The following is a 121,896-nucleotide window of genomic DNA, read 5'->3' as shown; positions in this document are numbered from 1 at the left end:
GCACCCCCTCACTCCTGACCCCTTCTGTCCTTGGCTCCTCTCCCTGGGCAGCCTCCTCCATTTCCACAGATTTCACCGTCACCTCCATGGATTTACTTTTTTGTTCCTGACTGCGGTCCAGAGAGCCGGCTCTGAGATTTCCCCCTGCTGGCCAGACCTGCCACTGGTTGGGATGTTAAACTTGCTTCTCTGTAACACAATTGACCTCCCCTGTTGCCCATCCCTCTCCCTACACATGTGGCTGTCAGCAGTGGGACCTATTGACCACCCCCCCCCACCAGGAGTCTAGTCTTCTTTCTGTTCCTGGTTTAAATATAGTGAAGGATTAGGAGCGCAAGGCTTCAAATCAGATGACCTGAGTTCAAATCCTGACTTTCAGTGACCTGGGGCAATTTACTTAAATCTCTCTAGGTCTCAGTTCCCTATCAGTAAAATGCAATTAATAGGACAGACTCCATGGCGTTGGGACTAATGGAGAGAAGGTATATAAATTCTGGCAAAGCCTGGCCCATCAAAGGCCTCAAAAGTTTTGATCATTGTTGTCAGAAAAGCTTGTGCGAGTTTCCTGATTGGAACTCGTGTCCTGTTTATCCCCCGCTCCGATCCATCCTGCAGCCGGGGCTCAGACAGGTCTCTCTTCCTTTTGGAGGAACCTTCGTTGGCTCCCTTTGCCCATCAAGCTGGCATTCACTTTAAGTGCGATTTAGCCTTGTCCACTGCAGCTCTTTGTGCTGTGATTTGCTCCTGGATGTGCATGTGTAACACACACACACACACGCACACACACACGCACACGCTGTCAAGGTATATTTAGGAGGAGGCTCTGGGTTCAGTGACCACTTGGCCCATCTCCCAGTTAAGGCTGAAGGACCACCTTGGGCTTTGCTGCTGAGGATAAGACGGGGCTGTCCAGGCCAGGCCTCCTGCTGGTCTGCCCAAACACAGGCATCCTGGGAGGCGGCTGCTGGATGGCTGTTAATAGATGTCAGGATTCTAAGGCAGGGTTCCACCCCTGCTGGAGGACCAGTCAGAAGCCTGACGGTCCCTTCAGGCTGCTGGGAGCACCAGCCTGCTTCCTGGGCCCTGCCTTCCCCCAGGGCTACTCATTCAAGCCCCACCTACTGGGGCAGCATCCGTGTGCCTGACTCTAAGAGGCCGGCTGATGGTTTCATGACCGCCAAACTCAGGCAGGAGGGACGTCAGTGCCCCCTTGCCTTCTATGGGGGGACAGGCAGGCATATAGAATGCTCACCCCGCCCTCTCCTGAAGGTGGGGGGCAGCCATAGCCCGCCTGCAGTGTGGTGAGAGGCTCCTCCTGCTTAGTCCCATTGCTTTAGGTGAACCTCATGAGTTCTAATGAGATCCCCCCTCTACAAACTCTCCTCTGCCACCCTCCCTCACCTCCTTCCCGCAGATGTGACAGCCTCAACACCTGGACACTCCCTTCGCAGCTTAGCCAGCAGCTCCGCGGGTTGGGGGTGGTCTCCGGCCGAGACTGGAGACAACCCAAGTCTGTAGCACCTCCTCCCTTGGGGTCCAGCCCATGGGAGGGAAAGGGACGTGTGCGCCTTTAAGGGGCTGGTCCGGCGGGAGCACGGAGGTGTGTCCGCAGCCGTTTTCTTTCTGGCCATTCAAGATCCCCAGAGCCGCCTGCTTCCTTGAGCCCGGTCAGCCCGCAGCCCAGAGCGGCGAGCCGTCGAGGAGCCGCCTGGGGACGGTACGTGGCTCGGGGTGGCCAGGCTCCTGGGGGCCTCTGTGGGCCGATTCCCCTTCCCGCTGTGGGTCTCCTGCAGGCCCCACGCCTCCGGGGACAGGGGCTGGGGAAGCGGGCTAGAGGAGTGAGCTGGGCACCGCGGGGCTGGGGCGGGGCTGGGTTGTGCTCGCCGACGGGGGGCGCCCCAGGCACAGACGGGCTGAGAGCAGCGCGGGGCGCGGGCTGACTTGCGCGGGATCCTTGTGCGCAGACCCTTGTCCACGAGGAAGAAATCCCGAGGGAAACCCGTGGTCCCCGAGACTACCGCCCGGGACTAGCCCGTTTCCCACGGGGAGCCACCGGGTCCCTTCCCGTCACATCCTGTCGCTCTTTCTGCACAGCGTGTCGCGTGCCCGACTCTGCCCGGCTCGGATGCTCCGGGGGCCACAGGAACCCTGCGAGGGGCTGGGGCTAACTCATGAGGCAACATGCGGGCGGACCTGCGCCCCTGGCCTCTGCCGGCCGGCTCTGGCCATCCCAGGGCAAACGCAATGGATGCCCGTCAGGTTCAGGCCTCAGGTCCACTGGGGTTCCTTCCTTAGGGACAGCGGACCAGAGGGCAAGGGAGGGAGGAGGGTAGAGCCCTGGGTGGGAAATGGGGTCCCTCAGGGAGGAATTTTGGGCTCGTGAGCAGCCAGGAAGGAAACAGTGCGGGGCACTTGGACCCAGCTCCTGTGACCCCGTCTGCACTGTGGTGTCCAGTGCTGACCTCTGGAGTGCCTTTGCCCTCTGCAGCAGGGGGAAGTGAATGAGAGGCGCACTGGCCCCTCTCCCGCGGCCCTGCTCGGGCCAGCAGGCTGGGCATGCTGGTAGGAAACACCTCCGGCTTCCACTTCCCGGCAGCCGCAGGTTTCAAAGGCTCTAATAAGCCTTGCCCATCCGGGGGCACCGAAGTCAAATTCCTCTCGGGCAGCCGGGCTGGTGGAGACCTGGAGGGCGATGCTGCCCTCTGCTGGTGTCTGGGAGACGTGTACTCCCCCGTCGGGCAGTCAGGATAGTCGGTGGAGCTCCAAATTCTTCCTACTCACTGTCCCATACTCAGGAACCAGGTGGATTTGGATAATACAGTATCCCTTCCTACCTGGATTCTCCAAACTCTCAACACCCAAGCTCTCACCATCCCAGCTTAAGGATGCAATAGATTTGGCATGGGAGGGATACCGGTATAACAGGTATAGTTGCTTAACAGAACTTAGAAGTTTTTTGATAAAAGTAGGAACCAGCTGAAGAAGTTGCAAAGACATTTCCTCTGTGTTAAAAAAATGATTAAAGAAGATAACTTCACTCTGTGTCAAATTTTTAATTTTGATAAATCTAGCGTTTATTGAAATCCAATGCCCCCAAGGACCTACATCTTGAATGAGGAAGTACTTCCCCTGCTGGTGAAGGCTGCAAAGGACTGACTGATGGGATACGGGTACCAGTGTCAGCGGAGAGTTAATGGTGATGGTGGTTTTTATTAGGATCACCCTTGCTTTTGTTAGTGCTCTGGTGAGAGTTGTATACGTTTTTGAGTAGTCTGCCTCATACTTGTTTTTCCTCTAACCTTGTTTTTTAATGCATGATTTTGCAAAAAATACACATTTTTTTCAGGCATACAAATATTTTGTGGCAGAAATGCCTGCAGTTGCTCAGTGTGGGGAAGCCATTTGTCACTGGGGAGCATCTGTACTGGATGAGCTGCTGCAAAGAGGCTGGAAACACTGCAGACAGAGGCTGGAGAGCCCGTCTACTCAAGGAGGAGGCTCTGGGTGCCCAGGGACAGGGTGGACCCCGGGACATCCAGCTCAGCACCAATAAGCCTCTACTTCCCTCCTGTTTCCAAACACGGAACCCCAAGGAAGGGAAGGAAAACTGACTCCTACGAGGGCCTGCTCTGTACTTTCTACATGTCACTTTCCTGAGTTTGCCATGGTGGTTCCAGGCTTTATTTAGAGCTGGAGCGGGTTCAAATCCTGGCTCTGCTTCTGCCAAGCTGGATGACCTCGGGCAGATAACTTAATCTTTCTGTGCCTTGATTTTCCCATCTTTAAAATGAGGATACCATTATGTCCCACCTCTAGGGTTTGTGGTGAGGATTAAATGAGACAGTGAGTGCTCATTAAACTCAGATGTTAGTATTCTGTTAATATTTTTATGCTGATCACAGCAACCCTGTTGGAGTGAGCTATTTGTTAGGCCGTGTGTGGCTACGCTACGTTCACAAAGACACTTAAGTGTGATGGCTTAAATACACTGGGACTTGATTTTTCTCTCATGACGCAGTGTAGGTGGGGGAGGTCCGGAGATGGTAGGGTGGCCCTGCCATTCATTCTGTAGTTTCCATCTCTGACTTTAAGGGGGCTACTCTGGTTGCCAGCAGGGTCAGGGAAAGAAAACCAGGGGAAATATCGCAGGTTGTTTTAGGTATAGGACCTGCATGTGGCATGTGTTCTCTCTGCTGCCAGCCAGCCCCGAGTCACATGGCCTCTGTCTGCTGCAAGGGAGGCTGGAAATATAGCCTTCAGCTGCCTGGTCATGCACCTGTCTAGAACTCGCTCACTCTGGGAGAAAAGTAGAACCTATTGGTGAAAGAAATGCCATGGTGAGTTTTATGATTGCCACTTTACAAATGAGGACTCCTGCCTGGAATCATGCAGCTAGTAAGTAGTGGAGATGAGATTTGAACCCAGAGCTTCCTGCCCCCAAATTCTGTGTTAGCTTGTTTGTACTTGGGCTGCCCAGATTCAAGTCACCAAGAGGCTTTATAGGTGTCACTTGGGGATTCCTCTTGGACAAAATGCGAGGCTCACAGTATCCTTCTGAAATGCATGGCACAGAGGGCAAGCCTGGGCCTTGGTAGCTCTGCAAAGACATCTAAAGGAACAGTGGATTCTACCTGTCAGCTTCCTCCACATCCACTCCTTCTCCAGCAAGAGCTCCTAACTGATTTGGAAACAAGAATGTTTCCTCCACAATCCCACCACCCTTACAGGCCGGTGCTTCGCTTTGCTTTGCTTTTCCCCTCCCTCCTTCTCTCCCTCTCCACTCCCTCCCTCTCTCCCCCTTTCTTTCTTTTTGCTGTTTCCCTCCCCCTCTTCTGGTTCCTACAACACAGGCATTTTTAGGGCCACATACTTACAGTCAGAGCAGAGTGGCAATTCTGTGTTCTGCTTTGTCTATTTTAAATTACACCCTAAGCATGTTCCACGTTGCTGCATGATAATCATAGTTATATGTCCAGATGCCTCCTGTCGACTCTGGTCTTGCTGCCCCCAAGTCCGCCTTCCACTCAGCCCCTGAGGGGTGTTTCTCAGATGTAGATCTGATCCTGTGGCCCCCCTGCTTAAAACCAGTACTGGCACTCCAGGGCCTGGGGGACAAAGGACACCCAGGGGCATCTAGACACTGGTCCTGCCAACCCCGCTCTCCTCCTCTCCCCTATATCAGCCAGGGCCTTGGTGGGAAGCAGAATTCACCCTAGATGTTTCCAATAAAGAGACTCTAGTGACAGAGTATCTATAGAGGAGGTTTAAAGACAACGAGCTAGGGAGTCAGTGAGAGACAAGCAGGCCTCGAGAGGAAAAGGGAGGAAAGAGTGTTACAGAGCCCATGAGAGCAGGTGTGGAGGAGAGGAGCCGCCTGGCGGAGCTGTGGTCATGAGGGGATGTGGGTACAGCAGACATGACTTCTCTCTCTCCCCTCCGGCCCAACTCCTGTGTGTGCTTCCCATTGGCAGAATCCAACTGGAAGCCAGAGGGCCTGAGGGCCTGGGAGAAGTGACACACAGGGATCTGTGCAGGGCGGGGAAGGGCAGAGATGGACAACTTGCGGCACACCCAGCTCCCCCACCTACACCTTTGCATTTGCTGCGCCCCCTGCTGGGAAAACCCTGCTGTCCTTTCCCACCTGGCTACCTCCTGTGTCTCTAGTACTCTGTACCTATCTTTGGACTCGCCACAGGACATCTCCTGCCTATGACTCTGCCCCCACCTGGACTGAGCGCCTCCAAGGTGTGACCTGGTCTTTTAATCATTGTGCGAGCTCAGTAAATGGTGATAAGCAGGGCAGGGATGAGGGGGAGGTGAGTGAGGCATAGCTTTGGGTACAGATTTAAGGGGGGAAGTGTGTGTGCCAAAAACTCAATAATCAAGATATGCTATTTTGATGCAATATAAAAACAAATCAAATCAACAAACTACAGTCCATGGGCCAGCTGCGTATTTTATTTGAGTGTCCATTAAAACTGGAAAAAAAAAAACCCAGAAGTAGTAGAGCATGGTATTAAAAAAATTTTTTTGAACTTGACCCAGGATAAGAAATAAATTTCACATCATGACCCACTTCCACCTCATTCCCACAGATGTTTCCAGACTGAAACAAAAGCTTTGCAGTGCAGAACTCATCTTCACTAACCATGAATGCACCCTGGTATATTCTAGTCTGGTTTAGTCTCTTTGATGTCATTAAAAAATGCTGCTCACATCCTTTCCAATTCTATTCTGCAGTTTGAAAACTGTTGATACTGTCATACTGTCCTGTTCAATTCTCTCCACGGTCTTTTTGCTGCATCCTAACTACTGCGTAGGAATTGTTGGCTTGCTTGTCGCCCATCTTGCCTACAGGGTGCAGTCCCCTGAGAGCAAGGACCTCATCTAGCTCGTCACCGCTGTCCTCTCAGCCTGGAGGACGGTGCCTGGTGCACAGAAGATGCTCTGCAATTTCCTGCGCGTGAATGAATGGGTGCTGGAACCCAGGGGTGCCTGGCCCCCTGCCACAGGGCTTCTCTCACTGGCTTGTTTTTCTCCTCTTCCCAGTTTTCCCTGGGTTCCAGACTGGCTCGGGACACCCTGGCGCTGCCGCCGAGCGTGACGCCATGTACCTGCCACTCCCGGTCCTGCTGTTCCTACTGTACTGCGTCTCAGGACTGCCCTTCTACAACGGCTTCTACTACTCCAACAGTCCCAACGGCCGGAACCGAGGTGAAGGTGGGTGGCCTCTTGGGTCGGCTCTTTGCTTGGCCAGGTGACCAAGACCTCTCCTGGCCCCTTCTGTGATATGCAGGTTCCAGACTGGGACGAGGGCCAGGGCATGAAGCCAGCAGCCCCTCTCCCATCTTGACCCATGCAGTGAGTGGTCCAGCCTCATTTCTAAGATGAGCAGAAAAGGTAGTTCAGTTACTCTGTTTGCTGGCCCCTCAGACACGGACCTGAATGCTCTGGAGGATGATCACTTTTGCTTTTTATTCTTTCTCCAAAGTCCTGCCAATTTTTAAAAATCCAGCTTAAACATGACCTCCCCTGATCTCCCCAGTGGAAAGGGGGCTGAGGGTTAGGAGAGATGTTTGAGTTTGAATCTCAGTTTTCCCACTTACTAGCTACGTGGCTTTGGGCAGGTGGACTTTTTAATTTGTGGTTGTTGTGCACCTACTATGCGCCAGGCACACTTCTGGGTGCCTTACATTTGTTACCTCATGTGATCCTCGCAGAAACCCTGACACACGCAAGGGCTCGTTAGGTGTAGCCCTTTTCAGCATGAGACCCTCTGCAGAGAGCCTCCCTGTCTGTCTCCTGCTTAACCCCGATGCTACTCCCTGCCCTCACCCTGTGTGCTTCCAAGATCTCAAGTCCAGACCCAAGGTCACGAGACCATGAGGCCCCATAGGGGGTCCCAAGCTGGAGATGAGCCAGCCTTAGCCCATACACCTGCTTCCTGGGCTGCATGCTAGGCTCTGTGTTTCTTTGTACCCTGAGCCCTGACTGTAGTCTTCTCTAGAAGTCCTGGCCGTGCTTCTTAGGCATTTGGGAAGAGTCATGGTGGACTGTTGGAGAGCGATGGGCAGACTGTGCCCTCCTGTGGCCAGTGTGTCAGGGAAGGAGACTCCGGGGGATCCGAGGCCTAGCTACCCGCCCGGCTGGAGGTGCTCTGGCTGCCTGCTGCACCAGTTTGCTTCTTGCGCATAACAAACCTACTGGCTTAGGACCGCAGTCGTGTATTTCGCTTGTGATTCCATGGCTCAGCATTTTGGGCTGGGCTCCATTTCTTCAGCCTTGGCTGTGCCTGCGGTTGGTGGGCAGGTCAGCCAGGGGCTGGTTGGTCTAGGATGGCCTCAGCTGGGATGGCTTGTCTCCACTTTCTGTGTGTTCTCATCCTCCAGCGTATGTGAGTCCAGGCTTGTTCTCATGGTGGTTGGTCAAGTTCCAAGAGAAAGAGTGGCCTCAGTGGGGCCTGCTGGAGCCTTGGCTCAGGACGGGCACAATGGAATGGTCACTTCTGCCGCATTCATTTGATCAAAGGAAGTGGCGAGGCCAGCACGGATTCAAGGAGGAAGGGGCATAGAGTCACCTCTTGATGGAAGGAGATGTAAAGTCGCATCGCAGAGTGCGTGGATACAGGGAGACGGGCAGCATCGTGGCCCTTCTTGCAATCTACAACTCCTGAGCCTGGCAGGAGCTGCAGATGAGGGAGGGGGGTGGCCCTTGCAGGGGTACAGCTGTGCTGCAGCAGGTCCCCAGCTGCACCACACCTCTCCCTGCAGGCCTCTTCAACGGAGTGAAGCTGGTGGTTGACACACCTGAGGAGACCTTGTTTTCCCACCGAGGGGCCAATGTGACCCTCCCCTGCCACTACCACTACGAGCCAGACCTGCTCTCTCCGCGGCCCGTGCGCATCAAATGGTGGAAGCTGTCGGAGAATGGGGCCCCGGAGCAGGATGTGCTGGTGGCCATCGGGCTGAGGCACCGCTCCTTCGGAGACTACCAAGGCCGAGTGCATCTGCGGCAGGAGAGGAAGCGTGAAGTGTCGCTGGAGATCCAGGACCTGCGGCTGGAGGACTATGGCCGCTATCGTTGTGAGGTCATTGATGGGCTGGAGGATGAGAGCGGCCTAGTGGAGCTGGAGCTGCGGGGTGAGACCTGGACTGGGGCTGGGTCCTGGGGGCTGTGGGGAGGGGGCCCTGAGAAAGCATCTAGGCCTCTGTGCTTTGGGCAGATAAACATTTAACCCTCAGAACAACCCGAGGAGGAAGCTGCTATTATTCTCACCCCCATTGTACAGATGAGAAAACTGAGGCACAGAGAGCTCTAGTCACTTACCTAAGGTCACACAGCGCATAAATGGCAAAGGAGGGGTTTGACCCCAGGCAGTTAGGCTCCAGAATTCACTATGCTTTACCCCCTTTTGCTCACATCCTTTTCAGAGAGAGCGAGATAGAAGCTGGCCACACAGCTGGAGTCAGAGCTGAGATTCAAGCAGGTTTGGCAGGCAACACACACCAATGTGGCAGCCCAGAGTGAGTGATAGGGAGTGGTGGGGGCTGGGGCACACTTCTGAGCTCTTGTCCCTTCTGAAGGGAGCTGCCCTACTCAGGTCCAGCTGATGATGCCACACCAGAAGCAGGCCCAGTACAGCCAGATTTTCTGACTTGACAACAGAGGCTTATGTGAAATCTCTGGATTTTTATGTAGAAGTCTCCTAATTAAAAAACCCCATTGCTGTCCAAACCAGCTAGACCCCACAAGCCAGATCTTGTGTGTGGCCCCAGTTGCGATCTCTAAGTGACTTCTACCTTCTCTGTCCCTAGGATGAAGCTGTGTGTCCTTATAGCTCCCTACATGTTAGGGAGTCAGCTGGTCTGACTCCACATCCACCCCTTTCCAGCTGTGGCACCCTCACCAGCCAGTGCCTCAGCCCCAGAGCTCCAGTTCCCTCGTGTGTAAAATGAGGGAAAAGGGTATTTCCTCCTTTACCTCCTTCTGAGGGGATGAGGATAGAGTGTGGGTCAAGGGCCTGTCGGTCAATGGCAGACCTTTGCCATCGGCACCCACCTTCCCTGTCCATATGGCTTAGGTGGTGGCCCAGAGCTGCCACATGCTTTGTCCCTGACGTTGGGGATGTTGGGGGATGGGTGAGGGCCTGTGAGAGTCATTTGTCTGGGAACCTCAGGGGCACCCTAGAGAAACAAGAAGCCCTCACTCCATTCCCAGGCCTAGAAAGGCAAGAGTTTGAGATAAAATCAGGCATGAAATAAGCCTTCAGCAAACACATGTGGAGGTTGTGCGCTGATCGTTGGGCCCCATGGGCCTCTCTGCCCCCTCAGCCTGGCTCTACCCAGGTGCCTGGCTTCCTGCCCTCAGTGAAGTTGGGAGTGTGGGGCCCAGGATGTCCTCAGGCCTCCCTGGCCACAAGAAAGAGTGTCCAAGGACTCCAGGCCCTGCTTCTGAACAACACTAGGCCCAGGCACTGGGGACACCCCTTCTCCTTAAGATTTCATCTGATTTGGCAGAGACTGAATCTTGGGTGTTTAAAAAACCTTTTTATTGTGGTAAAACTTCAAACATGAATGATGACTTTTGAGGGAGCCTGTGGCCCCTACCAGCCCCTGGCACCTGCCCAAGACCTCCCTGACCTTGAGCCTCCTTTATTAAGACCTGTTACCATCCCTCCTCTTCCCCTGAAAATCATCTGTCACACGTGGGAGGTTTCTTGCATTCTCCTAAGAGGCTTCCACATTAATGTTAGTGTTGATATAGATGATCAATCAGGTCTCAGCCACTGAGAGGGAGAGCCAGAGCCCAGGGTGCGCTGTCTCCTGTAGACAGCAGCACCTCCTTGCCGGTGTCTTTGTTCAGGCTGCTGTAACAAAATACCACAGCCCGAGTGACTTATAGACCACAGAGTTTCATTTCTCACAGTTTTGGAGGATGGATGTCTGAGATCAGAGTGCCAGCATGGTCAGGTGAGGGCCCTCTGCCAGCTCGAAGATTTCTTTTTATGTCCTCATAAAATGGAAAAGGCTGGATGTGTGTGGGTCTCTGGGGTCTCTTTTATAAGGGCACTAACCCCATTTATGAGAGCTGCACCCTCATGACCTAATCACCTCCCAAAGGTCCAACCTCCTAATACCATCACATTGGGCATTAGGATTTAAACATATGAGTTTGGGGGAACCCATTAGACTACAGCACTGGGGTTCCTGCAACAGTAGTGTGAATTAGGTATTCCCATTCTGTAGTTGAGGATGTTTGTTGGCTCATTAATTAATTACCTTAACAAGCTAATAGTTCTCTGAGTACTGCTGTGCACCAGGCTAGTCCTGGGAGGGAGGTGTAAAGCACCTTGACACTGGACAGGAGGTGACAGTTGTGCAGAGCTTCTCTGAAGGAGTGTGTGTGTATGTGTGTGTGTTGGGAAGAGCATCTCCCAGTGGAGGTGGGTCTCCAACCAGCAGGGCCCCTGCCCACCCATTCAAGCCCCTCTTTCCTCCCTCCCCAGGTGTGGTCTTTCCTTACCAGCACCCCCACGGGCGCTACCAGTTCAACTTCCATGAGGCCCAGCAGGCCTGCGAGGAACAGGATGCAGTGGTGGCCTCCTTTGAGCAGCTATTCCGGGCCTGGGAGGAGGGCCTGGACTGGTGCAACGCAGGCTGGCTGCAGGACGCCTCGGTGCAGTACCCCATCACACAGGCCCGACACCCCTGCGGTGGCCCGGGCCTGGCACCCGGCGTGCGCAGCTACGGCCCGCGCCACCGCCGCCTGCACCGCTATGATGTGTTCTGCTTTGCTGCTGCCCTCAAGGGTGAGTGGAATGGCCACACATAAGCCTACAGGTGGGAGGGCAGTACCTGGGGAGCTTTCAGACCTCTCTGCCCCCCTGCTGGCACCTTTACCTGGAGGTCTGGAGCACCTGTGGACGTTAAAGCCATGTCCAGCTGAGTTTTGAGGGTTTTGCTGCTGTTGTGTCACACCAATCATTGGTTTGGTCATTCATCAAACATTTCCTGAATGCCTACTATGTGCTGGGGCCAAGACTGAGCTCTGGACATCATAGGTAAATTAAATACAGCCTGTCCTCAGAAAATAGCTTATTTCATGGGAAGATGAATAAAACAAAAATTGTTCAGTGCTGTATCCCAAGCACTTAGAAAAGTGCCTGGCACATAGTAGGTGCTCAAGAAATGACTGAGTGGATGAGAGAGACTCTGACTGGTCCAGCAGAGGTGGAGTGCCCACACAGGGTGCAATTAGGGAAGGCTGGGGCAGAGCACAGTGGTGACTGGAGGGACCCTAGCTCCATGGCAGGTGAGATGGAACTCTCAGAGGGGATGAGAACTGAGCAGTTATCTCCCAAAACTATTCACTGCAGATGCCCACAGCCTGGGGGCTCCCTCGGCTTAGACAGCTGTCAGGTCTTTGGGGGCTTGTTGGTGAGGTCTGGATGGGCTAGCATTGCTCCAGGCCCTGTTGTTCTCTCTGGCTGTCCCCACCCCTGCCCAGCCCTCACACCCTACGTCCTACAGGGCAGGTGTACTACCTGGAGCACCCTGAGAAGCTGACGCTGGCAGAGGCAAAGGAAGCCTGCCAGGAAGACGGTGCCCAGATCGCCAAGGTGGGTCAGCTCTTTGCTGCCTGGAAGTTCCGTGGCCTGGACCGCTGCGATGCTGGCTGGCTGGCGGATGGCAGCGCCCGCTACCCTGTGGCTCACCCACGTCCCAACTGTGGGTCCCTGGAGCCTGGTATCCGCAACTTCGGCTTCCCAGACCCACAGAGCCGCAAGTATGGTGTCTACTGCCACCTCCCACGCTAGTCCCTGGGCCCCAGCCCTGGACCCACCCCTGCCCCTCCTTTGCAGGCTGTATTTATTGAGCAGTTCATTTTCCCTTGCAGGTTGGGGCAATTTTCATTTTGTTTTTATATTTTGCAACTTAAAAGTTTTTTGAAATACTATCTTTTGGTAAATCCAACAGATCCCCAATCCCCCCTCTACTCAGGTAAACACCCCAAGGCCCTCCCTCTCCAGGAGTCCCCCTGCCCCTCTCCTCTGGGCCACGTGAGCTTCATAGGCTCACAGAGGCTCTGTGCCTGTGAGCCTGTGAGTCCAGCCCCTCTTCCTGCCGGATAGCCGCTGGCGCCCAGAGCTGGCAGTGACACAAGGGGCCAGGGCACGGTGGCCCTAGGGGAGGGAGAGGGCACCCAGGGGGCCTCTGGAGCTGGGCTTTGGGCCTTGCAGTCTCCTGCCCCTTCATGCTTCTCACGAAGCAGCTGGCCCAAATCGGCATGGCTGAGGAGCTAGGGCTGGAAGCTGGCCCCTGGGCTTCTGTGTGAGATCCCAGGGAAGAGAGACATTTCCCTCGCCTTTTTTCCTTTTATCTTGGTTCCAAAGAATCTGTAGTTTGTTCTTATGTTTCCCTTTTCTGGAGAGGGAGGGTGTTCTCAGGTTGTGTGTACCTTTTTTGGACAATAAATGGTGCTGTGACCCCTTTCTCCATCACCAGCCCCCTCTGTGTCTCACTCTCTGTCCTCAGGGCCCAGCTCCCTGCCCAGTGGGCACGGGGGGCCAGCTCTGTCCCAGGTGTCAAAGGTTGGCTGGGTCTGTCCACTGGGGTGGGCAGGGAACTCCAGGGGCTGGCCCTTCAGGCTGAGTTGGTCTGGCCTTGCCTGCCCTGTGGCACCCGCTGCCTTGGGTGCTGGTCTAGCAGCTGGAGGCCCCTTCTGGCTTTCCCACCCTCCCATGCCCCGGCTGTGTGTCTGTGTGGGCCCGGCACAGGAGTGGGGGGGTGCCTCTCGGTGCCTCTTGAGAGATGAGAGGAGGCTGTGCCCCGCCGGTGCCTCACCCTCTGCCCCCAACCCCATGCCAATCTCAGGAAACCAGACCTTCTGCCCCTGCACAGGCGCATCCCTGTCACCCACAATCAGTTACTCAGCCAGTTTTTCATGTAACCCAGTGCTTCTTGGCTTGTGACCAGCAGCAGCAGTTTCACCTGGGAACATGTTAGAAAGGCAAATTCCTGCGCCCCATCCCAGAACATCCAAATCAGAAACTCTGGAGTGGGCCCAAGCAGACCCCCTTGCTTCTGATGCAAGCTCAGGTTTGAAATCCACTGACATAGTTGTGCTCCCAATGAATCAGTAAATTAATTGATAAATTGCATAATTCTTGAGCTCCTGCTATGTGGCCATTTCTGCACCCTCTACTTTTACCCACTCATTCTTTCCAGAGATAGGTCACCTGAGTCCATATATATATTCACCAACAAATACTCAGCCACATGCAACCACAAAAAGACAGCCAGCAAACTCACACTGGCACATGCAAACACCCAGACACCTTCACAAACACAAATCCGATGCCAGGTGAGTAAGTGTGATGACGGGGTGGCGCTGACCTGGCCTCCTAAGGAGGAGGCTGGTGGAAGGACACTGCTGGGCACACACACTCCAGCTCGACTCAAGGTCAGTTGGGGGAATCCATCAACAATCAAAATTGTTTCTGTTGATATCCTACAGCCTGCTTAAGGGCAGGATTCCCAGACCTTTTTGCTAGTGGCTAGCCATCCAGTTTACCCCAAAAATGTGTAAGCAAGATTCACAGTTCCCAGGCTTTCTGCATTTTTTTTCTTCCCTCTTATAAATCCTGATTTTGCCTCTGTTTTTGGACTCACTCTACCAATCGACTCCTCCTATGTGAGCAAACAGTGTAAATCAAAGGGCCAAACTATGGAGAGTGGCCAGATGCCTCACCGGAGATGTTCTTTGACAGCGTGCCAACTGGCAAAGCCACACAAGCACCGGTTGGCTGTCACACACACAGACAGACACACACAGAATCCATCATGCACACAGGCACCGTCATAACAATAAAGCACCACAAGTGTGACTCCCAAGCTTTCTGAACAAACAGGAGTCACATGAATTTGGGGCCATTTGATCACTGCCCCCATTCCTAACAGCCCCTTCAGCAGACCCTGGACCATGGTGGCCTTCTCTTTAAATTAGACAAAGAAGGGAAAAGAAAAGAAATAGATCTCTTCCAATGTCTTTATTATTATTATAATTATCATAATCTTTAGTTTTCAAAAATATAAATAGGTGCACGGAACCCTGGTGCCTGCACGGTCCCGGGGGTGGGGGAAGGAGGGATATGGGGTGGGGGGCACTCCCACTTGGAAGGCAGTGCCCCCCACCCAGTCCTGCCGAGACGGATACCTGCTAGGGAGGCAGACCTGGGTGAGAGGACTCTGGAAGGGGGACCCGCAGAGGGACTTCGGCCCCCACGCAGCAGAAGACCCCTCCATGGCTCTCTGCTGCCCGCTCACCCTTGGCCAGCCGGAACCCCCGCCCCCAGGCTTCTCCCAACACCGATGGTGCAGCCCTCCAACTCCTTCTCATCCGATACATTCAGCTGCAGTTCCGAGTTCTTCACACCCTCAGGCCTCTGCCCCTTCCTCCCTCCTCCCTAGCTCTCCCTGGAGGTGAAAGAACCAACAATTGCACTGCTCTTGGATAAAATCAGGAAACAAAAAATAGTCTTCTTTATTTAACTTAACCCCTCCCCTTCTCCCCCTATCCCTGCGCTGGTCCCTGGAAAGGCACGACGGGAGATCGAAGAAATGTCTCTAAACTCAGTCCACGGGTTACAATACGTTTGCTTTGCTTTGGCATTTGGGTGGAAAATTAGATGCAGTTTTGGCGATTTGGGGGGTGGGCGGGTGCATACACAATGTGGGATTTTTTTTTCCTTCTTTAATGGAATTCCTTATATGACAGAAAGCGACAAGGAGAGGACACCATCCGTGTGGGATGTCAGCCTGGCGAGGCTCCTGGGCTCAGCATCCTGGGCATGTCCTGGAAGCTCTTCTCAGTGGGCTGTGCTGGGGCGGCTCCTCCTCAGGGGCTGGGAGCTCCGCTTCTGTAGTCTGCGCTTGTAGGTGGCGGCTGGGGTGAAAGGGAGATAGAAAAATCTGGGTGAACCCTGAGAATAAAGTGGGCCAGCCTAGCCTCTCCCCATCTTGCCCCTTCTCTGCCAGCTCCCCTCCCGGCTGGAATCAGAGGCTCGTGACGGCAGCCTGAGGCTTTACCCACTTCCTGGTTTTGATTTTTCTTGGCACCACCTTGGGCTAAGGGGCTTCGGGATGGTGTCGAAAAGGCAAGTGGGCCACCCCGCTTTCACCTTCATCCCCTTGGTGAAAGTGAGCCCTCCCCCGGAGCAGGGGACAGCGATATGACTGAGCCCACAGATGGTGCCGACGGGGGTAGTTCAGGATCCCGGGAGAGGGCCAGCCACTGCTGTGCTCTGGGCACAGGGCGGAGGACGTGTTGGCGGGATCTGGCGCTGTGTGGGGCGCTGCTCACGGTCTGTGCAGGTGATCCGAGGCTCCTCCCACTGCCCGCTGGGCTGGCACCGGATGGTGGGCACATGGCGCTGGATGAAGCCCTCGTTGCACTGGTACCGCACCAGGGAATTGATCTCATACCGATCCTTCTTCTTCCCGAAGATCCTGGCGTGCTCCACCACGGGGGGCTCTCCGCAGGCCACTGAGGGGCAAACATCCTTCAGAAAGGGCTCTCAGAGGGCCTCCCATAATGACTCTTGCTGGTGATGAGCTGCTGTGGCCCACTCTGGCTGTGATGACACAGCTCAGAGCCCCAGGATGGGACACGGAGCCTGGACACCCAGCTGTGACCCCTGGCTGCCGGCCGAGGGGTGCTTTCCTGCTGTGCTAAGACTCTAGAAACCTGATTCTAACATCTGGGTTCCCCAGTGATTTAGAGCAGCATGAAGGAAACAAAAGCGAGAAAGATGGGGAAGGAGGGTGAGGGCCTGGCAGACTCTGTGACTTCTTTATGAAAACATTAGTGCAGGGGGAAAGTGGGAACTAAAGGAGGCCTGGGGGGCAGGGCGGGGGGCACAAGGCCAGGAGCAGGTGAGGAGTGTCCTACCCGCACCTCCATGTCCACAGACCTAGAACTGAGGATCAGGACCTGACAACTCCGACTCATGGACTTGGGAACCCCAGAGAGGGAGGCCCCCAAACCACGTGCCATCGTGGGTGACCTTCTGTGCTGATATCCAAGGCACTGTGTGTGTGGAGTGGGAGTCAGTTCTCAAGCCTGTGACCTTCACCCTCTCCCTGTAAATGGTCCCTCGGAGTGTCCCCCACCCCATATCCCTCCTTCCCCCACCCTCGGCTGGCCCTTTCCAGTGGCTCTGAGATGCTGGCACTGGGATCAGCCCCCCAGGTCAGCTCCAGTCGGCCTGTGGGCAGGTGAGGTGACATCAGTAGCCAGGAGACAAGGTGACTCGCCCCAGGTCACACAGCCTGGAGTCTTATTCTATCCACGCTGGACCCCTCCCAGGCTGCTGCCTACCTGTGCCCTTTTTACACGTGAAGGGCAGCTGGTAATTGCAGGGAACGTCATTCCACTCGCCCTTCTCATGCCAGATCATCACCACGCAGTCCTCCCCAGCGGCAAAGAAGTTGTCAGGCTGGTTGGGGCGCCAGTTCTCAAATTGCTGTGGGTGGGGGCGGGGAAGAGGTGAGGAGAGGGCAGGGGCAGTCCGGCCCCCGTCCAGCCCCTTCCTGGCAGTGGCACAAGACTGCCAGGAGTCCAGTCAGGGTTGTCCTAGGAGCCGTGGAACCCACAGACCCTCCAGGGAGCAGGTCACACAGCTTGGCTGGGTCCTTCTCAGGAACTCAGGGCCTCCGGGATTCACAGTCCCTGTTCATGAGCTGAGGCCTCTCTCTTCTTCCACATGGGCCGATGGGGCTGGTCACACAGGCTGCCTCGCGTGGGTAGGACTGGGTGGTAGAGACATGGCTCCCAAGTCCAGACTCTGCCTTCCCAGGCTTCTCCCTGTAGACTGTCTCTGGGACAAACGAGTCCCCTTTCCTCTAATCTATCTGCTCCCTTCCCCTGTGACCTTATTTATTCACATTCACCTCCTCCAGAAAGCCTTCCCTGAGGGGCTCTGCTGACCTCCAGCATTTACTACGTGTACTGTTCATCTGGCCCCTATGTTGCTGTCTGTCAGTCTCCTTGAGTAGACTCGAGGCCTCTGTGGGCAAGGAACCCTGTAGCGCTTCCATTCTGCCTCTTGGTGGCTTGCCTTCATTCATTCCTTGCCTTCCTCATCCCCCACCCTTCCCTTCATGCTACTACTCAGTTGTCCAGCCCTGGGCTGGTCTCTAAAGGGGAGATGAACGAGACACAATCCCTGATCTCAGGGCTCCCGGGCCAGCAGCTGCTCAGTCAACGTCTGCATGTGGTTTGAATGTGTCTCTCTCTGGCGGGTCTTTATTCACCTCCTCCGGGCTGCCAACTGTCCCGGGTGCCCCCAGCAGAACTCACCAAGGAGTGTCCATCTGACCAGCGGAAGTCCCCTTCGATGGTCTTGTCATTCAGGCCAATCCACTGGTAGTCCTGAGCATTGTCTGCAGAGAGAACGTGGTCGTTGGGCACCCTGAGGGTGTCTGAGAAACTTGAGCTCATAGAGGCAGAGGGGATGGAAGGGTGGCAGCAGCTGGCTGGGCTCCTAGGAGCGTGCCACCTGCTTCTAAGGTCCTGACAGGAGTCTTAGCACATGAATGTTTGGAGTGCACTTTGAACCTCCTCCCAGAGCTGACAGGGACTGGTGACGGCCACAGGGTTAGTGCGGGGCTGGCTCTGGTGGACAGTGGGCTGTCCTGGGTGCAGCCAGAGCCGCTGGCCCCTCAGGCTGTGGAAATGCCCTCCCCTCCTTCCCTCCGTCCCTGCCCTCAGCCCTGCAGCCTCACTGGCCCAAGTCTGCTGACTTCCCACGAGGGGGGCCCTTTGCCTGTGTGACCATTCTCTTCTCAGGCCCTGAGGCCCCAGCGCACTCACTGTTGACAAACTCTTGCTCCTCCGGGGTGACGATGCTGCTCAGGTGTGCCTGCTGCTTCCGGCACCGGCTCTCGGCATCCACCCAGGTCTCCCGGTCGGGGAAGTGGCGGTAACAGTGGCCCTGGAACTTGGTCCAGCCCTTCTCACACAGCTTCTGGTCTGCAACACAGGTCAGGAGCTTGAAGAGAGGGCCTGGAGGCCAACTGGGGATGGTGGTGGCTGCCAGTCTCCTGGCAGGGATTCCCGCATTCACCCTGCCTTCCACATCGCGCCCCCAAAGGAAGGGAGGGCCCAACTGGATGGAGGCTCAAGCTGGAAGCCAAGAGGCCTGGCCCTGCCCCCGCTCACCCCCAGGAGCCCCTGGGCATGTTCCCACCCTCTGGGAAATGCCAAGGACCCTTTCTTTTCCTGATACCTCCCCTTCCCCACACAAAAAAGCTTTTCTCCTGTTGATGCCGGCTCTGCAGGGCTGGTGGGGTTCAGCAGGCCAAGTGAAAAGAGGAGGGCAGATAGGAGGTGTTTAGGCTTAAGGAAAAACATGGTTCAGAGGCTCTGACGGGCTCCAGGGAGAGAGCGAGGTGTGGGGAAGTGTGTGAAGGCAGCAGCAGGCAGCGCTGGGGGCGTGAGATGGAAACTTGGGTGGGTGGGGACAGAGGAGCAGAAACTGGTCTGTTTAGGTTGAAATAAGACGCAGAGCTCCAAGTCTACTGATCAGAGCTGCCTCTAGAGCACATAACACCTGGCTCAAAGTTTATGACCCAGGGACTCTGGCTTTTCATTTATTTCTTGGTGGCAGATGAGAAGAGGGGAGGGGCTGCTTTCCACCCAAACCTATACTGGTAATGGGTTCTGAGTTCAGGAGAAGGGACTGGTTTGGAGCTCCTGGAGCCACCTAGAGGGACAGACAGAGGCAGGGGCATGATGGAGCTGGCTCCTCAGGCTTGGGGGAGCCCTCAGGAGTGTATCTTCCCAGCTCGGCCTTCAGTGACATCACATCAGTAGTTTTAACTGGCCCTGGCGGGAGTGCCACACCGCAGAAACTGGCAGGTGCTACAAATCAGGGCTCCTCCTTCCTCTTTGAGAGCCAGTTTAAACATCTGCCAGCACAACTCTGGAGAGAGGGATTTCCAAGACCCTCTCTTCTTCCCCTTGTGCCTCCCAGGTGAAGGGCGGTCCCCCAGGGCCCTGGGGCTGAGTGTAGGGCTACGAACCCCTCAGGCCGTGTGGCAGCCTCCCCGGTCTGGTTGTTCTAGGAAGGAAAGACCAGCACCTGAGGGGAAGGATGCGTATGCTGAAGGGGTGGATGCTTTGGCAGGGCTGGAAGGCAGACACTTGGGAAGACCAGAGAGAGAGAAGAGTCAGAGGCCAGCAGCCTTTGAGGAAAGAGGCAGAGGGGCAGGAGGGCTAAGGAGGATGCCGCTGGTCCCCCACTGCCAGTGCCTTCCCCAATGGTTCGGAAAGAAAGGTGGAGAGGCTTCAGAGGTAGCTGAGCGCCTGAGGAGACCAGATATATCATCCCAGGCTGACTTCTGGGGTCAGTTCTTGGGCCACCTCGGTGCCTGAGGGCTGAGCTGCAGCTGAAGGGTGCAGCTGGGTTGGGAGGAGCCAGGGCCATGCAGGATGGAGGCTCCGGGGAAACAGAATTCCAGGAAGACTGGAAGAAGGAGCAGAGCCAGAGGCAAGGCATGAAGCGCCTGTGGGGTGGTGAATGTTCAGGATTGGAACAGAAAGAGAGACACAGCCCTGCTCAGCTGGGCGCCCAGGCCCAGGGCCCAGCTGGGGGACTCCGGCACCCTCTCTCTGCTCCATCAGAATACAGAGCGCTGTGTGGGCTCCGGCAGAGCGCCTCCTCTCCCAGTCTGGCCCCCAAGAACTGTTGTCTGCGTGGACATTCCAGACCCTTCTCTCTGTGGCAACTATTATCACACCCAGGAGAGAAAATCCTTTTAACTTTCCACTCCCATCCCAGGCAAGACCCCATGCACCGATTTCTTGGGAGTCTTGGAGTGAAGGTGGAGGGTGGGAGGCTGCAGGGAAGGAGAAGGGTCTAGGCCTTTTCTTCCAGAAGCCTTGAGTTCCTCCTCTAGTCTGTATGTAACCTTGGCAATGCCTCCAAGGAACATGCAATCCAAAACTACCTCCCCACAGGATCAAAGGGAGACTTCTTAGGCGTTTCAGCTGCTGTCTGGAAGTTTCTGGGATCTCTAACTTGAGAGCTCACTGAAAATGGCTTTGAGCCCCTGAACACTTCCAGTTCGGCATGGACCATTGCTACCAGTGACTGCAAGCCCCATCTCCCTTTCTGCGCTGGGCTGGTCCTGAGATCCAAGAGAATGGGAGGCTAGGAAACATCATAGGTGAGAGAGCTGAGGGCTCAGTCTGGTCTTGGGAAATTTCTGGCCCACAGCTCCCCCTGGCAGGGCCTGGCCCGGGGGCAGAAGCAGAGGGGTTGGCAAGGCCCAAGAGGGGAAATGCAGCCCCTGTTCCTTGCAACGAGGCTCTGTTCCTTCTGGCCAGCCTTTTGCCTTGCACAAGGGGTCGGGGGGAGAAAGGAAGCGTGGACAGGAGTGGCATGGACATGGCAGCTGTCACAGTGGTGATGAGGACAAGTGACATGCAGCAGTCCCTGGGCATGCATGACTTGAGCATGTTGATGACATGGGAGCTCTCAGACACACAAACCATAGCTCTTGCCAGAGAGGAAGAGAAAGGCAGCTTGGCCTGTGTGGCACAGTGGCTCCCAAGGCCATGGAGGGGCCACAAAGGTCCCATGGGCAATACAGCAGGCAGACACATGCCCGTGACCATGCTGGGAAGATCCGTGGCTGTCATCCGGAGCAAGAACCAGTGACTCCCACCCACAGCTTTCTTCAAGACAAATGCATGGAATTGACTCTGTCTTCTCAGTCTGATGCATGCACCAGCTTTGATGGTGGCATCTGGAAGCCCTGGAGAAAGTTAGTGTTTTAAAGGCCCCCCAGAGCCCCACCTTCCAAAGTGCAGGCTGGTCTGGCCTGCGTGTCTCTTCTGCGGTCAGATCAGCCAGTGCCCCAGAGGAGGGTTTCCGCAGGGAACAGCAAGAGGAGGAGTGGGAGTGAGTGGGGCCGACTTCTCAGTTGTGGCCCCTGAAGTGGCTGTCTGGATGGATCTTGGGGCCCCAGCCAGGGCCTAGAACCTGTGGTTAGCAGGGAAGGGTGAGGGAGGAAGAGGGGGTGCAGCGTTAGTAACATTAGCTGAAGCCGAGACGGCCGTACCGATCTCACACAGGTCCCCTTGGTAGCTGGGAAGGCATAAGCATGTGAAAGAGTCGATGGCGTCCACGCAGGTGGCTCCATTCAGACAAGGGCTTGAGAGGCACTCGTCAATGTCTGCAAGAAACCAAGGGCCACCATTAGGACTCCTGTCGGCAACTCCAGCTTCGCAATTGCATTGCAGCTTCTTTATGGGTGGCCAACCCTGCTGCTCTCCAGAGCCCTGGGAGGGGTGGCTGGACTTCCTAAGAACTGTTGCTGCTGCTGCTGCTGCCGCCATCTTGGAGTGCTGAGCCAAAGATCCAACAAGGGTTTTCTTGGATGTGTGTGATTCTTGGTTAGCAAGCTTGGAGCATTGGAGCCAGGTTTCACAGTGGGTAAAGAGATCTGGTGCTTCTGAAGGCAAATGCCTATTGTGAGGGTGAGGTTGGAGTTTTTCCAAGATGCCTTCTCTTGTGAATATTTCAAGAGGCCTTGGGGTCTGAATTGGCTCTGAACATGGCAGTGAGCAAGGACACTGGAAGTCAAGTTCTTGAAGCTTGGTTAGAGCTCTTTCTTTTCCGAGCTTTCTCTATAGTTATGAACCAAGGAAAAAGGACAAGGTTGTGCAATACTGAACAGACAAACTAGAAGTGGTTCACAGAGTACAGGCCCATGAGAGAGTGGCAGCATGGGATATTCACATGAGACTCGTTAGATTTTAGGGGGTTGCAGACACCTTCTTTGTCTTCAGTAAATAAGATTCTAGCATATCTTCTAAAGATGAAGCCAACATCATTCTCTTATGAGGAGGGACAGAAACCCAGCCTAATATTTCCCATGTAATCTTCCAGCTTAAGACCTCAGAACATGGACATTTCCAATGAGTCACGATTTCTAGAAGGGCTGCATCGTGGGAGACCAGTGTCTGAAGCCTACAAGGCACTTTACGAGTGGCCATCCACCAGCATGAGCCGGGGATACAGGCAGGTCCCCAGCAGCCTCTGTTCCCCAGAGGACTCTTCTTTCCTTCTGATCCAAGACGTTCTTTGTGAGCCGACTTCTTTGTGGGACTTATGTTGGTAAGTCATTGGCCTTTGCCTCAAATTTTCATCCATTAGCCAAGGTGAGAACTGAATCTCCTAATCTGTTTTTTCTGCATCTTTCAGAGAAGTCAGAGACCTAGAGATTTTCTTCTACTGTCTTCTTATTTGTTCTTCAAAGGCACCTGCTGTTTTTTTCTGAGTTACTTCCCCTGGGAGCATGATAAAAGGTACTGTGAAGCTCCTCTTCCCAGGAGATCAATACAATTCTGCAGTGAATGGTTTCCAATGCCTCCAGGGGCAGCATAATATGTGCAACTGTGTTCCTACGACCTTCAGGACCCGATGTGTCTGTGGGTGGTCTCCACTTAAGCAGCGTCCCAAATATGTTCCAGGACTTCATTCTTACCTCTCATGAGAGCAGACCAGATCTTAAAGACAATCCTCTGGGAAGAAGGTAAAAGCACTTTCTTCTGGATCCTTTCCACTAGTGTGTAACAGACGTTATCTAGAGCAGGGTTCAGTTTGTGCAACGGATGGCCTGAAAATCTCAAGTCTTCAGGTATTTCTTTCTTCCCACAAAATTCTTAACTTCATTTCAGGGACTGTACACCATGGGCTAGAAACCAACAGTTTCAAGTCTGAAACTGTTCCAAGCAAACCCAAAATGCATGGAGGAACGGACTGAAATCCCAGCATGCACTTGGATTCCCAGCATGCACCAGGATTCCCAGCAGCAGCAGTAGCAGCAATAGGTCAGGCTGGTGGGCTGGGCGGAAGCTGGGGGAGGCTCTCCTGCTTCAGAAAAGCTACTGTTCTCTTTCGTCCATTAGCGTCATTATGGGAGATGGGAAGCACTGGGCAAGGGGGTATTAAGCAAATGGAGGCGCTAAAGCAGTTGTATAGAGCAGGGAACAGGAGTGGCCTGTGGGGAGAAGAGCCAGATATGAACTCTGGGGCCTCTGGCCAACCCATGGGGGAGAGGGCGAGAGGGAGAGGCCCTGAGGGAGGTCAGGCCAGGTGGCTTCCAGCTGCTCCAGGGGCTTATTTCACATCACTCGTCCCCCTAGATGGCCTGAAGTCCAGGGGCAGTGTTGTTTTCCTTTGGTGTTCGGCCGGGGCACAGAATCTAAGAAGGCTGCAGGGACTGAAACTTAAGGAACCAGGCTCCTGGACTGTTTCATGCAGGGCCCTGGAGTCACAGATGAGGGGGGAAGGGAGGGGCACAATCCTGAAGACCTGAGAGCCTATGAGTGGCACTGGGGCAGCTTAGAGAGGCTTTCAGCACTAGGAAGAAGGCTGAGCATCCTGTGTGGGCCTTTCTCGTTAGTCACTCAGGCCTTTGGTGCCTGCTCTCCTCTTCCTCTGGCTTGAAGAGCTGCTCCGGCCCTGAATCGCCCACCTCTTTCTGTGAAGGCAATTAGGATACTGCTTGTCTTCTGGAATCATGAGAAGAGTGGGCTGGGACCTGCTGTGAGTAGTTGAGGGACCTCAGACAAGGTGACAGCAGATGGAGGATGGGAAGAGTTCTGGGCAGATTGTGTGAAGGAAGAGAGGAAAGAGAGGGAGCCAGTATCTCTCAAGAATCTTTGAGCCCAACACTTTGTCTCACACACATGTTATCCTCCCAACGGCCCTATGGCATGGACATCTTGTGCCACTTTACAGATAAGGAGACGAATGAGGTGACCTGTCCACACTGGTAAGTGGGGGAGACAGATTGGAGGAGAAGGAGGAGAGAATTAGATCATGAGGTCAGCATGTCATTACCATTTCTGCTGCACCAGCCGAGGGCTCACCTGTCATTACTGAGCAGGGACTCTAGGGAGCATTAGAACTCTGAGTCCTGTTCCCACTACTGTAACCAAAAGGGATGGTCTGTTCTTGAACAAGGCCCTCTAGTGATATCTCTAATTTAAGGGAGAAAATAACTGAGAGCCTCCTGGTACAGGCAAGGGGAATAAAGATACTTGCAAACAATCACTTCTGAATTGGAGACCTCAGCCCTCCACCCTGAATAGGTCTTGTCCAGCTGTTGCCTATGTCAGAGCCCAGGACCTCCAAGTTAGTTTATTTGGCGCATAGAAAAGTCTGAATGAAGAGTGACAGCTGGTGCTTTTACTCAAGTAATATCCAACTAAAAGGGTTAGCACTCAAAGACTATGGTATGAATGAGACTCCTCAAATTGTTCAGTGCACAACCTGTGCAGCTGTATGTGGTGATCTTGAACATAACTTTCTTGGACTAGGATAGAAAAAAAATCCCCTCAAGAAGCACAAAGACAATTTCTTAACTCAATAGATGCTCTGCACCCTGCAAAGACTTAGGGTCAATCAGGATGAACAGATTTGAGTAAATATACTCACTTTCTGGTGTATCACAATTGATGGAAGGATTATAAGAACATATTTATCAGTTCCAATAGGCTTTGAAAACAAACATGATTAAATTAAAATGTTACAGTTCTTGAGATTATCCAGTCTTTTATATTTAAAAGATTGATGTTGAATGTAACTTTGATATCCTACTTCTTAAATTCAATTGGTTACCTGTTAACATCTGCCCATGAACTTGGTTAAGTCAAGTCAGTAAGGTGTAATTTGCATTTTCACTTGTAACCCTGTATTTTCACTTGTTTTGAAAGCATTTCCCCCCTACCCCTCAGGGATAATGTTTCACTGGAATTCAAACATCAACATAGGGGAGGAGACAATGAAAGATCATAGATCAGAGCCCCAAGTCCACAAAGTGAAAAATGTCAGTAAAACAGAAAAAAAAAGGCTGATTAAATTTTAAGTTCATGCCCTTCTAACCAAGAAGTTTAGAGAAATCCATGCAACGCCAGTGACTCCTGGGAAATTTGATGTGAAATCTGAATGGAATATTATTTCTCAACCTTAGCTGCACATAAGTATTATAATGGTAGTTAAAAAATTTTTTTTTAATTTAAATATTTTTTTAAAAGTACCAACTCCAGAGTCCCTCTCCAGATCAACTGAATTAGAATAGCTCAGGGTGGGGTCCAGGTGTGGTGCTTCTTAAAGGCACCCCAGGTGATTCTAAGGAGTAGCCAGGATTGAAACCTCAGAAGCAGAAATCGAATCCCCACAGGAAATACTGAAATTGCAAAGGAGGTGGGAGGGTGTTTCTGCTTTACAAGTGCATCCAAATAGGATAGTCCTGCTTTTAATTGCTAAAGAATCTGAATATTCATTAAACATGTTAATTTTGATGTGAAGAGTACAGATTAGTAATTTATTAATCTTGTTTATGGAACTTGTTTACGGAACACTGACTAAACAAGATGACACTGATGTATATGGTCTTTCAACGACCTATGGTTCCTGGTTCTAGTGCAAGATGACAGACAGGTGGGTCATCTGTGAATACTGGACACTTATCTGCAGTCCTTTTGGAAGTATCAAGTCTTAAGCTAAATTGAACAGGCAGGACCTGGGACCCTAGCGGTATAGTCATGGGCTCTTCAATGGCTCTTACCACCTGCTCTTTAGAAATGACATAGCTTTTCATAATCCATGGAATGAGAGATGGGGAAGGGGAACCGGTCAGATGTACACAGATGATCTTAATCCTCACAGCAGTGTTTCTCAGCTCTGTCTGCACATTAGCGTCACCTGGGAGTTCAAAAAACCCCAGTGCCAGGCACAGGACCATTCCAATCAGAATCTGTGGGAATGGGGTCCAGGCATCCGAATTTTTTAAAGCTGAGAACCACTACCTTTGACCCTACTTACAAATGACGTAGTGAGGACTTGGCTGTGAGTGTCTGGTTGGACCAATTCCAATTCTACAGTAGCTCTTCACTCTGGTCCTTCTGAAGTTCAGATTCTAGCTCTTTGAGAGCAGTAACTGGTTATTATGTTCAAGACAAGGTTTCTTATTCAGCCAAGTGTGTTAAACAGTGAAGACCTCAATTCTTGATTGGACTCACTCAGTGGAGTTAGGCAAATCACTTAACCTCTCTGTGCTGCACTTTCAAATGGAGATAATTACCAAGCTATCAGAGCTCCCTGGGAAGAAACTGTGGGAAAGGAAGCTGTTTGGAAATATACACGATCAGAGAAAAGCCATCCTTACAGCAGATTAGTTAAGATCCATTGTCACCTACTTCTAATTTCAGAGGTGCCAGGAGACCAGCCTGGCTGTGACTTCTGATATAGCGTCACATTTTTGCTTCAAGTATCAGGTTGGGGAAGGAGTTGCTAAGAATGGAGAGAGGTGTCAGAAGACACTAAAAGAGGGCAAAGGGGTTCTGGTCCTGGTGACTGCCTCATTCCCGGAAGTCCTGTTGGGCTCTGCGTCTGTTCCTCACTGCCCCAGGCTGAGCTGGCCAACAGAGCTGAGCTCCATAATGCTTCACTCAAGATGGGTGCCCTGCCACTCTCTTCCTGCACAGCCAGAGGGGAGGAAGTGTATGCACACCTGGCCAGATGTCCATCAGGGGCGCTGCTCATGGAACAGACAGTGCCACTCCCACTGCTGACTGAGGACTCAGTCCTGCTTGCTGGAAAGCACACAGGGCTCCTCCAGGTTTTCATCGGGGGTGGCCTCTCCCAGGACGAGGCAGTGCTCTGCCCTCCCCTTTGGGGTGGATGACAGGGGGTTGTGTTTACAACCCCTGGGTCACTATGGTCCAGTGGAAATACTAAGGCCAGGACCTTCCTAGGAAAGCCCACCTTCTCTGGCCATGGAGGCCCATAGCGGTCTCAGTCATGGGCCCCAAAGAGGCTGACCCCAGAGGGGAAGAGAGTGAATAGATACCCACCCTAGTGCCTGGTTTATATATAAATATATATTTCTTGTGTAAGTGCCAAGTATACAGCATATTTATATTATATGAATATATAATATACCATGAGATATTATTTTGCATATTAATATCTATAAACACGGAATCCTTCTTTGTGCACGATATAAAGGCATTTTATATATGTCCTAGGAATGAAGTGCTTTTAAGAAAGGCCTTGGGTCTCTGGTTCCTGACTTCAGTCAGAGGAGGGGGTAAGGGTGTAGGGGCAGTGGATGCTAACCCAAGAATATGAGCTTGGAGGGAACTGGACATTTCTTTCCTCAACAGTGGAGATGTTAGTGAGCTGAAATGTCCTCCTGGCCACAGGCCTCAAGGTGTTCAGGGAGTGACAGGCAGATTCTAATCATCTCGTTTGGGGGGCCACCTCCCATCAGCAGACCCCCCAGGCTCCTCACTCATCCCCCAACCTGCTTGACCCATGACTAAGGACAGAGATCCCAGGGGTGGGGCACTGCTGGGTCACAGCTGACCTGCAGCGATGAATCCTGGAGCTGGGGGTGACAAGCACTGTCTGTTTTATCTCCCTTGGGGCAAAAAGTGGTCCTAAACCCTGCCCAGACCTAAGCATAGAGGGGACCGTAGGGGCTTCCCTGGAGAGGTTCACACTGCACGGTGCAACCGCCCCTGCCGTTTCCCTCCCAGGGACTGTGGGCTGTGATTGGCTCTCTCCAGTACATACCCTGGCTCAACATTTCTATGAAGCCTCAAGTTTTATCTTCAAAATTTAAGTACATTTTGCTTTCTACTCATAACACAATCATTGGCTTGAGAAAACCCAAACTACTTCTCTAATTTACTTTACTTTTTCTCCTAAACTGCCGTGTAGAACAGATTCTCTACAAAGACATGCCCTGTTTACCTACGGCTGCTACCCCAGCGCATCACTGTGGACCTCTCCTTCCCTGTCTGCGAAGCCTGTGCCTCCATTGACCTTAGTTGCCACCTTCCACCTGCGGCTTTTCCTAGGGATGAAGGGGTCCTCTCTGCCTGCGCCCCCCATGGCTGATGAGGGTCTTACCTATGTCACAGTGCTTGCTAGTGTGGCCAGGGGGGCACAGGCATATGACGTGTCCCTCCGTCCCCTGGCAGGTTCCAGCACCGCAGGGCTCCTCGGCACAGGACCTGACAGGGGCTATAACCCCCTGGGAGAGGCTGAACATCAAGAACATAGCCGCCTAGGGTACATTGTGGCCTCCAAGACCTTGAGATCGGGGCCCAGGGCCCCAGAAGCCCACAAGGCTGGCTTTGGGTCAACATGATTCTGGGTACTCTGTCGCTCCCAAGCCCCCAGCATCCGGGTGGGGGTGCTCTCTGAATGGGAAAGATCTCTCAGCACACAGAGGGATGCAAGGGATCCCAAAGCAAAAAGCAAAGGAAAATTATCAGCTTCTGGTGCTCAGGGCTGGGGCTGTGTGGAGTGAGACAATTATCACAGTACAGATGAGTCACCTGCACCAGGGTGGGAGTGGGGACACAGGGTCTAAAGGCAGTGCATAGCCAAAATTCCTTAAATTGTGCAGGTTTTAACCTGGTACAAAGTAATTGTTTGAGTACACATGTCATAAGTAGATTCATTCTCTCATCTCACATTCACTCACTGGGAAAGGGGCATGAGCAGAATCGCCAGCACTGTCTAAATAGTGCAGAATCGCCAGCACTGTCTAAATAGTGCGTCCTGTGCAGAGTAGAGGTGGTTAAATTCACATATAAATGTTCTAGTGATGGAACTCCCCTGTAACAGTAACAATCACTAATCTATAAGTGTGTACTGTGTGCAAAGTATGATACTAAGTGCTTGTTCTCTATCTATTTATATCTTGTTTAATCTTCCCTGGTACTATTCCTGTTTTACAGATGAGGCTCAGAGAGGTTAAGAAACTTGCCTGAGGTGGCACAGCTAATCTGTGGTGGAGCTGTGCTCAGAACCATGAATCTACACTGCTTCCCACTATGCTACAGTCTGAACGACCCAAATCCATTTAAAGGAAAACAACCCCAACAATACCTGCCATGGTTGCCTCTGATTCATCTGTTCCTCCCGGAGAGGCTGGGATGGAAGCATCTGTCGGGGAGGTGACTGTTTCAGCTGTTTGGGTCTCTTCTCCTGAGTGCACGGGGCTTGAGGACTCAATTTCTAGATGCGCCTCTGCAGGGCGCTGGGTCTCCTGGGTCCACTCAGACTCTGGGATGGTGGTGCTGATGATAACATTCAACCCCGAGGTGTGGCCAGACAGGTCTCCGCTGATTTCAGTCCTGTCTCCAGAAGCCACGGGAGTGGCCGGAGAGCCCGAAGCCTCTGTGCCCACATCATAGGTGGTGGTTGACTCTCCACTCACTTCTGGGGTGGCTGAGCCCTCCCTGGGGACTTCCTGAAAGGCTGAGGTGCTGCCGCTCACTCCCAGGCCTGAGGCTCCCTCCAGGTCAGTTTCATGGAAGGCGGAGGTGGTTTCAATCAGATCAGGGGACCCGGAAGTGCCTCCGCTGATCTCAGGCGCAGCCGATACCCCCACCTCGGCCTCAGGGTAGGCAGGTGTCTCACTGCCAGATTTTGGGACTGATGACGCTTCTACCCCAGACCCAGGGAACCTTGGTGCATCCCCAGATGCAGAGGCTTCTCCACTGGACTCAAAAAGCTGGGGGGTGTACGTTACAGGGGGTCTTTGGCCAAGTTCCTGGGAAACAGTTGGTTCAGTAACACCCTCCACAAACGCAGAGCTGATTAAAGTCACTTCTGGGAGACCTGAGGCCTCCCCACTGGTGCTCGTGGCTGCAGAGGATTCCCCACTTACATCAGTGGTGCCAGAAAAGTCTCCACTAAAATATGGAGTGCTTGATGGCTCTCCACTGAGTTCTACCAGCCCAGACTGAAGCCCACTGAGGTCCAAAAGTCCTGAATGATCTCCAGACATGTCTGGTGCTCCAGAATGGGCACCACTAAGTTCCAAAATGCCCGAAGGCCCTTCTCCTGCTTCCTGGGCTGTTGGAGCCTGGGTTACAGATTCCACCAAAGTTCTGTCTACAAGAGAGACAGTGGGGATACCAGATGGAAGTCCACTGCCGTCATATGCTCCTGAGGGCAGGCTGCTCCCAGTCTCAGCTCCAGAGGATTCTCCACTGACTTCAGCTACTCCACTTGGCAGGCCACTGAATTCTGGAGGCTGGGATGTAAACCCACTGGACTCAATTGCTCCAGAAGGTAGTCCACTGACATCCACTATCCCAGATGTGCCTGAGAGTTCTGCCTCTCCTGAAGGGAGGCCACTGAGTTCCACGGATCCTAAACCTTCTTCTTCTTTAAATGTAGTTGGGGTCACCTCAACCAAACTGGTGTCCACGAATGTAATGCCAGAAGATTCACCACTGCCACTCATGGCACCAGAAACCAGGCCAGGGATTCCGGATGTTGTCCCACTGAACCCGGGGAACCCTGATGGCTGCCCACTGAGATCAGGGATCCCAGATGTTTCTCCACTCAGGTCGGTTATGCCAAATGGTTGACCAATGCCAGAAAGAACTCCAGAAGTTTCTCCACTGATATCAGGTTGTCCGGAGGATAGTCCACTAAGCTCAGTCACGCCAGATGTTTCCCCAGAAAACCCTGATGGCTGCCCACTGACCTCAAAAAACCCAGATGTTCCCCCACTAATGTCAGGAAACCCTGACGGCTGTCCACTGACATCAAAGAGTCCAGATGTTTCCCCACTAATGTCAGGAGACCCAGATGCCTGGCCACTGAGTTCAGCTCCTGAAGGGAGTCCACTTGCTCCCCCACTAATGTCCAACTCACTGAAGGGCAGCCCAAATGTTTCTCCAGCACCACTGATGCCAATGGTTCCCCTTCCTTCCAGTTCACCGGCAGTGGTGGCTGTGACCACTTCCACCAACGTAGTATCCACTAGGGAGACAGTTGGGAAACCAGATGGAAGTCCACTAAAGTCAGGAAGGCCAGAGGATGGGCCACTTCCAAGGTCCACTCCAGAATACTCACCACTAAATCCAGAGGGAAGGCCACCTGCTTCTGGAGCTTGTCCACTTCCTAGAGTTTCAGAAGGTATTCTGCCAAAGTCCAAGTCTCCAGAAGCTGAACCAATCAAGTCTTCTTTTCCAGTAGTCAACCCACTGAGATCCTCAGCTCCAGAAGCAGAGCTCTCCAGACCTTCCCTTCCAGAAGGAAGTCCACTAAGGTCTCCTACTCCTGAAGCAGAAGTTTCTAGATGATCTTCACCTCCAGAAGGAAGTTTAGTGAAGTCTTCTACTCCAGAAACAGAGACTTCTGGACCTTCTCCAGAAGGAAGTCTGCTGAGATCCTCTACTCCAGAGGCAGAGACTTCTGGACCTTCTCCAGAAGGAAGTCTGCTGATATCCTCTACTCCAGAGGCAGAGACTTCTGGACCTTCTCCGGAAGGAAGTCTGCTGAGGTCCTCTACTCCAGAAACAGAGACTTCTGGACCTTCTCCGGAAGGAAGTCTGCTGAGATCCTCTACTCCAGAGGCAGAGACTTCTGGACCTTCTCCAGAAGGAAGTCTGCTGAGATCCTCTACTCCTGAGGCAGAGACTTCTGGACCTTCTCCAGAAGGAAGTCTACTGAGGTCCTCTACTCCTGAAGCAGAGACTTCTGGACCTTCCCCAGAAGGAAGTCTGCTGAGGTCCTCTACTCCAGAGGCAGAGACTTCTGGACCTTCTCCAGAAGGAAGTCTGCTGAGATCCTCTACTCCCGAGGCAGAGACTTCTGGACCTTCCCCAGAAGGAAGTCTGCTGAGGTCCTCTACTCCAGAAACAGAGACTTCTGGACCTTCTCCAGAAGGAAGTCTGCTGAGATCCTCTACTCCCGAGGCAGAGACTTCTGGACCTTCCCCAGAAGGAAGTCTGCTGAGGTCCTCTACTCCAGAAACAGAGACTTCTGGACCTTCTCCGGAAGGAAGTCTGCTGAGATCCTCTACTCCAGAGGCAGAGACTTCTGGACCTTCTCCAGAAGGAAGTCTGCTGATATCCTCTACTCCAGAGGCAGAGACTTCTGGACCTTCTCCGGAAGGAAGTCTGCTGAGGTCCTCTACTCCAGAGGCAGAGACTTCTGGACCTTCTCCAGAAGGAAGTCTGCTGAGGTCCTCTACTCCAGAGGCAGAGACTTCTGGACCTTCCCCAGAAGGAAGTCTGCTGAGGTCCTCTACTCCAGAAACAGAGACTTCTGGACCTTCCCCAGAAGGAAGTCTGCTGAGGTCCTCTACTCCAGAAACAGAGACTTCTGGACCTTCTCCAGAAGGAAGTCTGCTGAGATCCTCTACTCCAGAGGCAGAGACTTCTGGACCTTCTCCAGAAGGAAGTCTGCTGAGGTCCTCTACTCCAGAGGCAGAGACTTCTGGACCTTCTCCAGAAGGAAGTCTGCTGATGTCCTCTACTCCAGAGGCAGAGACTTCTGGACCTTCTCCAGAAGGAAGTCTGCTGAGATCCTCTACTCCAGAAACAGAGACTTCTGGACCTTCCCCAGAAGGAAGTCTGCTGAGGTCCTCTACTCCAGAAGCAGAGACTTCTGGACCTTCTCCAGAAGGAAGTCTGCTGAGGTCCTCTACTCCTGAGGCAGAGACTTCTGGACCTTCCCCAGAAGGAAGTCTGCTGAGATCCTCTACTCCAGAAACAGAGACTTCTGGACCTTCTCCAGAAGGAAGTCTGCTGAGGTCCTCTACTCCAGAAACAGAGACTTCTGGACCTTCTCCAGAGGGTAGCCCACTGAGGTCCCCTACTCCAGAAGCAGAGACCTCTGGTACCTCACCTCCTGAGGGCAACCTGTCAACTTTAGGAGTGCTGGGCCATATAATTCTATCCTCATCCCCTGAAGCCAGTCCGCTTTCCACAGGCAGGCCTGAGCCCACTGCAGAGGTTAGCCCACTAGAGTCAAGGTCTTCAGAGGGCAGTCCACTTGCACTTTCCCCTGAGGGCTGCCAAATGGAGTCCAGGTGTCCTGAAATTTCTCCACTGCCTGTGAAGTCACCACTGACTTCGGGTACCCCAGAGACCTCCCCAGAGCCTGGCAGCTCGGTCCTACTGGGCACTGGGGCTGAAAGTGTGGATGGCTTCTCTGAGGGGAATGGCTCCTCTGACGGGAATGGCTCCACTGAGGGGAATGGCTTCTCTGAGGGAAATGGTTCCTCTGAGGGGAAAGGTTTCTCCGAAGGGAATGGCTCCTCTGAGGGGAATGGCTTCTCTGAGGGGAATGGCTTCTCTGAGGTGAAGGGCACTTCTGTTATAGAAGGGCCTGCTGTGCTCTCCTCTGTTGGTGCGCTAGTGGGAGGCCACGTAGGAGGGATCCCTGGAGAAAAGGAAGAAGAAAGATGAGACGTGGATTTAGTAACTCTGCCCCATTTTAAGCTCATGCAGAGAAACTGAATTCCATTCCTTCCACAGTAAAACTTTTCTTTCAAGAGCTCAGGGATGTGTCCAGACATTTTCTAATTAGGAACCTCACACAGCCTCTTGGGAAGGATGGGGACCAGGAAACTCCCTGTCACCCTCATGCTGTGCTTTGTGAGTCTCTAGCGGGTGCCATCCCCACAAGCCATAGGATATGGGGGCCTGACTGCCAGATGAAGGCAATCAAGGTCATCTTTCAAGTACTTCTACAGTAGCATCTCATTTATCTAAACCCATGACTTTCAAAGTGTGGTCTCCAGACCCTCAGCACCAGTATCACCTGGGAGCCTGACAGAAAAGCAAATTCTCAGATCCTACCCCAGTCCCACTGAATCAGGAACTCTGGGGTGGGACCCGGCACACCGTGTTTTAATAAGTTCTTCCGACCATGCTGATACTCCTTGGATGTGAGAATTGTTCGTTGGAACCCATCCCTCTGAGGCTGGGAGGGCCAGGCGGTGTTTGCAAAAATACACCAACTCTTTTAATTCTGAGAGCCCTATTACAGAGGATTTGGAAAATAGAGAAAAAGAGAAGACCCATGGGGGTTGGTCCTAGAGGCCAGCTGAGGTGCCTAGTGACAGGGCTGGGGAAACAGAGCACAGGTCCCAGGGAGAGAAACCACACCACCCCCTACAGCACACCCTAGGCCCGCAGGCACGTGAAGCATCAAGACACACCCCTGAGCCCGAGCCCCACGGACCTGGCAGTGGGGAAGTGCCCACTGGGGTGTAGGGGGCTTCCCACTCCGTCTGCTTTTCTGGCTCAGTGGTGAACTCTGAGATTGCAGTCGTCCCCTCCCCCACGGGGACAGCAGCCACACCGGGCTCCACGTGGGTAGCGATCCAGTCCTCCACGCCAGGGAGTGGTGTGGCTGTGCCACCCTCCTCTTCTCCTGGAGAGGGCGCTGCTGAGACACCTAAAAAGGATGTGGATGGTGAGGGTTCCTTCTTACCAGTGTGACCCATCCCCATACTTCAGGGGAGCTAGGTGACTCTGGGGTGGGCCAGACCTGTGTACAAACCTTGCTGGTCCTCGACTTTCCAGCCCTACCCAGTCCAGTGAGATGGCTCTTGTCTCCAATTAATAAGAGCCATTTGCATGGCCTATGCACACACCATCAGCACTTTATTTCAGGGTGGTCTGGGGCACCTTTTCTGCAGACTGTATTGTATATGCCAGGCACTCTTTAAAGGTGTTATATATACAAAATCATTTTATCTCATAACAGCCATGTGAGATACATACTATGATGTCATTTACAGATAAGGAAACTAAGGCACAGAGTTAAGTGACTTGCTCAGTGTCAGTGGCTTATAAGTGGCAGATCTAGTCTTTGAACCCAAGTGTCTCGTGCCAGACTCTGCTCTCAACTACTGCACGATGCTTCCTTTCTTGGGGACAGAAATTATATACTAAGTGTGTCTGGGTCAAAATCAGGAGAGTGCTATTTAAAATGCATGAAGCCATCCTGACACTGGAGGGACGAAGGCAGGATTCATTGGCTGAGGGTAACTGTTCTAGTTTAGGGGTGAACAGCAGTGGGCTTGATGGAGAAGGAAGCCAAACTGCATGGCAGTTATATGAAAGGCTGAGTGCATGGAGGGTCGTGGATGGATGGTGCCACTGCATGGCTGGGAATTTACTGGGAGGCTAACTGGCTGGGCTTTTGATGCCCAGAGCAGGGAGAGGGGTTTGAGGGCAAGAGTCTCATCAAACTTTCTGGAAGGGAACTGGCTTTCTTGGGACTGGCAGAGTGGGACTGAACTTACTTTGAATTAGGTTTTAAAAGGTGATGCTGGAAGTCTGGGAAACTTGGGGACACTCAGGGTTTTTTTTTTTTATTAACTTTATTTTGAAATAATTACAAATTCATAAGAAGTTACAAATATACTGCGTTTTGATGTATAAGATGTTAAATGTGGCACAAGCCATTACTGCAATCTACATTCTAGTCAGTGATCTAGACTCATGGACCCTGTGAGTCCAATGAGGTTTTGGCCAGGCCCACTGAATTGTCTGACATCCCTCTCAGACCTTTGGTAACATGGCATCAAGTCCTCAGCATGGGTCAATTAAAAATGTGAATTTCTGGTGCTTAGTGAAGAATAATAGAGTGATTTGACTAAACTCATCACAAAAATATTTAGAAGTGGGCGTAAAATTTGACAAGGGTGTACAAATTAAAATAATATATATACTGTTTTAATTTGTACACCTTTTAATATATGCCATTTATTTATCACAATAAAGCTAACATTTATTGAGCATTTACAACGTCCCAGGGACTATACCAAGTGTTTTGCATGTATTATCCCAGTTAATCCTTATGGCAAGTCTTTGTGGTAGGAACTATTATATCACTATTTTAAAGATGAAGCAGAGGGGAGGGTATAGCTCAGTGGTAGAGTGCATGCCTAATGTGCAGAAGGTCCTGAGTTCAATTTCCAGTACTGCCATTAAAAAATAAATAAGTAAATAAACCTAATTACCTCTTTCACAAAAACAAAACAAAACAAAAAAAGATGAAGCACAGGAACAGATAGGTTGAGTGACTTGCCCAGGGTCACACAGCTACTAAGCCATAATTCAGGTCTGTCTGATTTTAGAGCCCAAGTTCTTACTCATTTCTTTCTATGTGTCTCTAGGGGCACCTTAGAAGGATGTACTTGCCTTGGGGTCAAAGCCTATTCTTTTTGCTCTGATGGATGGACAGAGGTCAGGAGGAGTGAACCCAGGGGAGTCACTCCCCCTAGATTGAAGGGGAGCTGGAAGAGAGGTAAGGACACATACCTCGGAAGCAGAAGGCGTGGTGCCGGGACAATGGGTCCAGGAGGCCTGTTTGGTTAGGGTAGAGGTAGACGGTTCTCACGCCTGGCTTTTCCCCACCGCAGGCGGGCCTTGGGGTGACGATGGGGTAGCGGAGGCTGCCGTCGGACAGCCAGCCGGCATAGCACTTGTCCAGGCCACGGCTCCAGGCAGCATAGAGCTGGCCTGTGGAGGCCAGTGTGGCGTTTTGGGATTCACAGAACTCCTGGGCTTCCTGGAAGGTGAACTGCTCCAGGCGTGTGGCGAAGAACACCTCCCCTGGGGGCAGAGGCAGGTGGCAGGTGTGATCCTCCACCCCCATGGCCAGAGCAGCCTCTGCTCACCCAGGGGCAGGGCAGCTGAATCACGATGAGGTGGTCACTCTCCCCTCCTTCCCTCCTTTCTAGATTCTCCAGTCGCACTTAGGCACCCCCTCCTCCAGCTAGGAGAGGTACTCCCTTGGGTACCCTGTGTTCCTCTAAACCACAGCACGAAATCATCGAGCACCGAATGCTGTGGACTTGTGGCCCCACCCCAACCCTCATCCCACCCTGTGAACTCATGGAAGGCAGGGGGTGGGTCCTGTTGCCACTGTTGGGTGTTGGGTCCCAGCACCTCGAACTCTACCCAGGTCCCTGTCTGATTTAGGGGAAGGAAGTTCACATTTACTGAACATCTGCTTATACCTGGCACTTCTCATGGACATCTCATTTGATACTCAAAAAAAGTCTCTGATATTAGCATAAATCAACCCCATTTTACAGATGAGGAAATTGAGGCCTAGAGAAGTAATTTGTCCAGGTTCCAAAACAAGTGAATGGCAATGCTGAAATCTTTCCAGAATGCCAGCATTTCCAAAATTGGGTTCAGTGAAACAGTAATTTGGTGATTTTAATTGAAATGAAAAGAAATAAAATAAAATCAAATAAAGGGTCTGTGTTTAAATAAGCTTGGTCAAATGCTTGGTTAAGCAGAGTTAGAGACTTTTTCTTACTGAAGGACTTTTTAGAGTCTTTGATTTGTTCATGTGCATTGAGATTCTCTATGAAGCAGGTAGTGTATATAACACTTCTTGGTATAAGTGAATTGATTCATTTATCCACAGAACTCATTGCTTTTTAAAGAAAACAATGCTCTCCCGCAGTGCTGGGGAGTCCTTGTGAACCACCTGAGGGGGAGAGAAGGGGCCTGACCTGGGAGAGGAGCTGGGGGGGCTTTCTTTCTTAAACACTCTGCCCCCTGCTTCCAGCCCAGGTGGGAATGGGACTAGGTGGATGGTAACTCCCCCTCCTCTGTGGCTTCCCATCAGACCCCTGCTGTCTAGAACCCAAAATGTGAGAATGTGGCCTGTACCCTCGAGCCTGTCCACGTAGCAGTAGACATCATAGGTTTCTGATGGTGGCCGCACACCGTAGGTCCTGACCCCTGGGCTGCTGTCCTTGTCACCCACACATGGGGTCCGTGGGCTCACAATGGGGTATCTGCAGAGGAGGGTAGGAGGGATGGATGAAGGCCTGTTCTGGGGGCTGGGGGATGCAGGACCCCAGGGTGAGGCCAGAAGGTCACTTGGAGACTCAGGCAGGTGTGTCTTCTGTTGTCCAATGGGATTCAAACTAGGAAGGAACCTCTCATGCAGCAAGTTCCTTGCATGGCAAGGGAAAGGGTCTGGGGTCTTTGGGTGGGAAGGGAGGGATTCTGGCTTCAGAACAGACCCCATGGCAAGGCAGGGCACGGGTCAAACTGGAGGGCACTGGGGGCTTGAGGAGGGGCTCTCCTTCTCTATGTCTCTTAAGGGGGGGGGGGAAATGACCAAGGAGTTAATGTCACCCGGGGCCCTTCCCCACACTCTCAGTATATGTCTTGTCTAGGGGAGAAATTAAAGGAGTGACCATGCGCCATTAATTAATTAATTAACCCGCAGTGTGGCAGGTGCCTGCTTTGTGCTGGCTGCCGCAGGCTCTCGTTCTCCAAGTCTGATCTCTCAGGGTTGGGTTTGGGCTGGGAGGGGAGCCCAGCTCGTCTGTCACCTGACGGTCTGGTCCTGTAGCCAGCCGGCGTCACACTGCTCGTAGCCTGCTTCATAGGCGGCCTGGAGCTGCTCTGGTGAGGCGATGACGGCCCCGGTGCTCAGGCAGGCCTGCTGTGCCTCCTCGAAGGTTAGCGAGTAGCGGGAGGAGCCTGGGCGGTAGTGGAACACGACCCCTGGGTGGGGAGGAGAGGGAGAGAAGGAGAGACAGGGCAGGCTCAGGGCATGGACTGGGTACCACAATGCTGGTGCCCATGGGGCTGGATTCTCGAGGCTCTGAGGGCATGGAGAGAGCCCTGGCTTCTTGAGGAGTGACTTCCTCTCATCCCTCTTCCTTTCCTACTCCTGATCTGATTCCCAGCCGAGTGGTTTTTCTCTACTTGTTCAAACTGCTCCTGAAATCCACCTCTGAGGGAGCTTTCTAGGACTCTTCTGCCATAGACCTCCCCAACCCTCCTTCCTGGGCTCCTCACTCTCAGGGTGCTCATTTGTCCCTTTACTCTTTAGAACAAATGCATTTTATTCTTATTGTATAAAGAACAAACAATCATTACAAAGCATCTGGAAACAGTAGAGAAGGAGAAGGAAGAAACCAAACAATCAGTAGCATTTCCTCCACTAGGCCCAGAGTCCCGGGTTCAGGGGGTGGATGGCCTTCCTGAAAGTGGCTGCAAAAGTTTGTGTGGGTGCATCAGGCATATTGCTGGGGAGTGACTCATAGCTTTGCCAGATTCCCAAAGGGGCTAGGGTCCACACAGCCTGTCCTTGAGCCCCCACTTACTCCATATAAACTGGTCAGTCACCCAGGGAAGTGTCAAAAACAAGTGTGCATGCACACTTGTCACCTGGGTGACTGGCCAGTTTATGTCACAGTTGTGGATCCCCAGGCTGAGTCTGTTCCACATTCTTTGTCCTATCCTGTGTTAGATGCTCATCTGTCCACTGGTACCTTCTTATGTGGTGGCCATGTGGAGAGAGTGAGGGTCCCTTCAGCCTTGGACCCACCCTGGGACCCAGACATCATTGGTGTTATCCCAAACTTCTCAACAATTCTTCCTTCTTAACACACTGTATTTATCTGGGCAGTTCAGGCTAAAACCCCACTTGGTGGCATTGTGGGTGTGATGGTGGATGGCAGCATCCATCTGCCCCTCCCCCAGGAGGAGACATCACCAAAGCCCTGATGGAGGCCCCAGAATGTCCTTCCTGTTCATGGATGTGTTTGGGGACCAGCTGAGCTCCCTGTGATGTGACACCCCAGTTCTCCAGACACTTATGAGCCACCTGAAATACCATCATCCCAGAACAAGGGTGGCAAACTTTTTCTGGAAAGGGCCAGGCAGAACACATTGTAAGCTTTGTGGCCTAAAACTACTTAATTCTACCATGATAGCCCTAAATTCGCCACAGACAACATGTTAACAAATGGATGTGGCTTTGTTTCAATTGAACTTTATTTGTGGGCATTAAAATGTGAATTTCAGATAATTTTCATGATATGTCACAAAATATTACTCTTCTTTTGTCTTTTCCCTTCATCTCTTTAGAAAGATTCTTACTACTATTCTTAATTCTTAGTTCATGGACTGTATAAAACAGGTGGTGAGCTGGATTTGGCCCACTGGCCGTGGTTTGCTGACCCCTGACCTGGAGGCTCAGTGCTTTGAGGGGTTCAGGGGTCACCCAGTGCAGCTCTTTTCAAGCAGCTCTATTCTGTGGAAGTGCCTGATGGGGCGAGGTGGGCCCCTGTAAAGAGACCCCGTTCTCCACCGCACTTCGCCTTTACCTGTTGATACATACACTAGTCTCCACCTATGACTTCACTGGAAGGAAATGCTTTGTAATGAAAGAGACACACACACACACTAGCATGGGCATCACTGGTCTGGTCCATCCCGCTTGCCTCACAAGAGAGAAGAGCCAAGTCTGAGAGGAGGGAGGCTTGTCCCAGGTCCCAGGTTAAGTTGAAGGCATAGAAACCCACAGGCCAAGTTCTCTGCACCAGTCCCCGTTGCAGCCCCCTGAGGGGTGGGCACTTACCCCCTGGCAGTCGTGGCTGCCCTGGGACCTCAGCTGCACCTGGGACTGCGGTCACCTGCACAACAAGGTCTGCACTGGTGAAGGCCGTGGGGGAGCCCAGGACAGGCGTGGACTCCTCGGTAAAGGCCCAGGGCCTGGTGGCCTCTCCTGTCCTGTTCTCAGCCTCCGGGAAGGCAGTGGTCTCTACGTGAGTCGCAAATGTGAAGGGCTCCTCAGGCTCCAGGCCAGTGGGGGACACATCAAAGACGGGTTTCACCGTGAGGATGACGCTGCCTCGCGCTTCGCCCTCGGTGATGTTTTGGGGCAGGGGCAGCTCCACATCAGGCCAGGTCACCGTCTGGATGGTGATGTCCCCCTCACCACCCACCCCGAAGAAGCTTTCTGGGATGTCCACAAAGTCTTCACCTGGGGTAGGGGACAAAGACACGCATTAGTGCTCAGCCTGGGGCTGGCTCAGAGATGAGCCTCAGATCACCTCCTCCCCTGCTAAGGAAGGAAAGCACCCACTGTGTGTCTGGCCCCTTTCAGAGGCCCTCAACAATTTGAGTATTTATTATAATGGCGCCCACGGTTTCCAGATTAAAAAAGAATGTACTCATCACAGCCCAGGATACTGACCAATCAGCTCAGTGCTTGTGAAAGCATCCTGCTCCAACATCCCTTCCTGATCAATGCCAGCTGCCTCCTTACCTATCTTGTGGGTATCCTGTGGCCGTGTGATGTTGTAACTAGCCAATGGCTAACGTAAGTCAGTTACAAAGAGAACCTGAAAAATCTTCCCAAAGATGCAGAAGTTCATGAAATCGACGAAAGTGACAGGAGAGAACTGCCTGCCTGAGTCACGAACACACAGGGGTCTGGCAGAAACGAGCCGCTTAGTAATTAAAATAAAGAGAACATCCATGAAGGTGCTACTACTTCAGACAGGGTGGTGAGAATATTGAAAGGTTAAGAGAGGCTTTGGGGGAAAATCCTAATCATTTTTGCAAAAATAACCCTCTTTATGTAAGATCGGGCTGTGAAAGTTAAACGTGAAATGAGCTATGTCACCGTGCTAGCACCAATTTTGTCATAAAATTCATGCACCTCCATATTATTCATTGTTTTTTTCTCCAAGAACTAGCAGTTAATTCTAATTATAACCTAGACTGTGTAAAATACAAGATAAAAACCTTATTTTTTAAAGTTTTAGTCCAAATTTTCAAAATAAAGTCCCTGCCAAAACTTTCCCCCACCCTTTTCAATAACACTTTTGTTCTCCTTTTGAAGTGCATTCAATTTGAAAGGACAGAGCCAGCATTCTTCCCCATCTTCCATGCAGGACCACCATCTTCCCACTAGACAGAGGAGGAAAGTGAGGCTCAGGGCCTTGACTTTGCCACAGCTGAACGGTAGCTGGCAGCAAAGGGGTGATTCAAACCTGAGAAAACAGACTAAAAATCTCATGCTTTCCCCTCTCTGTTCTGGGCTGAGGAGACAGGGCTGGGTGCACAGCAGCCTCCAGTGATTCTATCTTAGCTCTTCTAGGAATCAGTGAAAATAGGGAGGTGCTAAGGCACGGGGTTCAGGTACCTAGTGGCCCCTTAATGGAAGTAAAAACCAACCCCCCATTCTAAGATCTTGTCCTCTGAGCCCCAGTTACGGTGGCTGGAGCTCCCCTCCGGCCTCCGGCCCAGCCCCACCTGTGTAGCAGATGGCGTCGTAGCGGGATGAGGGGTCCGGGTAGCCCGTCTGGTTGGCATGCAGGTAGACGGTCCTCACGCCCAGGAGGTTGCCCCCGCAGTTGGGCCGGGCCTTGGAGATGGGGTAGCGCACGCTGCGGTCGGCCAGCCAGCCGGCGCTGCACATGTCCATGCCGCCCTGCCAGGCCAGGTAGAGCTGGCCGGTGGTGGCCAGCCGGGCGCCCAGCCGCCGGCACTCGTTGGCTGCCTCCTGGAAGGTGAACTTCTCCGGGGATGTTGCATAAAAGACCTCACCTGTGAAAGACAGAGCCGGCGGGGTGAGGAGCTCCCTCCCAAGTCTGCCCCACATCCCCAAGGAGATCCACACCGTTCCCTGGGGCTTGGCCTCTAACTTCTCCGAGCCCTGGTCCCACAGGTCCATATCTCAGATCCTGCCCTCCACTTCCTTTGGGCTTTTGGGCAGGGTGACGTTGGTTTCCTAAAACAGGGGAACCAAGAAAGAAACTGCTGAAAAGGCAAAGAAGCGAGGAAAGCTCAGAGCAGTGTGAAGCCCGGATGGAAACTCCTGCTGGAAAGCATTTCGCCCGCAGTTTGCTGTGGCACTTCCCACCACTAGAGCGTCTTTCCTGAGTCAAACATTGTCCACTAGAGCAATCCTTTAAAAAAATCCAAATTCTGATGGGAAAAGCAAGCATCAGGTTTTGACCCTCAGAGCAGTGGTTTTCCAAACTGGGGTCTGTAGGCCCCGAAGTGTCCACAGGGGCGTTAGGGATGCCTGTGGGCTCTTTTAACTATTTCTGAAAACTTAACAAGGTTGTGCTTGGGGGAGGGGTGGGGTGGTGGGCCAGACCTTTGCAGGTGCCTGGGGCCACTGAGGCCTTCGTCAAAGGGGAGAGTGAGGGGGCCAGGCCCCTCCTTCCCCAACTCTACCCTCCCCGCCCAGCTGGGCATGGCAGAGGGGGGTCGAATGTGTGGTGTCCTGGGATAGTGCCCTGCCCCGAGGAGACCTGTGTGATCCTGAGTGTCAGCAGGATGAAGGGGCTGGGCAGGGGGCTTTGGGGAAGAGGGCGGGCAGCCTCACCCTCCATCTCCTCTGCGAAGCAGTACACATCATAGGTCTCATTGGTGTCACGAATGCCATAGGTTCTCACGCCGGGAAACTCATCCTTGTCCCCATAGCAGCCTTCCCTCGGAGTGTGGATGGGGTACCTGTCAGGAACCCAAAGTAGAGGTGTGACACTCAGGGCACAGAGGGGGCTGGGAGACTGTGCCCTTGTATCCTCCTCTCTTGTGGGAGCAAATGGTGACTTACTGATGTGTTTGCCAGTATCTGTCCTAGATCTGTGGGCTACTTGCTTTTACAGTTTTTACCCCAGCTTTATTGAGATATATGTTTTCACCATAATTGGTAATTAAAGCTCCCCTGACTGAATATTTATTGGTGCCAAGCATGTTCTATTTGAGGCTTGCAAACTTTTTCTATAAAAGGGCAGAGAGTAAATATTTTAGATCTTGCAGACCACAGGGTCTCCATTGTGACTAGTCAACCTTGCCATTGCGGTGCAAAGCAACCTAAAAAGATAGGCGTGACTGTGTTCCCATAAAATTTAATTTACAGAAACAAAGGGTAAGTTGGATTTGACCCATGAGCCATGGTTTGCTGAACCCTGCTCTGTACCATTTGAGTCTTATATCAACCTAATGAAGCAAGTGCTATAATTGCTGTATTTTAAATGGAAGAAACAGAGGCCCAGAGATGTTAAGCAATTGATTCAAGGTCACAGTTTCCAAGTGTCGGAGCTGGGGGTTGAGCCCAGCTCTTTCTGAGGCTGAGGTGTGGGTTTCTGCACCATGTCAGGCTGTTGTCTCATTTTGCTCTTTTAAAAAATTGTTGATGGGTTTTGTGTCCTAAGATGTCTTGCCTACCCCAAGATTACAGAGATATTTTCCTTTGTTTTCTTCTTGTGGCTTTGTGGTTCTGGCTTTTGCATTCAGGGCTCTGATCCACCCTGAATGAACTGTCTCATCTTGCCTTAACAGGCTCACTCACATGACTGAGAGCCCTAGAAGGCAGGGCTCTGTCTGTCCTGTGGGCAACCCATCCCTCAGCAGCTGTGCTCAGGGAAAAATGTGCCAAGAAGCTTAATTTATGTATGTCTTGCCTTATTAAAAACAAACAGGATGTATTCTACAATTTTGAAATCCCAGTATACTGTATAGCATAGGGAAATACATGCAAGAACTTATGGTAGCTCACGGAGGAAAAAAGGTGACAATGAATATATATATGTTCATGTATAACTGAAAAATTGTGATCTACACTGGAATTTGATACAACACTGTAAAATGATTATAAATCAATAAAAAAATGTTTAAAAAAATAAAAGTAAGCCTTTCATGTGAATCAAAATCCTAAATCCTAAGAAAGAAATTGTACCTGTAGAAAAAAAAACAGGATGTAAAGTTGTTTACAAAAATATGTAATCACCCATGTTTAAAAAAGAAGTAAGCACAGAAATGGTGGCAAAAGGAAAAAATGGGTAGGAAGAATAATGATGTGTATGCCATATGACTCAGGAATCCCACTCCTGGGCTTGTATCCAGAAGGAAATCTACTTCAGGATGACACCTGCACCCCAATGTTCATAGCAGCACTATTTACAATAGCCAAAACATGGAAACAGCCTAAATGTCCATCAACAGGTGACTGGATAAAGAAGATGTGGTATATTTATACAATGGAATACTACTCAGCCATAAAAACCGACAACATAACGCCATTTGCAGCAACATGGATGCTCCTAGAGAATGTCATTCTAAGTGAAGTAAGCCAGAAAGAGAAAGAAAAATACCATATGAGATCGCTCATATGTGGAATCTAAGGACTCATGGACAGAGAATACAGACTTGTGGTTACCAGGGGGGTAGAGGGTGGGAAGGGATAGACTGGGATTTCAAAATTGTAGAATAGATAAACAAGATTACACTGTATAGCACAGGGAAATATACACAAAATGTTATGATAAATCACAGAGAAAAAAATGTGACAATGAGTGTGTATATGTCCATGAATGACTGAAAAATTGTGCTGAACACTGGAATTTGACACAACATTGTAAAATGATTATAAATCAATAAAAAATGTTAAAAAAAAGCAAAAATTAAAAAAAAAGAATAATGATGTGTAATTTCCATGGAGAAAATGCTCATGTAGGGCGAAGCTGCTAGTGGCTACTCACTCCACCGCAGGACAGAAGATCAAGGATTTGGGACAGGTCACTGGGTGCCTGACTTAGAATTGGCCAAGGCATCCCTCCAGCCCCAGCCTGGGTTGGCCACGGTGTCAGGCTGGTCTCAGCTCAGTGCTGGTCACCGTTAAAACCCACTGCCCATCCTACTCTGACGGTGGCGTGGGGGCTAACCTGACGGTCTGGTCGGCCAGCCAGCCGGCATCGCACTGGTGGAAGCCGTCCTCGTAGGCGGCCTGCAGTTGTTCGGGCGTGGCGATGATGGCACTGTTCTGCAGGCAGGCCCGCTGGGCCCTGTCAAAGTCCAGGGTGTAGCGCGTGGAGATGGCTCTGTAATGGAACACGATGCCTGCAAGACACGTGAGGGTGGGACAGCAGGTCAGGCACAGCCTCTCACCAGGGAGGTCCTTGCAGAATTACGACAATGGTCATGGAGACCTTAGAGACATCTGGTCTGGCCTCTCCCTGAGGATCCCCTCTCCATGTCTTCACGTGGTCCTTCTGCCTTTGCTGGAACATCTCCCATAACTCATCTCCACTACCCCACAAGACATACTGGAATACCTGTGATAATTCTGACCATCAGAAAGTTCTCTGACTTGACCTAAAATTGGTCTCCTTATAATTTTTTGTTGTCACTCCAGGACCCCATATTTGCTTTGGGGAAAGAGACACTTAGATGTCCACGCACCCTCAGCCCAGGGGCTTCCTAGTGGGAGTCCTGTTTAAGGCTCTCACAGGAGTGGACCATCTGTGGCAGAGCCTCCCCGCAGGAAAAATCTAGTGCTGACTGGAGTTCTGAAGCCAACCAAGGACATAAGCATTTCCCTTGGGCAATGGAGGGAAAGGGGACCGGGGAGTCCCCATCCCTTTCTTTGGCTTCTGGAACTGGAGGTGGGGGAGGGAAAAGACACCTGGATGGAGAGTCGGGAGATTGCTCTGGCTCACTTCCAGGGAAACTTCAGGCAGTAACTGAACCTCAGTTTGCTTGTCTGTAAAATGGGGATGATCACAAGGCTCACCGAGTCACAGGACTGTTAGGAAGCAAAGACTGTCATTTAAGTGTGAATATGACCAGGGAGTATTTAATTCCTCCAAAGTCCAGAGAGAGTGATATTACCAGTTCTGTGTTACAGAGGAAGCAACTGAAGTTAAGTAATTTGACTGAGGTGCAAACCGGCGGGGGAGGAGCTGGGATTGAAAGCCAGCCAGCCTGGGTGCACACCAGTGAGGATGCCACTCTGGCTCCATCCGCAGGTGAAGCAGTGTCCCTGTGGGGGGCTCTCACCTTTCACCACGACCTCCACGGTTGCCTCACTGTCCTCGATGCCGTGCATCACCTCACAGCGATAGATCCCAGAGTCATTGGAGCGCAGGTTCTGGATTTCCAGGGTGGCGTCGCTGGGGATGGCCGGGTAATTGGGCAGCGTGGCCTTGTCTTGGTAGGCACTGTTGACCCGCACCTGCCCTTCGGTGGCCACCAGCAGCACCACCTCCTTCTCCTTGGAAACGCGGCTCCACTTGATTCTCGGGGCGAGAGGGGCGGTGGAGGGGGCGGTGGTCACGGGGTGCACGGGGTGGATAAAATAGCAGGGGATGGTGAGGGAGCTCCCCAGGAGGACTCGCAGGGGGGATGGTTCAGGGATGCTGACACTCAGAGAGTTGTCAGGGTCTGTGGGGGAGACATGGGGTGGGAGACAGATTTGTTAGTGCCTGGAGAGGACCACCCAGCTTCCCTGTCAGTCCTTCTGGAAATGACAATGACCCATGAACATGTGTGTGTCTGTGCTGGGGGACGTTCCTGTGCCACATGGATTCCCTTCCAGAGCAGCTTCCTCAAGACCCTGGTCTCTGTGCCTCAAGACAGGAGCTATGGAGCCAGTAGAGGCTGCAGAGAACTAGGGGCAACTTCAGAGGGGAGACCATCTCTCTGTTTCTCAGACTGGGGTACCTTAGGGGATGCCAAGCCATAGGGTAAACAGGAGGTATCTTCCTGGAGTGACTGCTTGACTCAAAGATTGTGGAAAAATTATTTGGAGGTCAAAAAAATTATTATGGGGAAGAAAAGAAAATCCACACAACTTTTAAAGCTAAGATACAAAAACGTCAAAGATGTGTCCCACTTGAGGAGGTCTGCTTGGGTTCCATCAGGATCTGGCAGAGGGACAAGTCATTCTCTTCTGCTGTTGGGGGATTGGGATCTGGCTGGAGAAGCAACAGAGAGGATGACACTGAAGTCTGCAGAGTCAGACAGAGGTGGGGTTGGGATATGATTAGACTCCACCAAAATTCACGTAGGGCATTGATAGGAAAGAGGCAGCATGTTTGCCAAACCCCGCTAGACAATCTCCCTGCAATGGGAAGGGAACAGCTTTCACAAAATAGTACCTTTCACAGAGAGTTATATACTTATGGAAACTTTTTTCCCAGGAAAGCCTACAGGTTGAAAATAAAAATGTTTCAGATATTTGTGGGTGGAAGATACACAACAAAGCAAGGAATGGAGATTTGGGAATGTTAGAGGTCCAGCCCTAACCTTTCGAGATCCTGGGCGGTCACCATGAGGCCCTTCCACACAAATCTCCCTGTGAATGCTCGGTCCTAGCACACAACGAAGTAGCATGGTTTTAGTGGGTGGTAGTTCTCTGGGGACAGCCGAAAGTGACAGCAGCGACCAGCTCTGCAGCTTTTAAAGCTCTCAAGCAAACTGGTTGGCCTGTGTGGGTAAGCCATCCCAGGTTATAGCCCGGGGCTGAATATTTGTGGGTCCCAGAGCAAGAGTACAAATGGAGACCCATAGGCTGTATGTCTAAATATTTAAAAGTTATAAATCAGGCCAACAGCTTGTTGAATAAAATACATTCTATCTTCTTATTAGACAGTGATACCTTTCAAAATGAAAAGCCAGATTCAAATTTAGAATTCTTGGATTCCTTAGAGCTTTGCTTTGGGAGGTGGTGGCCAAGCTGGAGGAGGGGAAATCAGGGCGCCTGTCGTCCCGTCACTGCTCTGCACTGTGAGAGGTCGGTGTTTATCCCGGCCCTCACATCCCAGCTCTGTCCACACCCGAACAGCCACCCCTTCACTCTCCCCCCAGCCTAGGGGCAGCTCACACCAGGGGTGTGGTCCCCTCATGAGAGGACAGACTCAAAGGAGAGACCCATGCAGCCTTGGAAGAGACTTGGGTCCAGTTTTTAGGGAATTCTGGACATCCTGGGTACCCAGAGGGAGCACAGATCTGGGTGGACAAGTCTTGTTGGCCCAGACTCCTCATCCTTTAGGGAGAACTGGGGCTGGAGGAGGATCAGAGGGAGTCCCTTCTCTAATGTGATGGTTCAGAGCAAGCACCAGGACTAGCAGTGCCAGGCTTGGTTCTCTGTCCCCGGAGTCCAGTCCTCAGTGCCTGCTGGTTAAATGGGGCATGTGTGGGAGTGTCCTCACCTGAAACTTCTACTGAGATGGCTGCTGCGATGACCCTCAGAGTCACAAACACCAAGAGTAGAGTGGTCATAGTTCACCTGGAAGAGGGGAGGCAGAAGCAGAGGTATTATTTGGAGGTTCAGCTACAGTGAAGTTGAGGGCATTTGTCACAGGACGAGTGAGATTAACTCCACACCCATGGATCTGAAATCACACCAAGGTAAGGAGGTTGCATTTGATTTGAGAGATATCTTCTCCAAGAATCCCCTCCTCACAAAACCTTCATAGTTTCTTAGTTTCATTACAGATGTGAGGCTGGAAACCTTCTGCTGCCTTTTCTAGGGGACCTCTCATTTTCCAACCAGCGAAGTCTCACTCTAAAGGATGCTTGTGATGGTTGATTTTCTGTGTCAACCCGACTGGGCCATGGGGTGCTCAAATATTTGGTCAACTGTTATTCTGGGTGCATCTGTGAGGGTGTTTTGGGATGAGATTAACATCTGAATTGGTAGACTGAATAGAGAAGATTGCCCTGCTAATGCAGGTGGGCCTCATCTAATCAGTTGAAGGCCTGCATAGAACAAAAAGCTTGAACCACCCCGGAAGAAGAGATAGTCTTTCCTGCCTGGGTCTCAAGCTTTCAGACTCCAGCTGGAACCCTGGCTCTCTAGCTTGCCAAATACCTCATTGTCGTGTGAGCCAATTTTTATAATAAGTCTCTCTCTCTATAGGTATGCAAATACCCCAATGGTCCTGCCTCTCTGGAGAACCCTGACTAACACAATCCCCCAGACCCACAGAAGTGACGTGAGTTACCCAACATCCCTGATGAAATCTGGACCTGCCACCAACTTAGATTCAGGGATCTTGTGTGTTTTAGGATGGAGAATGCTCCAAGTTCTGGGGCACAATTCAGGGGCCTGGTTCAAGTCAAGGGAAGGATGCTCACCCAGAGAGTTCTTGAGGAGACTGTGGGATGGGTAGATTAATAATTTAGGAGAGAAATGAAAGCCTTGGACCCCTAGATCCCTCCTGCTGGCCCAAACAATGACTTCATGTGAATTAGAGTAACAAACATTCCTTATTGTCATCTGCTGGAAAACTGTCACGCTAACTATACTAATCTGTGACAATGACTTGTAAAGGGCATCTCCTGCACAAATGGGACCCTGACTCCAAGTGGGCCAGTGCAGGTAGACCCCAAGAAGCCCCAACTGAATTTACAATAGATCAACCAGAGAGCTGGTTCTTAGTCTTGGCTGCTCCCTGAAATCATCTGGGCTTCAGCGGTCCTCAGGTGTTTTAAAAGCTCCGTAGGATGGGGCACCACTGCCTAGAGGGTATGCAGTCCCACCGTAGACACCTGTGCATCCCATGACGAATACTTGAGGATGTTTACTGAGTTGTTCTGTTGGACAGACCTGCACTGGTAACTTCCCTGCCCTCCTCTCAGTCTGTGAGCATTTAGTCTTGGTTTAAAAAGTGTTCGCCTCACAGATGCTCCGCAAGGAGGAGGGAACTAAAGACAAGAACAGCGCTTTCTGTGGCTGAGAGTAGTGCCCAGCTGAGGCCGCCCGCTTCTGGGACCTTGACTCGGCCAGTATCGGACGGCCCAGCAGGCGTCGCTATTGGCTCAGTCACCACTGGCTGCGGCGGGATGGAGTTAAGGATGAGGGGCTCCTGGGGTCCTCCCTCAGGAATGTGTGGGGGAGGAGTAGGCAGGACCCAGGACTCTGGGGACCCTCTTGGGTGACCCCGGCCTGCCGTTTGAGTGGTCTTTCCACCACTATCCTCCATTCACCCCACGTACGCCGGTCCCCAGAGTGAGGAAAGGGCTGTTTGTGTGGGCGCTGCTGGGCTCCGGACAAGAACGTGAGGCTTGTCTGCCTCATGTTGTAGGAAGTCTGGAAAATCCCGAAGGCCTAAGAAGTAGCTCCTTGCTTCTCCTCAGGGATTTTTTTGTCTTCCAAAAGAAAAAAAAAATCTCTGGGGCTCCAGGCTCTGGCATTTGAGGGGCCTCTGGTTCAGGCCCAGTGTGAGCAGTGACAGCCAAGAAAGAGTCCCCACAGTGAGAAGGGGGCTCGTCTCCCAGGCCACTCTCTTCCCAGAGCCTCAGGGAAACCACGTCCAGACACAAGGCCCGCCTGTTCTTCTCCTTCAGAACACCCTTCACTGGGCAGTTCTGTGTATGTTTTCGGGGTTGTGTTTCTTCCCTCCCTCTCTGAACAAGTCCGACATTGTCCGGGACGCAGTGGTTCTCTGTGGGGCCTGGGCCCGCTCAGTTTTTCCCCCTGGCTTCGGCCAGCAATGAAAAGGGCAGGGAGTGTGTGTGTGTGTGTGTGTGTGTGTGTGTGTGTGTGTATGTGTGTTGGGGTGGGGGGGATGTGGGCAGAGAAACTAATTTTATTTCTTCTTTTTTTTAAGACAAACTTTGGGATAGAAATATTGCAATAAATATGCTCTTGTGTTTGTGTGTGTTTTCTCAGCTGTAAAGAAAATAGGGAGAAATTCCATTCTGTCTGGACTCCAAGTGTCTCCAGGACTCACTGAGCCTTTATGTGAGGAGATGGGTCCTGCCAGGCCTGTCAACAGGGAGGCCTTTCTCCATGGGAAGCAAAGGTGGCGAGGGGCCTGGGTAGCTGGGCTGGTGGAAGGGGAAGGGGGGCGCCTGAAACGAAGGGAAGAGGAGCTTTGGGGAGCAGGACGCGGATGCTGGGTGAAGGCGAGGTGTGTGAGTGGCACTTCTGGATTCATCATCAAGGAACTGGCTTTCTCAGGAGGGAAATATTAGAAGGCCTGAAGGGGGTTTTGTTAGTACTCTGAACCTGAGTGAGGCTGTGGGTGTGTGAGAGAGAGAAAGAGAGAGGGAGAGATCTATAGCTGAAGACAGGGACTCCTTCCACCTCCTTGTCAGCTAGACTCTGTCCCATGCCTGCCAGCCCTGCCGGGGCCTTGGCCTTTACTCCATCAGCTGAGGGGCTTGACTGGGCACCTGACCTGCCTGCCCTGAATTCCTATTCCAGCAACATGCATTGGATCCCCTGGTCCTGGCTCGGCCACCTCCTGCTTTAACAGTACAAGACCCACCCCTACAGCTGTTTCAGAGGCCGAGCGAGATAACGTGCCAGGCAGGCCCCCCCCCACCTCTGGAGGGCAGGGGCTGTGTCTCTGGCTCGGTACCCAGCCCAGGGTCTGGCACTCAGCAGGCATCCATCAGCACCACTCTCCTCCCACCTCGCTGGTGTCAGGCCTGGGTGAGCCTCTCAGAATGAAGGGACTGGAAGAGAGTTTAGCGGTTACAGGGAGGCTTCATGCCCTGGGATGAGGGCTGGACTAGATGACTTTCCATAAAGGATAAAACTGCCTTTGTTTCAAAAATAACATCACCAAGCTACCAAACGTTTGGAAAATAGGGACTAGAGAAAATAAATCATCCCAATCCTCAATCCTAATCCAACCATTATTCATGTTTTGATAATTATCTTTCTGGTCTTTTTCCTTAGGCATCCACTTGTGTTCTGTGGAATTGTAATCATTTGGTGTCCTTTTTGCTTTTTCCACATAGCACAGTGGACCAAATGACTTTTTTGGGGGGTGGTTTCTTCAAAACTGATGGCTTTGGGGTTTACAATCACGACCTCCCTGCCAGGGATCCTGTCTACGTGGCCAGGCCAGGTGGTCTTCAGCCTCTGGTTGAATAGGGTAGTCCCCACACCGCTGGGCAGCCCCAACTGTGCTCAGCATCTTCTAAGACGGAGTCAAGATGACCCTCCTCATTGTAATTTCCACCCCCGAGTTCTACCCTCAGGGGCCATTCCTCTTTCATGGGACTCCTGCTGGACCTCCAGGGGTCTGATCTGCTCTTCCATCGCTGTTCTCCTATGGAGACATTCCTAGATCCTTCAAGTCTTCCTCACATGGCTTCCAGACCTCTCTTCCCTCCCTGGAGCCACAGAAGGTCAGAGCTGGGCTAGACTTTGGTGAACATCAAGTCCAGTGCTTCCATTTTGCAGGTGAAGAAACTGAGGCCCAATGAGGGTAAGTTATTTGCTCAAGGCCACATGGTAGGTTGGAGATGGAGTCAGGACCAGACTTCTGGTCCGCAGTTCTCAGGACTGGCAGTCATAATCCCAGGCTTGTGAGCTCTACAGAACAGCGAGATTGTCTGTCTTGTTCCTCACTCTCTCCCTGGCCCCCAGCAAAATGCCCAGCACAGAAGGAGGGCCATCAGAAAAACCGGCTGAATGAATGAATGAACAAATGGAGGCCCAAGTACCTTAGAAGTCACCTCCTCCAATTCTAGGCCCCCAAGGGAGGACGGATGGGCCTGGAGGACAACATCTGTTGAGCACCCATGAGAGGTACAGCTCTCTGAGGTAAGGCCACTCCCAGTTTGCAGTCAATAAATCTCAGCCAGGGACATATATGGCTTGCTTGTGATGCGCATAGCGATGTTAATGCTAGCACAGCAGTACAACATGTGACCTTGGGGAGGTCATGGTCCATGTGCAGTGAGGAGTATGACACCCAGGGTTTTCCTTCCCCAGGGCTCCAGGGAGGACCAGTGTTGAGCTGAAGCCAATTTTAAGCATCTCTTCTCAACTCCATGTTCAGTGACGTCACATCAGCAGCTTGAAAATGGTCACGATGAGGGTATTAACACTCTGGAAATCAGGAGACACTACAGACAAGGGCTTTTCTTTCTTTCTTTTCTTTCTTTCCTTTTTTGAGAGTGGGTTTAAGAGCACATTGCTGGAAGTTACTAATAGTAATAAAGAAAAAGGAGGAGGAGGATAATGGGCACTTCTCTTTTTCCAATGAAGACTTATTCTTCATTCATTTTGCTGTCCTGCAGAAGTTCCGAAGGTGACCCTGAAACCAAGGCCAGACTGACAGCCTGAGGGCAGGGTAGGGTCACATTCACCTCCATGTCAGATGCCCAGGCCCAGCCAGACAGCCACATAAGTACAGACTCAGCAAATGCTTGCTGGATAAGTGGGTGTATTTATTCCCTCTTCCCTGACCCTGTGCTCCTGTGTTCTCTATGAAGCTGATCAGGCCCTGCCCTTCAGTTCTGCTCTCCCAACTGTGACTGCCTCTACAGTCACTTTTTTAGGCGTCTAATTTTTCTCTTGTTTTATAGGCTACCTTGGCATATCCTGCAGATTGTGACCTCCTCAAGGTTTAAAATCAAGCCTTAAGTCAAAAAAAGAAGTCCTCCTGTGTTAATTCACACAGTGCCGGGGTGGTGGTGGGGGGTGGGGGCTACAAGGAACAATGGTATTTCACATCTCCTTGTCAAATGAATTGGTGGATGTTGGAATTCAGCAGACTGGCTGACCAGTAAGATTTGCCAGTACCCAAGGGGCTCTGTGTCTGTGACTTAACTCCTGGGGAGGGATTCAAAAGGATCAAGGTCAGCCATCCCCCCAGCCTCCAGCCTCCAGCACATCACTTATTTGCTGGCTGATCCCCCAGTCGTGCCTCTTCTCTTATCATTCATGGATCTGTGCATAAAAGCAGGTGCACTTGAGACTGGTTTTAAATCCAGCAAAGAGAAAGTGGCAGGGATCCCACACCAAGGACACATCTGGCTAGAGTGACCCTAACTGCAGCTGCTAATTTTCTACATATTCTAAACAGACACATGAAAGGGTGTGGAAAAGGGGGAGCCAGGAAACTGATTCCAGGGGAACTCATGCTGGACCTCAGTTTTCCCATCTGCACACTGGAATCAGAATGCAAGCGTCACCCCAGGAACATAGTGAAGATAATTTGGGGGGATGTTAACACTTCTTTGTATTTACTCCTCTTTCTCCTCTCCCTTTCTTCCTTATTCTCTATGTCTTTTCCCGTATTGTTTATTTTCTTATTCCTATTTTATGACGGCTCTGTCATCACCAAAACACATTAAGTACTACAGATGTTTTTCTGCTTTCTAGGCAATTAAGAGGGTCCACTGAGAAAGGCTATTGGCAGGGGGCTGGGGGTGCTGCAGATAAACCTTTCAAGCCCACAGTTTTGTCTAGGATTGGCCTCGAGCAGGGCTGTGCTAAGACAGAGGGGCACGGTGAGAGGGGGAGGAAGGGTTTTCCCCTGAGTTGCTTATCGAATGTGGAGATAAACCTGTGCAGAGATAGCAGACATGAGTGAGTGGGCTCTGGGTCCTAGCCTTGACCCTGCCTGGAACGGCTGCATGACCCCGAGCTTCAGTTTTTCCATCTTTGACGTGGAGCAGAGTGGGAAAACTGGCCCTGGAATTCTCTGAGATTCTAAATACCAGCTCCACACAGTGCAGAAGAGAGACTCATTTGACACCAGGTCAGAGTGAGTCACGTCTCACTATCACAGCCTCCCCCACAGGTAGGGCCCAGCTTCTCTCTTGCTTGTTCTGCTCCTGCACCCAGGTCAGCATTCTCTGGGAAGATTCAAGCCCACTTGGAAAGATGCCCCTGTGCTCTTGATGTGCTGGGGAAGAAGCGAGGGGTGGGGGGATGCAAAGAGGGGAGCTGTGAGGTTGTGAGGGTCCTGTCTGAGTCTCAGAGGAGTTAGGGGAGGCTCTGAAGGGAAGAGCAAGGCTCAAGTGGAGAAATTGGGAGAAAAAAAGAAATCAGAAATGACACAGATCCAGAGGGAGTCACACCTCCCGAATGTACTCACCACTTTGGTACTCAAGACCCTTTGCTAACGTGGCCATACATTTGATTCCCAGCAGTGCCCTTGGCTTGGGTCTGGCCCTGCCCTTTCCCCTCCCTCCTTTTGCTCACATAATTTGTTCCTTCCACAAGATTCTACATCTGTAGAACAGCTCTGCTTCTGACCTAATCATGGCCTTCTCTGAACCCAGTGCAAATGCCACCTCTGGGAACTTCCCCCAGGTAACCCAGACTGAAACCATCTCCCTTCTGCCCCTGTTCTCTGTCATTCCTTGTTGTTACCACCAACTAATAAACCAGCACATCCCAGCTTGTGACTTCTTTCCCATGGTTATTTTAAAGTCCCAGGCCCAGCACTTATGAGGGTGTGTGGGTGGGGAAGTGGTGAGGACAAGGGTGGGGTGCAGGGCTGCTAGTGGGAAGAGCATGGTTTTGGAGTCACGTAGATCCTGTTAAATCACAACCCTGATACTTACATGTGAACATAAAACCTTGGCCCAATTATTTAACCTCTTGAAGACTCAATGTCCTTACTTCTAAAGTGCTGATCAAATAACAACATAGGACTTTTGTGGGGATTAAATAAAAGACACTGTATGGCTCTCAGTAAATTCCATTTCCTTTCCTAAATCTTGTCCAACTGGATCCTCCCTCGTTAAGGAAGGAGAACAGCTGCATCACGTACGCTCATCACTGCATTCAATCTAGTGTAGACGCACTGAGCACCTTCCATGGGCACAAAGCACTGGACTCTGCACATAGTAGCCCCTCAACCTGCACGTGCTGGCTTGATAAGAAGTTACACCCGAATACAGTTTATGCTTAGATCTAATTTAAATGATGCCCTACCCGTGGATGATCATTTGATCTACAATGATAACAATGGACGACCCCACCGCCTCTGCCACCAACTTGGCTAACCTAGGGCTCATTCCTGTGTTCACCCAAGCCTGGGTGGAGTATATGGATTCAAATAAAATTCTGGACTGTAAGTGAGATCCTAATACTGCTGGTGTCCTCTCCAGTGACGTAAGACTTGTTACTCTCAGAGCTTCTCCATGGTTACTGGGTGAGGGCAGCCATCCCCCTTCCACTCTCAGGCAAGAGTTAGCATCTTACAGTTGGAATCAGCTTATACAGTGGTTTCATAGACAATCTAAAGACTACCTTTATGAAGGACCTACTATGTGCCAGGAACTGTGCTCTGATCACAATGGTACATAATGTCATGCTTAAAACAGTCTTTCACAGATGGGTATTGTTATCCTCACTTTACAGATTGTGAGATGACTACTCAAGAGAGGTTAAGTAACTTGCCGAAAGTCATATAGTAAGTGGCTAAATTTGGCTGGGAACCCATGTCTTGTGGTTATAAATTCCATGTTTTTTCCTCAACATTCCCAGCTTCTCTACATCCTAGTTTTACTCATTCATTCCATTCTTCAGTCAACAAACATTTCATTTAAAGGGAAGATGGGAGATGTTCTCATTGAATTTCAGATCCAGAAGGTTTTAGGGGTTGGTAGAGGGTAACATGAATCCTTAATTAGTTCATAAGAGAGAAATCTAACATCTACTCCAGCTCCGCCCAGGATTACAGGGTGCCTGGAATATGGGCAGAGCTGGGGGTATCTACTAATGATTAACACAGAGGCCAGTATGGAGGAGGCAAATTCCCAAGAGTCCTAATCCACTCTTGGACTCTCCATCAGCAGGGAAGAACCTGGCTAGAGCTCTAAGTCCTATCTTTCCAATGGAGGGCTGGCCCCTGCAGCCCAACATGGTGGCTTCTCCCCAGAGTCCTTCATGTAAATTGCCTGAGGGCTCCAAAAAAGATGGCTACTACACAAATCCACTTCTGCTCTGCAGCGCTGCAGGTGGTCCTTGTTAACTCCTTTCCAGGGGTTTTTAGTGCCAATTTTTAAAAGAGCTTCAATCAAGTCATTCCTGATTGAATGAACCATGGCTCAGCCAGTACCTGCAAAGGCATGAGCATCACTTGTTCATGAGTATTTGGCCTCCTTATCAGTCAACTCACCAGAGAAGTCAGTAGAGCCCTCCCTTGCGCTGGGTCTTCTGGACCTTTCTAAAGTCTCGCCCTGCCATGTGAGAACCCTTGCCTCCGGCAGCTGGAAGAGCCAGCCAACTCCTTGCAGGAAGAGGTGAGACAAAGGAAGGAAGCCCTTTCTGAATTTCAGCTTCAGATATCAGCTCAGTGAGCTATTTTCTGCCACTGCCAATCTGTGGCCAAATTCACTGTCTTTACCAGGGGACTGGAGGATGCTGGTCCCACAATAAAAACAGTGCTGACCTTGGTTTGCTGAAGGCTTACGTGGGCTTGAAGGTAAAGACCCTGCCTGTGGAGGTGGGTGATGAGCACAATGAGAAACTGGGAGGAGCAGACCCTGGTTCAGGGCATGGAGCACATTATATACTTAAGAAAACTTCAGTTTCTCCTCTCTCCAGCTTTTCTGTCTTGATTCCCTTTCAGCCTCTGATAAATGTCCTTGTTAGTATTAACTGTTACTTGGATCTATTACAGGAAATATGCTGTTCTTCGTCTTCTCTCTGGGGTCCACTTTGAACACAGGTGGTATGCAATTTCCTAAAATGGCCTTTTCTCAGTTTCCTGGGATATGATACGGTACAGGAGAAGGTGGGTACCTTAGAAATACAATCTGAATTCATAGCTTGGACCCATCATATGCTATCTGGGGAGTTTCTTGGTGGTTCTGGTCAGAACACCCATGAACGAGGCCTCTGGAAATTGCTGATTTCCAGTTAGGAGGGAGGCAGGAAATGATGATTCCTAAGTCAAATTGCTCTAAACTTCTTCTTGTTCCGTCTAGATCATCAAACAGAAGTCCTGTGTCCTCTGAGTAGTCTGATCCTGTTGGGTGGGGTGGCAGGAGGAGCTGGGAGGAAGGGAGCTTGTATCACATTGGAATCTTGAAAGAGCCAGGGATGCTTAACTCAGGTCAGAAGGGACGGCTAAAGCACAAGGAATCTTAGTCAATGTCTCATGGCAGAACAGGATGAAAGTTTTTGGAGTAAAGTCCACCCCCTCCCATGGCCTACAAGTCCCTACACGATCTGCCCTCACTCCTGCTCACACTACATCTCATACCTCTATTCCCAGCCACACTCTAGCTGTTTCTCGGACATAAAAACTTGTTTTCTCCTAAGGGATTTTGTACCTACTCTTCCTTTTTCCTGGTACACACTTCTGGATCTTTCCCTAGTTGGCCACTTTTCATCATCCAGCCTCAGTTCAAATGTCCCTTCTCTCACCACCCTGTTCCCTCACCCCTACTGGTGCCTCCCTGTCATTTCACCCTATTATTGTTTATTTATATTATCATCATTATTAGAAATATTGCCCCTTTCTGTTCATTTATTGTCTGTTCCCCCCCCGAGAATATGCAGTCTATGAGGTCAGGGACTTTGGTCTGCTTTGCTCACTACTATACTTCAAGTGCCTAGAACGGTGCCTGCCACATGGTAGGTGCTCAGTAAATATTTGTTGAATGAATGAAAGAACGGCGCTTAATGAATGGGCTATGTCCCTTCCGGATTAAGTTGGGAATGGAAGGAGTGTGAAGCTTAAGGCTGATCACAGCTGTTGCAAGTCACTTGATTTCTAAGCTTCTCAGCCCTGGAACACTTTAGAAGCTCTAGGAGGGAGGGTCACTCTGAGTATAGTAGTCAGGGGTTGCCTGGAGCATACACGTGGCCCCTGGAAAGACCTATTCACCCTCCACTCCTGCTAGGAGAGGACTAGGAGTGGACAAGATGGGCCTGGGGGCTGCCAAGCAGGGAGTGGTGGGTAACTCCAGAGACAGCATCCAGGGACAAACTCAGAGCCATGCTGGCAGCCTGAGGAAGGCTTCATTTCCAAGGGGCTGGGAACGAGCCAAGTTAAGAAGGAAGTTGAGAAGGAAGGCTGGCCTTGATGGTGCTGCCTTCAGTGGGGCTGCAGCCAAACCCAGCCCCGAAGCATATGACTGGTCCAGGGTGGGTACCCGAGGGAAGAATTCAACTCAAAACGATCAGCTTTCCCCATTATTCCCACCTTTCCTCACTCTAGGTTTCAAAATCGCAGTAAAACCAGTATAAAGTGGAGAGGTACATGGCAGGATTAATGGTTCGTGATTCACTCGCCCAGGGATGTGGAGCTTTGCCCTGTTCTCTTTGTGGAAAAAAAACCCAGTACTTGGGACCTGCCCCTTCCTGTTCTCAGCCTTCTGTTCCAGCCCAGGCACTTGGAGGTTTTCTCTGCATTAATTTCAGACGTTGTGTAAATATCAGACCTAGGATTTTGGAAAAGAGTATCCTTCAGTCCAAAGTTTCCATCAGGCACAAGTACCTTTCCTGGGGCAGGAATCTTGGGCCAAGAACTGAGTTCCCTTAACTCGGTGCTGACCGCCAACCTGGCAGGACAGAGTGCTCCTTCCTGTAGGAGTTTGGGAAGGGGGCTGGGGGACTCAGCATGACTCCTCGGTGGCCTCCCTGGGTGGGAATTGAGCCCAGGTTTCAAAAAAGATCTTCAGTAAAGGCTTCTGGAAGCCGAAGGTCCTGGCCAGAAAGGGCCACCAGACGTTTGGGGTTACAGCCAGATTCCTGGGCAAAGCAGAGGGCGAGGCACCTGGGATGCAGCTGAAAGGAAGCAAGGGATGCCTAGCCCAACCCCGTAAGCTCTGGGGGCAGATGTTCTTGGACTGTAGTCCTGGGGTCTAGTCAGGAGTAAGAAAGAAGATGGGCCACTTAGAATCAAACTCCATTCTTTTGACTCTAGTTTGCAGGCCCTGATTCCTGGACTGGGAAGACTTCATGGAGAACATCTACTCAGTCCCCTTTGGGGTCATGCTTCTCTTTGAGAGCCAATGGGAGCTGTGGACCTGGCTCCCAGAAAGTCACCTCTAAGCTCTTATTTACACGGGGGCCTTGGAACAGTCTATGCTAACAGTGTGACTTTGAGTGGGGTTCTTGGGTCATATGGTGCTAGCTTGATCTCTGGAGGGGCTGGAGACTAAGGTCAGCCATGTGGGTGGTCAGCCACGGCTACACGACCAACCCTCAAAGGAAACCCTGGACAGCCTGGCTCGGGTGGACTTCCCTGGTAGGCAATACACTGTGCGTGTTGTAACCCGCTGCTGCTGGGAGAAGGAAGTGTTGTCCGCACGACTCCCTGGGGGAGCGCAGCTGGCCGCGCGTGCCTGGTCTGTCTGGGGCCCTGCCCTGTGCGCCTCTTCCCTTGGCTCATTTTGATCTGTATCCTTCTGCTGTAACAAACCGTAACTGTGAGTGTAACAGCTTTGCTGAGTTCTAGGAGTCCTTCCAGTGAATTACTGGACCAGGAGGTGCTCTTGGAGAACTCCTGAAACTGCATCTTACTGCTCCATCAGGTGAGCTTGTCCTGCCTAGGGTGGTTCAGTGTGAGCTGAGTGGACAGTGAACAAGCCCTCTTCATCCCACGGCAATGCTTTTCCTTCTTGGCGCATGTGCCCTGAAGAGCAGAGCGTTCTCTTTTGGCCCTTGTGTGGAAGGAGTAATTGCTTTTCATCTGGAAAGGTTCCAAGTGCTTCTTGGCTCTCCTTCCTCGTTTCCTCTGTCAAACACCCGCCACTGTGTGGGATGCGAGATGAGACATGTGACTAAATCCTACAATAGGAGAGGGGAGCCTCTCTCAATGAGAGGATTCCGAGAACTGAGAAGTTGCAGAAATCACCCCAGTTGTGGGGAAACCTGGGAGACCTTTGAAGAAGAGGTAGCTTTTGAGCTGAGTCTTGACAGACAAGGACACTATGGGCATGCAGAGGTAGGGAAAGGGCATTCCAGGAGGAAGGGATCACATGAACAAAGGCATGGATAATGGAGTAGGTCTAGCTGGTGTAGGATCAAATAAACTTAAAAACCAAACTAGCCAATTACTGAAGAGCCTCCATTGGGCCAGTGAGTTGGGCTTTATTCTATAGGTGATGGGGGGGCTTTTGGGGGTTTGGGGAATGACCTGATCTCAGGTGTGTGTCAGGAGGAAACCACGGCCCCCGCTATCTCTGCTGGCTGACCCCTGCTCTGTGACGTCCCCATCACCATTGAGGTCGCCCTCCTCCATCACAGCAGGAGCACACGCTGCCTGTTGCATTTACCAGCCTCTGCAAGGAGACTGTGCCTACCGGAGTATGCATGTGCTTGCTCACCCTTAGGTCTCCCTCATCCCTGAGCATCTATCATAACTAAGTCCTCTAAAAACAGCTGTGTATTGAAGGTTGATCCCAGGCTGGCATGGTGCCCGGCAGCAGTGTGAACAAACAAATCATCTCAATCAACGCTCACAATTGTCCTGGGAGGGGCACTGTTAGTAGTCCTATTTTTGGAGCAGAGAATACAGAGGCTTAGAGTGGGTAAATAATTTGCCATAAACCCCACAGCCAGGGAATGGCAGAGCCAGAAATCAGAAACCCAGATCAGTCTGACTCCAAAACCAGTGCTCCTAACCAGTTCCCTGCTTCCCACGTCTGTGCCAGGGTTGGGGGTAGGGGCTAAGGATGGAGCCTGTCGGGGTTTGTTTTTGTCACCCAGAAACCTTTGACAACCTGTGGCCTCAGCTTTAACGCATGAATTCAATGAACTGACAGTTGTGAGCCTCCTATGGGGGAGTCTTCACAGCGACTGCATTTAGCTTCAAGGTTTGACTCAAAGTATCAAGGCACCTCAGGGCTGTAGAATCAGGTTGAAACCCCATGAGAGCAGACAGTGTGCTCTCTGAGCCCCTCACGGATTCCTCTGACTTTGGACTTGTTCCAGAACAGTCAGTGAAGAGCTGCAAACATTGACGTGATAGAAGGTTGCCCTCTCTTCGCGTTTCCTCCCTCTCCAGCTGTCTCCAGCGTGTCCTCCGTTCTCTGCCAGCCTTTCTTTCCTGGCTGTGCGACTGTCCCTTGTAACACTGTCAGGATTATGGTGCCTAATGGCCTCCCGACAGGATGCCAGAGCAGCACCCATTATCAAAGCTACTTCCAGGGATTCATGCTGTCTGCTGCTTCCAGCTCCTCCCACTGACACTTTCTTCAATGACACTGTCCTCACAAAAAAGCTACCTTTCCTTTTTTAAAAAAAAAAACTGATTCTTAAAAAAAAAAAGTTGGGTAATATACACGTAACATAAAATCTACCATCTTAACTATTTTTAAGTTCATATATTTTACAGTTCAATGGCATTAAGTGCAGTCACATTGTTTGGCAACCATCACCACCATCCATCTTCAGAATTCATTTCATCTTGCAAAACTGAAACTCTGTACCCATTAAATAGCTCCCATTTCCCCTCCCCTAACCCCTGGGGAGCACCATTCTACCTTCTGTCTCTATGAATTGGACAGCTCTCTCTCTCTTTTTGAGCAGGCAAATCTATATCCCTATCTGGCACAATAACTAGAGATCTTTACATGCTATTCCAATTTGGACAGGTTCCATTTTTTTTTCTGTAATGTTTTGTATATCCAAGGAGGCTTTCGAATACTCAGGGCCCTCCTGGGTACCACTTTGCTTAGGCATCCTAGGATGCTTTCACATACCCCTCAGAGGAGCGGCACCTTCATGGAGCTGGGCTCTAAAGCCGCACGCAAGACGGAAACCAGGTATGATCAAAATTTTCCTTGGAAATCTCTTAAGAAGGTATCATGGTGGAGGCTCCCACATTCCCTCCAAATGAGCTGAACACAATCATCTTTCTCCCATCATTGGGTGGGAATGTTGTTTCTTTATCTGAGCAGCAGATAAATAGTTGGCTTGTTAGGAGGGCCATGTTGTATGAGAAATACGTGTCATCAAACACTAGATGCACGCTCGGCACCTCAAAATGCTCACACTGTGAGGCCAACTCTGGGAGCAGCAAATTTGAGCCCATTTTCTCTGGCTCTCTGGGGACGCAGACCCATCAGTGGAGTGCCTGTGCCTGAGTTTCTCACTAACGTATGTTCCCTCTCAGTGACCAGTCACTGCACTGTAGCTGAGCCTCAAACCCAGCAGAGCTTGATGGGAGCACCTGTGCCAATTTTCCCTGATGGAAAAATTCACCCACAGCTGCACAATCAGCAGCAATATGAGGGCAGGGAACCGGGCTCTCTTCACCTTCTGCATCACGTGACCAGTAGACATCACGCTCTCTGTGCCACCTAGACTGTGGGCTCTCCTGAAGGTCAAGGAACACTTTTCATTTCTCCTTTTGTATTCCCTACCGTATCCAACAGAGAGCCTGGCGTGTAGAATATTCCAATTATGGAAAGCTGTTTACTGACTTGGAAACGAGTTCAGCCTGTATCATGAAGCACAAAAAGCAAGTTGCAAAATCATACGTAGAACGCAATTCCATTCCACTTTTATGTATATCTGTCCCTGGAAAACAGACTAGAAAGATACACAGAAAATTTAACTCTGGTTATCTTTGGATGGAAAGTTTACAGAAGATTTTATTTTTTCCATTTTGAGCGTTTTTATTTTCTAAACTTTCTACGTTTATTACTTTTCAAAGGAAAAGTGTTTCTAAAAATAAAGTGAAATTTTATATCCTTTAAAAATATCTACATTCAAGATAGTTACAGGAGAAAGTAAACTCCAGTCCTGGCAGGCCATTAGGAGAACTGGAGTTTGTGTGTCAAAGCCAACAGACTCCCCAGTGACCAAGGTGACAGCCAGCTGGGGTTGGGAGGGTGGAGAGGAGTGTCTCAGTAGAGAAGGGAGGAGAGAGGAAGTTCTCTATGTGTTAAAAGTCTTGAGAATCTGCTGAGAAACAGAATTTTCTTCTATCACAGTGTTCAACAGACTCTGGGACCAGAGTCTTTCCAGCTCATGGCTCTCTTTCATGGAAGTGGCCCTGACTCTGAGCCAAGGAATCCCCATGAAGTTCAGGGGCATGATGTGCAGGAATAAACAGGGTTTTACACACACACACCCTGAAGGATGGGCCCCAGGCTGAGCGAGAAACCCCACTGTTTTCCTTTCTTATGCTAGATGACAGGGTCTTCTCTCAGGGCACAGGGCATGGAATCGCCGGGAAACCATGAACTTTGGAATCAGATGACTGTGAGTTCAACTCTTGGCCCTACCGCTTACCACTATCACTATCTATAAAACAGAGGCACTTAGTTTAGACCTGCTTCATAGAGCTTTCTGCTGACTCAGCACGAAATGCGTGTATGTGGGGAGCTTGGCTCATGTCATAGGAGAGCGTTTATATCCTTTCTACTCACCTCGCTCAGTCCCTAGTTAGCATAAAGCACCGACCTATTGGAGGATTCATCATTTATTTAATCTGCTTTCCCTGATAAAACTTCCTCTACAGCTTACAAATGAAGCATGTATCTAAAATACAATAGCAAGTCAATAAAGGATGCTATGGGTTGAATTGTGTCTCTCTCACCACCTCCCAGTTAAAAAAAAAAAGAAAAAAGATATGTTGAAGCTGTAACCTCCAGTACCCGTGAATGTGACCGTGACCTCATCTGGACACAGAATCTTTGCAGACGCAATCAAGTTAAGATGACGTCATTAGAATCGGACAACAGGGCTTGCTGCAGTTGCCAGGTGTGTCAGAACACTTGCGCCTGCTTCAAGGTGGCAGGAAACATAGGGCTCTTGTTGCATTCCTCAGGTCCCTTCCTGCTCCAAGCTTGTATGACTACCTGAGAGCATAAGTGGGTAGGAAAGCAGCCGAGGAACTTCAGTTTGGGCAAGAGGAGGCAGTCACATGACATCCAACCCATCTCTACAAAATGTCAGGTTCTGAGACACCAGGAATGGGCCCGGGATATTCATGATGAATAGAAGTTACTGCTTTGAGAGCATTTGCTCTGTGCCAGGTACCTTGGTTTAGCTATGTTCTTGTTTTATCCTCCCAACAAATTTACAAGGTAAGAGTCATTATACCCAATTTACAGATAAAGAAACTGAGGCATGCAAGACTTATCAACTCTGGCAAGGTCCTACTGCTGGTGATTGGCCAAACTAGACCTGGAGCCCTTCTACTGACTCGACTCCTGGAAGACAATGGCTTGATGGATTCCTTTGTGAGTCCAAGTGCTAGATGTCATCAAGAAGGAAGCTGGGAATAAAATGTAGGTGACTACGTGCTAGATTCTCTATCACAAAAGAAAGACAAGATGGAGCTGGTGGTCCAGGGAGGGCCCTCCGTGGGCGGGGCCTGAGCACACAGGCGTAGAGCTGGAGGGCTATGGTGTTCCACGCGGACGGGGAAGACTGAGAGGAGTTGCCCACTGAGGTCTTAGAATCATGAAGACTCTAAGCTCTGAGGCCAGGGGTACTATGTCCTATTCTCCATCTTCTGCCTGGTGCCTGGCCTGCCTCCTACCATGTCATGGGGAGTGCCGGGGCCCTGCAGCTTGAAAGAGGTACAGAAAATAAGATGAAAGGTGGCTCATGGCCCGAGCTGGGTAGCCCAGTGATAGAACCTGTGGCTCCAAAGGCAGCGGAACCTAAAAATGTGAATTTATTTCTAAAAGCAGCTGCTTGCCATGATGTCTGAGTCATCATGAACTACTCGGGGTCGGGGGCGGCTTGGAGGGCGAGCTCCTTCCTCTCCTCAGCTGGGTCCCGCTGTTGGCAGAACATGAGTTGGCCCAAGTGGTGGCCATTCTGACTCTGCAGAGTCTCTGGGCCCTGGCCAGGGTGGGACAGGGATGCTGAGGTGCCCGGGGCTGGTGTGGGCTGTTCTTAGCCAGCTGCCCAGTTCAGCAGATAGAGCACTGGGAGCTGGGAAGCTGAGCCCTGGTTCCAGCTCTGACAGCATCCAGGGCCACAGCGCCAGGCAGGACACACTCTTTTCTAGGTACCAGCTTTCATATCTATGACAAGAGCGGGGTCACCAGACAATGGCTTTCAAAAGACATAAAATCAGAGTTGTTCTCATAGAATCTGACACAGACCCCCCACAACCATTGTCCCTCTCTACTTACTTCTGCGGCACCTGTAGGGTGTCAAAGACACCTGTCCCCGACTCTGACTCCCTGGAGTGTGGTTTGAAAAGCACCAGACTGAAGTCATTTGTCCAGTCGGTAGACTTTTACTGAGCACCTACTGCATGCGAAACATTTTCTAGGTGCTGGAGATGGAAGATGATAAAGACAGGCAGGACTCCTGTCCCACACAACAAAAGTTCTTGGAGGGGCCGAGAAGGGGGCAGACAACTACCAAGGAAAACAACAAACCAGAAACTTTTAGATAGTGATAAACTACAGGACTGCTGGGGTGCCGGGGTGAGAGTGTTCACCTCCTTTAAACTGGGTGGTCAAAGAAGGCTTCGTGGAGGAGGTGACACTTGGATCTGAATGACCAGAATGAGCCAGCTGCACAAAGCCACATGGGAAGAGCATCCAGGCAGGGGAGACCATGAGGGCAAAGGCCCTGAAGTGGGACTGGAGGGGGAGGCCAGGGGCTGGAAGGTGGTGGGTGAGGGGACAGTGAATCCAGGTGGCTGAGGGGGAAGGAGACCAGCTCCTGGGGGCCTGTGGGCCAAAAATGGGGATTGGGCTTTATTCTAAGTGTGAAAGGACCATATCTCTGAGGTCTAAGAGCCCCTGCAATCCCCAGAGGGCTGAGGAGGCAGTGATTCCTGCCTGCATCTAAGGGTAGGTCATTCCACACGTATTGCAGTGACTAAGGAGGGAGCCAGACTAGTTGCCATCTTCCAGCCACTGGAGTTGCCAGAGCCTTATCTGGTGTACATAAGAGTCTGACTGATCCCTGTGGGTAAAGCCCTGGGGCCCCTGAGGCCCTGAATGGGCAGTGGGAGCTCCCAGAGAGAGGAGTGATGGAGGCCGAGGTGGGCCAATGGGGCAATAGGAGGCCGAGGCTCTAAGCCAGTGCTAGGACCTTCCCTGACTAACAGAGCGACTCCCACCCCAGCCTGGCTACACAGCACAGCCCTCACTCAGGAATGGGTGTGAAGACGATGTAAGCAATCAGGTTCCCTCACACCAGGGGGACCCTCTCAGTTAAAACAGCAGCACAGCAAGTCCCAGCAGAAGCCACTGCAGGCTGGGCTTGGGAAGCAAGTGGGAATCCCAGGAGGAGCGGCCCTAAGAGGAATTAATTGTTGAGGAAAGGGGCCAAGAGGCCCCCTGGCGGGGCTGTGTGGGCCTGGATGAGGGTGATGCCACAGACGAGTCGTGAGGGCAGGCCGGGGGCGACAGAGACAGGCAGGCAGACCGGGAACCTCCTTGCTCAGCTCTGGGGCTGCCATTTCCCTCTTAAGGGTGCGGTTCAGAGACTTCCCGGAGACTGGCTCCCCCTGGAGTCGGACAGCGAGTGGAGCACACAGGGTGAGGCCTGCGGCCCGTGGGCTGGGGGTGGGGGGGCAGCCAGGTCCAGAGAGGGAACATCTTCAGAGGGAGGACTCTGCTCAGGAGCTGGGCCCCCCGCCCCTCAGTAAACCACACTGAATGCTCTACCTCTCTCCTCATTTTATTTTTTTTTAAATCCAGGGGAAAAAGGGACTAAAATGAGCTCCCAGTGTGGCCAATCTTCTTTAAAAAGAAGGTGGCCAATTGAAGGTTGAAAAGGACAGGATGAGTCTAGCCTTGCCCTGAGGGTAGAGAGGGCTTCCTGGGTCAGTGACAGTGATTTAGGGTTTTAAGTCCTCCCTGGTGGGGTCTCCGCTGCCCTGGGCTGGCCCTGGGGCCCTGGTGCAGCAGCCTCATTTCTGCTGCAGGATCAGACCTGGCAGACTGCCTAGATCAGCATCTCTAGACTGAGTCCTTCAATCTGCTCTAGGGAAGAAGAGCTCTCTGGTCCAATTCAATGTGAGGTACTTGATGGTGATTTCCAACGCCTATTAGAACACTGAGAAGTCCTGCAGGAAAGAGGCACTTTTTATTCTGTTTAACCCTTGGGGATGAGATCCTTTTTACATGCAATGCCTACTGACACCTCTGGAAGGAATGTGCTGTGGAATCTACTTCCGGGAGTCTTGGCATAGCTTCTTCTGCCTCTTGGGACAAATGTACTTTAATCCAGGGTCAAGGACAATTGTGTCAAGGAAGAAGGGCCCCTGTCTCAGGCAGGAGATGGGGGACAGGGAGGCAGGCCTCCACCTTCTCACACCCCTCAAGGACAAAGGTGGAGGCAGAGGCTGTAGTTCTGCCTGCAGGGAAGGGAGGGCAAGTCACCCTGAGAGGCAGGGCTAGAGGGAGGAGCTTAGAACCAAATGCCACCAGAGGAACAGTTTGGGGCTTTAAACTAGGGGTTTAGAAACCAGACTGCATTACAATTACCTGGGGTGATTTTGAAACACACAGATTCCTATCCTGTCCCCCTCCCCGCAAACAATCTCTGGGGGCACCTAAGGCCCAGGTATCCACATTTCTCAAAAGCTCCTCAAATGCTTCTGATTCTAGGGAAAGAGGGGACTTCTGGTGACAGCTTCCAGGCCCCTTTTTCAGTGACAAACATCCGCTACATTCCTGAGCCATCCTTAAAATCCAGGTGTTCCCCTGAGCCACTGGATAATCAGGTCAAAAGTAAGGGGGTTTGGTGGGAGGAAGGGAGCACCCTTGATGGGGAAGGGAAGTGGTTGGGGGAAGTTCAGACCGAGATCAGGCTTTGTTGGGGTAAATAATTCCACATATGACTCAGGGTGGTGGCCTGGACAAGGAAGCCCAGGTTTTCTGAGGGAGGGGGAGGCTGGACTCCCCCTTGCACTGGACATTTCTCTTCTAAAGGGCTTTCTTCCCCAAAGTAGCCCTGGGACTAGCAAGGACCTGGAGGGACAGAGCTAGAAGGTGGCCCGAAAGTGGCCCAAAGTTGGGCAATGAGTGGTCCCAGGACAAAATGTGTCCACAGTTGGGGTCTGATGGGCTGACACAGTGTTACTGTGATCTGCCACATCGTTTTACTGGTTTGAATGATGGGTGATGTGGAGGGTGGAGCTTAAGCAGCCTGATTAAAGCCGTGGCTCTGCCAAGAGCAGCCTGTGTCCCCTAGTCTAGTACCCTCCCCTCTCAGGGACTCAGTCTCCTCACCTGCATGATGGAGAAGGCAGGTGATTTAAGTGTCCCCTAACTCTTGTCTCTGCTCTGATGCTTCATGATCCTGAGAAGGCTTAGGGAAGCTTGCTGACTTCCCAAGCTCACTTATTCAGCTAGTGGTTTTCAGTTAGAACTTTATTGTGATTTCAACTCCATGAGGTCAAGTAATGACTCCATTTTACCGAATAGAAAATAAAGGTATTCAGTGACATGCCTGCACTAAGTCTCTGGTTTCTAATCTTGATTTGGCCCTCTTTTCAGCAGCTTCCTCATTTCTGAAGTCCCATTCCTACTTCCCTCTCCCCTGGGGATACTGCCCTGGGGCTGTCACAGCTCAATTGCTGTATCTACAGTTCCCTCTAGAGGGCGCTGTTGCCTGGTGCAGTAACCTGACCCTAGCAGGCACCGGGAATCAAAGGTCCTGGCTTCTGGCTTTCTTGGGATTGGGGGGTGGTAAAGTGGAGGATGCCCATCTGGGTATTGCCAGCACTTTCTTTGTTAAGAATTGAAAGGAATTTATAATGCAATGGTCCACTGAATTGTTCGTTCGTTCATTCATTCATTCATTCATTCATTCATTCAGCTGTGTGTGCCTGGCACTGGCTTAGGTACAATGCACACCAGATACAAAAGGTTCCTACTTGGGCTTCACAGGCACCCCTACAAGGCACTTCCCTGGACAGTAATTTCACACTGGACCTCTACCTATGAGGGCAGGCCTTAGTATCTCTATTTTACAGATAAGGAACCCTGAGGTTCAGAGAGGTAAAGCAACTTCCCCCATCACACAGCCAGTCAGTGCCCAGTTCATGTGACTCCAAGTCCAGTGTTCCTCCCACTGCACTCACTGGAGGATGAACACATTGGGCTGCTCGCTGGAGCAAACCCTTCCTGGATCTTCTCACCCCTTGCTGGGACCTGTGTGTGTGAGGAGGTGCTGATCTCCCAGTCCTACAAGCAAAAGGCATTACTGTGGCAACCATGTCCCAAACAGCAACCTTGATCCCATGTCCACACCTGCTGATGCTGTAACTTTCCATAGTGGGACCTCTAATAGCCTCAGATAAAAATAACAGCTGCTATTTATTGTAGGTCTATTTTGCGGCAGGTCCTTTATTTGCTTTACCTTGAATTCTCTCAAATGTCCCACAAGCCCCATTTCACAGATGCAGAAACTGAGGCTCGGAGAGGATGACTTGACCAAGTGCTCATAGCTGGGATTTCAATATGGATTGGGGCCACCAAAGTCCAAGTTCTCTCTACTTTACCTCTGTGACCCTGACTTTTTTTTTTCATTTGTTATCTGCTCTTTATTGTCTGCCGAACTCTCCCTTCTCACCCTCCTAACCTCAGCCTACCCTCCTGCTGTTGTACACAATTGGCCATGGCCTGCCCCAATGACTAAATGAAGATCTGGGGCAGGGTTTCTTAATCTTGGCACTATTGATATTTTGGGCCAGAAAGTTCTCTCCTGTTGAGGAAGACGCACTGTCCTGTGTGTTGTAAATGTTTAGCAGCGTCCCTGGTCTCCACGCACTAGGTGCCAGTGGTGTCAGTTCAGAACCACTGCTTTAGAGAAATGAGGGGTCAGAGTGAAGCTGATTAGCCTGTCTTCCCCATTAGACCATGAGCAGCTGGAGGGCAGGAAGACTGAATTGTTTTATTCACCGCTGTGTTACCTATGCCTAGTGCAGTGCCTGGCATGTGGTAAGTGCTACTAAAGAAGAATGAATGAATGAATGAATGAATGAACGAACGAATATGAATGAATGGTTTTTGCCGCTGTAGTATGTTTCAGGATGAGGGCCTTGAAGGCCCAGGTTCCAGTCCAGATCCTCACCGACCTGCACTGAGCTGGCCTGGGGCACAATGCCTTCTCCTCACTGGACCTCGGTCCCCTTTGCCATCTCTTAAATGAAGGTCCTCACAGACTCTGAGGCCCTGGACATCTGTGGTCTGGGAACTGCCATATTCCACCTCAGAGGCCCTGAGCCAAGGGGCAGAGGAGGGGTGTTGTCTCCCAGGCTAGACATTGAGATCTGCCCAGTCTTGAGCTTCTCCTTCCTACCTTTGCTCCTCAAGTCAAATCAATTACAAGAGACAGGACAGGCAAATGTCCACCCCTCCCATCCAAGACCCTATGCAGCAGAGGTGGCTCCTTTTTTTGGGTGTGTGTCTTAAAAGGAAAAACACGTAACCTCAAAGGTAACCAAATATCCAAATCGTGATGCCCAGCATCGCACACCCCAAATCCACCTATTCATGAGTTTAACAAAAAGCTTCTTTAGGATACACTGTAAGGCCATTGAGAGGGAGAAAAGTCGCCTCTTACACACCCAGGCCAGCCCGCAGGGCTGCCCTCCCAGCACACACACACACACACACACACACACACTCACATCCTCGGCCGCTTACAAGAAGGCTCTGAGTTTTTAAAAGTAAACGCTACCGTTTCCGTTCTTGCCCTGGATTCAACTTTTGGAAAAAGGAACCGTTTTCCCTACAAATTCCCCCTCTCTCTGGTCCTCCCTTTGCTTCAGTCCCGCTCCCTCCCTTCAACCCTACCCTGGCCCTGCCCCAGGGATGGCAGTGTCCTGTCCCATTGGGAGGAGGGAAAGCAGCCCCACAGAGGAGATGCCACACAGACAGCCCAATCTATGCCCCATGAAACAGGGTTTTCTTAAGGATGGAGCAGGGCAGTGAAGCTCCTATCAGGGCTCAGAGCATGGCCAAGAGGTGGCCTAGTGACAGTAGGAGAGGATAGCTCAAGATGTGTTCCCATCCACAGACCCTCTTTCCCAGGGCAGCCCATAGGTCCTGTCTCCTCTCCTGCTCTACTTGCGAGCAGACCTGTCCTCTTCCTTGAACTTGCCTTTCACTCCCACCTCCAGCTTCCATCCCTTGCTGCCTTCACTCCCAAGATACTTCAGGGTATGTTCCTACAGGGGCAGCAAGGGTGCCCCAGCGCCTACCAGCAGGAATTTCTCAGAGACAGGATTAGACTCTTTCACACTCTTTTGATCACAACCCGCAGGAAAAAATGCAATATACAATGATCAAATTTGTGTCTATTTGTGAATATACATATATGTTATCAACACATGTACACTCATATAGAACTGCAAAATATATATCAGACATAAAAGTTTCCAGAAGCAATACTTACCTTCACAATATGACATGCACTATGAGATTATTCTTTCCTATGTCATTAAACCTCCACTAAATTGGTTTCAAAACTGGCAGTTGAACAAATCCTGTGCTAGACGCTCTTGCGGGAGCTGACTAAAAATGCTACTCCAGGCAGGGGCTGCGGGCTCCCCCTGGCTCAGCTGAGATCTTCCTAAGTGCTCAACAAGAAGGGCTTTGAACAGTACCAGGTTCTAGAAGGGATCATGAAAAAAATCCACCCCAAAAGTCAGGACCCACAGCCTTTTACTAAGACAGAATGTTCTAAATTAGTGCTATCCTGAGCTTAGGGTTTGTGACCCCGTGGAGGATAGAACCCACTGGAGCGGAGGAACTCAGGTTTGTGGTGCCCGCTGAGAGTCGAGCAAGGCACCACATTATGTCTTCTAATCCTCACAAAAATCCCCAATCGGAGGTTTTCCTCTCCTTTTCAGAGAAGAGGAAACTGAGCCTCAGGGAGGCTAAGTCATGTAGCCAGTAGCTGGCCAAGCTGGGATTCCATCCCGGGTCTGCCTTCACCGGCAGGCTGCCTGCCCACGTGGCTCTCCCCGTCTCCACCAGCTCAGGAGGTGAGCTCTTTCTCAGAGCTCCTCTCTGCCTGGGGACTTTGACAGGCCCTTCTGGTACCTGAGGATGGAGAGTGCCCCATCTTGGCAGGTAGGGGTGCAGGCTGGGATGAGGGTGTGTGTGTGAGACAGCGAGTGGGGCAAAATGTGTGCATGGGTGTGAGGGAGGGTGTGGGGTCAGGTGTGGCTCATACCAGACAGTGCTAGATCTCACCACTCAAGCACACAGAGACTTCCCCTCCAAAGAAGTAATAATATATCTGTTGTTTTCCCCTCTGAATTCTTTGCTCCTGTGTTGCAGGGGGCTTTCAAATAATAAAGAAAGAATCCTAATTTAAGTATGATTTTCATTGAAAATTCTAGGAAAAGAAAAAGTACTTACTAAAAAAAATAATATCAAACAGCTTTGGGTACTTATCCGGTGGCAGGCACTGTACTAAAGGCTTTGCTTAGGTCATGTCACAGCTACCATTTATGACCTGCTGTGGGCCAGCACTGAGCACAGGGCCTGGCACCTAGGTGGCACTTCATAGATGTCGGAGAATGAATGAACACACCAGGTGTTGAGCTAGAAATGGCACATAAATATACCTAATTTAAACACAAGTCGATGTAACCTAAGGAATTCAGTATTTCTCTGAGAGATATTTTCCACCTTTTGATAATTCATTCATCCAAAACTTTAAACTGGATGGATTTTTGTTCTGTAATTTTTTCGTTCAAGTTAGAAACATCTCTCCTTCCCCCACGCTCCCACTCTTATCAGGCCTTTGGGTTTTCTCCCCCATTGCCCTTTCATGGGGGGCAGTCTCTTCCTGGCTCGGTAATTGACAGGCCAATACTCCCACATCCATCTTCACAGAGCCTCCTAAGCTCCCTTGCCGAGGAGCACAGGCACCTGATGGCCCATTCTCCTTGGCAATCCAGAAGACAAGGAAGAGAGAGAAGGATTCGAGCCCAGACCTCTGGAAACTTCAATCAGGACTAGCGATTGACAATGGCCTCAGAAAAACCTAGATTCTAGTCCTACTCCTGCTCATAAGCCACAGTCAACCTTTAGTGAATCATCATACTTTTCTGGGTTCACTTTCTCTCATCGTGAGATGAGATGAGGGTGTTTCCAAGGCTCAGAGTTCCCCCAGATTGTCAGATACCCACCCACTGCAGCATCCACAATCTGAAATGCCACACTAACCCAATTCATCTTTGCATCTTCCTCCCTCCTCTCCTGGCAGCTAGCCACTCCCACAGAACTGGAATTTATGCATCCATCAAAATGCAGAGCTCCTTGGTGAAACACTAGAAGAACTCCAACAGAATCCTGCTTATGACTGCAAGGAAGAGAATGATTAAAAAATTTGAGTTGGATCCTGTCCCCCAACAGAAGATGACCCCATCCTTACAGTTTGCTCTGGCTTAGAATGTAGGTGCTGCTGACATTGACAACCACCCACCTAACCCCAGGGGTGGAAAGGATTCCTGCTCCACCATCACTGGTTTCATCTGCAGAGGAACCCAGAAATAGAAAGGCTACCCATGGCCATGTGTCCTCATCTTCCCTTCTCTTCCTTGAGAACTGCCCCTTCTTGGCAGCAAGTTTAGAGCACTGCTCCTGTCTCCCTTGCTGGCAGCTCAGGAGCCCTGTCCCAGGTTCTGCCAATTTCTCTTGGCTTTTCCCCTCCCCTCCTGGTGCCCAGTGATCAAGGAAGTGGGACCAAAGTGTTCTCTTAGCCTCTACTTAGGCACTTGCTAGGTACCTGACACACTGCCTGTGTCATTTCGTTTATTCTCCACTCTGCCAAGGAGGCCTCCTCCTTCCCCACTGAGGGAGGGCAGGACAAGGCTCAGAAAGATGGAGCAACTCCTCCAGCTCAAAAGTAGTACAGTGGGATTTGAACTCACGGTTCCCGCACTCTGAAGCCACTACTCTGTCGGCTATGGCTCCTCCCAAACCTTGGGGCTTGAAAACACACGGGAGGGAGTTTGGAGTGAAGGCTGCCTTGTTCTCTATTCCGTAATTCTGGGGACCAGGAGACAAGAGGCCCTCTTCACGTGTTCTTTCACCCCATTCATTCTGCCTGTAACAGCCAGAAAGTTTGCTCAAGTTCACTGCGGACGCAGCTGGTGGATGTCGGAGCCCTCAGCACACACCTCCCCGGGGGGAGACCGAGGCAGGGCAGCCTCCCGCACAGAGGGGGCAGCCGCAGCACCGCTCCTGGCTCTCCAGGCGCCCTCTCTCTGGAGAGCAAGAGACATTTACCTTGAAGAGTTGGGCTCCCTTCTCCAAGAACTTCAGTCCCATACACCTGGCCAGGCGGCGGGGGCTTCTGGGGCCGGGAGGCCCGGGTCTCGGTGCGCCGCGGGAGGGACGCTCTGCGCGGGCGCTGCGCACCCCTCCTCCTGCCGGCGTCCTGTCCGCAGGTCCCCTCGGGCGGTGGCCGCAGCGGCAGCGTCTGGGTTGCGGAGTCCCGGCCGGCTGAGGGAAGGGACACTGAAAGGCGCCCGGAGCCCCCTGACAGCCGCGTCAGATGCCAGCCGGCGAGGGTGCGGAGAGAGAGACCTTGAGCAGCGCCGCGCGCGTCCTCAGCTCTGCGAGCCCCTCTGGAGCGGCGGGAAGGTAGGTGGGCGGGCGGGCGGGCGGGCACGGCGCGCGGTGACACATACATAGGGGCGGGCGGGGGAGGGGAGGGCTCGGGAGGGGGGCGGGAGGGGGCGAGCGCGAAGGGAAACCCCACCCCCGGGGGACCCTTGGGGCGGCCGACGGGGGAGGGGAAGGCAGAGACGTCTGGAGCGCGCTGGACCCCGGCTCCGGACCGGCGCGCCGCTGGGGAAGCCGCCGGGCGCGCAGGGCGCGAGAGGAGCGCTCCCCGCGCGGCGCGGCCCCGCCAGCTCCAGGGCCCGCGGGGCGACGGCGGCGCGGGAAGGGCTGGAGGGCCCGCGTCTGCAATGCGGTCGGCCGCTCCGCAGTCGGAGGGGCCCCGGAAGGCTGCACCCGCACAGCAGCCCTGGCGGACCCGGCTCCGCGGTCGTCGCGGCCGGACGCGGCTCCCCGGCGCCGGCGCGGGGTCTGCAGCTGATGTCCCGCATGACGGGATCCGGAGGGGCGCGGCCCTCTACCCGCAGGCCACGATTTGGAAGGACCCTCGTGAAGAGCTGGCTGAAAGTTTTTGGGAATGTAGTGCGCCGAGTTGGCCGCGTAGTGCGGGGAGAGGAGGAGGTTAGGGGGCAGCGGAGAGGCGTGCTGGGGGCTGGGAGCCTCAGGGCCAAAGGCTGAGTGAGGGTCTTCAAAATCCAGGAGAGACCAAGGACGTCTCAAACGGAGGAGGAATTCTCCAGTACTTCTGTAGCTCCAGGGAGCACCCTCCTTAATAATTTTGTTTCCAGGCAAAAGAATAAAAGAACTTACAGCTCTTGAGCTGGTTGCTTGACATACATTAATGTCTCATTTAATTTTCTCAAAGAGCCCAATGTGGTAAATATTACAACCACCCCACCGCAAAAGATGTGAAAACTGAGGTTCAGAGGGTGATGGAGTTACCTCTCAAGGTGGGGTCTGAATTCAGACCCAAGGACATGCTCTCTCTGCTACACAAGCTGCTAGTTCAGCCGCAGCACTTTTGGGGGGACCTAGGCTGGTTGGTGGCCGTCAGGGTCCTTATGGAGGAAGCTGCTGGTGACTGACATTAAGATTTAGTGACCTCGGTCAGTGTGGGAGAAGCCGCCTGACCCTTCGTTGGGCAGGACTGAATGAAGGGCAAGAAGTAGGATCTTTGTGGGCTGCCTGTTACAGAGATAATAGGCTGAACTTTTCCTTGATAAAAAGGAGCCAGAGTGCCTCAGTTTCCCCAAGGTGACGACTCTGGAATTGTGAGGGTTTTTACTAGCTATCTCTGCTGGGGGGGACAGGACTGGCCCTGGGCCAGCGTATTCTCTGGAGTGCCCCTCTTCCCTGAACAGGGCAGTGAAGCCTGGGAAGGGCATGATGCCCACTCCACCCACTGGGCCCGGGAACTGGGGCTAAGTTGTTTCATTGCTTGCCAGTTCTCTGCTTGACCCTTGTTCTACCTGAGTCTGTTGGTGTCTCCAGGTCAGTTCTCCAAGTCAGAACACTTTGGGCACTGCTGGCATGATGGTGACCAGAGCCCCTCAGGGAGAAACAGTGTCTTTCCTCAGACAAACAGATGGGGTGAAATCTTATTAGTTACTGACCCCAATGTCCAGACCAGGGGAAATGATCCTTTAGGAAAAGAAACAGCTCTTAAAATTCCAACAGAAGGGTCATGGATTCTTATGTCAGTATTTATACACCTGATGCTCTAGGTAAGAACAAACCACACCCTCATCTGTAAAATGGGGTCATATCTGATATACATCCCAGAACATGTGGGGTTAGTGAAGGACAATTCAATTTAAGGACAAATATTAATTAGATGATTAATCTTTGTAATAAAGGCAAAGGATGTTTACTGATCATCTAGTTTGTAATGAGGCCAAGAAGCATATAGTAGGCACCTATTATGTGCCAGACACAACTTGATACAATGGCCTAGCAGGTGGTTCTTATTCCCATTTTACACACTAGGAAACTGAGACTCAGAGGCCACCCAGGTAGTGAATGAGTGCAGGTTGGCATGACTCTACACTGCCTGCCCTTACAGGCTACCGAAAACCCAGTGTGATGGGGAAGCATTTGGACACTTTAAAGACTGTATTCTGAGACTCAAAGGACATTAGTGTCAGAAGGCCCTTGGTGGCATATGGATGCTCCCCATTCAATGCAGGAGTCTACACAAGGGACTCCTTGTGTAGTGTTTCTGATCCTGGGCATCTCTCCTCTGCTTGAATACTTTGTAGTTGCCCACTGCGTTTTCCAGGCTTCCTGATCCAGTCTGCTGTCATGGACAAGTTCTAACCTCTTGCTGTTCAAAGTGTCTACAGACCAGTATTGTCAGCTGGGGGCTTGTTGGAAATGCAGCCTCACAGGCCCACCCCAGACCTCCTGACTCAGAATCTGCATTTTAATACGATCTCCCAGGTGTTTTCTATGCCTGCTGATGTTTGGGAAGCACTGTGCTGGCATCATTCGGCAGGTTTACTCATTCAATCACCAAGTTTCAGAAGAAGAGAATCTCAGAGCTGGGAGGGCTCTTAGACAATGTTGAGGACAATTTTTCTTGTGTCTTTTCTCAGCCTGGGATGGTGTTCTAGAGCAGGGCACCAGAGACAGCCCTCATAGGAGGCCATGGCTCCATAGTATTATGGAATTATTATAGCTGTGTAACACACCACCCCTAAAACTTATTGGCTAAAAACAAGAGTCATTTATTATCTCTGATGGTTTCTATGGGTCAAGAATTTGGGAGATGCTCACCTGGGCAGTTCTGGCTTGGGCTGTCTAATAGGTTTGCAGTCAGATGTCAGCTGTAGCTCTGTCAGCCGAAGGCTTGACTGGGGCTTGAATACCCAGGTCTAAGGTGGCTCACTCACCTGGCTGGCAAGTCGGTGTTGGCTGTTGGCCAGTGGCCCAGTTCTTCACCATACGGTGCCTGCCAGTGGAGCTGCCTCATGGTATGACGCCTGGCTTCCACCATAGTGAGTGATACATGAAGCCAAGGGGAATCCATAATGCTTTTGTGTCCTAGCTTTGGAAGTCACACACTGTCATGTCCACTGTATTGTTTGTCACACAGGGCCAGCCCTGAATTAGTGCGGGAGGGGACATACAAGGATGTGAATACCAGGGGGAGGGGATTGCTGGGGGGCATCTTGGAGGCTGGCTTTCACTCTCCATTAAACTGACTCTTAGAGGATGGCCAGTCTCCCAGTCTGTCTAACTGTATCACCATGGGGTGTCTCTTTAAGCCCCAGTACAAGATGTTTGCAGAATTCCTCTAAAGCATCTTTCCAATACACCTGTACAAGTGAGTGGTCTAGCCTGCTCTCTGGGACAACACATCTGTCCCAACTTCTGCAGGACAGCCTTCATTTAGCCCAAGGGGATTCTCATATCACCCTTCTATGTCTCTCCTTACAGCAGAATGCCTGCAGGTCCCTCAACTATTTCCCAAAGGTGTTTCCTCTGGCTTCCTCGCTCTCTGGAAACTCCTGTTTGTAGATGCCTCTCTAACATGTAACTCCTGGCACCTGATGCCCAAGCCTAGCTGTGCCCTGACCAGGGTGGAGCCAGGACAACCCTTCTGTCTCACAACTCGGGCATTTCACTCCTACTGGTGCCGCCAGTAGGGCTACATCAAGCTTTTGGTTGATATTGAAACTTGTGAACAATTGAAACCATCAGACTGTGCTCATGCTGGCCACCAGGAAAGGGCTTCCTTTCTCAAGAAGAAAGACAGAGTTGAGGAAGGGGAGGTTTCCTGTGTACTCAAGAGCATTGGATGTGAATCCCCGTTCTGACACAGAGATCTTGGGCAAGTGTTGTAACCTCTCTGGGTCTTGGTGTTTTCATCTGTGGAATGGAGCTACCTTATGGAATTGTTGTGAGAATTAGAATAAGAGCTGGAATGTCAGCACCTAGCAAATGATCTGGCTCAAGGTGTTTTCTTCCCTGCCCCCTTCCACTGTAATTCGATGTCCCTGAAAAAGTACATTCTCTTCTGCATGCTGGTTTCTGAGTTTGTAAAAGAAACTAAAAATACTCACCTCATAGGAGTGTTGGCGGTGATTAATACTATATGTAATGTGTGTAGAAAAATGTTGTGATCCTTTCTGGAAGCAAAGGGCCATAGGAATATGATATAGAAAAGCCTTCTTATTGCAGAACTGGGCTGGGGAGTGGAGTCTTCTGAGAACTAGTAGAACATTTGAAAAGTGCCATTTTATTTCTTTAACACTGTGCGAGAGACAAACTCAGAGGGAAGTGTTCTAATAATAAAGAGCATGCGGTAAGTTAATGAAACACTTATGATTCCACACAGGACTGTGTGGAAGAATGACGTACGGTCACAGGAAAGTGCTGTGTCACTTAAGACATAGAAACTGAAGGGCACATTTATGGAAACTCTCCTTTCTTGAAGATTCAGTTTGATTTTTTTCCCCCTGAATTCATCACGGGTTCTATTTTCAATAAACCTTGCCACTTATAATAGAGGAAGTGACGGCAAGCATTTTACCCGTGACTCACTTGTGTTTTGTCAGTGAGAATACACAGGGAATGATGCTAAGTGGGGTGTTACTGTGTTGGCTTGTATCATCATAGTTGTCATCATCTTCATCATCGTCACCAATTACAACATTTTTCAAGCAGGTCTGGGGTAAGAGGAGGGATGGAAGGATGCTTCCCCAGGCAGCCCCAGCCCCAGCCACTCCTGGGAGCCTCCTCACCTTCTTTCTTCTGACCCTGAATCCTATAGGGCGCCTCCCACCCCCAGACCTGAGCTGGCTCTTCCCTGCCCTTTCCTTTATTCCAGCCGTCAGTCTTTTGGGATGGACCTCTCAGCCCTTGTCACATTGGCTTGATGTTTTTATTTTCTTTCATTGATAAACATTGGGTCATTCGGAAAAATTTTTGTCTCAGATTTTTATACAGTGTGGTTAGATACAGAATGCATATAAAATGAACAAATACGGTGTCCCACAAACAAACACTTGCTAGATATGAAATATAAGAGGGATAGACAGCAACCCCATAGTTTGAAAGTGATCTGCTAAGACACGGGCGTGACTTTTCCCCCACAAAACTGGGCACTCATTTGGTACGCAGTGCTGGGGAATAGTCATCTTGACATTTTAGTTCCTGCTCTTGGTCTATTCGTTTTTTTTTTTTTCTTTTAATGAGCATTCCCTTACGGAGAGAAAACCCAGAATGTATACAGGGAAAACCCACATTTAAGCAGATTGATTATCTTTTATTTTTAGGACATTTACTTGTTAGCATTTTAATCTTGAAATAGTCATCAAAAATAGGCATTATCAAAATGCTGTAGGGTTCTCTGTCTAGCCTTGAAATCCCAAGTTTAAGAAAATGGAATTTCAGTTCTTTCATGGGCTAGCACAGCCTCATCATCATGGTTATAGTTACTGTTTATTTGTTTGTTATTTATTTATTCATTATTGTGTTAAAATACACATAACATAAAATTTATCATTTTATTTTAAGTGCACAGTTCAGTTCAGTGATACTAAGTACATGCACATTGTTGTGCAACCATCACCACCATCCATCTTTAGAACTTTTTTATTTTCACAACTGAAACGCTGTACCCATTAAACACTAACTCCCCATTCCTTCTCTCGCTCCAGCACCTGGCAACTGGCATTCAACTTTCTGTCTCTATGAATTTGACTACTCTAAGTACCTCGTATAACTGGAATCACACAGTATTAATCCTTTATTGACTGGCTTATTCACTTAGCATAATGTCTGTAAGTTTCCTCCGTGTTGCAGCATATGTCAGAATTTTCTCTATTTCACAATAACATTTAGTGCGTACGTAGTGTGCTAGTCCCTGTGCTGAGTGCTTCGTTAAACCTCACAATGACCCTGTGAGGTCTTGCTGGCTCCATTTCACTGCTGAAGAAACTGTGGACAGGGAAGGTAATAAGCTGCTAAGTTCATGTATTTGCTAAATGACAGAACCAGGTGTCTAACCCAGGCCACCTGGCTTCAGAGCCCTCATACTTAAAGAGAATGTTAATATCAGCTGTTTACTGATTACCTACTATGTGCCTGGTACTAGGCTAGGTACTGTACCAACATTTCCCCCCTCCCTTTCTTTCTTTTGATATACAATTTACATAGAATAAAGTGCATCTGAAGTATACAATCAGTTAATTTTTACATCAACAAACACCATTGTAATCGCAACCAAATCAAGATGTAGAACATTTTTAGCTCTTTAGAAGGTTCTTCTAGTCTGTACCCCCTAGCCCCCCCCAACCCGGGGAGATCACTATTCTGACCTCACTGACAGACCAGTTTTATCTATTTTTTGCTTGGTAGAAATGTCATCTTCCCACGAGTACTCCTTTTTGTCTGGCTTCTTTCACTCAAACCAGAGGCAAACTGGAGAGTGTGTGCCCCATCCGAAGGGACAGCCGCTAGCCAGCTCCAACTGAATGTCGCCATTCAGAAGTTCAGGCTTAATGTTGTTGGATCAGGTACTAGCAGTAGTAACAGTAGTAGCAGTAATTATTATTGTTGTTTTCCTTGAGAAGCCAAATATCTAGATTTTTATGAAATATCAAATGAGGATTAATTTAAAACTTTAAAATATAATGTGTGTCAAAACACTGAAGGATAGGCAAAACCTGTCCATGGGAGGTGGGAAAATACTACAATGGTAGCAGTGAGAATGGACAGAAAGGGGCATTTAAAAGGAAGAATCAAAGACACTGGATCTTGAAGGAGAGGGAGAGAAGTAAGAATCAAATATGGCCTCAACCTTCTGAAGCTGAATAACTGGGAATGGGGAGTCCCTGTCAGCAACAGAGAAGTCGGGAAGGGCAGCTGGGTTGGGGAGTAAAAACAGCGAGTCCCTTGTAGACAAGTTGGGTTTTCCAAGGTGGAGGGACATCTAGGGAGAGGTGGCCAGCAGGCAGAGGGAAACGTGGGGCTGGGGCTTGGGGAAATGCTCAGCCTGCGATTCCACGCATCTGGTTTTAGTATAAGAATAGGCAACGCTAAATTTGGGTCAACAAATGCTTAAATAATGCTTTAATTGCATTCTCTAACTAATTAAGGGAGAAAGTAAAGGGACAGAAAAGGGGGAAGAAGAGAGGTTGCTGTACAGAAATGCAAGGATACTCAGAAACAGGGAGGGAATATCAGAGACCCTGAGACACCGAGGAAAAGTGATGCATGCAAGGGAGTTCTAGAGAAAAAGAAATGTAGACAAGTGTCAAGCGATGAACTTTTGTCAGGCGTAGACAGAGCTAGAGTTTGATTGCATGGCAACAGCATTTTGTGGCTAATGAATTATTTTTAATGTTGCATTTTTGCAGCCATAGGCACATATATGAGGCTAGTGCTTTGTGGCATTACCCTTAGGTGCAAAGAAATAAGACCAACAGCTATAATCTTCTTATATACACTGGCCAGATCTCATCATGGACCCATGACACCAAGTCAACCTTAGGCCCCAGATCAAGTCAGACTTTCAACCCCTCAAAAGTCACATCAGCCTTCCTGAAGATCCCTGGCTTAATAAAGGCTATGTAATTCAGGCTAGAAGTTCTCCACAGAGCTGTGTCAGAGCCAGTTTAACCTTTGAGGGATGAAGAAGAGAAAAGAGACGTGGTAAAATTCATTCAGCTTATTGGAGCGGGGGTGTCACTTAATTGTTTCTCTTTCTTGCTTCCCATTTTCCACAATTGCAGGAATAGGGCCGTCGACTTCCGCTGTTGTGCCTACAGAGTAAAGTGCTCGATCAGGTCCTAAGTTGTGTGTGTGTGTGTGTGTCAGAGGATTAGTAGCTACCAAAGGGATGCTTACAATTTAATTTGGAAACAGATAATTGACAAATTAGAGTGACTTAAAGCCGTAACAAACAAATATATATATATATATCTATATATATGAAAATTAATACTTGGTAAAACTCACTGATCAAGAGGAAATAGATGATAGATGCAGAGAAGAGAAAGTTTAGCACTGAGTGGAGTGAATCAGGGAAGACCAAGAGGGCAAGGAAAGTCTATGAATTACCTGGGGGATAAGTAAATAGAAGTTACACTGGAGGAGCAGAAGGCTTCCACCCCAAGCACCCTAGTCTGAAAATCAGTTGCTGCCTGTGCCCAGATGAGCTGGGTCCCACTGCCTGTCCAAATCTCACACCCATGCATTTTCCCCCCTCATTCCTGGCCCCTCTGCAGGCCTGGGTTGGAAACGTGGCTTTTCCAGAGTCAAAAGCCAGAACACAAGGCACCTATTCACCCCGCTGGGTTTGAAATTCTCCTTCGAAATTCCTTTAACTGCAAACGCCTTCTCCCAAGTACACTGTGCATCTTTTCAAATTTCAGACATAAACAGCAGTGTAGCCCCGCCTGGCAACCCCCTCTCACCCTCCTGATAAAAATAGAAGGGGCTGAGGTGGGGAAAGCCGTGGGTACAGTGGGGTTTTGTGGATCAGCTGTTTGTATGGGTGTTCCTGACCCCTCTGCCTATTTTGGGGAGGGGTGTCTCTCGGCGGAGCTTCGAGCTGGATTCTCGGGGGATTTGTCATCCCTGGCACCTTGGTCCCTTCCATTCTGGGCCCAAGACTCATCTCTGTGGTTGTGTGTTTAACTCTGTGTCCCAGGGAGAAACACGTTTACCTGTGGTTATTGGCTTGGGTGTCAACTCTTGGTGGCTACAGGGGATGGAAAATATGGTGGGAAGAGGTGCGGGGAAGCAGTTCGTTTGCCGAAGCCATTGGCATGAAGACTTCTGGTGGACACCCAATTGCACATGGCGGAGTCCTGGGTGTGGTGTGAGTTTAAATCAAGGCAGGCACCACGACCTTATGAGCAGGTGAAGGGCTTTTGGAAGTAACAAGCTGTTACCCTGTGCACTTGGTTCTCGCTGTGCAGGACAGGAGTGAGTAAGCAGTGCAGGGTGAATTGTCAAGTTCACTAGGGCTTATGAGACCTGTTCTAGTTCCAGCTGCACCATTTACCAGCGATGTGACCTTGGACCTCAGTCTTCTCCTCAGTAAAAGAGGAATGGTAGTATCCCATAGAAAGATGCAGGGTGGGCTCCTGCTGCTTCTCTGCATCCAGTGGCTTCTGGTTGCACTCAGGACACAATGGCCAATAGGGCCAGAATGACCTAGTCCTGCCTCTCTCACTTCATCTCCCCACAAGTCACCTTGTGCTTCTCCTCTGTGTTTAGGCTCCATTTCATCTTGAGATTGTACTTTATATGTCACAGAGGCCTTCCCTGACCACTCAACTTCTCTGCCTCCCCCAGTTTCTATTACAGCATCTCATTCCTTCCCTTCCTGGTCTAGACAACTGCTTGCTGGTCTATATTTTGAGCTGTTTACTTGTATAGTGTCCACTGCCCTCTCTTACCAGACTCTGAGCTTCATGAGGGTAGGGACACACATCTGAGCTCCCACCACAGTGTGGGCCCATACACAGCCTCCCAATCCATATTTGTTGAATGAATAAATAGGTCTATTTTGTTCTCCTTTGTGTCTCCTGTGTCTGGCACATTTAGAGACTCTATAAGTGAATCATAGTAACTCACATGCATTGAGCACTCTGTGTTAAGCCTTGTTCTAAGCATTTTATGTCTAGTAACTCATTTAGTAAGTATAGTAATCTTAGGATTTGTTAATGACCATGACAAATTATTCCTGTTTTACCAAAAAATGGTCAAGCACCTTGCCCTAAATCATAGCAAGTGGAAGGCAGAGCAGAGATTCACTGCCAGACAATTAGTTTCCAGAGACTGTGACTTTAACCTCTCACAATCTTGCCTGAATGAGGATTGAGTGAAAGAGAGCAACTAGCTCATTGCAGAGACTCATAAACTTCCATTTATTCTTTCCCCTTCCCTGCCCACTTGACTGAAAGGGTCAAATTAGAGCTTTATAAGACAGTAAAGATGTGTAAAGTATATAATCATGAACAGGAATGGATGGGAACTGTAAGGGTGGGTGGGGTGAGGTCTCAGTACTGACCAGTTAGCCGCTATCAGTAAGGAGAACTTCCTGGAGATGGTGTGGTTAGGAGATGCTTAAATGGTGGGAGAGAAGGGTGATGACAGGCCAAGGCCATGGCCTGGGGCTTGACTTGGCAAGGGTGGGGAGCAAAGAAAGGCTAGAAACTACAAATCCCATGAAATAGCAAGTTAGAAAATTGATGGGAGAGCACTGCTAGGACTCATCAGAACATAAAGCTGAGGATGGTGACCTAGCAGGGCCGTCAAGCCAGGACCCACAGGTGGGAGTTCTCCTTGAATAAGATGAAACCACAGAAGAGGCAGAGTCATCTACTTTCATCAGGCAAGAAATGTTCAAGCTCCAGAGTCTAATGTCAGACGTCCATTCACACGTCATGGTTCAACTTCTGGTATTTGGTTGGCAGCCTTAGCTTTGCCACTTGCAGCTGCCTAACCCTGACCCTAACCTTCCACCAGAATCTACCAAATCCTGAAGAGCTGATACCTTTGGCTCAGAGATCATTGACTTGGAGTCTTTGAGCTGGGCAGGATTCTATGGCATCTTTATTTTTCATTTTGTTAAGACTAAGGTATTGACTTGGACCCAAAATTTAAAGTGGATGATTGGAGTACAAGGCAGTGTGGGTCATAGAGAGTAGTGATAATGACCTTGTGCTGTGCTGGTTGGCCTTTGGCCCATGTTTCAGTCGGGACAGGCTTGGTTATGCTGCAGTAACAACAGTGTCCAAATCTCAGTGACCTGAAATAACAAAGATTTAGTTTCTGCCCATGTCCGCTGTGGATAGTTGGGTGCTTTGCACCAGGTTGTCATCCTTCATGTCAGGCTGACGGAGCACCCACCATCTGGAACATTGCTGGTTTCCGTGGCAGAGGGTAAAGAGAGCTCCAGAATGTCGTATATCAGCAATCAAATACTCCAGCCTAGAATTGGCACATGTCACTTCCGGTTGTAGTTCACTGGTTAGAACTAGTCATGTGACCCCATCCAGCTATTGGGGGAGAGAAAATGTAATCTTATGTGCCAGGTGGATGAAAAGCTGGAATATTGTGAAAGGCATAATTATTGCTTTTAGTCAATCTTTCAGTGGTGGAGTAAGGTTTGGGCTCCATCTGGCTATTTCAATCACTGGGATCCCTTCTTTAGGTGTCAGAATGTTTCCCAGAATAGATGAGGGTGATATATTGCACTGGGGGTCCTGGATGAGCCCATCATTGGATCCCTGTTTCCAGAACAGCCTTCATACTCTGATAGGGTTCTTGAACATTTGGTGGAACATTTAGCCATTTGCCTATGGTCTAGAACCACTGTTCTGGAAAGAGAAGGGAGCCACCTCCTCCCTGTGTTCCTTGCCTGGGCATTTGGGGCCTGAAGGCCCCACTTAAGATGTGCTCAAGTCTTTGACACAAAGCAGTGGGTTCAGGTGCTTGCCAGGGTGAGGTGTCCTCTTGGCTCTAGGACTGTTAGCTCCTCAAAAGGCCCCATTCCTTCCTCCTGGCTTTATTCCTTGTCTTCTGGGATCAGATTTTGGAGACCACTGGGCTCTCCAAAAGTGGAGGCATCACTGGAGTTGTCTGTGGTCTTGCAGGCTACAGACTTCCCATTTTGGAACCCCTTGCAGGCTTACCTGCTCAGCTGGTCACTGAGGAGCTCTACTGATACCTAAAGATGATACAAACAGAGAATGATTACAAGAAAAGAATGGAGCAGCTCGTGTGGTGAGAGCAAGGACTCAGGGAGGCATAGTTGGAGCCACAGGGTTCAGCTTTCCCAGTTGTGGCTTGGGCCTGGCTCCAGGAAGCCTGCCCTTCCTCATTCAGCAAGGGAGGGAGATAATTCCTGGGTTATTGGAAAAGGGGAGGATACAGGCTAAGAGATTCCAAGCTGTCTCCTTAGGCAATGCCCATAGAACAAAATCCAGGGCGTTGTGCTGGGACTAGGGCTGGAGGAGCTTCAAATTGTTTCATTTTTGGTCCAGGGAAGTCATGGGGTGTTGGCCTAGGTCCATCCCTGAGAGTCTAGGAAGTCTATCAAGGCCTAGGAAGAGCCAGGAATGGGGAATGGAGGTGGGGATCGAGGGCCAGGTCATAGGAGAAGGCCTGATCATCCATAGCTGTGCTGTGCAGGGCAGGGCCCACCTGGAAAACAGGTAACGGCTTTAAGAGAAATCAGAGTTACAGCAGGTGCTTTTGTTTATTCACTTTACCTGTTGGTGAATATTTAAATTGTTCCCAGATTCAGAATATTGTGAATAAAGCTGTTACAAGCAAGTTGTGTGTATGTTTATGTGTGTTACTTGTGTCTTATTTCTCTTGGGTAAATATCAAGGAGTGGAACTGTTGGGTTATACTGGAAGCATATGTTCAATTTAATAAGAAACAATCAAAAACTTTCCCAAAGTAGTTGTGCCATTTTGAATTCCCATGAACAATGTATGAGAGTTTGAGGTGCTTCACATTCTTACCAGCGCTTGATTTTGTCAGCCTTTTATTTATTATATATGTAATATGTATTATATGTATATATAATAAATAAAAATATATAGTTTAACTTTAATTTAAAAATATATAACGTATAATAAATATATGTATTTGTGCTGGAGTTATGGGTTATGTTTAATATATATGTATAGATAATATATATGTACCTATGGCCATATATATTATATATGTACATATATATTTAACTTTAATTAAAAAAATTTACTTCTTAAAAAAATGCTTTTTTTCCTAAAAAAAAAAGTCAAAAAGTTCATGACAAACTGATGCACAAAGGTGATATTCTAATATTACTGGAAAATCAGAAACTGAGCAGTTTATCTCTGAAGATACCTAAATATGAACCAAATGATATTTGGTATCAAGTGTAGATATTTAGTCAAGTGTAAAGTTGTAGACATATTGAAATCTTTCATTTTTATTTTCTAAAATTTTAAGTGTTGAAAACCAGACATAATTCTTCAAAATGTTATTTCACAATTTCTACCAGCCTAAGTCTTGTTATCAGAACATGGAGCACTTCGTGAATTTGCATGTCGTCCGTGCGCAGGGGCCACGCTAATCTCTGTATCATTCCAGTTTTTGTATATGTGCCTGTCAGTCTTTTAAATTTTAGTTATTTAAATGAGTATATAGAGGTACCTCACTGTGGTTTCAATTCTGCATTTCCTTACTTGATTAATAATGAGCAATTTTTTGGTGTGCTTGTTGGCCACTTGTATATCTTCTTTATGAAATGTCTGTGTAAGTCTTTTGCTCGTTGTGTATGTACAGGGTGTCGTTGAATTTCTCACTGAACTTTGAGTTCTTTATACATTTTGGATGAAGTCCTTTGTGGAATATAAATATTGCAAATATTTTCTCCCAGTCTATGGCTTCCCTTTTCATTTTCTTGACAGTGACTTTCAAAGAGCAGAAGTCTTCAGTTTTGATAAAGTTCAGATTTCCAACTTTTCCTTTATAGTTGGTGTTTTTGGTGTCTTAAGAAACCTTTACCTATCAAGGCCACAAAGAGTTTCTCCTGTTTTCTTCTAGAAAGTTTATACTTTTAACTTATATGTTTAGGTCTATGATACATCTTGAGTAATTTTTTGTGTGGTGTGAGGTAAGAGTTAAGGTTAACTTTTTTTCTGATAGATGTTCAGGTTTTCAGCACCATTTGTTGAAAAGACTAGTTTTTCACCATTGAATTACCTTGGTCCTTTTGTTGAAAATAAACATGTAGGTTGTTTATCCACTCACCAACCCAATGGATCGTGTATTTTTGATGCTACTGGATATTATTTTTTAGGTTTTTTTCCCAAATAGTCTGTGGCTCAAGTCTGCATTTTAACCAAGCACTTATGGTGATTCTTACACTGGCTGAATTATGAGACCCTTCGATTGTAGGGCAGTGATTCCTAACTAGGAATGTAAGTGATAATCACCCAACAGGCCTGCTTTAGCAGTTCTGGAGTAACCCCCACCAAAAGAACTTCCCCCAACAAAGAGCTATTGATTCTTTGCTTAAGAACAGTGGATACATCCTCTCCTTCCCATGCATGTGTTCCTTAGGAGCTTAACGACTGACTCTTTTGCTGGGCTCTGAGGTGCCTCAGTGAACAAGGTTCGGGAGGGGCAGAGACAAGCAAACAGGCCATGTGTGGGGTACAGGTGGTGGCCAACAGAGCCTTGTGGGAGGAGTGAGTGAGGCTGGTGGTCCTGGGTACCACTGTGGATGATGCAGTTAGGGACACAGGGAGGCCTCCCTTTGCCCTGCAAAAGCCCCCATGAAGTCTGGCTCCACCCCTGTGCTGGTTCGAGCCTAAGCATGAATTCCTTCCTGAGGCTAAGACTGTATGTCATCTCCCCTATACTCGTTGACTCTCTGGCTTTGTCTTGGGATGGCCACGTCACGCTGTCTCCAAATGCTCTGTCCCTAGTGGAAAGTTTCGGTCTCTGGCGGTGCGGAGAGAATGCAGCTCTGTTGGTTCTGGTGTATTCTATGACCGCTGAGCTGTCCGCATTACTTGGTCTCAGTCCACCCTGCCCTGTTTGTTTGCCGTCTGGGTCACTTCTCCTAGTAGGATTGACTGTCCCTCTTGCTCAATTGCATACCACTCCTGAAGTCACTTGGCCTTTCTTCCTGCCCTCCTCCACCTGATCAGTTCTTTGGGGAATGTTGTCCAGCCTGATTGCTCAAAATGTACAAACCCAGCAGGGTATCCAGGCCCCAAAGGCATTAACCAAATTCAGCTTTATGCTGTTTTCTTTCTGGTCTGGGCTAGAGCCTTGCAGTTCTGAAAGGCGAAGGGAAGCCTCTTTGCTGTTCTCTAGAATGGTCCAGAACTGGCTGGTCCTGCAACTGGCTGTGCCCTGGAAGTGGGTGTCGCCTGGGTGCTGGGGGAGGCAGCTGCTCCAGCTCTGAAGTTGCAATTCAGCCAGAATCTCTGGAGGTGGGACCCGGGCCATGGTTTTTGTGAAGTTCCCCAGGTAATTCCAACATGCTACAAAGGGTGAGAGCAGCTGTGCTAAAGGAACAACACCAGTGCGACGAGGTGAGGCAGAGTTGGGGGGGCGGGTCTGAAAGCAGCCAAGTAGACGTGCCTTCCTGGACAAAGCATGCCACTGTCTCTTGTTTTTTTTATTAGAAGTACAGGAGTATCACCCCACTTTCTTTAAATTCTATTCCAGCTTTGACTGATACTCTTCTAGCTCTAAGATCACCTTTTGGGTACAGCATATACTCCCTCAGGCTGGGGAACAGGGTGCAAAGGGCATGGAATTTGTTTGGCTCTGTGTTTTCAGCTCTCGGCGTGCTGTACCGATGCTTAGGGTTGGTGATGACTGATGGAGCAGGGTGGTGATTCAGGAAAGCTGGTTCATTTGGTGGCTGAGGCCTCAATTTTTAGGCTTCTCCTATGCCCACCTCGCCTCTCACGCCCTGATTCTCACCTTGGGCTTATCATTCGCACAAACCCCCAGTCCAAGCATCCTGCTTTCCGACCACAAGCGCTCTCTCCTTCTGCACACCTTTGGCCCCCATCCCTTGACACCCTCCCTGGGATCTCGCCTTTTCCTGGCCCTCAGTGCTCTCCTTTCCTCTTACTCAGCCTATCATTTCAGTACCACTTTTGGCAGCCCCCTAAACTCCTGCACCGCCCTCATATTTCCTAGAGAGAGGTGAAGCTGTAGATTAACATTCTGCAACTTCCAAGCCTGACAGTGTCCTCACTCGCCCTCTCTGCCAGCTTCCTGTTGCCAGAGTGGAACCTCCTTCGGCTTCTCTGAGGCCAACCCTCCAGCTCACCTGGGGGGCTCGTGCACCACCCCCTAACCTGTCATCTTCTCAGGACCTCACGCTGGTAATCCCTTGTCTCTTTTGTATATTCAACCACTGAATTAGAAATAATACTGCTGTGAACATGGGTGTGTAAATATCTCTTTGAGACCTTACTTTCAATTCTTTGGATAAGTACCCAGAAGTGAAATTGCTGGATTGTACAGTAGTTCTATTTTCAATTTTTTTTTAGGAAATTCCATACTATTTCCAAAGCAGATGCACCATTTTTACAGTCCCACCAACAGTGCACAAGAGTTCCAATATCTTCGCATCCTCACCAGCACTTGTTATTTTCTGTTTCTGTTGTTTGCTTTCTGTTGTTGTTTGTTTTTGACAGCCATCCTAATGTATCTGAGGTGCTATCTCATTGTGGTTTTGATTTGCATCTTCCTAATGGTTAGTGATATCAAGCATCTTTTCATATGCTTGTTGGCCGTTTGTATATCTTCTTTGGAGAAACATCTATTCTAGCCCTTTGCCCATTTTAAAAGTGTGTTATTTGGGGGTTTGTTGTTTTTGTTGAGTTATAAGATTTTTTTAAAATGTATTCTGGATTATGAACCCCTTATCAGATATATGATTTGTAATATGTTCCCCCATTTTATAGGTTGCCTTTTCACTCTGTTAATTGTGTCCTTGGATGCACTGAAGTTTTAAATTTTGTTGTAGTCTCATTTGTCTATTTTTCCTTTTATTGCCTATTTTTTTTTTTGGTGTCATACCAGGAAATCCATGCAAAACCTAGTGTCATGAAATTTTTTTTACTATGTTTTCTTCTAAGAGGTTTATAGTTTTAGGTCTTTGATCTGTTTTGAGTTAATTTTTGTGTATGATGTAAGGTTCAACTTTATTCTTTTGCATGTGGATATCCAGCTTTCCTAACAACATTTGTTGAAATGACTATCCTTTCTCCGTTGAATTATCTCCATTGAATGGCACCTTTATTGATAATCATTTGACCATGTTTGTTTCTGGGATCTCTAGTCTATTTCATTGGTCTATGTGTCTCTCTTTATGACAGTGCCACACTGTTTTACTTATCATAGATTTGTAATAGGTTCTTCTTTGTCACTTTAAAAAAACATTTAGTGTTTTATTTTTTTCACAGATGTTTGCGTCTGTGCATGAATAAAATTAGAGGCAATTATACTTTAAGGCTTTTTACCCTGCCTCTCACATCAGACCCTGCCCGTCTTTGTTTTCTATTCCCCAGAGGTAACCACTTCAACTGTGTTATCTTTTTCATTTGGAATTCATCTCCATATCCTTAAGTGATATGAACATAGTGCTACTTAGTTTTTAGGTCCTAGGAATTATCTATTGACTTCTCAGCGTGTTGGAAATAAAGATTTAACTCTCTTTCACCACCGTCTCCCAATATGCACACACCCTCTGTCCCCATCATCCGCCTAATAGAGTTAAATCATACTTTTGGACATGTCAGTGAGGGCATTACTGTGAAGGTGAAAATGTGCTTCACAGCTGAGCCATGTAGAATACTGTCATGCATTTTCTTTCCTTACAGGACTTTTTGTTTTCCCTTAACTTAAGAACATTTTTATTTGTTTGCTATTATCTCTATGTATGTATCGTTGATTCAGCTCCAGAGGATGCCTGAGAGCTCCCTTAGCACGACTCTGCTGAACACGAGGAAGCCTGCAGCTTGAGAGATGGGTCGTATATCCCTGAACAGGGCACCTACCTTCGCCGGGAAGAGTCGTGTTCACAGGGAGGTGATTGAAAGTAATTATCATTGTTGGAGTTCCTTCCATATATAAGATGCTGGGCTAGGGAGACAGGGATGGATGTGACAGTATTTTGCACAGCAGGGACTTACACTTGAGTAAGAGAAATAGTATGGAGGCAGTCATTCCAATAGGAGGCAGACTTTGATGAGAAGAATAAGAGAGACTGCAAATTTGAGAAAGGACAAGTTAGGAACAGTTATTTCTAAGTAGAAGATCCAAGGAAGGCTTTAGTAGAGAGGTGGTGTTTAAAAAGCATTGGTGGTGCAGAGACAATGACATTTAGGTTCAGGGAGAAGGGGGCAGCAAAAAGTGTACTGTGGGTTCAGGGAAAGACAGGAGGCTCAGGGTAGCTACAGTGGGGGATGCGTGGGGATGCATCAGACAGAGGAGACGTGTGTGTACATCTCTGTGCTAGGACTGAGCTCAGTAGTTCTCAAACTAGTGGTTCTCAAAATGTTATTGCCAGGAAACTTGTTGGAAATGAAAACCCTCGAGCCTGACCCAGACACGCAGAACCAAAAACTCTGGAAGTGCGGCCCAGCAATCTATGTTTTAACAAGCCCTCCAGATGATTCTGATGCATGCTAAAGTTTGAGACCTGTTACTCCATACAATTTGATGCTTACAACAATGCCATAGCTAGGCCCTCATTATCCCCACTGTCCAGATGGGGAAGCTGTCTCAGAGTGAGTAGGTAACTTACACAAGGTCCAGAGAGCTGCTGGAGCTGGCTTGCACTGGCTCTTGAGAGCAAATTATAAGCTTCTCTTCTCAACTCTAAATTTAGTGATGTCACATTGGTAGCTTAAAACTGGCCATAGTGGAAGTATTAACACCATGGAAACTGACAAATGCTATAGATCAGGGCGTCAAGCCCACCTGAGAGCCAGTTGTTTTTAAACATTCACCGGTATCGCAGCTTAGGGCACTCGGTCAGTGAGTGGTTGGTAGGCCTGGGTCTTGAACCCTGACAGCCTGGCTCCCAAGTGCATGCTCTTAACCACTAGGTTAAACTTACTCTGAAAATCTGGAAGGACAGTCCAGGGCCACAATGTGGAAATCTTTAAGTGCATGTTAAAAATTTCGGCTTTATTCTGTACACACTGGATTTTTCAGAGTTTTGAATGGGTAAGTGATATGATTGTATGTTTAGGCAGGAGAACTAAATTGTTGGCTGTGGCTTTTCACTTTGCAAACATGGTGAAAAGATGGGATGAGGAGGTGTTGTAAGGAGAGTCGAAATACATAGTTGCACTTCATAGAGAAGGGCCTGCACAGCCAGTGGGCTGCCCATTTGCAGAAGAGGTCATGAAGCACTGCAGAGCAGATGCCTCATTCCTCACAAAGCCTCCTTGTGCTTCAGGAGAAAGGTCCCCTGTCTCTTACTCCAACCGTTGGCCACAACATGTACTGGGCTTCACGCAGTCCTGCTGGCCAGAGGTGTCCCAGGAGTCCCTGGTCCAGGTCAGCATTCACTCTGCAGCCGCTGTAGCAGACCACTTGCAAGGCAGCCACATGCTTCTGGGGAGGTTGGACAACCCTTGGACACCAGAGAGTGAATCTTGATTGGGTTTAAGCCAGCAGTTCTCAGGCCTTTTGGTCTCAGGATGGTTAAAAACTGAGGACCTCTAACAAGTTTTTGTCTATATGTTACATCAATTAATATTACCAAGTTAGAAATTAAAGCTGAAAATTAAAAAATTATTTATTAATTCTTTTAAAAATAACAATAGACCCATTACATGTTAACATAATATGTTTTTATGAGAAATTAGTATATTTTCTAATACAAAAACATTTCATGAGAGTATCTTGTTGCAAAAGAGAGGAGTAGTCATGTAATGTATAGTTGAAATTTACTAAGAGAGTAAATCTTACCATACAAAAGAGCTGTGTGAGTTGATGGATGTGCTGATTATCTCAGTTGCATCATTTCACAATATACACCTGTATCGAAACACTGTATTATACATCCTTAACAGAATTTTTATTTTGTCAATCGTACCTCAATAAGGTTGGGGGGAAAAAAGAAAGGAGTATTTGAATAGCCCTTTCATATAATTGGATATTTTTCTTTGATACTACTACACTAAAACTCAACAAGAGATTTTTTTTTAAACAGTTAATTTTATTTTTTTAAAGTTTTTTGGGGGGGTAATTAGGTTTATTTATTATTATTTTTTAAATTTTTAATGGAGGCACTGGGGATTGAACTCACGACCTCATACATCCAAAGTACGTTCTTTACCACTGAGCTGTACCCTCCCCTCTGGAGGCGGTTTTTTAAAGGTTAGTTGTAATGTGATATCTGAAATGAGGTCAATGAACTTTTCATATCCTGTTGCAGGAAAATCTATTGGTGGACCTTCCCTGTGGGTGGATCTTCTACACATCTGTGATAATTTGGAAAATACTGGTTTACTAAGCACACACACATTCCAAATGTTGACGCATTTTGTTATACAACAAAAAATAAAATCACATTTGTTAATATCACCACCGAAAAGTTTCTGTTGGAAAGCTGCCAAAGTCACGGCGTCAGACACAAGTTTTCCAAAATTGGAATTTTTGTATGAATGCTTGAATGTCATCATTGGCCACAAACACTCTTGGTTGTTTTTCTTGAAATGACAGGCTTACTTTGTCCATTTTTGAGAAAATGTCTGCCAAATATACAAGTGTGAATAACTATAGTTTGGCAATTGTCATTTCACATAAAAATAATGTTCCCTGAAAAAAAAAGCTGCTAGTTTAGTTGGCAATGCAATCATTGTACTAATGCTTTTTCTCTGGACAACCATTTTCATACATCATGGATGCTTTATACATACTTTTCATTTCAGCACATAGGATATTAAAATGTCATGTTAAAAAAAGATGTTGAGATTTAATAAAGTTAATAATTCTACTTCTTTGTCAAGGATATCCTAAAGTGAAACTGGCTTTTATTTTTTTTATCCCGGGAGAGCATGTCACCTGAGCAAACAATGGTATCAGTGCAGGTGCTAAGTCCTCAGCAGTTTAACCCACCACTGTTTTTGTTTCATTAGTGCAAATGCCAACACGGTTGATAAACCTTAAGGTAAACTATAGGATTCGAAATAGTTCTTCAACACTTTGAATATTTCAGCACCTCTCATGTCTGTTGCCAAGGTTTCACATAAAAGATCTTCAGTCATCAGGTAGTGCTGATCCTGAACAAATGCAAACAACACAGCCAATCCAGCCACCCCTGTGCATTCGTCCATTTATAAGGCAAACGTATAATTCTGCCAATGAGAGATCAACTCAGTCTTCATGTTGACAGCTAAATCGTTAATTCCACAAGTTGCTGTATCACTGGGAAGTGGCAGTGCTGTGATTTTTTTTTTAACTGAGTTTTCATTCAGCAGGCATTCAGCAATGTCAACTGGGCAAGACTTTCTTAGTCTTTCAATTAATGCAGTTTGAGGACTTACTCTGTCAGCTGTTTCTGTGGCTTTTTCATTTCTAGTGTGAAGAGCTTCCACAGACAATTTTTGACTTTTTAAGAGCTCATAATGTCTACGTTTAAAATACTGAATTCCTTTTTCTTTAAACTCTGGTTTTAAAATGATCACCACAGCTCAAATGGCCCCAATCAGGGCTGGGGCAGGGGTGAAGCTAGCGAGTGCCGAGGGCACAGGATTTAAGGAGGCGCCCACACTGCCTCCCTGCACTCTCAAGAGCCCAGGAATGAGTGCCACCTTACATTCTGCACCCTGCGCACCTCACTAGCCTCTCCTTAGGACTGGCCCTGGACACCATAATGCTATTTAGAAATGTTCTCTTGCATAGGATACAGTAAGGTAAATAATGTCTATAAAGCTAAGGCAGAGATTGCGTTCATCCTATTCTTGCTTCCTATTCACGGTTTCTCCCAGATTCTTTGGAGTAGATTATTCCCATCCAGTAGTCAGCAAACTCTGACATATCACTTTCATCTTTTTCAGGATTTTTGGACTTAGATAGTCCTACGGTGGGTTGAGAAAGTAAATCTTCTAAGCGCCCCTTTTAAAGCTAATGATCCATCTTTAAATGTTAGAAAATATAGATTATAAATAAATTTTTAAATTTCAGAATAAAATATTATTGAATACCAAAGAAAGAGTTGGAGATCCAATTTAAAAATTAAGAAAAGCTTTTGAACATTTAATGGGTAGTATTTCAAAACAAGACAACAAATTGGGCTTCTTATGTTTCTGTGTAGGTGCAAAGGAAACTTGGGGATTTCAAAATAATGATTTGTTGGATGATAGTAAGGTCACAGAATATAGCAGGTATATCTAAAGATAGCCAATAAAAACACAGTAGAAGTACTGAGAACAAACTGAGTTAATCTCTAAAAATGCATCTATTTATGCCCTAAGCTTACTTCCCTTAGAAAATTATAGAAAACATAAGAATACATAAGTGTATGTTTCACGAGCTGTCAGAGCAATGACATCATTATATATCATATCTCTGGAAAACTCTACTGTATACTCAGAAGAGAATGAACAATGAACAAGGCATATGAAGTCTTATATTATTACGAAAATTGTTTTGATCTTATAGATCCATTTAAAGGGGCCCCTGGTTCATACTTGGAGAACCACTGGTCTAAGGTCATGTTAGTCCTCTTGCCAGTGATTGGTTTAGGCATAGTTATATGATCCGATTATGGCCAGTGAGACATGAGGAGAATTCTGCTGGGTGGTTTCTGGGAAGCTTTTCTAGTTCTGAAGACAGAAATGCAAGAGATAATCTCTTCTTCCACTGGAGAGTGTTGGGATTGGATATAATGCCTGGAACCTTTGCAGCTTGTGAATTTTGCTGATTCGTGTCTTCCTTTCACATGCTGCATCCAGTGTGTCAGCAAATCCCATTAACTCTACTGTTAAAATATATCCGGCATCTGACATTCTTCCACCACCTCCACACTCCCTACCCAAGTCCAAGCCACCATCATTTCTCATTTGGATTATTGTAACAGTTTCCTAATTTTTCTGATCCTCTTGTTCACCATACTATCCACAGGACAGCCAGGGTGAGTCTTTTTCTTTTCTTTTTCAGGGTAAGTCTTTTAAAAAGCAAACCAGATCATGTCAGTCTTCTGTTCAAAACCTTTCAATGGCTAAACCTCTCTCAGGATAAAGACCCAAGTCCTTACTATGACCATAAGGACGTACCTAATCTGGCTCCCAGCTACTTCTTCCTGCTGCTCTGCCCCTTCCTTACTCATTCCATCTTTCCTGGTTGCCATTTGCTCTTCAAACAAGCATACTTCTGTCCTAAGGCATTTGCCCAAAGCTTTTCTAGATGTCTGCATGGCTTAATTCTAACTAATGTTCTCTTAGTTCTTTTAGGTATTTGCTCAAAGATGCCTTTCCATTACCCCTACACCCACCTGGGACCTCCTACCCCCTTTATCCTGCTTTATTTTTCTCCATGGCGTTTTCATCTTTAACATATTACACAGAAATTTGTTTGTTGCCTATCTCCCCTCACCATAATGCAAGTTCCATGAGGGCTTTGCTTTTTCAGCCCTATAATCTCATCACCTGGTAAAGTGCTTGATATTTAGTAGAGATCATTAAATAAGAATTCCAGAAAGAGAGAAAAACGTGTATGGAAAAAACTAAACAGTGACTAAGAATTTCATAAAATTAAAGAAAGAAAGAACTTGGATTTTAAAAGTTCAGGGTACCAAATGGGGCAGATTGACTCAAAACAAACAAATACTCAAGTTAGAGGCATTACAGAGAAGTCTCAGAACACTGAACAGGAGAAAATTCTGAAAGTTTACTAAGAGAAAAAGCAGATCATTTACAAATACAAGAATTATATTGACGTCAGATTTCTCATCAGGAAGCAGTGAGGCATGGGAAATAAGGACTTGTTAAGATTTGTCGTTCTCTGAAAATAAAATTTTAAGTAAAGGGAGAAAAATTGTTTATAATGATCAAGAACCAATTCTGGGTGATACCAGCATGGCAGGGTGGGAGTGATGTTGAAGAGATGTAGAGACCAGAAAGAGGTAAGTGAGTGTAGAGGGAAAAGAAGTGGGTAATGGAAAAAAAAGTAAGTATGATACTTAAAAAGTTAAGTTACCAACTAGAAGAATAAAAGTAGAATATATGATTTTCAGTCTCACATAAGAAAATCTGATTCATGCAATGGAAAGTAGAAAAGAAAGAGGAAACATAAATAATAAGTAAAAAATAAGATGATAAATACAGTAAAATACAGCATAAGATAGTTGAAATAAGTCCTAGTATACCAGTAATTAAAATAAATGCAAATGAGTTAAACTCACTGATCAGATTGGAAAAAAAAACAAGATTAAGCAATATTGTCTTCTAGAGATTATGGCAGATAAGTGTTATTCCCAACCCCTTCTTCCTTGTTGCTTTTCTCTATAGAGGTTGAAAAATTAAATTGTTACTCTCTTAGTCTCCATTCCAAGTGAGTGGCCTTGGGACCTAATTCTATCCCATGAGAAATACGTGGAGGTCAGCTGGACCAAACTGTCACAAAAAGCAACAGAAAACCTGCATAGACCAATAGACATTAAAAAAAATTAGAATAGTAATCAAAGACTTCCCTATATCAAAAAGCCCTAGGGCCACATAATTATATTAAATTTCTAAGGGACAGATAATCCCTACCTTAGACAAGGTTTCCCAAAAATAGGAATGAAATAAAATAATTTCATGAAGTTAGCATAATCTTGATTGCAAAACTCATAAAGGACATCACAAGAAAAGAAAATTATAAGCCTGTGTAACTTATACCTGTGAAAATCCTAAATGAGGCAGCAATTGAACTGATCCAAATATGTGTTTAAAAAAAATAAAACATCACAGTCAAATAGAATTTATCCCAGGAAAGCAAGAATGGCTCAAAATCAGAAAAAAAGTCAATGCAATTCACCATAATAATTGACTAAAGGAGGAAAAAAAAATACCAAAGACAAAGAGACAATTCTATCTATTCTATTGCATAGTTCTATACATTATTTTTGATAAAGTAAACACTTATTTATGATTTTAAAAAATTCTTAGAAAATTAAGATTGGACAGAAACTCCCTTGATAAATTTTATCCAAAATCTCATACTGAAAGAGAAATTTTAGAGGCAATCCTTTTAATGTTAGGAAAAAGACAAGGATGTTTGCTATTTGACATTGCAATTGAGGTGCTGTCAGTGCAACAAGACAAGAAAAGCAAATAATAGGCAGAACAATTAGGAGGGAAGAATTAAAATAGTCATCATTTATAGATAAGATGATCAATTATGTAAAAACCCAGCAGAATTTACAAACCTCTGATACTACTAAGAAAGTTTAACAGATTTACTAGATTCAAGATCAACTTGAAAAAAATCAGTTGCATTTCTATACTCCAGAAAAACCAACCAGAAAATGAGGTAACTTTTTCAGCAAAAATTTTAATGAAAAAAATGCTTGATATGTTTATAAACAAAATTTTAAAAATAAAATTAAGATCTTAAATGAATACATGAATAAACGAAGAGATAGAGTTATGCTATACAACCCATAGCCACTAGCCACGTGAGCACTTAAAATGTGGCTAGTTCAGACTGAAATGTGGCATAAGTATAAAGTAAACATTGAATTTTGAAGAATTAGTATAACAAAAGAATGCAAAGAATTTCATTAATTTTTTATATTGATCACATGTTGAAATGATGATATTTTGGATATATTGGGTTAAATTAATTTCATCTATTTTTTTTTATTTCTTAGAAAATGTTGCTACTAAATTGTTAAAATTGCATATGTGGTTCACATTATATTTCTGCTACACAAGGGTAGATCATGATTCTGGCTCAAATAACTTAACATGGTTATGATGTAAACTGTCCTTTAATTAATCTATGTCCAGTGCAATTTCAATCACAATTCCAGCAGAGGGGTGGGTGTGTGTGTGTGTGTGTGTGTGTGTTTAAAACTTAGAAAAATGGTTAAGGAAAGATATTAAGTGGACAATTTACAGAAGGTGAAACCTGAGTGGCTAAGAACTTTTTGAAGAGATACTTTACCTCAGTAGCCATAAGAAAAATAATTTTAAAAAGCAGTATCATTTTAAACTCAAATATTGGCAATCATTAGAAAGTTGAATAATATCAAGTACTGGTAAGATGGTGAGGAAACAGGAACCCCGATACCCTATTGGTGAAAGTGTAAACTGGTTACAGGCATTCAGGAAGCCAATCCATAGTACTTAGTAAAACCAAGTGAGTGTGCATCTTGTAAGCCAGCAGTCCAAATCCTGGACATATAAGTACAAGGATTTCTTGCAAAGATCCATAAAGGGACATGTCCATCATTATTCTATTTGTGGTAGCCATGAGTTGGCGGCAACCCTGGTATCCATCAACAGGCAAATGGTCCAATGTCATGGGGCGTGTGCTGGATGGACTGTTTCTCAGTGGGCCTATATGGAAGGGCTATATAGCAACACAGATACATCTCCCAAATATGGGACCACAATGAAGAAGTTAGAGTGAATCTCTGACAGTACCACTTACATAAATTAAAGTCACAAATACCACAGCATTATCTTTTCAAAGACACACACATATGTATAAAATACATATTAAACAAATTTGAATTCAGTTGTCAATGGAGAAGGAATGGGAGTAAAGATGTGGGAAGAAGAAATGGAAACAAAAGAAAGTGACCATGTACGGGCAAGGATGTGTATGATCTTCTTCTGGGTACCCTAAACCCTAAAATAAAATAGTAAAACAAAATAAAAATTTTCACCAAGGTGGAAGATTATTTGACTGGATCGGGAAGACCGTTCCTTGTCTTCTGGGGAAAGCTCTCTGCCCCGTGTTGCTCCTGGGAACCCCACTTTTATCAAAGAGGCCTTTCCTGCGGCCTCACAGTATACCAGGCCTGTGTGAGGCTCCTGTAGGCCTGCATGCAGAGCAAACTGAAACCCACTCTTTCCCCTGAGGGGGTGGACCGCTTCCCTGGTCAGGCCTGGGAGGCACCTCGGCCAGGCCAGGCGGGAGGCTTGCGAAACACAGCGGGGTCTCTGTGCAGGCCTGAGGTAATCCAGCAGGAGCGAGGCTGCCCCTCCTGGGCCGCAGAGAATGGGCTTCTCTGTGTGCGCTTGTTTGCTTTGGTTTCGAGCTAAAAAAAAATGATTTCACACATAATTAGGGCTGTGGCAGTGAGATTGTGTTCGAGGTGCTTTTACTGGAAATATCAAGAGGAGGGACAAGGGAGGGCTGTGTTCGTCTTCCAGCCGGGCCTGGAAGCAGGAGGAGGAGCCCCGGGCTGCGTGGAGGGGACAACAGGCAGTGTTCAGGGCAGAGAAGCAGCTTTCACGGAGGCAGGCCCAGCTGTGAGGGGCCGAGGCTGGCTGCGGAGGTGGCGGTGTGTGGGGTGTGTGGTGCGTGCTGGCAGTGTGTTGGGGGTGGGGAGTGTGCTGCTGCCCACCCCTGCCTCTTCTTCCCCCTCCCCGTCTGTCCACCTGCCCGTGGAAGAAGAAGACGTGGGGTGGGGGCAGGCAAGAGGTGAGAAGGAGGCAGGGGCGAGAGGTGCAGGCCACAGTGAGGCTGAAGGGCTGGGGACAGATGCGGCAGAAGAGACCCAGCTCACACTTCCATGAAAGTCTGCACAGCCCACGTGCCCAACACCGAGCTGGCCCGTGGGAGCATCCTGGCACTGGGTAACCTATGTTCTAGTCCTGACTCTGCCTGTAACTAGACAAAGATCTCTGGACCTTTCTGGCCTCAAATGGCTTCTCTATGCCACTAGGCCTGGACTCTCAGCCTTTTGCAGAATGATGGCTCATTAAAAAAACACCTTTGGGCACCCACCAAGGTCATGTGACAACTGTTCTGTACTGTTAAACTTTATTGTAATAAAATCAGAGGGAGGAAAAAAATACAAATACCATATCTCCCTGTAGAGTCACAAGGCACATTGAATATTAAAGGCTATGAGGGAGGAGTCCTGTAGAAAAATAAAACCGTGTTTTACTTGGAATCTGTGTAATGAAGCACTTTCCAAAACATTTAATTATAGGCCCCCCCCAATTTTTGCATAATGTCTATTAACATCGTGTGTATTCAGTTACTATTGCTCCATAATAAACCATGTCAAAACTCAGTGGCATAAAACAACCATTTTATTATGCTCACAGATTCTGAGTCAGAAATTCGAAAAGGACACAGTGAGGATGGCTTGTCTCTACACCATGCTGTTTGGGGCCTTGTCTGAAAAGACTTGAAGGCTGAGGGTAACTTTATGGCTGCAGGCTGTCTTCACTCATATGCTTGGCTGGCTGTCGTTGGGACCTCAGCCAGGGCTGTGAGCTGGAACACCAGTGTGTGTCTAGTCCATGTGCCTCGGGCTTAGCAGCCTTGGGGTAATCGGGCTTCTTAACTGGTGGCTCAGGGCTCCGAGGTGAGTGTTCCAAGGGATTCACAAAAGAAGCTACATGATTTTTATGGCTTAACCTTGGGTGTCAAGGTCACGTTAAGAAGAGCACGTAGGATGGGAGATTGTCGTGGCCACGTTTGGAAGATCCACTGCTTCGAGAACTTCAAAGGACCTTTTAAAATTCCACCAGGACTCTGTCCTTTGGGTCCTGCACCTCTACTCCCTCTCACACTTCAGGCCCAAACAGCCGCTTCCAGGTCCCTCCCTCCCTGCTGCGGCTGGCCTTGCTCCTCCCTGCCCGGTGGCCCCCACAGCCCTGTAGAGCATCACCAGCTAGAGAAAGCCCCCAGGGGATGCGATTTCACTCAGGCCAGTAGGACACACAGGTTCCTTGTTGCTCCAGTGCTGAAATGCTTTTGGGTTGATGGCTCATTTCTTCCTTTTAAGACAGGTTTTGTTACCAACTCTCCTGAGTCCGTCCCCAAGGAGGGTCCTTCTGCCTGGTGTTGCTTGGGGCAGTAGAACAGAGTTCAGTTCAGAAGCAAAGGAAGGCTTTATTCTTTGATCCAGGAATGGAGAGGTGTGCACACTAGAGTACATGCTCTCCCTGAAAGGCTTTTGGCTGGGTTCTCGTCAGGGAGGAGGGCAGAATCCTTGTGGGCACAGCGCTCTAGCGCACAGCTGGCCGCCGCCATCTTGAGTCGAGGTGTCGTGCACAGAGCTTCTGCACACGGCCCGCTGAGCTGAAGTGCTGGGCGCAGCCATTTCGCACTAGGAGCTCTGGTCTGAAGCGCCGGGTGCCAGTCCTCTGCACGCTGTACTCTGTGACCAGACTAAGCACACACACGAAAAAAGGTTAGGCTTTATTTTATTACCCAGATTCTAGTTCCTGAGAATTGTTAATATGCTTTGCCAGTGGCTGGTGGGGAAGCTTTGGGGAGGACAGGATTGATCAAGCCATGCTGGAAAGTCTGTCTCATATCTACTTTGGGGAGACCGTTTCTCCCTGACCACCCATATTCTTTGTCCAGTTCTCCCCACTTCTAAATTCATGTCCTCTCCCACAAAATTCTCCAGTCAACCCAGATGTAGCTGTGGTGACCAGTGGACTTTACGTCGGTTACTGAGTGCACACAAGAGGAGAAGTCAGCTTGGAGTTTGAAGGATGAATGGAGGTTAGCTGAGTGAGGGGGGGGTGCTGAAGGGAGAGGAGGAAACTTCCAGATGCAGGGAATGGCCCCTGGAAAGATGCTGGGGAGCAAGGAGCAAGGAGCATGTCAGGCATTTGTATACGGTCTGTGGGTGGGTGTGCAGAACTGCGGGGGAGGGGTGTAAGATGAAGCTCTTGGAATCAACCCTTCAAGATTTTGTAGATCTTGCTGAAGCTTTTGAATTTTACCCCAAGAGTAATCAGAGGGAGGATTTTAGAGAGGCAGGGACTTGATGATTTTTGTTTGGAAAGACCCCTCTGGTTGTTGCTGGAGGAGGGACGTGAGGGTGAATGTAGATAGCTGGGGGGGTTTTGCAGTGTGGACGTGATGAGGAGAAATGGATGGTTTGGACAGATCGTTAAGGGTCAGGGCCTGGCTTTGGCATCTGTGTGATGCCTTTTCTGTCAGAGGGAGCCCTGGAGAAAGACTAGTTTAGGACGAGAAGATGAAGAAGAGTTTGCATCTAGGAATAGTAACTTGGAGCCACCTCTGAGATATAGTTGTCAAGGAGGTAGTTGGATATAAGATCTGAAGTTCAGAGAAGAAGCTTCCATCCATCCATCCATCCATCTATTCATCTATCCGTCCATCTACCCATCTATCTGAGCCATTTGAGGGTTTAAGTTACATGCATTATGGCTGTTTACCCCTACATATTTCACTGTATTTCCTAAGATTAAGGATAGTCTTATACAGAACCATAGTACAGTTATAAACTTCACTAATTTAATGTTGATGCAATCCTTTTATTAAAACTAGTATTTATATTCCAATTTTCTCAGTTAACCCAATAATGACCTTAATAGAATTTCCCCCCCTCCCATACAGGATCCAGCCTAGGGTCAAGGTTTAAATGCCATGTCTCTTTAGCTTTCTTTAATCTGAAACATTCCACAGCTTTTCTGTCTTGCACCACATTGGCATTTTTGAAGGAATATAGCTTACCCTCCCCTTCTCTTAACTGACTGTGCGTCATTTTGGGTCTGTCTACTGTTTCCGGATGATTAGGCTAGGGTTTGTATTCTTGGCTGGAATACTACACGGGTGATAATGAATCCTCAGTGTATCACATCTGGAGGCGTGTGATATCCCTCTGTCTCTCATAGATGATGTTAATTTTGGTCCCTCAGTCTCCGTGTTCTCTAGTTTTTTCATTGTAGTATAACTTTACTCCCTTGCAACCAATACTCAATCGATGGGAGAACACTTTGAGACCATGTCAATTGTTCCTGCTTCTCAGCAAAATTTCCCCCTAGATTTAGCATCTACTAATGCTTCTTGCCTGATCCAGTTTTCACCATAATGGTTGCAAAATGATGATTTTCCAGCTCCCAGACTCCCATCACATTTAACAGTTGACTCTCAGTATCGTATTTTAATCAAGAGTCCTTCCTGTCCCCTACTTATTTATATACCTATTTATTATCAGCATGGGCATGAATTCTTATTTTTCCCAATGGCTTATAATTCATGAGTGTAATTAATTGTAATGTACTGTCTTTAATTACCTTGATGTGCAAATTGTTCTAAATTTAGTCAGTGGCTGTCCCTACAGGCTGAGTCCCATGTCCTTATGACATGTGCCCATCATTTTTGAGCACTTACTTTCCAGCATAACAAGATGGTCTAGGCTCATCTTGTAGCAACCTTGTCCCAGGTCTGAAACTAGACTTTTCTTTCAGGAACCTTAATTCTTTTTACTGGAGAATAATATGTGAGACCAAGATTTGAGCACTAGGTGTGCTCATTTGTACCAGAGTGTCTTTGCGTCTTGAAATTCTGGCTTGTTCGAAATATTGACATAAATTAATGTTTTTATAAAAACTGCAATATGGTAGAACTGAACTATTTGCAAGAGAATAGTGGGATTTATAAAACCATGTTGTTTCACAGAGCTCGCTGGTTCTGTCCTGGGACACTGAAGCCAAGTGACAATCATCCTCTTCTGTCCATCCTGGCAGCTGATATGTGTGACTGTAGATAAAACCGTTTTGGGTAGAATTTCAAAAGTCTGAGTTTGAAGCACTTCGTGAAATGTGAAGTTCAAGCCAAATGGCCCTTCTCTGCTGCACCTGTGGATCCCCCATTCTATCCACCTCCTGTTGCAGGGTTAGCATTTGAATAGTATTCCTTACAAAAGTACCTCTTACGCTGCACATGCTTGACATTGTTTACCTGCAGAACAAGGTCCTCTCTGTAACCTTATTGCCCTGGCTTCAGGCTGACCAGAGGTGCTGACCTTCCCCTCTTTGGGCACTTCAGTCCATCTGGTCTCCCAACAGTAGGCCTTTCTTTGGGTCCTCTGAGCTTCCCCCCTTTTCCTGTAAACAGTTGTAAAACATTCTGTCCCTCCTGAGCTGAGCCCAATCAACACCAGGGAGAGAAAAGCTCAGATCGGCTCTGATGCTGAAGATGGGCAAAGTCTCGTGTTTTGAGAAAAAACATTCATGTTTAATCTTTTTATTATGATAGCCTATTCTATGTTTAAAGCTGTGGCCTCACCCTCTGACCCGCAGTGCCCTGGTCTCTGAGCTGCAAATCTTCTGGAAGTTTCCCAGGGAGAGTGGGGCCACTGTACCCCAGGATGCCCTGCAGGCCTTACACACACACAACACACACCCAGGGAGAGGTTGGATATTGTGTCTTGAGGAATGAAGCCTTGGGGATTGGGAGGAAGGTGCTTAAGCAGTCCTGTTACAAGAAACATCTTCAAGTTAATCCGAGAAGATTTTACTGAGTTAGAGCCCCCTGTAAGGGCCTGTCCTGGGTGCAGTGGGGAGGCAAGAGTAAGTCCAGTTTCTGCCTCAAGGAGACTCAAGGAGCCTCAGTTTAGTGGGGGGAAATGGGCTCAACCAGCTGAAATATAATAGGCAGTGGCCTCTGCTTAGGAGAGAGAGCAATTTCTGCATCAATCTAAATCCTCCTTCAGCTATGGGGAGGGGGTGGCATGCCAGTGGGACCCGAAGGATGAGGAAGAGGATGAGGTGAGAGGAGGGAGAATGGGAAGGTGAGGTTGAAGGCAAGCCTGCCTTCACCTCCACAGACCTTGCCTCTCCCAGAGTCTCCCTTGCTGGCTTCTGCTGAGGCTGCAAAGCCTGGTATTAAATGGAGAGTATATAGGACAGAGCAGCCAGATGGCTGTGGGAACCGAAATCCTGTTTTGGGTTGCTGGCACCCAGGACAGGGCTTACCCTCTGGGAGTGTCCACTGCCCAACACAGTGACCTTGGGGTGAATTCAAAGTCAGGAGTCCCAGGAGAGCAGTTGTCACCACTCACTTCTGTAGGGCAAGCATTGGGAGAGAAACCCCTACAAGGATGGGACTGAGGTGGGAGCAGTCAGGAAGTACATTTCTCCCCTAGATACACACCCAGCCAATCTAGGAAGAGGAATAATTACCTCCCCACTGCACTGAGGAGGAGAGCTGCTCTAGTTTAAAAACAGCTTCTTGTCTTCAGTCTAGTTTAAGAGGAGGCCTGTCTGGAACCAGGTTTTGGGAACATGAGTCTGTGTCTTCTCAACCATGCTCCTACCTCAGGGCCTTTGCACTTGCTGGTTGTTCCTAGATCACCCTTTCACTGAACACATTCAGCCTCCCTCCTTCATCCCCTCCAAATCCTTGCTCATCTGTTAGCTTCTCAGTGAAGCTTCCCTGACCTTCCTGCATAAAACTGTAGCCCGTTTCCCAGCTGGCATTTCCTCTTCCTTCCTCTGTTTTCTCCACTGCGCTTATTGACACTTGACAAGCCACACACTTCATTTAGTTATTTTCTTAACTGTCTGTCTCTCTCTTTCCTCCCCTGCCACACACACTAGAATGTAAGTTACATGAGGGCAAATTATTTGTCTATTTTGTCTACTGCTTTATGTCTAGTGCCTCAATCATCATTTGGCCCACAATAGGTCCTCAATAAATAGTTGTTGATAGACACAGAACCTCTCTGAGCAAAAAGGCCAGGCTGGCCTGTCTGAGCACTGCATTCAGCAGCAGCATCTGGGTGACAATGTGATCTGGGGAGTGTGGGTGGCCTCTGCAACCTTGGCAAAGGGCTTCAGGAGAAAACACAGCAGAAAGTCTCTTTCCTGGTGGTTGATGCTTAACTCTCAGTAAATTTCCATCTTGAACTCACGGCCACTTGTGAGAGCTATTTGCGAATAAAGCTGTGTTCTGAGGCCTCCCTCATCCTCCCTGGCTGATGCTGGCTGGTGAGGAGCTTTGGCTGGCCTTGTGCTTCTTGTCAGAGCCCGTCTTCTCTAGGAGGGCTCTGTCTCCTGCAGAATGTATGCTTTGCATTTTCAAATTTGGGCACAGATTATACAGGTAAGCCACAGCGCTGCAGTCAAATATTATTCTAGATTGTTGCGTCCATGTGTGAGATGTAAATTTCTGAATAGTGATTGATGGTGCTGCTAAAAAATGTATCTTTGAAAGTTCATCCCCTGTGGTGGTCTTGGGTGAAGCAGGGCTTCCTAGGGAACAAAAGCAGACTCCATAGACCATCCCAAGCACAGCACCCTTCATTTCTGTTCCATTACCACTATTTTCTTTGCTTGAGATATGATAAAACATCTCAGAAGCGGACAGCTGAGGCAGGCTCAGTGACACAAAATGCTTTCAGTAGGCCTTATAAGACTCAGGGACTGTCTAGTTATTCTTCTTTTGCCAACATGGTAGATTAGATCAGGGGATGGCAAACTTTTTCTATAAAGGGCGCAATTGTAAACATTTTCAGCTTTATGGTCCCTGAAGTCTCTGTTGCCACTATTCAACTCTGCCCTTGTAGCAGGAAAGCACCCACAGGCAATATAAACAAATGGGCATGCCTGCATTCCAATAAAACTTTATTTATAAAAACAGGCATTAGCCTGGATTTGATGTACAGATTATAGTTTGCTTAGGGCTGGATTTGATTATTGTTTGGCAGTTATTTTCTCCTTTCTCCCTTCCTCCTGCCCCTTGACTTTGGGCTCAACCATGAGACTTTTTTAAACTAATGGTTGTTAGCAAATGTAGAACAAACAGAGATTTGAAATGTGCTTATGTATTTCCGCTTGCCCTCTTAGGCTTCTGTCATTGCCATGAGGACATACCATGGATAGACCACTGGTCCAAGGATAAGACAAACATGGAACATCTCAGTCTAGATCAGCTGACATCTGGTTAACCTTCAAACGTGGAGAAGAATAAATGACAATTGATTTAAGTTACTGAGTTTAGGGGTGGCTTGTTACACAGCATTATTGTGGCAATAGCTGACACAGCTGGATATCTCACTATCAAGTTAATACAACACAACCATGAATTATCTTCTGTCTCAAACCTGCTCCTTACCCTCTTTCCCTCCTTCATATACCCAGCAACACAGGCATAGTCCAACCCCTTTATCCCTGGTCTCCAGTCATGTGATGGATCTCCAGGTTCTGTTTATTCTGCCCCTTCTCATTAATCTTATCACAATTCAGTACTGTTTATCCCTACTGCTACTACCCTTTGTCATCTGCCTTCAGTATTGCTGCAATAGTCTTTCAACAGGTCTTCTTTTCTTTTGCCTCTACTATTTCCAATAAAGTCATCATATTATCCCCAAAGCCAACTTCCTGAAACAAATGGTGAACTACATCACTTCTCTCTACAAAAACCAGGAATGGCTCCCCCATAGTTTCTATGAAGAAGTTTAAAATTTGGTGTCAGGAGGAATGAAGAGGGAGGGATAGATTTCTTTCAGCAAACCTTCTCCTTGGTCCTGGTCTCTCCCCCCCACTACTCTGTCTTGCCCAGTGGTAGGCATCTCCATTTGCCACCTTCTCCATGCCACTCGACAGTTACAGTGCAGAACTCAGCTCTGCTGTACCATGAGGGATTCAGCAGACTTCCATGATGTTCAGGCAGCACAGCTTAGAGAGCCAAGATACCAGAGGTTAGGTAGCTTAAACAACAAACATTTATTTCTCACAGTTCTGGAGGCCAGGAAGCTCAAGATCAAGGCATTGATAGATTCTGTGTCTGGTAAGGATCTGCTTCCTGGTTGACAGATGGCTGTCTTCTTGGAGTGTCCTTACATGGTGGAAGGGGCAAGAGAGTTCTCTGGGATCCTTTTATAAGGGCACTAATCCCATTCATGGGGGCTCCACCCTCATGACCTGAGCATTCCCCAAAGGCTCCATCGCCTAATACAATTCCCTTGGGGGTTAATTTCAACATATAAATCCTATATGTGGGGGAACACAAACATTCAGTCTTTAGCACTGAGTATCTTAGTCTGGTTTCCTAGAAGCAGACCCTCAAGTGAGGATTTGTGTGCAAATGATTTATTAAGAAAATTCTCCTAGGAGAAAAAAGTGGGGGCGGTGGGAAGGGTAGAAGAACAGAGAAGGAGAAGTCAAGCAAGGATGAGTTTTGAAGAGATTCCAACCTCAGCCTGATCTTTGGGGTAGCTCTGGAGTGTACGTTACATCTCAGAGTGTACATCTCCTACACAAGTTAGTCACTAGCTGCTGGCTGCCTGTGTGTGTGCATATGTGTATGTGTGTGAAGAGTGGTGGACATTAACTCCTGGGCACCTCCTGCTTTGCAGCAGTGAATAGTTTGGAGAGGAAATGGCTCTAGCAGCCCAGAGAAGCCTTCTGAAGGTCACTGATGCAAGCCTTTAAAAGCAAAGCACACAGAAACTGAAACGTACTCACAGACCCAATAAAGGGGATTTGAGATAGAGCATTTATAGTGTCTGCTATAAAGGGCAAAAGCTTGCTTTTTTTTTTTTTAAAGAGAAGGCAATTAACATTTATTAAAGTTCTACTTTGTAATAAGAGCTTTATGTGCATTATTTTAATTTTCTAAAAAGAGAAAGAAAACTCCACTCACAAAGTGTCAGAGTCTTCCCCAGTTCAAACAGAGTTTCCTGGTGTCCTTCACATACCTTTCATTTAATATACCCAATACGTAGTGAGTTACTGCCATGTGCCCATTTTACAGATGAAGGACCCAAGGCTTAGATCATTTTGGAAAGTAGGGGAAATGGTCTTGAGATCAGGCCTTGTGACCTTGCACACCCTGGACTCTGGCCCTTATTGCACAGTTGTTTCCTGCCTAAATTGGGAGTAACCTGAAAACGGGATCCATATTTCATGTTTTAAAATCTTATTTAGAATAAAGGGTGCACATTTCAATCCACAAAATCCCACATGCAAAAAAAAGTAAATTTATCTTTTTGTAACTAATCTTTGCTCTAAGTCTTGATTCTCCTGCCTGGTGGAAACACTCTCAGTCAGCTCGTGGTTCGTCTGACTTTCTCCTGTCCCTGTATGAGAGGTTCTTCAGGTTGGGTAACTCGCCTCGTCCTTCAGGGCCACCCTTGCACACACAGGCGCCTGCCTGCTCTGCTGGGCCACGGGCACTTGGTGATCTCACCGACTCCTGCCTGCCTGCACACCCCACTCAGACATTTCCACTTCAGTTGTTGCCATCTCTTCACTGCTCTCGGATTTTCTGAACCTACCTGGCTCTGTCACCCCAGGGGTGGGACAGAGCAGGCTCCACTGCCCGTGGACACATCTGCATCTTGATACTCTTTGCTTCTTCTCCAGTCTCTTACTGGTAACCATGGGCCTCATCCAGCCCTGGGCTCCAAGCCTTGCTCTGACACTGAACATTCTCCCAAATTGATGGCTTCTGCTAAAATCCTCCCCATTACCTCTGGGGCCTCAACTCAGAAGTGAGGAAAAGATTCACTTTCCCATTTTCCTCTTTCATTCTGCCTCATTATTCCTCTCCTGAGGCAAAAGATCCCACATGCTATGTCGGCTGGAGTAGGGAAAGGGCCATCAGGTCCAAAGAAATACAAGAATCAAAGGGGGTGAAAAACACAGTTAACGTTTCAAAATATTATCTAAACACAGTGGCAACACACTCATCCCATAGTAAAACTTCCTGATTTTATTGATTATAAGGTGGGCCAACATGTGTTGTGAAAAACCAGCTTGGGTTTGAATCCCAGCTCTACTACTTGCTGTGTGGTCTGGTACAAGTTACCTACCCTATCTGTGCCTGATTTGCCTCAAGTTTGAAATGAGAACAACAATAACTTTATAGAGTTGTTACAAGGATTAAATTAACAAATGTATGAAAAGCACAGAGAATAGTGCCTGGCATATAATAAATGCTTAATAAATATTATTATGGAATGCTGAGCCCATGGGCTGACTTAGACCCTTGAAAATCCACTTGAAAGATGATTCAAAGCCTAGCTGAAGATTGGGATGATATCCTGATACTGTCTGGCTTGGTGCTTCCCCCACCCTCTTCATTTATCTCTAATAGCTGTCATCAGGAGATTAAAGCTGCAACTTTTTTAGGGTCATATAACAGGCACTGTGGTTTGGCATGAAAAATAAAGTCCCTCTGGGGACATATAACTTCATATTCACTGGCAATTATATAAAGGAAGATGAAGTATTTATAATAAGACATCAAATTGATTTGCTTTCCTGAAGCATAATCCATAGAAAACCAAATAGAATGAAGATGAAAAAAAAGAATTTATATCCTGGAGCCAGCCTATACCTTCGAAGTCATCCACTCAGTATTAAGGAAAAGAAGGTCTCAGGTGGGAGAAGGGGGAGGGACTTGCCCAGGATCACACTGGTCCACAACAGAGCTGGGTCTAGAACCAGGTGATCTGCTTTCCAGTTATGGCTCCGACTTCATCCAGTCACCCCAGTTCTCCAGGATGCTCCAGCAAATGCACACGTCTTGGGCAGGCTTTTCCCTCTAAATCCCTTGTACTTCCCTCCCCTGACAAACTAAGAGTGAAGAAACCCCAAGGTCCGTTTGTCTCCCTGCCTCAGAGCCTGGGGCCAGTCCTAGCGTGACTCCCAGACGGTGGGCCCTGAGGCAACTGATTTCCTTTCTCTAAGCATTAAAAGATTTCTCTTTCGAAAATGCATAATGCAGCCTGACCTGCTGACTTGGAAGAGTGGTGAGGATTGGGATGTGATTATGTAGGCCAAAGTGCTTAGAGCTTAAATGGCCATAAATAAGAGGGGGGGGGTGACCCCTCCCTCAGATGTGTGGACTCACCATGCCTTTGAAACGTTAGCATTCAATATGCACTAGGACAGTTGTGCCTATTATAAAAGGACATGTACCTAGGACACCTGAATCACTGAGTCCACAGTTCCTGACCCTGTAGGAAGAGTAATTGATGGCAGTAACCAAACAAGGCTGAGCCTTGCGGGCCTTTACCTGACAACCCCCCACTTTTGGAGTGTTTCAGTCCTTCCTTCCTTGCATGCTTTGGTGTCAGTGTTTCTTAACTAGAGACCACTAGATGAGGCTGGATCCTAGCCAGAAGGTTCTGATTTAGTCTTTTAGGAAGTGGGCCCCTGGCTCCTTGTTTCTAAAAATCTACGTGCAGCTTTAGGATACCTCCGCCCCACCTTCAGACACACAGAACGGGCTGGCAATCCAGACAGACCCCCAAGCTGCAGCCTCAGCCTATACCTTTCTCTCTATTACACTGACCTCCAAATTGTATTTTGATTGTTTAGAGTTTGGGGCCATGAAATTAGAGCTCATAAGTAGGTTCAAGCATTTCTTCCAGGGCAACTTTGAGATCCTCTGAACTTCTGTGCCCCTAACCCTAACCCTAACCCTAAACCTAACTCATATAGTATGAGACACATAGGCTACCTATTCTGAAGATAATACCTGAGGATTTTAAGCAGCAATTTGTTTTGATAGTTTTTCAGCTTCATTTTGCATCTGCATCAGAAAATTGAGTATTTTCTTTCTCTATAAGTTCCTTCTAAGGCAATTGTTGAGAAGTGAGAAATACTGCTATTCATAAGTTGATTTTTTTTCTTTTTTGTTACAATTGCCTGTTTAGGACAACAACCATGACCAAAAATAAGATGTGAATTTCAATGACAGCAACAAGCATATTTTGTTCATTTCCTTCCATAAAAGACATGATTCTTTTTCAACAACAACATATAGATAAAAGCTGAAATACATGGCTTTTAAAAATAAAATTAGATCAGTTCAGCTAGGACAACTTATGAAACAAAATGTTGCATTATGTGGTCAACTCAGTTTTCCTCTTCCTGTTTGTTCAAAGATGAAAAGAGAAAGTTCAATACATTTTTCTGCCTTATCAATTCTTAGGAGATTTATCATTTTGGAATTGATTAGAGCAAATAGAAAATACTATTTAAAAAATTGTAGATGTTCCTACTCTAAAAAGATTTTGAAAACCACCTGCAATTAGAATTCTGTGAATCTAGGTTGGAGTCACACTCAGATGTGCACTCAGAGAAACAACCAAGTAATCTTGACATTAAATGATCCCTGGAACTTTTAGTGTTAGAGCTGCAATAGGGAGTGCTGGAGACTGTGGAAAACTGGAAAGGGTTATCTGTGTCTAAAGAGGAAATCACTTCTCAGAAAGAGCATAGCATTTTTTTTGAGGGGGTGAGAAATCTGTATTTTTATGTTGTTTCTCAATTTTTAAATGTTGGTGTGTTATTCAGCAGTATGTAGGACAAGCACAACTGATTTGCGGGCAAGGTTTGGTTCTCAAGGTGACAGTCTGAGACATCTTATCAGGTAGGAAGAACTGAAGTAGAGTGTCGACAGAAGGAAGTGAATGCATAGAATATTCTGGAGGAAGATCTAGAAAGCTTGGGGTTAGGTGAAGTGCAAGGGGAGGAGGAGCCTGAAGGCCTGGGAGGACTTAGGATTGTGGACAGGAGAGTTTGCTTTGGTGAAAAGAGTGGATGTGTGTGGAGGGGGGGTTTGGGGGGGGGGATTGGGCGCAGACAGGGAACCAGAGGAAAATGAGTTCTATTTTAACAAGCTGAATTTGAGTCATGGCTGGGTATATCCAAGAGGAAAGGACAAGGAGAATATAATTAACCTTGAACTCAATATGAATCTACAGCATTATGCAGCTGCAGTGTTATATGATCAGAGTTCGTGTTTGGCATCATCAAGGAGGCATTTGTCTGTGCTGTCCTGCTTTCTGCACTCATCAAAAGATTGTACTCTTTTCTGGATACCACTTAAAAAACACTCTTTTTCTCTTAAATTACAAAAGTCATATATTATCAGTGAAGAAAAATGGGGAAAATGCTGAAATTGAGAAAAGGAAAATTACCTATCATCCTGCCACCTATAATAATTAATGTCTTCATATACATTCTAGTCTATTTTTTCCCATAAATATATACTTAAATAGTTTACACAATTGGAGTTTTATTGTAAATACTACATTGTAGTTCGCTTTTTCTTCATGACATATCTTGTACGTAACAATACAATATCAATACTATATCAGTAATCTGCCACAACAGGATTTTTAATGCCTATTTAGCATTTATTCCATCTGATGAAGGAATCAAAATTTAGAGCTAATAAATACCCTTGGACACATGCTGCTTCTCCATTTTAAACAATGTCATCTTTAATACTAAATCTTTGCACACATTCCTGGTTATTTTCTTAGGATAAACTCCCAGAAAATGGAATTACTAGGTATGCCAAAAGAAGAGCACTACTGAAAACTTGAAACAGTGAAATCTATTTTTTGTGAAGCAAGGGAAAACTGCCTTTAGACAGTCTTCCTAAACAAGGCAAAGGCATTCAGGGATTAGCTGGAATTTAAAGAATGAGAATGCTAGGGACTGGTTGACCTTTAGCTGTGGAGTTGTGGTTATTGGAATGTAACTATTGCTGATTGGCTGGCAGAAGTATAGGTCTATCTCTGATTGGCTGACTCTCTGACGCTCAGATTCTGGTATGAAGCCGGTGAGTAGAACAGGTTTTAAAGTCTTTGTGGTGCTTAGTTTTTACTATGACTGTAAAGCAGTTAGTCTTCTCATAAGAGAAAAGAGGAACTTTTTATTCTCAAGACAACAAATTGCTGACCGTATATATACATATATCCATAACACGAGATCTACCCTCTTCACAAACTTCCAAGTGTACAATGTGGTATCATTAACTATTAGCACAATGTTGTTCAGCAAATCTCTAGAACATTTTTTTCTTAGATGACTGAAACTTTTTGCCTATTGAACAGCAACTCATTTCCTTCTCCCCTCAGTCCCAGGCAACTACCCTCTTTGTGCTTCTGTGAGTTTGACTACATTAGACACTTCATGTAAGTGGAGTCATGCAGTATTTGTCCTTCAGTGACTGGCTTATTTCAGTTAGCATAATGTCCTCAAGCTGTATCCATGTTGTAGAATATTACAAAAGATTTTATATTTTATAGCCGAATAATGTTCCATTGTATGTGTATAGAATATATCTCACATTTTTTAATCCATTAGGCCATTGATGGACCTTTAGGTTTCTTCCATCTCTTGGACTTTGTGAATAATGCTGCAACGAACATGGGAATACAGATATATTTATAGGATCCTGATTTCAATTCTTTTTGATAAATATCCAGAAATGAGGCTTCATACTATTTTCCATAGCAGCTAAACCACTTCATATCCCTAACAGCAGTGCCCAAGGGTTCCAGTTTCTCCATAACCTCACCAACACACATTATTTTCTGGGTTTTTTTGAATAATGACCATCCTTACAGGTATGAGGTGATGACCTCATTATGGTTTTGATTTTCATTTCTCTGATGGTTTGTGATATTGAGCATTTTTTTCTTATGCATGTTGGTCATTCATATGTCTTCTTTGGAGAAATATCTGTTTAAGTCTTTTACACAATTTTTAATTGGGTTATTTGGTTTTTGTTATTTGTTTTAGGGATTCCTTATACATTCCAGATATTAACCCCTTACCAGATATATGGTTTGCAAATATTTCCTCCCACTTTTTAGGTTGCCTTTTCTCTCTATTGATGGTTTCCTTGGCATGCAGAAGCTCTTCAGTTTGATACAGTTCCACTTTTCTATTTTTGTTTTTATTGCCTGTGCTTTTGGTGCCATATCCAAGAAATCATTGCCAAGACTAATGTCATGAAGCATTTGTTCTATATTTTCTCTAGGAGTTTTATAGCTTCTGGTCTTAATTTTTTTATTTGAGTTGATTTTTGTTTTGTGTAAGATAAGGATACAATCTCATTCTTTTACATGTGGATATTCAGTTTTTCTATCACCATTTGTTGAAGAAATTATCTTTTCCCCATTGGGTATTCTTGGCACTGTTGTTGAAAATGAGTCGATAGTATATTCTTGGGTTTATTTCTGGGCTCTATATTCTGTTCCATTGGTATATATGTTTGTCTTTATGCCAATAGTATATTGTTTTAATTATTGTAGGTTTGTAATACATTTTGAAATCAGGAAATGTGAAGCCTTTGGCTTTGTTCTTCTTTCTCAAGATTGTTTTGGCTATTCAAGTTCTTTTGTGGTTCCATGTGAATTTTAAGATAGTTTTTTTTTTCTATTTGTGTAAAAATTGCCATTGGGATTCTGATAGGAATTGCATTGCATCTGTAGGTTACTTTGAACATTTTAGTATGAACATTTTAACATTAAGTCTTCCAATCCATGAACATGGTATGTCTTTCCACTTATTTGCCTTCTTTCATTTATTTCAGCAACATTTTGTAGTTTTCAATGTACAAGTCTTTTGCCTCCTTAGTTAAGTTTATTCCTAAGTATTTTATTCTTTTTGATGCTATTATAAATGGGATTGTTTTCTTAATTTCTTTTTGAATTATTGTTTGTTTCTGACATCCTATTTGAAGCAACATATGCACAGACTAAATACCTCAGGAAGAGACTGATAGTGGTAAGAAGACTAGAAATCTTGTTACATGAAAGGAAGTTTGAAAAACATGGTGATAACTAGCCTTTAATAGAGAAGACCTGAGTGGACATGAGCACTAACTTCAAAGCCAGTCACTACCTAAAGGCATACTTGTCTTTTATCTAATGGTGGAAGCTCTCCAACTTTGGAATAGAGACATTATTAAACTGAGAGGCTTCTGTATTCCCTACACTCCACTCATCATACAAGCTGGTCAGGAGTTTGGGGTTAAGACACTTTAGACCTGTGAGTGAATCCTAGCTGGGATACTTGTCAGGTCACTGTGTGACCTGGGGCAGGTTATTTAAGCTCTTTGAATATGAATTTTTTTCACTTATCAAGTGAGAAAAATAACTAACTTATAGTGCTGTCAGATCTATACACAGCATGGTAAATCATAGTTCTGAATACTTAGAATGTTCTTTGCTCTTTGGTGATTTTGATGAATATTATTGAGAATTTTAGTGAATATTATTGAGATTACATGGCAATGTGGCAGGTGCTGTGCTCTCAAGAGGATCAAAATATAAATATGATTCAAAACAAAAATATGATTCCTGCCCCTACATTGCGAGCTGGATACAGGGCATTTTCCAGAAAATAAAGAACAAGGCACAAAAATGTATGTAACATGTAATTATATGTATGTACAATTCATGTAACAAACATGCAGATATATTTGCAAATGAACAATAGCAACAATGAAAAAGAAAGAAAGAAGGAAAGGAAGGAAGGAAGGAAGAAAGAAAACCACAAAAATGCTTACATTTGTTAGGGTTTTTTTTGCTTTATTTTCCAAATTTCATGCAATATTAATGTAACTGCATGAAGAAATTTTATTCTCAGCCACTGCTGAAGAGTTCATAAAAAAGAAGAGAAAAGAATGGGGAGGAATGAGGGACCGTTGACATTTGGATTACATTACATTTAAAAATAACTTTATTTTTCAGTACTATGGAGAAACCCATATTTGGTGACATGAGTAGATTTTAAGAACAAATTTAGCACACTACCATCTGCAAATAACTTTTAATCCGTTAGTTGCATCAGTATTTTTGCAGCCAGTAAAGTGGTGCTGATTTATGCCTGCTTTTAAAGAAACCATTTAGAAAAATGTTTCCAGTCACTGAAACAACAAGCTTGAGAATTTTTAGATTCACAAAAAGCTATTTTCTGAGGGGTGGTTAGATTCTAAATGTAACCCTCGTATAAATATATAGAAATGTCATTCCAAGTCACAAAATAAAGCTAATAGGTCAAAAACCACATTCAAATGAAACTTTTAATAAATATTTCAGTAAATGAAAAATTCACTTACTTGCTCAGAAGATAGACTGAGTCCAGCGCTTGGCCATGTCTACTGCTGTGCGCTGGGGATGCCCACACTTGGCGTTGTCGGACTTGATCTCCCCATTGTCTGGAGAGATGAAGCAGAGTTCATTGTCCCCAGGTCAGGAGTTGTAGAGGGCACTGCTGCAATGGGTGAGAGCCTGAACTGCATAACTGTCAAGCTTCTGTGTTCCTGAGACATGGCAGCTGACTCTTGCCAATTCCATGGCATGGCTTCACTTCCAGCCAGATAAGAAAGGAGCATGTATTTCTTGAGTTATTTATTCTTATCCCTGAATTTGTTACTAGAGGCATAATGCAGGAATGGCAGGCAAACTTAAGGATACTGATGCTGAAGTAAAGCGTTAGGTCTCTCAGAAAGAGGGCATGCCTTGGTTATTTCAGAGTTCTTTATTTTTACTTTCTACCTTGATTTTTTAAAATTAGCGATTTTGACCTATCCCAGAAAAAAATATTACTATGAATTGTATTTCACATTCACTGATATTGATGGGGACTAGGTAGCCTTCTGGGAATGATCCCAAACTATGTCCACACTTGGGGGTTTAGACACACAGGAATGGGGTGGAGAAGGCAACAGACACTTAATTGCAAGGGGGATGAATATTTGAGAACCTGGAAGGGAAAGGAGGATACCACAGTGAAAGGAGAACAAGCCATGGTGAGACTGACTCAGCAAAGGGGTTGAGGATTGAAGGGGACCAGCATTTCATTAGTCACAGTATTTGGCTGTGACTTGAACCTGCCTGAGCCCAGTCCCCCTGGAAATGTATATGTGGGTTGGGAAAGAAGAGGCTGTGCGTGTCTAACCCCTGAGGACCCAAACAGCTCTAAAAGAGGGCACCACTAGGCAGGAGGCAGATGAGCTCTGGCACCTAGGTGGGGCAGTTGGAGCATCAAGATGTGGTCAGCATTGAAGATGAGTGGTCAGGATGAGTGGTGACAGCGGCAGGATGGTGAGCATGGTGCTGAGTGCCTGGGGCTGGCTGGGAGCTGAGCTGTAAGATTAGAGATGTAATTTGCATCCTCCCATCTTCAGAGCAATTGAACATCTTATTAAGTTTTGTTAGTCATTCCACTGTCTTTTTCTTTAAATTGGATCTTCATATGCTTTGCTTATTTTTTTTTTTTACTACTGAGCTTGACTTTTGTTGATATTTGAGAAATCTTTTATAAATTCTGTGGACCAATCCATGCCACTCAAATCTGCTACAAATGTCCTCTCCCAGCCTACAGCTTCTCTCTCTCTCTCTTTTTTTATAGTGTCTTGTCATGCAGGAAGTTTTGCTTTTAATATTTTCAGTTTTACCAGTCTTTCACAATACGGTTTACATGTCTTTTATATCTTATTTAAGACATTCTTCCCAGCCTCAAACATAGGATAAAT

At 48.1% G+C, this 121,896-nt stretch overlaps 2 protein-coding genes and 1 pseudogene across 2 annotated transcripts; 1 reads left to right on the top strand and 2 right to left on the bottom strand.

Annotated features, from left to right (window-relative positions):
* The first annotated feature begins 1,606 nt into the window (after positions 1–1,606).
* Positions 1,607–12,986, top strand: HAPLN3 (hyaluronan and proteoglycan link protein 3). The gene is made up of 5 exons (XM_006198466.4): positions 1,607–1,717; positions 6,550–6,720; positions 8,271–8,639; positions 11,006–11,308; positions 12,030–12,986. Exons 2-5 carry the CDS (start codon positions 6,609–6,611, stop codon positions 12,314–12,316), a joined length of 1,071 nt encoding a protein of 356 aa, XP_006198528.2. The 5' UTR covers positions 1,607–1,717; positions 6,550–6,608; the 3' UTR covers positions 12,317–12,986.
* Positions 12,987–14,632: 1,646 nt separating this feature from the next.
* On the bottom strand, positions 14,633–76,184 carry ACAN (aggrecan). Its single transcript, XM_072950756.1, has 18 exons — positions 75,820–76,184; positions 49,128–49,204; positions 46,975–47,358; positions 45,861–46,035; positions 43,520–43,647; positions 42,439–42,732; positions 40,757–41,161; positions 38,718–38,892; positions 38,044–38,171; positions 36,676–36,969; positions 34,586–34,801; positions 29,483–33,781; positions 21,627–21,740; positions 18,373–18,531; positions 17,860–17,942; positions 16,879–17,023; positions 15,862–16,044; positions 14,633–15,444 (listed from the first exon to the last, which is right to left on the bottom strand). The coding sequence occupies exons 2-18, from the start codon at positions 49,195–49,197 to the stop codon at positions 15,368–15,370; spliced, it is 7,329 nt and encodes a 2,442-aa protein (XP_072806857.1). The 5' UTR covers positions 49,198–49,204; positions 75,820–76,184; the 3' UTR covers positions 14,633–15,367.
* Positions 76,185–89,185: 13,001 nt separating this feature from the next.
* Positions 89,186–89,281, bottom strand: LOC116285858 (U6 spliceosomal RNA; annotated as a pseudogene).
* Between the last annotated feature and the right edge of the window lie 32,615 nt (positions 89,282–121,896).

The sequence above is a fragment of the Vicugna pacos genome, chromosome 27 (genome assembly GCF_048564905.1).
Source record: "Vicugna pacos chromosome 27, VicPac4, whole genome shotgun sequence".
NCBI classification, from domain to species: Eukaryota; Metazoa; Chordata; class Mammalia; order Artiodactyla; family Camelidae; genus Vicugna; species Vicugna pacos.
This window is presented reverse-complemented; position numbering and strand designations above follow the sequence as displayed.

Bases quoted from the DNA above. Each gene is read 5' to 3' on its own strand.
- HAPLN3 (XM_006198466.4), top strand. From the start codon at position 6,609: ATGTACCTGCCACTCCCGGTCCTGCTGTTCCTACTGTACTGCGTCTCA. The intron at 6,721-8,270 runs GTGGGTGGCCTC...CTCTCCCTGCAG, and splicing joins CGGCCGGAACCGAGGTGAAG to GCCTCTTCAACGGAGTGAAG. The intron at 8,640-11,005 runs GTGAGACCTGGA...CTCCCTCCCCAG, and splicing joins AGTGGAGCTGGAGCTGCGGG to GTGTGGTCTTTCCTTACCAG.
- ACAN (XM_072950756.1), bottom strand. From the start codon at position 49,197: ATGACCACTCTACTCTTGGTGTTTGTGACTCTGAGGGTCATCGCAGCA. The intron at 43,648-45,860 runs GTTAGCCCCCAC...GGTTCCTGACAG, and splicing joins CTGGCCGACCAGACCGTCAG to GTACCCCATCCACACTCCGA. The intron at 38,172-38,717 runs GTGACAGACGAG...CCTCCTCTGCAG, and splicing joins CTACAGGACCAGACCGTCAG to ATACCCCATTGTGAGCCCAC.